The 144,179-nt window shown below is 39.3% G+C and overlaps 3 protein-coding genes and 1 pseudogene across 11 annotated transcripts; 1 reads left to right on the top strand and 3 right to left on the bottom strand.

Annotated features, from left to right (window-relative positions):
* Positions 1 to 26,120: 26,120 nt before the first annotated feature.
* Positions 26,121 to 33,132, bottom strand: LOC134484015 (cytochrome P450 2C6-like). The gene is made up of 3 exons (XM_087609399.1): positions 29,488 to 33,132; positions 27,735 to 27,876; positions 26,121 to 26,577 (listed from the first exon to the last, which is right to left on the bottom strand). The coding sequence occupies exons 1-3, from the start codon at positions 29,734 to 29,736 to the stop codon at positions 26,396 to 26,398; spliced, it is 573 nt and encodes a 190-aa protein (XP_087465525.1). The 5' UTR covers positions 29,737 to 33,132; the 3' UTR covers positions 26,121 to 26,395.
* A 20,757-nt stretch (positions 33,133 to 53,889) lies between these two features.
* Positions 53,890 to 100,478, bottom strand: LOC100911718 (cytochrome P450 2C6-like). 9 transcript variants are annotated; one of them, XR_015687271.1, is made up of 10 exons: positions 100,269 to 100,457; positions 99,431 to 99,536; positions 98,391 to 98,553; positions 98,067 to 98,216; positions 97,066 to 97,226; positions 95,825 to 96,001; positions 76,333 to 76,520; positions 60,366 to 60,553; positions 58,613 to 58,754; positions 57,000 to 57,456 (listed from the first exon to the last, which is right to left on the bottom strand). XR_015687271.1 is itself a non-coding variant. In XM_087659836.1 (10 exons), exons 2-10 carry the CDS (start codon positions 99,482 to 99,484, stop codon positions 57,275 to 57,277), a joined length of 1,359 nt encoding a protein of 452 aa, XP_087515962.1. In that variant the 5' UTR covers positions 99,485 to 99,536; positions 100,269 to 100,457; the 3' UTR covers positions 57,000 to 57,274.
* An 11,941-nt stretch (positions 100,479 to 112,419) lies between these two features.
* On the bottom strand, positions 112,420 to 117,119 carry Cyp2c6-ps3 (cytochrome P450, family 2, subfamily C, polypeptide 6, pseudogene 3; annotated as a pseudogene).
* A 23,716-nt stretch (positions 117,120 to 140,835) lies between these two features.
* LOC148007906 (igE-binding protein-like) lies at positions 140,836 to 141,459 on the top strand. The gene has a single exon (XM_087604308.1). It carries the CDS (start codon positions 140,836 to 140,838, stop codon positions 141,457 to 141,459), a length of 624 nt encoding a protein of 207 aa, XP_087460434.1.
* Positions 141,460 to 144,179: the final 2,720 nt, after the last annotated feature.

Raw genomic sequence — 144,179 nt, 5'->3', positions numbered from 1 at the left:
CTAACCTGAAGAAAGGGATGCCCATAAACATACAAGAAGCCTACAGAACTCTAAATATATTGGACCAGAAGGGAAAGTTCTCCTGTCACATAATAGTTAAAACAACAAATACACAAAACAAAGAAAGAATATTAAAAGCAGTATGGGAAAAACGTCAAGTGATAAATAAAGCAGACCTATAAGAATTACACCAGACTTCTCACCAGAATCTATGAAAGCCAGAAGATCCTGGACAGCTGTCTTATAGACCCTAAGAGAACACAAATGCAGCCCAAGTTACTGTATACAGCAAATCTTTCCATTAGCATAGATGGAGGAAACAAGATAATCCATGACAAAACCAAATTTATGCAATATCTTTCTACAAATCCAGCCCTACAAAGGATAATAGATGGAAAACTCCAAACCAAAGAGACAAACTACACTGTACAGAAAGCAAGATTAGAATTTCCTTGCAATGAAACCAAAAGAGGCAAACATAACTCCACATCTAACAACGAATATAATAGGAAGTGACAATCACTGTTCCTTAATATCTCTCAATATCAACAGACTCAATTCCACACTAAAAAGACATACACTAACAGACTGGATACTTAAAGAGGACCCAGCATTTTGCTGAATGCAGGAAACACACCTCAGAGACCAAGACAGACATTACCTCAGAGTAAATGGCTGGAAAACAACTTTCCAAGCTTATGTCCCGAAGAAACAAGCTGGAGTTGCCATTCTAATAACAAATTAAATTGACTTTCAACCTAAAGTGATTAAAAAAATAAGGAAGGACACTTCTTAATCATCATAGGAAAAAAATCCAGCAAGATGAACTCTCAATCCTAAATATCTATACTCCAAACGCAAGGGACCTACATTCATAAAAGAAACCATACTAAAGCTCAAAGCACACATTGCAAGTCACACAATAATAGTAGGAGATATAAACACCCCATTCTCATCACTGGATAGAGCATGGAAACAGAACTTAAACAGTGACGTAGAGAAAGTAACAGACATTATGAACCACATGGATTTAATAGATATTTATAGAACATTCCATCCTAAAACAAAAGGATATACCTTCTCAGCACCTCATGGAACCTCCTCCAAAACTGAACATATAATCACAAAACTTTGTTGAGGTCACAAAACACGCCTAAACAGATAAAGGAAGATAGAAATAAAACCATGCATCCTATCAGATCAACACACCCTAAGTCTGGTCTTCAATAACAACAACAATGACAGAAATCCCACATATACATGGCAGTTGAATAATGCTCTACTCAATGAAAACTCGGGCAAAGAAGAAAAAAGAAAGAAATTAAAGACTACTTAGAATTTAATAAAATGAAGATATAATATTCCCAATCTTATGGGACACAATGAAAGCATTACTAAGAGGAAAACTCATAGCTCTGAGTACCTGAAAAAGAAACAGAAGAGAACATATGTCAGAAGCCTGACAGCACACCTAAAAGCTCTAGAACAAAAAGAAATAAATAAACCCAAAAGGAGTAGAAGGCAGAATATAATCAAACTCAGAAGTGAAATCAACCAACTAGAAACTAAAAGTACTATACAAAGAATAAACAAAGCCTGGAGCTAGTTCTTTGAGAAAATCAACAAAATAGATAAACCCTGAACCAGAGTAACCAGAGGTCGCAGAAAGTGCATCCAAATTAACAAAATCAGAGATTAAAAGTGAGACATAACAACGGAATCTAAGGACATTTAAAAAAATAAAGGATCGGATCTCACTACAAAAGTCTATATTCAACAAAACTGGAAAATCTGGAAGAAATGGACAATTTTCTAGACAGATACCAGGTACCAAAATTAAATCAGGAAAAAATAAACCATCTAAACAACACCATAACTACTAAAGAAATAGAAGCTGTTATTAAATACCTCCCAACCAAAAAGAGCCCAGGTCCAGATGAGTTCAGTACAGAATTCTATCAGACCTTCATAGAAGACCTCACACCAATACTGTCCAAACTACTGCACAAAATAAAAAGAGAGGGAGCACTACGAAATTCCTTCTATAAAGCCACAATTACTCTTATACCAAAAACACAAAGCCCCAACAAAGAAAGAGAACTTCAGACCAATTTTCCTTATGAATATTTCACAAAAATATTCAATAAAATTCTTGCAAACTGAATGCAAGAACACATCAAAACAATCATCCATCATGATCAAGTAGGCTTCATCCCAGGAATGCAGGGATGGTTTAATATATGAAAGTCCATCAATGGAATCCACTATATACACAAACTCAAAAATAAAAACCACATGATCATTTCATTAGATGCTGAGAAAGCATTTGACAAAACTCAACACACCTTCATGATAAAAGCCCTGGAAAGACCAGGAATTCAAGGACCATATCTATACATAGTAAAAGCAATATACTGCAAACCAGTAGATAAAATCAAACTAAATGGACAGAAACTTGAAGCAATTCCCTCTAAAATCAGGGACTAGACAAGGTTGTCCACTCTCTCCTTACTTATTCAATATAGTAATCAAAGTCCTAGCCAAAGCAATCAGACAGCAAAAGAAGGTCAAAGGGATACAAATTGGAAGGGAAGAAATAAAATATCACTATTTGCAGATTATATGATAGTGTACTTAAGCAACTCCAAAAGTTCCACCATAGAACTACTTAACCTGATAAACTACCTCAGCAAAGTGTCAGGGTATAAAATTAACTCAAACAAATCAGTAGACTTCCTCTACTAAAAGGATAAGCAGGCTGAGGAAGAAATTGAGGAAATGACATCCTTGACAATAGTCCAAATAACAAAATATCTTGGTGTGAACTTAACCAAGCAAGTGAAAGATCTGTATGACAAGAACTTCAAGTCTCTGGAGAAAGAAATTGAGGAAGATCTCAGAAGATCAGAAGACCTTCTGTGCTCATGGATTGGCAAGATTAAAAGTCAAAATGGCCATTTTGCCAAAAGCAATCTACAGATTCAATGCAATCCCCACTAAAATTCTGACGCAATTCTTTGTAGAGATAGAAAGACCAATTTGCAATTTCATTTGGAATAACAAAAATACAGGACAGCAAAAATTATACTCAACAATAAAAGAAATTCTGGGGGAATAACCATCCCTGACTTCAAGCAGTATTACAGAGCAACAGTCAAAAAATCTGCATGGTATTGGTACAGAGACAGGCAGATAGATCAGTGGAACAGAATTGAAGACCCAGAAATGAACCCACACACCTAGAGTCACTTGATCTTTAACACAGGAGCTAAAACAATCCAATGGAAGAAAGATAGCATTTTGAACAAATGGTGTTGTAGAAGAATGCAAATTGATCTATTCTTATCACCATGTACAAAGCTTAAGTCCAAGTGCATCAAGGACCACCACATCAAACTAGATACACTCAAACTAATAGAAGAAAAACTGGGGAAGGGTCTCGAACACAGGAGCACTGGGGAAATTTTCCTGAACAAAACATGAATGGCTTATGCTCTAAGATCAAGAATTGTCAAATGGGACCTCATAAAACTGCAAAGCTTTTGCAAAAAAAAGTCATTAGGATAAAACAGCAACCACCAGATTGGGAAAAGATCTTTACCAATCCTACATCTGACAGAGGGCTAATATCCAAAATATGCAAAGAACTCAAGAAGTTAGACTCCAGTGAGCCAAATAACCCTATTAAAATGGGGTACATAGCTAAACAAAGCATTCTCTGCTTATGATTATGGTCAAAAAGCACCTAAAGAAATGTTCAACATCCTTACTCATCAGAGAATTGCAAATCAAAACAACCCTGAGATTCCACCTCATACTAGTCAGAATGGCTAAGATAAAACACGTGACAGCAGATGTTGGCGAGGATGTGGAGAAAGAACATGCTTCCATTGTTGGTGTGACTGCAAACTGGTACAACCACTCTGGAAATTAGTCTGGAGGCTCCTCAGAAAATTGAACATTGCCCAGCTATACCTCTCTTGGGCACATACCCAAAAGATGCTCCAACATACAACAAAGACACATGCTCCACTATGTTCATAACAGCCTTATTTATAATAGCAAGAAGCTGGGAAGAACCCAGATGCCCTTGAATGGAGGACTGGATTCAAAAAATGTGGTATATCTACTGAATGGAGTACTAATCATCTATCAAAAATATTACTTCATGAAATTCATAGGCAAATGGAATGAACTAGAAAATATCCTAAGTATGGTTACACAGTCACAGAGAAACACACTTGGTATGCACTCATTGATAAGTGAATATTAGTCAAAAAGCTCAAATTACTCAAGATGCAGTCTTTAGAACACAGGAATCTCAAGAAGGATGACCAAAATGAGGATGCTCTCACTCCTTCTTAAAAGGGGGAAGATATCCATAGGAGGGGTTATGGAAGCAAAGTTTAGAACAGCGATTCAAGGAATGGCTATTCAGAGCCTGACTCATATTTGGTCCATATATATATATATATATATATATATATATATATATATATATATATATATATATATATATATATATATATATATATATATATATATATATATATATATATATCTCCACCAAAACTAGATAAGATGGATGAAGCTAGAAAATGCATGCTGCAAAGGACCGGATATAGCTCTCTCCTGAGAGACACATTCAGAGCATATCCAACACAGAAGTCAATGCTAGCATTAAACTACCGAACTGAGAATAGGACCCCCGGGGTGATTTCAGGAAATATTGAAAGAGTTGAAGGAGCTTGCAATACCATAAAAACAACAATGCCAACCAACCAGAACTTCCAGGGACTAAACCACCACTGAAAGACTATACATAGACTGATCCAGGGCTCCAACTACATATGTAGCAAAGAATAGCCTTGTTGGGCCACTAGGGGAAGGGGAAGGCCTTGGTCCCACCGAAGTTGGACCCACAGTGCAGGGGAATATGGAGTGACAGTAATGGGGATGTATAGGGGAAATACTTGTATGAGGGAGGGGAAGGAGAAGGGAGGGAATGGGGGTTTATGGACAGGAAACCGGGAAGGGGAATAACCTTTTAAATGTATGTAAAGAAATATATCTAATAAAAAATTTTAAAAACTCAGAAAAGAAAATCCTTTTGGAAAACCTAATATTATACTCAGTTTTTAGTGTCTGGTTCTACAGAGATACCTCACTGATCATTAATATTTATTCTTCTTTAAAATAAACAAATTAAGAAGGGAATGAGATAGAAAGAATTAATTGGATTCTATTAGTAAAATAATGCCATTTAGCTAATGCCATGATTTTAAACTATGAGAATACCATTTTTAATTTGAATATTTTCTTTATTTGCATTTCAAATGTTATCCCCTTTCCTGCCCCCTGGAGACCCCCGATTCCACCCCCTGCTTTTATTAGGGTGCTAACCCAACTACCCATTCCTTCCTGCCTACTTGCCCTGGCATTCACCTACACTAGGGCATCTAGCCTTCCTAGGACCAAGGATATCCCCTTCCATCAATGCCTAACATGGCCATCCTCTGCTATTTATGTGGATAGAGCCATGGGTTATTCCATGTGTACTATTTGGTTGATGGTTTGTTTTCCAGGAGTTCTGGGTATTCTGGTCAGTTGATATTTTTGCTCTTCCTATGGAGGTGCAAACCCCGTCAGCTACTTCAGTCCTTTCTCTAATTCTTTCATTGGGGACCCTATTTTCAGTCCCATGGTTGGCTATGGGCGTCTACCTCTGTATTTGTCAGGTTCTGGTAGAGGCTCTCGGGAGAGAGCTACATCAATCTCCTGACAGCATGCACCTCTTGGCATCTGCAATAGTGTCTTGGTTTGGTGACTGTATGTGGGATGGATCCCTAGGTGTGATAGTTTCTGGATGGCCTTTCCTTCAGTCACTGCTCCACATTAGGTCTTGATATTTTCTCCTGTATTTTGTTTCCCTTTCTGCCCCCTCGTTGTGCCCTTGTGATAGATTTTGCAGTTTAGAAATACAATTTACGTGCAGGTTTATTTCATTCAGATCTGTTAGGACCTTCCCTATTAACGATCTGTGCACAGTGAACCACTAAAGTCATGTAATAGTCTAAATGTACTTACTAGATTAAAAAAAAGTCTTTTTCTAAATCTAGTATGAACACAGTACTAACTGGCTTAGTAAACTGAATATCAAACATGTCTTTCTCAAACCTAATTTTCCTGAAATTCCTGTCATTACACTAATGTTTTCTAGGAATTTTATTTCTACTGCTAAAATAAACACCATGACTATCACAACCTTGAGAAGGGAAACGTTTACCTGTGCTTAGACTTTCTGGTAGCAGTCCATTTTCCAGGGAAGTCAGGACAAGAACATGAAGGCAGGAATTGAAGCAGAGATGACGAATAAATGCTACTTATTAGCTTGCCCACAGGTGGGAACAAGCCATGCAATTGGCCTAGCAATTGGTGCTGCTCTTCAAAGGGCAGGGTTAAATAATTCTCAAAAAAAACCTGCTTTAACTACAAACAGATCAGTCATTTCATGAGAGTATGCCCTCACCCTTGCTAAAATAAAAAACCCTCCAATTGAGGGACAGAAGAATGTTCCCCCAATATGGGCTCCACCAAGTACGTTGTGCCCCTATGCCTTAGAGGCCAAAATTGGGCTAGTGACTGTAGATCCAAAACCGACAGCCAAAGATGTCCCCTGCTCCCATGGCAGTTGGGAAACTCTCCACAGGGACAGCTTCTGGCCCCCACTTTCAGGACAGGTCCCGGGGCAATAGGGTTTGTCCTCAACAAACCAGTCACCATTCATCAAATCAATTGCCCATCTCTGCCAAACCACGAAGAACAACTCAGGATTGGACCTCTGTGCCTCCTCCAGTACAATATTAACACCTGAAGAAAGTTTCCAGACCCCCTACCCCCAAATACTCTTGGCTTGGTTCTGGGGAAGATCTTCCCAATCCCTGAAGGGACTCCAGATCACTCCTGGGGTTATAGACCCTGACCACTAGGGAGAAATACAGGTCCCGGCCAGCATCACAGGTGCCCCGATACTCATACCCACACAACAAGCAATCGCACAGTTGTTGTTACTCCCCAAGATGCCAGTCAAAAATCCACATCATAAAGATGCCAGAGCTCCAGGAGAGAGATGGATATCAGAGAATTATTGGGCCCAAAAGATATCCTCTTCTCAGCCTATGCTTAACTTGGTTCTGAATGGAAACACCTTCCAAGGACTCTTAGACTCAGGGGCTGATGCCAGTTATTTCTGACAGGTTCTGGCCAGCTGCCTGGATGTTACCTGACTCAGCCATCCACCCACAAGGAATTGGACACTCTAAAAATCCTAAGATTACCACTCAGACCATTAGGTGGACACATCCAAAAGGAAACTCAGGAACTGTGATCTCCTATGTAATACCTGACTTGCCAATAAATCTCTTGGGGAGAGACATTCTTTTCCAGATGAATGTTTTCATGTGTAACCCTAATGAGGTGGTCACAAAACAGACGCTAGCCCAGGGACTCCTACCTGGACAAGGATTGGGAAAACAGGTACAGGGTATCAAAGAACCATTGACAATGACACAAAGGCTAGATCGAAGAGGCTTGAGATTCTTGTCTTCACATTTTCCCTAGAGATCGCAGTCATGCCTGTTCCCCAGGCTCACGCAGAAAAGATCTCTTGGAAAGATACTGCCCCAGTCTGGGTTGATCAGTGGCTGCTAACTCAGGAAAAAATTGGCTGCTGCAAGACAGTTAGTGCAGAAACAATTAGCAGCTAGCCACATTGAGCCATCCTCCTCCCCCTGGAATACCCCGATCTTTGTTATTAAGAAAATGTCTGGCAAATGGAGACTCTTACAAGATCTCTGTGTGGTAAATAAAATTATGATACCCATAGGAGCACTAAAACCTGATCTTCCATCTCCTACCACCATTCCTGTCAAGCTCTTTAAAATTGTTATTGATTTAAAAGATTGCTTCATTATCATATTTCTTCACCCTGAAGATTGTCACCATTTTGCATTTAGAATTCCCCAAGTTAATTTCCAGTGGCCCATGGGCTGCTTTCATTGGTGGGTCCCTTCTCAGAGCACGGCCAGCAGTGCTACCCTGGCTCAAAAATATGTAGCCCATGTAATCCAGCCTCTAAGGAGAGCTTGGCCACAGATATATATCCTCCATTATATGGATCATGTAATACTGGCAGTTCCTGGCCAGCAGCAAGCCCTTTCATGTTTTCAACATCTTTGAGAGACACTCAGCTCCCAGGCGCTTAAAATCACCCCTGAAGAGATTCAAACACAAGACCCCTATTCCTACCTGGGGTATGAACTTAAACTAGAACAGATCCATACCCCCAAAGTTGAGCTCCAGCTTCATCCCTTAAAACTTTACAAGATTTTCAACAATTACTTGGAAACCTCCAATTTATCCACCCCCATCTAAAATTCCCCCTGAGGCTCTAGTCCCTCTCAATAAAATTCTTTCAGGGGATTCTCATCCATTGTCCCCCTAAACCCTCACCCCCCCCAGGCCATCTTGGCACTACAACAGAGAGGTCAAGCTATTTCCTCTCAGATCTCATTCCAGATACATTACACTGCCCTCCTATATCTTATTGTTTGTGCTACTACACAAACCCCAGTGGGAGTCTTTTGGCAACAACCCAGAGTCCCAAAGGAAAAGATTGCCTTCTATTATGGGTATATCTCACCTCCAATGTGAGGATGGGAAAGAAGTGAATTGTCTGACACTGGTTTTATATCCAATCCCTTCTGGTGAATGAAAGGTTTCAGCTTAAAATCTTATTAAATAGGATCAAGATTAGAAACAGTTCTATATGAGCTAAGTTTTCGTGAAAACAGAAAACAATTGGAGTATTTGTATTGTATTTTCTTTTTTTTCTATTTTCTTTTTTCCGGAGCTGGGGACCAAACCCAGGGCCTTGCACTTGCTAGGCAAGCGCTCTACCTCTGAGCTAAATCCCCAACTCCATATTTTCCCTTAATTTATGCTTTTCCCAGCCCCAAGCTCCCAGAAGAACACGATATTTATGTATATTAACAATGCCTTGGACAGGTTTTTTGGCTAATTCTCTGACTAGCTGATAAATTAATCACCCTGTTATTCTTCTCTGAGTTCTGCCATGTGCCTGGTAACCTGGTCTGTCTCTCTGCCATAATCCTCTCATGTGCCAGATGTCCCACCTCCCTTTTTCTTGCCTAAGCTAATAATCAACAGCGATTTTATTGACAAGTGATTCTTCTATACCATACAAGAGGTTTTCTCTACAGTTCTCCCTTTTGTTTCAATCAAAGGATTTTCCAATTACAAGAATAAACTACAAGCAACAATAATACTTATGAGAGCGATCAGGTAAGATTACATTCATAATGGTCAGTTTATATGTATTTGTCAAACTTGGAGACATACTCTGTTATTTATCCTGTCTTAGTGATCTCAGACTTCTATACCTGAATTATTGTTTATCTTTTTTTTATTAACTTGAGTATTTCTTATTTACATTTCGAGTGTTATTCCCTTTCCCAGTGTTCAGGCAAACATCCCCCTAATCCCTCCCCCTCCCCTTCTTTATGAGTGTTCCCCTCCCCATCCTCCCCTCATTGCCACCCGCCCCCAACAATCATGTTCACTGGGGGTTCAGTCTTAGCAGGACCAAGTACTTCCCCTTCCACTGGTGATCTTACTAGGATATTCATTGCTACCTATGAGGTCAGAGTCCAGGGTCAGTCCATGTATAGTCTTTAGGTAGTGGCTTAGTCCCTGGAAGCTCTGGTTGCTTGCCATTGTTGTCCATAAGGGGTCTCGAGCCCCTTCAAGCTCTTCCAGTTCTTTCTCTCATTCCTTCAACGGGGGTACTATTCTCAGTTCAGTGGTTTGCTGCTGGCATTAGCCTCTGTGTTTGCTGTATTCTGGCTGTGTCTCTCAGGAGAGATCTACATCCAGGCTCCTGTCAGCCTGCACTTCTTTGCTTCATCCATCTTGTCTAATTGGATGGCTGTATATGTATGGGCCACATGTGGGGCAGGCTCTGAATGGGTGTTCCTTCTGTCTCTGTTTAAATCTTTGCCTCTCTATTCCCTGCCAAGGGTATTCTTGTTCCCCTTTTAAAGAAGGAGTGAAGCATTCACATTTTTATCATCCGTCTTGAGTTTCATGTGTTCTATGCATCTAGGGTAATTCAAGCATTTGGGCTAATAGCCACTATTCAATGAGTGCATACCATGTGTGATTTTCTGTGATTGGGTTACCTGACTCAGGATGATATTTTCCAGTTCCAACCATTTGCCTACGAATTTCATAAAGTCATTGTTTTTGATAGCTAAGTAATATTTCATTGTGTAGATGTACCACATTTTCTGTATCCATTCCTCTATTGAAGGGCATCTGGGTTCTTTCCAGCTTCTGGCTATTATAAATAAGGCTGCTAGGAACATAGTGGAGCACGTGTCTTTTTTATATGTTGGGGCATCTTTTGGCTATATGCCCAAGAGAGGTACAGCTGGATCCTCAGGTCGTTCAATGTCCAATATTCTGAGGAACCTCCAGACTGATGATTTCCAGAATGGTTTTACCAGTCTGCAATCCTACCAACAATGGAGGAGTGTTCCTCTTTCTCCACATCCTCGACAGCATTTGCTGTCCCCTGAGTTTTTGATCTTAGCCATTCTCACTGGTGTGAGTGGAAATCTCAGGGTTGTTTTGATTTGCATTTCCCTTATGACTAAAGATTTTGAACATTTCTTTAGGTGTTTCTGAGCCATTCAACATTCCTCAGCTGTGAATTCTTTGTTTAGTTCTGAACCCCATTTTAATAGGGTTATTTGTCTCCCTGCGGTCTAACTTCTTGAGTTCTTTGTATATTTTGGGTATAAGGCCTCTATCTGTTGTAGGATTGGTAAAGATCTTTTCCCAATCTGTTGGTTGCCGTTTGTCCTAACCACAGTGTCCTTTGCCTTACAGAAGCTTTGCAGTTTTATGAGATCCCATTCATCAATTCTTGATCTTAGAGCATACGCCATTGGTGTTTTGTTCAGGAAATTTTTTCCAGTGCCCATGTGTTCGAGATGCTGCCCTAGTTTTTCTTCTATTAGTTTGAGTGTATCTGGTTTGATGTGGAGGTCCTTGATCCACTTGAACTTAAGCTTTGTACAGGGTGATAAGCATGGATCGATCTGGATTCTTCTACATGTTGACCTCCAGTTGAACCAGCACCATTTTCTGAAAATGCCATCTTTTTTCCATTTGATGGTTTTGGCAACTTTGTCTAAAATCAAGTGACCATAGGTGTGTGGGTTCATTTCTGGGTCTTCAATTCTGTTCCATTGGTCTATCTGTCTGTCTTTGTACCAATACCATGCAGTTTTTATTACTATTGCTGTGTAATACTGCTTGAGTTCAGGGACAGTGATACGCCCTGAAGTCCTTTTATCGTTGAGAAGAGTTTTAGCTATCCTGGGTTTTTTGTTATTCCAGATGAATTTGCAAATTGTTCTGTCTAACTCTTTGAAGAATTGGATTGGTATTTTGATGGGGATTGCATTGAATCTGTTGATCGCTTTTGGTAAAATGGCCATTTTTACTATATTAATCCTACCTATCCATGAGCATGGGAGATCTTTCCATCTTCTGAGGTCTTCTTCAATTTCTTTCTCCAGTGTCTTGAAGTTCTTAGTGTACAAATCTTTTACTTGCTTGGTTAAAGTCACACCGAGGTACTTTATATTGTTTGGTTCTATTATGAAGGGTGTCATTTCCCTAATTTCTCTCTCAGCTTGTTTCTCTTTTGTGTAGAGGAAGGCTACTGATTTATTTGAGTTAATTTTATACCCAGCCACTTTGCTGAAGTTGTTTATCAGCTTTAGTAGTTCTCTGGTGGAACTTTTGGGATTACTTAAATATACTATCATATCATCTGCAAATAGTGATATTTTGACTTCTTGTTTTCCAACCTGTATCCCCTTGATCTCCTTTTGTTGTCTGATTGCTCTGGCTAGAACTTCAAGAACTATATTGAATAAGTATGGAGAGAGTGGGAAGCCTTGTTTAGTCACTGATTTTAGTGGGATTGCTTCAAGTTTCTCTACATTTAGTTTAATGTTAGCAACTGGTTTGCTGTATAAAGCTTTTACTATGTTTAGCTATGGGCCTTGAATTCCTATTCTTTCCCAGACTTTTATCATGAAGGGGTATTGAATTTTGTCAAATGCTTACTCAGCATCTAATGAAATGATCATGTGGTTTTGTTCTTTCAATTTGTTTATATAATGGATCACGTTGATGGTTTTCCGTATATTAAACCATCCCTGCATGCCTGGGATGAAGCCTACTTGATCATTGTGGATGATTTTTTTGATGTGCTCTTGGATTTGGTTTGCCAGAATTTTATTGAGTATTTTTATGTCGATATTCATAAGGGAAATGGGTCTGAAGTTCTCTTTCTTTGTTGGGTCTTTGTGTGGTTTAGGTATAAGAGTAATTGTGGCTTCATAGAAGGAATTCAGTAGTGCTCCATCTGTTTCAATTTTGTGGAATAGTTTGGATAGTATTTGTTTGAGGTCTTCTATGAAGGTCCGATAGAACTCTGCAGTAAACCAGCACACCTAAAAGCTCTAGAACCAAAAGAAGCAAGTATACCCAGGAGGAGCAGAAGGCAGAAAATAATCAAACTCAGAGCTGAAGTCAACCAAGTAGAAACAAAAAGGACCGTAGAAAGAATCAACAGAACCAAAAGTTTGTTCTTTGAGAAAATCAACAAGATAGATAAACCATTAGCCAGACTAATGAGAGGACACAGAGAGTGTGTACAAATTAACAAAATCAGAAATGAAAAGGGAGACAAAACTATAGAATCAGATGAATTTAAAAAATCATCAGATCCTACTACAAAAGCCTACATTAAAAAAAACTTGAAAATCTGCAGGAAATGGACAATTTCCTAGACAGATACCAGTTACCGAATATAAATCAGGAACAGATAAACCATTTAAACAACCCCACAACTTCTAACGAAATAGAAGCAGTCATTAAAGGTCTCCCAACCAAAAAGAGCCCAGATCCAGGCTGGTTTACTTCAGAGTTCTATCAGACCTTCATAGAAGACCTCATACCAATACTACCCAAATTATTAAACAAAATTGAAACAGATGGAGCCCTACCGAATTCCTTCTATGAAGCCACAATTACTCTTTCTTTTTTTCCCTGGCTCAGATAGATTTTTAATTATATTTTTGCTGGACCAAGATTTCTAGAGTCTGGTCTAAATCATTTTACTTCACCCATATTTAAGCAGATTCTCAGTTCAGGTTTCACTGCTGTGAACAGACTCCATGACCAAGGCAAGTCTTTAAAAGACAACATCTAATTGGAACTGGCTTACAGGTACAGAGGTTTAGTTCATTATCATCAAGGCAGGAACATGACAGCATCCAGGCAGACATGGTGCTGGAGGAACTGAGTTCTACATCTTCATCTGAAGGCTGCTAGCAGAATACTGACTTCCAGGCAGCTAGCATGAGAGTCTTAAAGCCCATGCCTACAGTGACACACCTACTCCAAACAAGGGCTTCTTTGAGGCCAACTTGGGGCAGCAGCCTCAACAAAATCAGAGTTGAGGAAGATCCTGAAATAAAGGGGCCAAAGACCTGGGCAGACATCGGGCCTTAAAAGAGCCTTGGGTCAACCTTGTGAGGCTGAAATGGAATAATCCCCATGCCCTTGATTTGCTTGCGAACCAGGAACGCCTCCTTTGTATATGTCCTTCTAGATTTCCATGCTTCAGCTTCCTCTCCCTTCTAGCTCCCCAGCATGAGACTAGAGGAACACTTCCCCGCAGCTGCTGGACAGAGCCTTCCTGTTATCCTGTTTTGTGCTCAGAGAAACACTGAAGGCTCTAGACCCCTGTGTCCAAAACTCTCTTGGTCTTCCATTTGGCAGAAAAAGTTCAAGAAACCTATGGCCCATGGCTTTACCCACAAGGATCAAACCAACTCTCAAACCTAAAAGAATAGACAAAGTAGAATACGGCAATGGAGAGTCTGATTTTGACGTCTCCGATTGTGGAAACACACCCAGGTCGTGACTGTCTCCCACAGGCTGACAAGCTTGTCCAGTACTGGCCTCTACACAAGTCTTCTTTCAGGACACATCTCAGTTATATTTTCTTTTTTTTTTATCTTTATTAAGTTGAGTATTTCTTATTTACATTTCGATTGTTATTCCCCTTCCCGATTTCTGGGCCAACGCTGCCCTAACCCCTGTTCCTCCCCTTCTCCATGAGTGTTCCCCTCCCCATCCTCCCCCCATTACTGCCCTCCCCCCAACAATCACGTTCACTGGGGCTTCAGTCTTGGCAGGACCAAGGGTTTTCCCTTCCACTGGTGCTCTTACTAGGATATTCATGGCTATGTATGCAGTTGGAGTCCAGGGTCAGTCCATGTACAGTCTTTGGGTAGTGGCTTAGTCCTTGGAAGCTCTAGGTGGTTGGCACTGTTGTTCATATGGGGTCACTGGACCCTTCAAGCTCTTTCAGTCCTTTATAAGATTCCTTCAACAGGGTCCCGTTCTCGGTTCAGTAGTATGCTGATGGCATTTGCCCATGTATTTGCTGTATTCTGGCTGTGTCCCTCAAGAGAGATATACGTCCGGTTCCTGTCGGCCTGAACTTCTTTGCTTCATCCATCACATCTATACTGGTTACTGTATATGTATGGGCCACATGTCGGGCAGGCTCTGAATGGGTGTTCCTTCTGCATCTGTTCTAAGCTTTGCCTGCCTATTCCCTCCCAAGGGTATTCTTGACCCCTTTTAATGAAGGAGGGAAACATTTGCATTTTGGTCATCCTTCTTGAGTTTGATGTGTTCTGTACATCAAGGGTAATTCAAGCATTTGGGCTAATATCCGCTAATCAATGAGTGCATACAATGTGTGTTTTTGTGAGATTGTGTTAGCTCAGTCAGGATGATATTTTCCAGTTCCATTCATTTGCCTATGAATTTCATAAGGTCATTGTTTTTGATAGCTGAGTACTATTCCATTGTGTACATGTACAATATTTTCTGTATCCATTCCTCTGTTGAAGGGTATCTGGATTCTTTCCAGCTTCTGGCTATTATAAATAAGGCTGCTATGAACATAGTGGAGCACGTTTCTTTGTTATATTTTGGGGCATCTTTTGGCTATATGCCCAAGAGAGGTATAGCTGGGTTCTCAGGTAGTTCAATGTCCAATTTTCTGAGGAACCTCCAGACTGATTTCCAAAATGGTTGTACCAGTCTTCAATCCCACCAACAATGGAGGAGTGTTCCTCTTTCTCCACATTCTCGCCAGCATTAACTGTCACCTGAATTTTTGATCTTAGCCATCCTCACTGGTGTGATGTGAAATCTCAGGGTTGTTTTGATTTGCATTTCCCTTATGACTAAAGATGTTGAACATTTCTTTAGGTGTTTCTGAGCCATTCAGCATTCCTCAGCTGTGAATTCTTTGTTTCGATCTGAACCCCATTTTTAATAGGGTTATTTGTCTCCCTGCAGTCTAACTTCTTGAGTTCTTTGTATATTTTGGAAATAAGCCTTCTATCAGTTGTAGGATTGGTACAGATCTTTTTCCAATCTGTTGGTTGTTGTTTTATCCTAACAACAGTGTCCTTTGCCTTACAGAAGCTTTGCAGTTTTATGAGATCCCATTCATCAATTTTTGATCTTAGAGCATACGCCATTGGTGTTTTGTTCAGGAAATTTTCTCCAGTGCCCATGTGTTCAAGAACTATATTGAATAAGTAGGGAGAGAGTGGGCATCCTCGTCTAGTCCCTGATTTTAGTGGTATTGCTTCAAGTTTCTCTCCATTTAGTTTAATGTTAGCTACTGGTTTGCTGTATATGGCTTTTACCATGTTTAGGTATGGGTCTTGAATTCCTATTCTTCCCAGGACTTTTATCATGAAGGGTGTTGAAATTTGTCAAATGCTTTCTCAGCATCAAATGAAATGATCAAGTGGTTTTGTTCTTTCAATTTGTTGATATAATGGATTATGTTGATGGTTTTCCATATATTCAACCACCCCTGCATGCCTGGGATGAAGCCTACTTGATCATGGTGGATGATTGTTTTGATGTGCTCTTAGATTCGGTTGGACACATTTTTATTGAGTATTTTTGCATCAATATTCATAAGGGAAATTGGTCTGAAGTTCTCTTTCTTTGTTGGGTCTTTGTGTGGTTTATGTATAAGAGTAATTGTGGCTTTATAGAAGAAATTCAGTAGCGCTCTATCTGTTTCAATTTTGTGGAATAGTTTGCATAGTATTGGTATGAGGTCTTCTATGAAGTTTTGATAGAATTCTGCACTGAACCCATCTGGACCTGGGCTCTTTTTGATTGGGAGACCCTTGATGACTGCATCTATTTCTTTAGGAGTTATGGGGTTGTTTATCTGTTCCTGATTTAACTTTGGTACCTGGTATCTGTCTAGGAAATTGTCCATTTCCTGCAGATTTTCAAGTTTTGTTGAATATAGGCTTTTATACTAGGATCTGATGATTTTTTGAATTTCCTCTGATTCTGTAGTTATGTCTCCCTTTTCATTTCTGATTTTGTTAATTTGGACATACTCTTTGTGTTGTCTTGTTAGTTTGGATAAGGTTTTATCTATCTTGTTGATTTTCTCAAAGAACCAACTTTTGGTTCTGTGGATTCTTTGAATGGTCCTTTTTGTTTCTACTTGGTTGATTTCAGCTCTGAGTTTATTTCCTGCCTTCTACTTCTCCTGGGTGTATTTGCTTCTTTTTGTTCTAGATATTTTAGGTGTGCTGTCAAGCTGCTGATATATGATCTCTCCTGTTTCTTTCTGCAGGCACTGAGAGCTATGAGTTTTCCTCTTAGCACAGCTTTCATTTTGTACCATAAGTTTGGGTTTGTTGCACCACAATTTCTCTTATACGTAAACCACACAAAGACCCAACAAAGAAAGAGAACTTCAGACCAATTTCCCTTATGAATATCAATGCAAAAATACTCAATAAAATTTTTGCAAACCGAATCTAAGAGCACATCAAAACAATCATCCATTATGATCAAGTAGGCTTCATCCTGGGTATGCAAGGATGGTTGAATATATGGAAAACTATAAACGTAATCCACTCTATAAACAAAATGAAAGATAAAATCCATAGGACCATTTCATTAGATGCCGAGCAACCATTTGACAAAATTCAACACCCCTTCCTGATAAAAGTCATGGAAAGAACAGGAATTCAAGGCTCATACCTAAACAAAGTTAAAGCCATATACAGCAAACCAGTAGCTAATATTAAACTAAATGGAGAGAAACGTGAAGCCATCCCACTAAAATCAGGGACTAGAAAAGGCTGTCCACTCTCTCCCTACCTATACAATATAGTTCTTGAAGTCCTAGCCAGAGCACTCAGACAACAAATGGAGATCAAAAGGATACAAATTGGAAAAGTAGAAGTCAAAGTATCACTATTTGTAGATGATATGATATGATTTAAGTGATCATAAAAGTTCCACCAGAGAACTACTGAAACTGATAAACACCTTCAGAAAAGTGGCTGGGTACAAAATTAACTCAAATAAATCAGTACCCTATGTCTACACAAAAAAGAAATAAGCTGGGAAAGAAATTATTAAATAACACTTCATAATAGTCCCAAAGAATATAAAATACCTCGGTATGACTTTAGCCAAGCAAGTAAAAGATCTGTATGATAAGAAATTCAAGCCTCTGAAGAAAGAAATTGAAGAAGACCTCAGAAGATGGAAAGATCTCCCATGCTCATGGATTAGAAAGATTAACATAGTAAAAAATGGACATTTTACCAAAAGCAATCTACAGATTCAACGCAGTCCCCATCAAAATTCCAATAAAATTGTTCAGAGAGTTAGACAGAACAATTTGCAAATTCATCTGGAAAAACAAAAAACCCAGGATAGCTAAAACTATCCTCAACAATAAAACGACTTCCGGGGAAATCACTATCCCTGAACTCGAGCAGTATTACAGTGCAATAGTGATAAAAACTGTATAGTCTTGGTACAGATAAACCAGTAGCATGCAACTGAAGACCCAGAAATGAACCCACACACCCATGGTCACTTGATTTTTGACAAAGGAGCCAAAACCATCCAATGGAAAATAGATTGCATTTTCAGCAAATGGTGCTGGTTCAACTCGAGGTCAGCATGTACAAGAATGCAGATCGACCCATTCTTATCACCCTGTACAAAGTTTAATTCCACGTGGAACAAGGACCTCCACAACAAACCAGATACACTCAAACTAATAGAAGAAAAATTGGGGAAGAACCTTGAACACATGGGCACTGGAGAACATTTCTCGAATAAAACACCAATGGCTTATGCACTAAGATCAAGAATTGAAAAGTGGGATTTCATAAAACTGCAAAGTTTCTGTAAGGCAAAGGACACTGTTTTTAGGACAAAACAACAACCAACAGAATGGGAAAAGAACTCTATCAATCCTACAACTGATAGATGACTTATATCCAACATATACGAAGAAATAAAGAAGTTAAACTGCAGGGAGACAAATAACCTTATTAAAAATGGGGTTCAAAGCTAAGCAAAGAATTCACAGCTGATGAATGCCAAATGGCTGAGAAACACCTAAAGAAATGTTCAACATCTTTAGTCATAAGGGAAATGCAAATCAAAACAACCTACTCATGCCAGTCAGAATTGTTAAAATCAAAAACTCCGGCTACATCAGATGCTAGGAAGGAAGTGGAGAAAGAGGAACACACCATTGTTGGTGGGATTGCAGACTGATACAACTGTTCTGGAAATCAGTCTGGAGGTTCCTCAGAAAATTCTACATTGAACTACATGAGGAACCAGCTATACCTCTCTTGGACATATACCCAAAAGATGCCCCCCAAAATAATAAATACACATACTCCACTATGTTCAGAGCAGCCTTATTTATAAGAGCCAGAAGCTAGAAAGAATCCAGATGCCCTTCAACAGAGAAATGCATACATAAAATGTCATACATCTACACAATGGAATATTATTCAGCTAGCAAAAACAATGACTTCTGCAAATTCATAGGCAAATGGATGGAACTGGAAAATACCATCCTGTGTGAGGTAACACAATTACAGAAAAATACAGATGGTATGTACTCAATGATAAGTGGATATTAGCCCAAATGCTCAAATTACCCTAGATAAACAGAACACATGAAATTCAAGAAGGATCCCCAAAATGGGAATGCTTCACTCCTTCTTTAAAAGGAGAACATGAATACCTTTAGGAGGGAATAAAGAGGGAAAGTTTAGAACAGATGCTGAAGGAACACCCATTCAGAGCCTGCCTCATATGTGGCCCATACATATACAGCCACCAAACTATATAAGATGGATGAAGCAAAGAAGTGCAGGCTGACAGGAAACAGATGTAGATCTCCCCTGAGAGACACAACCAGAATACAGCAAATACATAGGTGAATGCCTGCAGCAAACCACTGAACTGAGAACGGGACCCACGTTGAAGGAATCAGAGAAAGGACTTTTAGAACTTGAAGAGGCTTGAGACCCCATAAGAACAACAATGCCAACCAACCAGAGCTTCCAGGGACTAAGCCACTACCCAAAGATGATACGTGGACTGACCCTGGGCTCCAATTGCTTCGATAGCAATAAATAACCTACTAAGGGCACCAGTGGAAGGGAAGCCCTTGGTCCTGCCAAGACTGAACCCTCAGTGAACGGTATTGTTGGGAGGAGGGTGGCAATGGAGGGAGGATGGAGAGGGGAACACCCTCATAAAAGGGGAAGGGGAGGACTTAGGGGGATTTTGGCCTGGAAACCTGGAAAGGTAATAACAATTATAATGTAAATAAAAATACCCAATTTAATAAAGATGGAGAAAAAATATTTCCAAGCTAATGATCCCAAGAAAAGATCTGAAGTAGCCATTCTAATATAGATTAAAATTGACTTTCACCTAGAACTTATCAAAAAAGGTAAGGAGGGACACTTCATATTCATCAAAGAAATTGACACCAAGATGAATTCCCAGTCCTGAATAACTATGATGCAAATGCAAGGGCAACTACATTCAAAAACAAACATTACTAAAGCTAAAAACACACATTGCACCTCACATAATAATACTGGGAGACTTCAACATGCCTCTCTCAGCAGTGGACAGATCATGGAAAGAGAAACTAAACATGGGCACTGAATAACTAAAAGAAGTTATGAACCAAATGTGTTTAACAGATTTCTATAGAACATTTCATCCTAAAAGAATACAATATATCTTCTAGTTGACACCTCATGGTATCTTCTCCAATACTGACAATATAATTGGTCACAAAACATGCCTCGACAGATAGAAGAAGATTGAAATAATACATTGTATCCTATCAGATCAATATAGACTATGGCTGATCTTGAATAAAAACCAAAATGACAGAAAGCCCACATACACATAGAAGCTGAAAAATGCTCTACCCAATGATAACCTGGTCAAGGAAGAAATAATGAAAGAAATTAAAGACTTTTTAGAATTAAATGAAAATGAATGCACAACATACCCAAATTTATGTAACACAATGAAAGCAGTGAAAGAGGAAAACTCATAGCACTGAGTGCCTCCAAAACAAGCTGGAAAGAGCATACATAAGCAGCTTTACAGCACACCTAAAAGCTCTAGAACAAAAAGAAGCAAATACACTCAGGAATAGTAGAGAGCAGGAAATAATGAAACTCAGGGCTGAAATCAGCTAAGGAGAAACAAAAAGTACTATACAAAGAATAAAGGAAAACATGGGATGGTTCTTTGACAAAATCAGCAAGATAGAAAAAAACTCTTAGACAGACAAGCCAGAGGGCACAGAGAGACTATCCAAATTAACAAAATCAGAAATGAAAAGGGAGACATAAGAAAAGAAAATGTCTAAATTTAAACATCACGAAAATAACTACAAAAGCCTATGTTCAACAAAAATGGAAAATCTGAGGAAATAGACAATTTTCTAGACAGATACCAGGTACCAAAGTTAAATCACATCAAATAAGCCATCGAAACAGTTACACAATGCCTAAGGAAATAGCAGCACTTATTAAAAGTCTCACAACCAGAGAAAGCGCCAGACCAGAAGGTTTTAGTGAAGAATTCTGTCAGACTTTCCTATAAGCCCTAAGACTAATACTGTCCAAACTATTCCCCAAAATAGAAACGGAAGGAAGACTACACAATTCCTTCTATAAAGCAACAATTATTCTTGTGCCTAAACCACATAAAGTCCCAAAAAAGAAAAAGAACTTCAGACCAATTTCCCTTATAACACAAAACTGCTCAGTAAAATTCTCACAAGCAGAATCCAAGAACAGACAAAAATGATTATCTATCACGGTCAAGTATTCCTTCCAGGGATGAAGGAATAGCTCTGTATATGGAAACCCATCAACATAATCCACTAAATAAACAAACTCAAAGAAAAAGCCACATAATCATCTCATTAGATGTTGGGAAATCATTTGGTAAAATTCAACACCACTTCAAGTTAAAAGTCTAGGGAAGGTCAGGAATTCAAGGCCATTACCTAAACATAGTAAAAGCAATATATGGCAAATAAATAGCCAACATCAAGTAAATGGAGACAAACTTCAAGGAATCTGACCAATATCATGGACTAGATAAGGCTGCCAACTCATTGCCTCCTATTCAATATAGTACGTGAAATCCTAGCCAGAGCAATCAGAAAATAAAACGAAGTCAAAGACAATTCAAAATATCACTATTTGCAGATGATATGATAGTATACAACATGACCCCAAAATTTCAACCAGAGAACTCCTAAGCCTGATAAACAACTTCAGCAAAGTGGCTAGATATAAAATTAACTCAAACAAATCAGTAGCCATCCCCTGCTAAAAGGATAAACAGGCTGAGAATGAAATTAGTGAAATGACAGTTTTCACAATAGTCACAATATAAAATTTCTCAGTGTGACTCTAACCAAACAAGTGAAAGATGTCTATGACAAGAATTTCAAATCTCTGATTAAAGAAGTTGAAGAAGATGTCAGAAGATGGAAAGATCTCAGATGTTCATGGATTGACAGGATTAATATTGTAAACGTAGCCATCTTGCCAAAAAGCAATCTACAGATTCAATGAAATCCCTATTAAAATTCCAACTCAGTTCCTCATAAAGATAGAAAGGGCTATTTTTAAATTCATTTGCAATGACAAAAAATCCAGGACAGTGAAAACTATCATCAGCAATAAAAGAACTTCTAGGGCAATCAGCATCCCTGACCTCGGGCTGTATTGCAAAGCAGTAGTGATAAAAATTGCATGGTATTGGAAAAGAGACACACAGATAGATCAGAAGAATAGAATAGAAGACTCATAAATGAACCCACACATCTATGGTCACTTGATTTTTGACAAAGGAACTAAAACCATCAGTGTCAAAAGGATAGCCACAAATGGTGTTTGTTCAACTGGAGAACAGCATGTAGAAGAATGTAAATCAATCCATTCTTATTGCTCTGAACAATGCTCAAGTCCAAGTGGATAAAGGATCTCCAAATAAATAAAGGGTGGCCTTAGTGAGGTCTCTTATTAATTGAAGATACAGTGTTGCAAATGACTGGTCTAATATGAGGCCCATGACCCATGCATAAGAGTGGGAGGAAGGACTGTAGTAGTCAGAGGCATAAAAATCAATCTGGCAGTTCCTGAGAAAATTACATATAATTCTACATGAGGAACGAACTATAGCACTCTTGGGCATATACCTAAAAGATGCTCCAATATATTACAAGGACACATGCTCCACTATGTCTATAGTAGCTTTATTAATAATAGCCAGAAGCTGGAAACAACCAAGATGTCTCTCAAGGGAAGAATGGATACACAAAATATGGTACACTTATACAATAGAGTACCATTCAGGTACTAAAAAAATGACTACAGGTAATTCTTTTTTTTTTAATAACTTGAGTATTTCTTATATACATTTCCAGTGTTATTCCCTTTCCCGGTTTCCGGGCAAACATCCCCCTCCCCCCTCCCCTTCCTTATGGGTGTTCCCCTCCCCACCCTCCCCCCATTGCCGCCCTCCCCCCAACAGTCTAGTTCACTGGGGGTTCAGTCTTAGCAGGACCCAGGGCTTCCCCTTCCACTGGTGCTCTTACTAGGATATTCATTGCTACCTATGAGGTCAGAGTCCAGGGTCAGTCCATGTATAGTCTTTAGGTAGTGGCTTAGTCCCTGGAAGCTCTGGTTGCTTGGCATTGTTGGGCATATGGGGTCTCGAGCCCCTTCAAGCTCTTCCAGTTCTTTCTCGACTACAGGTAATTCTTAGGCAAATGGTTGGAACTAGAAAATATTATTTTGAATGAGGTAACACAGTCACTAAAGAACACACATAGTATGTACTCACTGATAAGTGAATATTAGCCCAAAAGACCGCAATGCCCACGACACAACCCACAGACTATATGGAACTTAAAAGGAAGGAAGAGTAGGTGTGGACACTTCAGTCCTTCATAGAGCGGGTACTGGACAATTTCAGGAAGTGGACGGAGGGGCCACCTGGGAGGAAGAGAACAGGAAAGGAAAAAAGGTGGGCAGAATCAGGCACTGAAAGAGACAGGAGAGAGAAACAGAGGGTCAGGAGATACAGTAGCAATATGTAGCAGTGGGGGATGAAGAAATGGGGTAGAGAGTGGAGTGTCTAAGATACCCTTGAGGGACTCAACAGTGATGACTTTAGCCAAAAGGCACAGGGAAGGGGAGATAGAACCTGTTGAGACCACTTTCAGTAGATAGGCACAACCCCCATTTGATGTAAAGTGCCATCCACCCATCACAAGGTTTTTAACACATTAATATCCCTGTTCAAAGGAAGAACAGGGACAAAAAATGGAGCAGAGACTGAAGGAAGGACCATGGGGGGACAATCTCATCTGGGTATTTATTCTGTCTGCAGACACCAATCTTGACACTGTTGCTGTTGACAAGAGGCAAATGCTAACAGGAACCTGGTCTAGCTGTTAACTGGGAGGTTCAGCCAGCAACTGATCAGTGCAGATGTAGAAGCTTGGAGCCAACCATCACACTGAGCTCCAGGCCTCTGGTAGGGGAGACAGCAGAAGGAATGGGGTAGCAGAGGGGGATTGCAGCCCCATAGGAAGAGCAACATCAGCTATCCAGACTACCTAGTGCTCCCAGGAATTATAGCACCAAGGGGTGTACAGGGAAGGATCCACGGCTCCAGATACATATATGGCTAAGGATGGCCTTACCTGACATCAATGGGGGAAAGCCAGAGGTACTGGGGAGATTTGATGCCCCAGCATAAGAGGATGCTGGAATGGTGGGGCAGGAGTGGGTGGATGGGGTGGGAAGCACCCTAATGTAGGCAAAGCTGAGAGGGGAGATGGTAGATGGCATGGGTGTGGTATAGTGAGTTAACTGGCAAGGGAGATATCATTTGAAGTGTAAACAAATGGAATAATTAATTTTCTGTGCCCAGGACCTTAATGAACTGGCCAAACAGCTCCCTGCACCAATATCCCATGGGGGAGAGAGTTGGACATTCAGAAGTGTGGATACTTCTGAGAAGTGAGAGGAGAAGATCCTCTGCCCACAGTCCAGACCCAAGAGAATTGCACAGTGCCATCTGTGGCCACTGGGTGCAAGAACCTATAGGAGCAATTAGGGGCAGGACCCTTTAATTCCTGCCCACGCCTAGAGCTGGAAGACAGTCCCAGAAGCGCCACCACAGTTGAGAGCAGACATAAGACCCACTTTTCTGCTACCAAGTGACCTGCTTGGTGGATTCAGGATACACAGAGGCAGAATTCCTTGGGGTCAGAGCCCTTCCTGTTTTTGGCTCTGCCCGGAAGTGAACTGGTAACATCCCACAGTTTCATGCACCCAAATCCCATGGGAAAAAGTTCTTACTAGCACAAATACCAAGTGGTCAGTCCTAAAAGCACATGTATACAAAAAAAAAATCATTATGAGAACACAGCCTAGATAATCAACTATTCAGAGCTCATAACAGTTCACATAGATGGAAGCAAAGACCAAATGGGTCTGCATTAGGTCCTCTGCATACATGATGTGGTTGCATAGCTTAGTGTTTTGGGGACTCCTAACAGGAGGAGTCTGGGTATCTCTGCCTCATTTGTCTACTCTTTGGACCATTTTCCTCTTCCTTGTCGAGTAGAACCTTGATATGACGATTTGTGGCTAATCTTGTCACACCTTTTTATACCAAGTTGGCTTGATATCCCTAGAAGGCCTGCTATTTTCTGAAGGGAAATGAAAGAACAATGGATCTGGGGAAGAATAACGGTTCCTTCAAGAGGAACTTGAAGAAGTGGAATGTTGGGGGAGGGGCTGTAGTGAGGAGATGCTATATGAAGAAAGAATAAATCAAAGGAAAAAGCACTAAGAGTCTTTTGTCAGTATTGTTGAAAGCAAATCTTGACACAACCTGCATGTTTATTCCTCCCTGTGAGTTGTCTTCATTATATTTGTCTACAGAGTGCTTCAGTTCCTCATCAGCATTTATATGTTTCAAACACAAATACTGCTAGTGGCTATACTTAACATTAAGGAAAAAAAAGCTTTCTTACTAATCTCCCATTCACATTCCCGTTTATATTAGTTAAAGGGGAAGATAGTGTGTGCATGAATAGTTGCATGTTTGAGAAGAGAGTCATATCTATGTAAAGGCCAGAAGTAAAACTTTTACTAGTACTGTTTCTTTTAGAAACATCTTGTCTTGTTTTGCGAGACAGTTTATCTCCCTAGTACGGCTATTAATCTAATATGGGTGACCAGGAAACCCAAGGGATCCTCCTGTGCCTGCCTCTCAAACCCTAGTATAACGAGCACATGCATTGACTTTGAGACATGCACTGAAGATGAAGGTTGGGTCTTCAGACTTGAATGAAAAGGGCAACAGGAGGAACCTGTTCCTCCCCAGAACTGCCACTTTACATGCTCTGTTATCATTATACGGAACAACATGATATATTGAGAATCTAGTGTTTTGGTTTTAGCCTGAATTGTAAGGAAACACTGAACAAAGGCAACTCAATCAAAAGATCTTATTTTTGAGAACATAAAGAAGATAAATTTTTGTGAATTACCAGTGCTACAGCTAAACCACAGTAAGAACTCAAAATTAGATCTACATAGGTACATGAGATGGGGAGACTGTTACAGAGAATAGGGAAGTGCAGATATATGTGAGCAGTGACTCCAGAAACTGGAAAATGCAATATGGATATTTCTTGAATCTTGAAGAATATAGGAGTTATTTGAAGGGAGAAAATACAACACATCAGGAGCCAGGCAATTTGATCTCTTTAGAGAGGAATGAAGCACAGCTCATAAAATGGTGGTAGAGAGGCAAATCCAGGGAAAACTGGAGTTGTATCAATATCCTTTGGTTGAAGTACAGATTTCAGCTTAAAGTTCTGTAAAATTGTGGTCAGGAATAAAAATAACTCCATGCGGGCTAGGCCCTCTCCTGCACACATCCGTTTTCCTAGGAGGGAAATGCCAAAAAAGGTAATTATTCCTTGTATACGGTGTTGACCTGAGATGTATTGCACTGGTACAAAAAATACAAGGGGATAACAGTAACTACTGAGTTAAAGCATACATTTTTTAGATTAATGGATGGCTAAAGGAACAAACATTTTAGACAAAAAGAGTCATTTTTCAAACTAACATATGATATCAAAGAATACATCATACAAAAGTACTAGTCAGCTAGATGGATGTTATGATCTTACCTATATTCAAAGCACCAGGAAAGTTGTGGAGGGGGCGGTTTTTAATTTTTTCATAAAGAACATAAAACTAAGGTAGCACACACACTTAGAAATGTACTTTATATCCACTGTTCATACCCTGAATTTGGGAGAGGGGAACCCTGGGCCACGGCAGGGCATGATGGCATATCTACAATATTTTCATCAAACTAAGGTGATCTGAAAATTTTTCAAAAGAGAGAAAATTTCCTGTTCAATTGGTTAAGAAACTTCAATGAAATGATCTCCATGTTCTTTTGAATATTATTTGTGACCTATACCCTTTGAGTAAGCTAGACATTTTAATGAGAATGCTGCTCTATGTTTTGTACAAAATGTAGTGTGTGAAAGAGCAAGGTATGAACTTTTCCCAGTATCCCTCTGGCCTGGGGATATGTGATAATCTCACATGCATTAACTATACTGTATTGGCATGAAGTAATCACTCCTCTGTTTCCTGTATATGTTTTAGGCCCCTTGGTGCTTTTCTATGTTTTAGGAGACATAGCTTATTATCCAGTCTGGAGGTGAGTAAGAGCAAAGAAGGAATTTAATTTTTGAAGAAGTCTCCATTTTCATGGGGAGTAAGTAAAATGTTAGTGAAGTTTAGTTTCTAGAATGGTATCCTTGGTATTTCTGTAATGTACCTAAAGGAAGAAAGCAAATTCCCTATACTCTAGGTTTCTCGATTTATGAACAACTGATAAACAATCACAACACTCATTTTCATACCCTGACAAAGAAGGTGATCATATCAAGGACAGTGCATACACAATGAAAATTATGCTCCTTATCATGCAGATGCAAATCTATCAGCACATGTGGAGTCACACTCTAAGTCCCCACGGTTCTGCATGTCACTGGAACCATGGAAATGAGTTTCTATTACCTGCTGAGAAAGGCATGAAATAGTCACTTTTCTTAAACTTTCCATTCCCATCTAAAAAGTGGCCAGGGTCAAATATCTCTGGGTCGGGGAATTCCTTGCTGTCATGCAGCACTGATGAGAGTGATGTTATTATTGTTGTTCCCTGTAATGACACACAGAAGAGTAACAAACAAGCAAGTTACAAAAATTCATGACTTATAAGGAAAATAGTAAATAACATAGTTCAATCTTCTGGTCCATAGGTAAGATTAAGTTTAAAGAATATCGGGTATATTTATGGCAGAGAAAGCATAGGAAGAGTATGAGAACTGTGACAGTGATGTTACTAAAGTGCCTTCAGATCAATTTTAGGTCAGTACTTCAGTAGTGAAATCATCATCTCTAGCAGAATTTTAAGCAAGCTGCTTGGGAAAGGGATCATATCCAAACTCCTTCTAGATCTGTGCGATCTGGCTGTAATACAGATATGCCTTAAATTCCAGGAGACAAAGGCAAGCAAACCTCTGAGTTCAAGACCAGTATTGCATAGAGCAAGTTTCACTTAAACCAAAGCATAGGTCCAGGAATGGTAGCATTCACCCTTAATCCCAGCACTCAGGAGAGAGAGACATATAAATCTCTGACTTCCATTCAATTAGTTCCATTAGTTCAGTGATCTAAAAGACAGGAGAAAGGAGTGGAGTTCATGGTAGTTCATTTTGTGGAGTTCAGCAGCAGTTTTTAACAGGGGCAGATTTACAGAGACAGGTTTCAAGGAGAACAAGTTAGACACAAGTAAAGGCAGAATGACTCAGACAATATGAAAGAGTCCAAAGATTAGAATAGATTGCCAGAGTTAGTTTGATACCCAGCAGAGGAGGAATTGGGTGAGAATCTGAGAGAAGTCAGATTGAATCAGTCAGCTTGGAGAGAAGTTTGGGCCAAAAGAACTGAGTTAAACCAGCCAACCAGAGTTCAAAAAGAACTAGAAAGGATGTGCTCATTTAGCAGTAAACCTAGATGACAACTTCATCAGATGAATAAAATTTACCTTTCCAAAGTTCATATCAAAAACATTATTCATCACAACCAGACTGGTTAAATCCAGAAATGCTGGGATGACCCTACCCAAAAGAAGAAAACACTTCTCATACTCATGAGAAAAATGTATACTTACTTAGGTCATACAGCTCAAAGATACAAATGCTACATATTTTCTCTATCTTGAGAGTCCTGGTTAAAATATTTGTGTGTTTTAGGCTTTTTAACTTAGGGTATATGTGGAGGCTAGATAGCTAAATGCAGGTTATTGTCAGTGGAAATGCATGGGGGTAGTAGAATACATGTTAAATGAAAGTAGAAAGGACAATACTGGGGGCAGGATTCAAAGAGGTAGTAAAGTTATATGAAAGGGAAAGTTGGCAATAAAAATGAAGGCTTAAACAAAATATGATGTATGTAAGAAGCTATGTGGAAACCTACATAGCATTCCCAATGGGAAACTCACAGTCCAAGGGAAAAAATATGTAATAAAGGGGTATAATTGAATGTGTATACTATCAAAGAACAGGGCAAGTATGATAGAAGTGATAAGTTTAAGCATGGATAGAGAAATAAGGAAAAGAAAAAAATAAGGATTAAGGATTCAATCATATCCTCAATCTCAAGGGAACACCGTGAATGGGGAGAAAAAATATAGGAATCAAAGGTAAAGTGTGACTGAGAAGACTGGAGCACATAGCACAGATGTGCAGCAGAGAAAAGGAAAACTTACCTTGGGTATTAGGTAGTTCCTGAACTTAATGTCACAGGTCACCGCATGTGGCAGGTTGGTAGGAATGAGGTCAATGAACCTCTGAACCTCATGAATCATGGCATCTGTGTAGGGCATGCGGCTCCTGTCCTGCATGCAAGGGCTGCGATGTTTGCCAACCACACGATCAATCTCTTCCTGGACTTTAGCTGGTTGGTCACAGTAGAAGTGTTGAAATGGGAAAGAAGTAAACTGTTTATCACAATGCATGACTACATGATGCACAAAAGTAGCATTACAAATGCATTTTATATCCAGGAGTACATTAAGACATGCAGATATGCTATATATAGATGCATACCACTACCTCACTAATAGCTGTTACAATACATCACTATGTATTATTATAATAACAAGAACAAAAGGATTAAGTAAATACTTCAAATAGCATAACAACATAAATAACATCATATCATACTCTGATAAAGATAATTAGAAATCAAACATTGAATTTTTGTCAAAAATATATCTTAAAATATCTTTAGTGTGTGTGTGTGTGTGTGTGTGAGAGAGAGAGAGAGAGAGAGGGAGAGAGAGAGAGAGAGAGAGAGAGAGAGAGAGAGAGAGAGAGAGAGAGAAATTTGGTGGGATATAATGTTCATAATAGGTCACCATCAAAGTCAAGTGCTTCTGAAGTATAACCATATTTGTAAATAATTAATGTTTGCTATGCAGCCAATTACATAACATATCTTCTGTTGTGAAAAATGAAAAACATGAATTACAGTTATATTCCATATACTAAAAGACAGCTTCAAAAAGACAACACAAGCATCACACTTTCTGTTACTTCATGAACAATGTGTTGGATTTCAGAATTAGTTATTCCAATTTTCACTGTGAGATTCATTGACAGTATATAAATATGATTCTCCATCATGAAAAATTTGATTATCTTCTACTAGTACTAGTCATTTATATTTAGTTTGTAGTATTCCATTTTATGAGTTTAAAATTGTTTCTAAGTATTTAAATTCATAGCTCTTGAAATAAAAGCTCAGTTGATGTAGGCATCAGACCACATATTACTTCTCCTTTTTCCTCATCTTTGTTCATGAATACAGGATCCACATGGTAAAAACAGAATAGAGATCTCTATAGGTCGTGTGTCCAGAAACCTAGCCTTTATCTTATCTTTCTATGTGGGCTGTTCTGATTCCTGGAGCCCATGACTTCCTTGACCCTGATTCAGAGGAGTAGATAAAAATATTCTCAGGTGTTTCATTAAGAAAAGACACATTTCTACGAATACTGGAGTCCAGGCTTACATTTTTGCTCAGCAGTCTCAAGGCAAGTGTTTACATGTGACTCAGGGATCTTTCTAGAGGATGTCATGCTTATATTTAGTCTGATGTTCTGAAACTCTGTGACTGTTTCTTGGATTAGTGGTTTCATTCTCTTCACATTGCAGAGTATTTAGAATGATTTATTAAGGTGATAGATAACACACACACACACACACACACACACACACACAGTTACTAACTTAACTAAGAGGTAGATCTTGCCACTAAAATTCACAAGCAAATTAGAGAAAGGTGCTCTGATCCTCTCAATTCTGGAACTGGAACATGGTAACTCTTCCCCTTTCATCCCTGTAGATTGCTCTTTCTCTGTCAGCCACTAAAGATCTTTGAATACAGGGCTACTTAGGCTGACTCTTTAAAAGCAACTCTGTCTTCTTCCATGGGGGACACTTAGTCACTGCAGGACTGTGGGTAGAAAGGGAGCCCAAGCAAGAAGAGACCCCTTTTATAAACCTTTTATAACCCTATGTTGGCTCCTTATTGTTTTCAATCGACATCCATACTGTAACTGTAGAAATGTAGCTTACATGTTCATCTGATATCTATGTTACAGTGTCATATTCCCTGCCCCATTTTTCTTTGTTCCTCATTACACTGTTGTATTTAAGTATTTTTGTGAAGCTCTTAATCATGTGCCATTTTCCATTTCTCCTACCCTTTAATTATTAATTATTATTCATATTTTTGCTAGAGTCACTTTAATGTAAATTACATAAAATTGAGAGGTGAACTTCATATATGATAAAATATTGAATGTATTTAAAAGTAACTTTTGAGTTGGCACACTCAGGTGCTTTCTCCAGGGTACACACTCCCCTTTAAGAGGAAACAGAGGGAGACCCGGTGAGAGAGAGACCCAACCGCCTGGTCAGGTGGGCACTCCTGAGGCTGCAGAGCGGAAGAGACCACCAACACTGCTCACCCCTGCCCACATCCCTGGCCCAAGAGGAAACTGTATAAGGCCTCTGGGCTCCCGTGGGGGAGGGCCCAGAAGCGGCAGGACCCCTGCGCCTGAGACACCGCCGGAACCTGAAAGAAACAGACCAGATAAACAGTTCTCTGCACCCAAATCCCGTGGGAGGGAGAGCTAAACCTTCAGAGAGGCAGACAAGCCTGGGAAACCAGAAGATACTGCTCCCTGCACACACATCTCGGACGCCAGAGGAAAAAGCCAAAGACCATCTGGAACCCTGGTGCACTGAAGCTCCCGGAAGGGGCGGCACAGGTCTTCCTGGTTGCTGCCGCTGCAGAGAGCCCCTGGGCAGCACCCCACTAGCGAACCTGAGCCTCGGGACCACAGGTAAGACCAAATTTTCTGCTGCAAGAAAGCTGCCTGGTGAACTCAAGACACAGGCCCACAGGAACAGCTGAAGACCTGTAGAGAGGAAAAACTACACGCCCGAAAGCAGAACACTCTGTCCCCATAACTGACTGAAAAAGAGGAAAACAGGTCTACAGCACTCCTGACACACAGGCTTATAGGACAGTCTAGCCACTGTCAGAAATAGCAGAACAAAGTAACACTAGAGATAATCTGATGGCGAGAGGCAAGCGCAGGAACCCAAGCAACAGAAACCAAGACTACATGGCACCATCGGAGCCCAATTCTCCCACCAAAACAAACATGGAATATCCAAACACACCAGAAAAGCAAGATCTAGTTTCAAAATCATGTTTGGTCATGATGCTGGAAGACTTCAAGAAAGACATGAACACACTTAGGGAAACACAGGAAAACATTAATAAACAAGTAGAAGCCTACAGAGAGGAATCGCAAAAATCCCTGAAAGAATTCCAGGAAAACACAATCAAACAGTTGAAGGAATGAAAAATGGAAATAGAAGCAATCAAGAAAGAACACATGGAAACAACCCTGGATATAGAAAACCAAAAGAAGAGACAAGGAGCTGTAGATACAAGCTTCACCAACAGAATACAAGAGATGGAAGAGAGAATCTCAGGAGCAGAAGATTCCATAGAAATCATTGACTCAACTGTCAAAGATAATGTAAAGCGGAAAAAGCTACTGGTCCAAAACACACAGGAAATCCAGGACTCAATGAGAAGATCAAACCTAAGGATAATAGGCATAGAAGAGAGTGAAGACTCCCAGCTCAAAGGACCAGTAAATATCTTCAACAAAATCATAGAAGAAAACTTCCCTAACCTAAAAAAAGAGATACCCATAGACATACAAGAAGCCTACAGAACTCCAAATAGATTGGACCAGAAAAGAAACACCTCCCGTCACATAATTGTCAAAACACCAAACGCACAAAATAAAGAAAGAATATTAAAAGCAGTAAGGGAAAAAGGTCAAGTAACATATAAAGGGAGACCTATCAGAATCACACCAGACTTCTCGCCAGAAACTCTGAAGGCCAGAAGATCCTGGACTGATGTCATACAGACCCTAAGAGAACACAAATGCCAGCCCAGGTTACTGTATCCAGCAAAACTCTCAATTAACATTGATGGAGAAACCAAGATATTCCATGACAAAACCAAATTTACACAATATCTTTCTACAAATCCAGCACTACAAAGGATAATAAATGGTAAAGCCCAACATAAGGAGGCAAGCTATACCCTAGAAGAAGCAAGAAACTAATCGTCTTGGCAACAAAACAAAGAGAATGAAAGCACACAAACATAACCTCACATCCAAATATGAATATAAAGGGAAACAATAATCACTATTCCTTAATATCTCTCAATATCAATGGCCTCAACTCCCCAATAAAAAGACAAAGATTAACAAACTGGATACGCAACGAGGACCCTGCATTCTGCTGCCTACAGGAAACACACCTCAGAGACAAAGACAGACACTACCTCAGAGTGAAAGGCTGGAAAACAACTTTCCAAGCAAATGGTCAGAAGAAGCAAGCTGGAGTAGCCATTCTAATATCAAATAAAATCAATATCCAACTAAAAGTCATCAAAACATAAGGAAGGACACTTCATATTCATCAAAGGAAAAATCCACCAAGATGAACTCTCAATCCTAAATATCTATGCCCCAAATACAAGGGCACCTACATACGTAAAAGAAACCTTACTAAAGCTCAAAACACACATTGGACCTCACACAATAATAGTGGGAGATTTCAACACCCCGCTCTCATCAATGGAAAGATCATGGAAACAGAAATTAAACAGTGATGTTGACAGACTAAGCGAAGTCATGAGCCAAATGGACTTAATGGATATTTATAGAACATTCTATCCTAAAGCAAAAGGATATACCTTCTTCTCAGCTCCTCATGGTACTTTCTCCAAAATTGACCATATAATTGGTCAAAAAACGGGCCTCAACAGGTACAGAAAGATAGAAATAATCCCATGCGTGCTATCGGACCACCACGGCCTAAAACTGGTCTTCAATAACAATAAGGGAAGAATGCCCACATATACGTGGAAATTGAACAATGCTCTACTCAATGATAACCTGGTCAAGGAAGAAATAAAGAAAGATATTAAAAACTTTTTAGAATTTAATGAAAATGAAGATACAACATACTCAAACTTATGGGACACAATGAAAGCTGTGCTAAGAGGAAAACTCATAGCGCTGGGTTCCTGCAGAAAGAAACAGGAAAGAGCATATGTCAGCAGCTTGACAGCACACCTAAAAGGTCTAGAACAAAAAGAAGCAAATACACCCAGGAGGAGTAGAAGGCAGGAAATAATCAAACTCAGAGCTGAAATAAACCAAGTAGAAACAAAAAGGACCATAGAAAGAATCAACAGAACCAAAAGTTGGTTCTTTGAGAAAATCAACAGGATAGATAAACCCTTAGCCAGACTAAGGAGAGGACACAGAGAGTGCGTCCAAATTAACAAAATCAGAAATGAAAAGGGAGACATAACTACAGATTCAGAGGAAATTCAAAAAATCATCAGATCTTACTATAAAAACCTATATTCAACAAAATTTGAAAATCTTCAGGAAATGGACAATTTCCTAGACAGATACCAGGTATCGAAGTTAAATCAGGAACAGATAAACCAGTTAAACAACCCCATAACTCCTAAGGAAATAGAAGCAGTCATTAAAGGTCTCCCAACCAAAAGAGCCCAGGTCCAGACGGGTTTAGTGCAGAATTCGATCAAACCTTCATAGAAGACCTCATACCAATATTATCCAAACTATTCCACAAAATTGAAACAGATGGAGCATTACCAAATTCCTTCTACGAAGCCAAAGTTACTCTTATACCTAAACCACACAAAGACACAACAAAGAAAGAGAACTTCAGAACAATTTCCCTTATGAATATCGACGCAAAAATACTCAATAAAATTCTGGCAAACCGAATTCAAGAGCACATCAAAACAATCATCCACCATGACCAAGTAGGCTTCATCCCAGGCATGCAGGGATGGTTTAATATACGGAAAACCATCAACGTGATCCATTATATAAACAAACTGAAAGAACAGAACCACATGATCATTTCATTAGATGCTGAGAAAGCATTTGACAAAATTCAACACCCCTTCATGATAAAAGTCCTGGAAAGAATAGGAATTCAAGGCCCATATCTAAACATAGTAAAAGCCATATACAGCAAACCAGTTGCTAACATTAAACTAAATGGAGAGAAACTTAAGCAATCCCACTAAAATCAGGGACTAGACAAGGCTGCCCACTCTCTCCCTACTTATTCAATATAGTTCTTGAAGTTCTAGACAGAGCAATCAGACAACAAAAGGAGATCAAGGGGATACAGATCGGAAAAGAAGAGGTCAAAATATCGCTATTTGCAGATGACATGATAGTATATTTAAGTGATCCCAAAAGTTCCACCAGAGAACTACTAAAGCCGATAAACAACTTCAGCAAAGTGGCTGGGTATAAAATTAACTCAAATAAATCAGTTGCCTTCCTCTATACAAAAGAGAAACAAGCCGAGAAAGAAATTAGGGAAATGACACCCTTCATAATAGACCCAAATAATATAAAGTACCTCGGTGTGACTTTAACCAAGCAAGTAAAAGATCTGTACAATAAGAACTTCAAGACACTGAGGAAAGAAATTGAAGAAGACCTCAGAAGATGGAAAGATCTCCCATGCTCATGGATTGGCAGGATTAATATAGTAAAAATGGCCATTTTACCAAAAGCAATCTACAGATTCAATGCAATCCCCATCAAAATACCAATCCAATTCTTCAAAGAGTTAGACAGAACAATTTGCAAATTCATCTGGAATAACAAAAAACCCAGGATAGCTTAAGCTATCCTCAACAATAAAAGGACTTCAGGGGGAATCACTATCCCTGAACTCAAGCAGTATTACAGAGCAATATTGATAAAAACTGCATGGTATTGGTACAGAGACAGACAGATAGACCAATGGAATAGAATTGAAGACCCAGAAATGAACCCACACACATATGGTCACTTGATTTTTGACAAAGGAGCCAAAACCATCCAATGGAAAAAAGATAGCATTTTCAGCAAATGGTGCTGGTTCAACTGGAGGGCAACATGTAGAAGAATGCAGATCGATCCATGCTTATCACCCTGTACAAAGCTTAAGTCCAAGTGGATCAAGGACCTCCACATCAAACCAGACACACTCAAACTAATAGAAGAAAAACTAGGGAAGCATCTGGAACACATGGGCACTGGAAAAAATTTCCTGAACAAAACACCAATGGCTTATGCTCTAAGACCAAGAATCGACAAATGGGATCTCATAAAACTGCAAAGCTTCTGTAAGGCAAAGGACACTGTGGTTAGGACCAAACGGCAACCAACAGATTGGGAAAAGATCTTTACCAATCCGACAACCGATAGAGGCCTTATATCCAAAATATACAAAGAACTCAAGAAGTTAGACCGCAGGGAAACAAATAACCCTATTAAAAAATGGGGTTAAGAGCTAAACAAAGAATTCACAGCTGAGGAATGCCGAATGGCTGAGAAACACCTAAAGAAATGTTCAACATCTTTAGTCATAAGGGAAATGCAAATCAAAACAACACTGAGATTTCACCTCACACCAGTGAGATTGGCTAAGATCAAAAACTCAGGTGACAGCAGATGCTGGCGAGGATGTGGAGAAAGAGGAACACTCCTCCATTGTTGGTGGGATTGCAGACTGGTAAAACCATTCTGGAAATCAGTCTGGAGGTTCCTCAGAAAATTGGACATTGAACTGCCTGAGGATCCAGCTATACCTCTCTTGGGCATATACCCAAAAGATGCCACAACATATAAAAAAGACACGTGCTCCACTATGTTCATCGCAGCCTTATTTATAATAGCCAGAAGCTGGAAACATCCCAGATGCCCTTCAACAGAGGAATGGATACAGAAAATATGGTACATCTACACAATGGAATATTACTCAGCTATCAAAAACAACGAGTTTATGAAATTCGTAGGCAAATGGTTGGAACTGGAAAATATCATCCTGAGTGAGCTAACCCAATCACAGAAAGACATACATGGTATGCACTCATTGATAAGTGGCTATTAGCCCAAATGCTTGAATTACCCTAGATCCCTAGAACAAACGAAACTCAAGACGGATGATCAAAATGTGAATGCTTCACTCCTTCTTTAAATGAGGAAAAAGAATACACTTGGCAGGGAAGGGAGAGGCAAAGATTAAAACAGAGACTGAAGGAACACCCATTCAGAGCCTGCCCCACATGTGGTCCATACATATACAGCCACCCAATTAGACAAGATGGATGAAGCAAAGAAGTGCAGACCGACAGGAGCCGGATGTAGATCGCTACTGAGAGACACAGCCAGAATACAGCAAATACAGAGGCGAATGCCAGCAGCAAACCACTGAACTGAGAATAGGTCCCCTATTGAAGGAATCAGAGAAAGAACTGGAAGAGCTTGAAGGGGCTCGAGACCCCAAAAGTACAACAATGCCAAACAACCAGAGCTTCCAGGTACTAAGCCACTACCTAAAGACTATACATGGACTGACCCTGGACTCTGACCCCATAGGTAGCAATGAATATCCTAGTAAGAGCACCAGTGGAAGGGGAAGCCCTGGGTCCTGCTAAGACTGAACCCCCAGTGAACTAGTCTATGGGGGGAGGGCGGAAATGGGGGGAGGGTTGGGAGGGGAACACCCATAAGGAAGGGGAGGGGGGAGGGGGATGTTTGCCCGGAAACCGGGAAAGGGAATAACACTAGAAATGTATATAAGAAATACTCAAGTTAATAATAAAAAAAAAAAAGAGGAAACAGAGGGAACCACGTCCCATTTGGAAGAAATTAAGACAGTTCTTCTGGATGCTCTACTTACTCTGATGACAATAATATAAGAAAAACGTCTGTCGCACTTTGTTATTTCCTTTTCCAGATGAATGTTTTCATGTGTAACCCTAATGAGGTGGTCACAAAACAGAAGCTAGCCCAGGGACTCCTACCTGGACAAGGATTGGGAAAACAGGTACAGGGTATCAAAGAACCATTGACAATGACACAAAGGCTAGATCGAAGAGGCTTGAGATTCTTGTCTTCACATTTTCCCTAGAGATCGCAGTCATGCCTGTTCCCCAGGCTCATGCAGAAAAGATCTCTTGGAAAGATACTGCCCCAGTCTGGGTTGATCAGTGGCTGCTAACTCAGGAAAAAATTGGCTGCTGCAAGACAGTTAGTGCAGAAACAATTAGCAGCTAGCCACATTGAGCCATCCTCCTCCCCCTGGAATACCCCGATCTTTGTTATTAAGAAAATGTCTGGCAAATGGAGACTCGTACAAGATCTCTGTGTGGTAAATAAAATTATGGTACCCATAGGAGCACTAAAACCTGATCTTCCATCTCCTACCACCATTCCTGTCAAGCTCTTTAAAATTGTTATTGATTTAAAAGATTGCTTCATTATCATATTTCTTCACCCTGAAGATTGTCACCATTTTGCATTTAGAATTCCCCAAGTTAATTTCCAGTGGCCCATGGGCTGCTTTCATTGGTGGGTCCTTTCTCAGGGCACGGCCAGCAGTGCTACCCTGGCTCAAAAATATGTAGCCCATGTAATCCAGCCTCTAAGGAGAGCTTGGCCACAGATATATATCCTCCATTATATGGATCATGTAATACTGGCAGTTCCTGGCCAGCAGCAAGCCCTTTCATGTTTTCAACATCTTTGAGAGACACTCAGCTCCCAGGCGCTTAAAATCACCCCTGAAGAGATTCAAACACAAGACCCCTATTCCTACCTGGGGTATGAACTTAAACTAGAACAGATCCATACCCCCAAAGTTGAGCTCCAGCTTCATCCCTTAAAACTTTACAAGATTTTCAACAATTACTTGGAAACCTCCAATTTATCCACCCCCATCTAAAATTCCCCCTGAGGCTCTAGTCCCTCTCAATAAAATTCTTTCAGGGGATTCTCATCCATTGTCCCCCTAAACCCTCACCCCCCCAGGCCATCTTGGCACTACAACAGAGAGGTCAAGCTATTTCCTCTCAGATCTCATTCCAGATACATTACACTGCCCTCCTATATCTTATTGTTTGTGCTACTACACAAACCCCAGTGGGAGTCTTTTGGCAACAACCCAGAGTCCCAAAGGAAAAGATTGCCTTCTATTATGGGTATATCTCACCTCCAATGTGAGGATGGGAAAGAAGTGAATTGTCTGACACTGGTTTTATATCCAATCCCTTCTGGTGAATGAAAGGTTTCAGCTTAAAATCTTATAAAATAGGATCAAGATTAGAAACAGTTCTATATGAGCTAAGTTTTCGTGAAAACAGAAAACAATTGGAGTATTTGTATTGTATTTTCTTTTTTTTTCTATTTTCTTTTTTCCGGAGCTGGGGACCAAACCCAGGGCCTTGCACTTGCTAGGCAAGCGCTCTACCTCTGAGCTAAATCCCCAACTCCATATTTTCCCTTAATTTATGCTTTTCCCAGCCCCAAGCTCCCAGAAGAACACGATATTTATGTATATTAACAATGCCTTGGACAGGTTCTTTGGCTAATTCTCTGACTAGCTGATAAATTAATCACCCTGTTATTCTTCTCTGAGTTCTGCCATGTGCCTGGTAACCTGGTCTGTCTCTCTGCCATAATCCTCTCATGTGCCAGATGTCCCACCTCCCTTTTTCTTGCCTAAGCTAATAATCAACAGCGATTTTATTGACAAGTGATTCTTCTATACCATACAAGAGGTTTTCTCTACAGTTCTCCCTTTTGTTTCAATCAAAGGCTTTTTCCAATTACAAGAATAAACTAAAAGCAACAATAATACTTATGAGAGCGATCAGGTAAGATTACATTCATAATGGTCAGTTTATATGTATTTGTCAAACTTGGAGACATACTCTGTTATTTATCCTGTCTTAGTGATCTCAGACTTCTATACCTGAATTATTGTTTATCTTTTTTTTATTAACTTGAGTATTTCTTATTTACATTTCGAGTGTTATTCCCTTTCCCGGTGTTCAGGCAAACATCCCCCTAATCCCTCCCCCTCCCCTTCTTTATGAGTGTTCCCCTCCCCATCCTCCCCTCATTGCCACCCGCCCCCAAAAATCATGTTCACTGGGGGTTCAGTCTTAGCAGGACCAAGTACTTCCCTTCCACTGGTGATCTTACTAGGATATTCATTGCTACCTATGAGGTCAGAGTCCAGGGTCAGTCCATGTATAGTCTTTAGGTAGTGGCTTAGTCCCTGGAAGCTCTGGTTGCTTGCCATTGTTGTCCATAAGGGGTCTCGAGCCCCTTCAAGCTCTTCCAGTTCTTTCTCTCATTCCTTCAACGGGGGTACTATTCTCAGTTCAGTGGTTTGCTGCTGGCATTAGCCTCTGTGTTTGCTGTATTCTGGCTGTGTCTCTCAGGAGAGATCTACATCCAGGCTCCTGTCAGCCTGCACTTCTTTGCTTCATCCATCTTGTCTAATTGGATGGCTGTATATGTATGGGCCACATGTGGGGCAGGCTCTGAATGGGTGTTCCTTCTGTCTCTGTTTAAATCTTTGCCTCTCTATTCCCTGCCAAGGGTATTCTTGTTCCCCTTTTAAAGAAGGAGTGAAGCATTCACATTTTTATCATCCGTCTTGAGTTTCATGTGTTCTATGCATCTAGGGTAATTCAAGCATTTGGGCTAATAGCCACTTATCAATGAGTGCATACAATGTGTGATTTTCTGTGATTGGGTTACCTGACTCAGGATGATATTTTCCAGTTCCAACCATTTGCCTACGAATTTCATAAAGTCATTGTTTTTGATAGCTGAGTAATATTTCATTGTGTAGATGTACCACATTTTCTGTATCCATTCCTCTATTGAAGGGCATCTGGGTTCTTTCCAGCTTCTGGCTATTATAAATAAGGCTGCTAGGAACATAGTGGAGCACGTGTCTTTTTTATATGTTGGGGCATCTTTTGGCTATATGCCCAAGAGAGGTACAGCTGGATCCTCAGGTCGTTCAATGTCCAATATTCTGAGGAACCTCCAGACTGATGATTTCCAGAATGGTTTTACCAGTCTGCAATCCTACCAACAATGGAGGAGTGTTCCTCTTTCTCCACATCCTCGACAGCATTTGCTGTCCCCTGAGTTTTTGATCTTAGCCATTCTCACTGGTGTGAGTGGAAATCTCAGGGTTGTTTTGATTTGCATTTCCCTTATGACTAAAGATTTTGAACATTTCTTTAGGTGTTTCTGAGCCATTCAACATTCCTCAGCTGTGAATTCTTTGTTTAGTTCTGAACCCCATTTTAATAGGGTTATTTGTCTCCCTGCGGTCTAACTTCTTGAGTTCTTTGTATATTTTGGGTATAAGGCCTCTATCTGTTGTAGGATTGGTAAAGATCTTTTCCCAATCTGTTGGTTGCCGTTTGTCCTAACCACAGTGTCCTTTGCCTTACAGAAGCTTTGCAGTTTTATGAGATCCCATTCATCAATTCTTGATCTTAGAGCATACGCCATTGGTGTTTTGTTCAGGAAATTTTTTCCAGTGCCCATGTGTTCGAGATGCTGCCCTAGTTTTTCTTCTATTAGTTTGAGTGTATCTGGTTTGATGTGGAGGTCCTTGATCCACTTGAACTTAAGCTTTGTACAGGGTGATAAGCATGGATCGATCTGGATTCTTCTACATGTTGACCTCCAGTTGAACCAGCACCATTTTCTGAAAATGCCATCTTTTTTCCATTTGATGGTTTTGGCAACTTTGTCTAAAATCAAGTGACCATAGGTGTGTGGGTTCATTTCTGGGTCTTCAATTCTGTTCCATTGGTCTATCTGTCTGTCTCTGTACCAATACCATGCAGTTTTTATTACTATTGCTGTGTAATACTGCTTGAGTTCAGGGACAGTGATACGCCCTGAAGTCCTTTTATCGTTGAGAAGAGTTTTAGCTATCCTGGGTTTTTTGTTATTCCAGATGAATTTGCAAATTGTTCTGTCTAACTCTTTGAAGAATTGGATTGGTATTTTGATGGGGATTGCATTGAATCTGTTGATCGCTTTTGGTAAAATGGCCATTTTTACTATATTAATCCTACCTATCCATGAGCATGGGAGATCTTTCCATCTTCTGAGGTCTTCTTCAATTTCTTTCTCCAGTGTCTTGAAGTTCTTAGTGTACAAATCTTTTACGTGCTTGGTTAAAGTCACACCGAGGTACTTTATATTGTTTGGTTCTATTATGAAGGGTGTCATTTCCCTAATTTCTCTCTCAGCTTGTTTCTCTTTTGTGTAGAGGAAGGCTACTGATTTATTTGAGTTAATTTTATACCCAGCCACTTTGCTGAAGTTGTTTATCAGCTTTAGTAGTTCTCTGGTGGAACTTTTGGGATTACTTAAATATACTATCATATCATCTGCAAATAGTGATATTTTGACTTCTTGTTTTCCAACCTGTATCCCCTTGATCTCCTTTTGTTGTCTGATTGCTCTGGCTAGAACTTCAAGAACTATATTGAATAAGTAGGGAGAGAGTGGGAAGCCTTGTTTAGTCACTGATTTTAGTGGGATTGCTTCAAGTTTCTCTACATTTAGTTTAATGTTAGCAACTGGTTTGCTGTATAAATATTTTACTATGTTTAGCTATGGGCCTTGAATTCCTATTCTTTCCCAGACTTTTATCATGAAGGGGTATTGAATTTTGTCAAATGCTTACTCAGCATCTAATGAAATGATCATGTGGTTTTGTTCTTTCAATTTGTTTATATAATGGATCACGTTGATGGTTTTCCGTATATTAAACCATCCCTGCATGCCTGGGATGAAGCCTACTTGATCATTGTGGATGATTTTTTTGATGTGCTCTTGGATTTGGTTTGCCAGAATTTTATTGAGTATTTTTATGTCGATATTCATAAGGGAAATGGGTCTGAAGTTCTCTTTCTTTGTTGGGTCTTTGTGTGGTTTAGGTATAAGAGTAATTGTGGCTTCATAGAAGGAATTCATTAGTGCTCCATCTGTTTCAATTTTGTGGAATAGTTTGGATAGTATTAGTTTGAGGTCTTCTATGAAGGTCCGATAGAACTCTGCAGTAAACCAGCACACCTAAAAGCTCTAGAACCAAAAGAAGCAAGTATACCCAGGAGGAGCAGAAGGCAGAAAATAATCAAACTCAGAGCTGAAGTCAACCAAGTAGAAACAAAAAGGACCGTAGAAAGAATCAACAGAACCAAAAGTTTGTTCTTTGAGAAAATCAACAAGATAGATAAACCATTAGCCAGACTAATGAGAGGACACAGAGAGTGTGTACAAATTAACAAAATCAGAAATGAAAAGGGAGACAAAACTATAGAATCAGAGGAATTTAAAAAATCATCAGATCCTACTACAAAAGCCTACATTAAACAAAACTTGAAAATCTGCAGGAAATGGACAATTTCCTAGACAGATACCAGTTACCGAATATAAATCAGGAACAGATAAACCATTTAAACAACCCCACAACTTCTAACGAAATAGAAGCAGTCATTAAAGGTCTCCCAACCAAAAAGAGCCCAGATCCAGGCTGGTTTACTTCAGAGTTCTATCAGACCTTCATAGAAGACCTCATACCAATACTACCCAAATTATTAAACAAAATTGAAACAGATGGAGCCCTACCGAATTCCTTCTATGAAGCCACAATTACTCTTTCTTTTTTTCCCTGGCTCAGATAGATTTTTAATTATATTTTTGCTGGACCAAGATTTCTCGAGTCTGGTCTAAATCATTTTACTTCACCCATATTCAAGCAGAGTCTCAGTTCAGGTTTCACTGCTGTGAACAGACTCCATGACAAAGGCAAGTCTTTAAAAGACAACATCTAATTGGAACTGGCTTACAGGTACAGAGGTTTAGTTCATTATCATCAAGGCAGGAACATGACAGCATCCAGGCAGACATGGTGCTGGAGGAACTGAGTTCTACATCTTCATCTGAAGGCTGCTAGCAGAATACTGACTTCCAGGCAGCTAGCATGAGAGTCTTAAAGCCCATGCCTACAGTGACACACCTACTCCAAACAAGGGCTTCTTTGAGGCCAACCTGGGGCAGCAGCCTCAACAAAATCAGAGTTGAGGAAGATCCTGAAATAAAGGGGCCAAAGACCTGGGCAGACATCGGGCCTTAAAAGAGCCTTGGGTCAACCTTGTGAGGCTGAAATGGAATAATCCCCATGCCCTTGATTTGCTTGCGAACCAGGAACGCCTCCTTTGTATATGTCCTTCTAGATTTCCATGCTTCAGCTTCCTCTCCCTTCTAGCTCCCCAGCATGAGACTAGAGGAACACTTCCCCGCAGCTGCTGGACAGAGCCTTCCTGTTATCCTGTTTTGTGCTCAGAGAAACACTGAAGGCTCTAGACCCCTGTGTCCAAAACTCTCTTGGTCTTCCATTTGGCAGAAAAAGTTCAAGAAACCTATGGCCCATGGCTTTACCCACAAGGATCAAACCAACTCTCAAACCTAAAAGAATAGACAAAGTAGAATACGGCAATGGAGAGTCTGATTTTGACGTCTCCGATTGTGGAAACACACCCAGGTCGTGACTGTCTCCCACAGGCTGACAAGCTTGTCCAGTACTGGCCTCTACACAAGTCTTCTTTCAGGACACATCTCAGTTACTTTTTCTTTTTTTTTTTTTTTTTATCTTTATTAAGTTGAGTATTTCTTATTTACATTTCGATTGTTATTCCCCTTCCCGATTTCTGGGCCAACGCTGCCCTAACCCCTGTTCCTCCCCTTCTCCATGAGTGTTCCCCTCCCCATCCTCCCCCCATTACTGCCCTCCCCCCAACAATCACGTTCACTGGGGCTTCAGTCTTGGCAGGACCAAGGGTTTTCCCTTCCACTGGTGCTCTTACTAGGATATTCATGGCTATGTATGCAGTTGGAGTCCAGGGTCAGTCCATGTACAGTCTTTGGGTAGTGGCTTAGTCCTTGGAAGCTCTAGGTGGTTGGCACTGTTGTTCATATGGGGTCACTGGACCCTTCAAGCTCTTTCAGTCCTTTATAAGATTCCTTCAACAGGGTCCCGTTCTCGGTTCAGTAGTATGCTGATGGCATTTGCCCATGTATTTGCTGTATTCTGGCTGTGTCCCTCAAGAGAGATATACGTCCAGTTCCTGTCGGCCTGAACTTCTTTGCTTCATCCATCACATCTATACTGGTTACTGTATATGTATGGGCCACATGTCGGGCAGGCTCTGAATGGGTGTTCCTTCTGCATCTGTTCTAAGCTTTGCCTGCCTATTCCCTCCCAAGGGTATTCTTGACCCCTTTTAATGAAGGAGGGAAACATTTGCATTTTGGTCATCCTTCTTGAGTTTGATGTGTTCTGTACATCAAGGGTAATTCAAGCATTTGGGCTAATATCCGCTAATCAATGAGTGCATACAATGTGTGTTTTTGTGAGATTGTGTTAGCTCAGTCAGGATGATATTTTCCAGTTCCATTCATTTGCCTATGAATTTCATAAGGTCATTGTTTTTGATAGCTGAGTACTATTCCATTGTGTACATGTACAATATTTTCTGTATCCATTCCTCTGTTGAAGGGTATCTGGATTCTTTCCAGCTTCTGGCTATTATAAATAAGGCTGCTATGAACATAGTGGAGCACGTTTCTTTGTTATATTTTGGGGCATCTTTTGGCTATATGCCCAAGAGAGGTATAGCTGGGTTCTCAGGTAGTTCAATGTCCAATTTTCTGAGGAACCTCCAGACTGATTTCCAAAATGGTTGTACCAGTCTTCAATCCCACCAACAATGGAGGAGTGTTCCTCTTTCTCCACATTCTCGCCAGCATTAACTGTCACCTGAATTTTTGATCTTAGCCATCCTCACTGGTGTGATGTGAAATCTCAGGGTTGTTTTGATTTGCATTTCCCTTATGACTAAAGATGTTGAACATTTCTTTAGGTGTTTCTGAGCCATTCAGCATTCCTCAGCTGTGAATTCTTTGTTTCGATCTGAACCCCATTTTTAATAGGGTTATTTGTCTCCCTGCAGTCTAACTTCTTGAGTTCTTTGTATATTTTGGAAATAAGCCTTCTATCAGTTGTAGGATTGGTACAGATCTTTTTCCAATCTGTTGGTTGTTGTTTTATCCTAACAACAGTGTCCTTTGCCTTACAGAAGCTTTGCAGTTTTATGAGATCCCATTCATCAATTTTTGATCTTAGAGCATACGCCATTGGTGTTTTGTTCAGGAAATTTTCTCCAGTGCCCATGTGTTCAAGAACTATATTGAATAAGTAGGGAGAGAGTGGGCATCCTTGTCTAGTCCCTGATTTTAGTGGTATTGCTTCAAGTTTCTCTCCATTTAGTTTAATGTTAGCTACTGGTTTGCTGTATATGGCTTTTACCATGTTTAGGTATGGGTCTTGAATTCCTATTCTTCCCAGGACTTTTATCATGAAGGGTGTTGAAATTTGTCAAATGCTTTCTCAGCATCAAATGAAATGATCAAGTGGTTTTGTTCTTTCAATTTGTTGATATAATGGATTATGTTGATGGTTTTCCATATATTCAACCACCCCTGCATGCCTGGGATGAAGCCTACTTGATCATGGTGGATGATTGTTTTGATGTGCTCTTAGATTCGGTTGGACACATTTTTATTGAGTATTTTTGCATCAATATTCATAAGGGAAATTGGTCTGAAGTTCTCTTTCTTTGTTGGGTCTTTGTGTGGTTTATGTATAAGAGTAATTGTGGCTTTATAGAAGAAATTCAGTAGCGCTCCATCTGTTTCAATTTTGTGGAATAGTTTGCATAGTATTGGTATGAGGTCTTCTATGAAGTTTTGATAGAATTCTGCACTGAACCCATCTGGACCTGGGCTCTTTTTGATTGGGAGACCCTTGATGACTGCATCTATTTCTTTAGGAGTTATGGGGTTGTTTATCTGTTCCTGATTTAACTTTGGTACCTGGTATCTGTCTAGGAAATTGTCCATTTCCTGCAGATTTTCAAGTTTTGTTGAATATAGGCTTTTATACTAGGATCTGATGATTTTTTGAATTTCCTCTGATTCTGTAGTTATGTCTCCCTTTTCATTTCTGATTTTGTTAATTTGGACATACTCTTTGTGTTGTCTTGTTAGTTTGGATAAGGTTTTATCTATCTTGTTGATTTTCTCAAAGAACCAACTTTTGGTTCTGTGGATTCTTTGAATGGTCCTTTTTGTTTCTACTTGGTTGATTTCAGCTCTGAGTTTATTTCCTGCCTTCTACTTCTCCTGGGTGTATTTGCTTCTTTTTGTTCTAGATATTTTAGGTGTGCTGTCAAGCTGCTGATATATGATCTCTCCTGTTTCTTTCTGCAGGCACTCAGAGCTATGAGTTTTCCTCTTAGCACAGCTTTCATTTTGTACCATAAGTTTGGGTTTGTTGCACCACAATTTCTCTTATACGTAAACCACACAAAGACCCAACAAAGAAAGAGAACTTCAGACCAATTTCCCTTATGAATATCAATGCAAAAATACTCAATAAAATTTTTGCAAACCGAATCTAAGAGCACATCAAAACAATCATCCATTATGATCAAGTAGGCTTCATCCTGGGTATGCAAGGATGGTTGAATATATGGAAAACTATAAACGTAATCCACTCTATAAACAAACTGAAAGATAAAATCCATAGGACCATTTCATTAGATGCCGAGCAACCATTTGACAAAATTCAACACCCCTTCCTGATAAAAGTCATGGAAAAAACAGGAATTCAAGGCTCATACCTAAACAAAGTTAAAGCCATATACAGCAAACCAGTAGCTAATATTAAACTAAATGGAGAGAAACGTGAAGCCATCCCACTAAAATCAGGGACTAGAAAAGGCTGACCACTCTCTCCCTACCTATACAATATAGTTCTTGAAGTCCTAGCCAGAGCACTCAGACAACAAATGGAGATCAAAAGGATACAAATTGGAAAAGTAGAAGTCAAAGTATCACTATTTGTAGATGATATGATATGATTTAAGTGATCATAAAAGTTCCACCAGAGAACTACTGAAACTGATAAACACCTTCAGAAAAGTGGCTGGGTACAAAATTAACTCAAATAAATCAGTACCCTATGTCTACACAAAAAAGAAATAAGCTGGGAAAGAAATTATTAAATAACACTTCATAATAGTCCCAAAGAATATAAAATACCTCGGTGTGACTTTAGCCAAGCAAGTAAAAGATCTGTATGATAAGAAATTCAAGCCTCTGAAGAAAGAAATTGAAGAAGACCTCAGAAGATGGAAAGATCTCCCATGCTCATGGATTAGAAAGATTAACATAGTAAAAAATGGACATTTTACCAAAAGCAATCTACAGATTCAACGCAGTCCCCATCAAAATTCCAATAAAATTGTTCAGAGAGTTAGACAGAACAATTTGCAAATTCATCTGGAAAAACAAAAAACCCAGGATAGCTAAAACTATCCTCAACAATAAAACGACTTCCGGGGAAATCACTATCCCTGAACTCGAGCAGTATTACAGTGCAATAGTGATAAAAACTGTATAGTCTTGGTACAGATAAACCAGTAGCATGCAACTGAAGACCCAGAAATGAACCCACACACCCATGGTCACTTGATTTTTGACAAAGGAGCCAAAACCATCCAATCGAAAATAGATTGCATTTTCAGCAAATGGTGCTGGTTCAACTCGAGGTCAGCATGTACAAGAATGCAGATCGACCCATTCTTATCACCCTGTACAAAGTTTAATTCCACGTGGAACAAGGACCTCCACAACAAACCAGATACACTCAAACTAATAGAAGAAAAATTGGGGAAGAACCTTGAACACATGGGCACTGGAGAACATTTCTCGAATAAAACGCCAATGGCTTATGCACTAAGATCAAGAATTGAAAAGTGGGATTTCATAAAACTGCAAAGTTTCTGTAAGGCAAAGGACACTGTTTTTAGGTCAAAACAACAACCAACAGAATGGGAAAAGAACTCTATCAATCCTACAACTGATAGATGACTTATATCTAAAATATACGAAGATATCAAGAAGTTAAACTGCAGGGAGACAAATAACCCTATTAAAAATGGGGTTCAAAGCTAAGCAAAGAATTCACAGCTGATGAATGCCAAATGGCTGAGAAACACCTAAAGAAATGTTCAACATCTTTAGTCATAAGGGAAATGCAAATCAAAACAACCCTGAGATTCCTACTCATGCCAGTCAGAATTGTTAAAATCAAAAACTCCGGCTACATCAGATGCTAGGAAGGAAGTGGAGAAAGAGGAACACACCATTGTTGGTGGGATTGCAGACTGATACAACTGTTCTGGAAATCAGTCTGGAGGTTCCTCAGAAAATTCTACATTGAACTACATGAGGAACCAGCTATACCTCTCTTGGACATATACCCAAAAGATGCCCCCCAAAATAATAAATACACATACTCCACTATGTTCAGAGCAGCCTTATTTATAAGAGCCAGAAGCTAGAAAGAATCCAGATGCCCTTCAACAGAGAAATGCATACATAAAATGTCATACATCTACACAATGGAATATTGTTCAGCTAGCAAAAACAATGACTTCTGCAAATTCATAGGCAAATGGATGGAACTGGAAAATACCATCCTGTGTGAGGTAACACAATTACAGAAAAATACAGATGGTATGTACTCAATGATAAGTGGATATTAGCCCAAATGCTCAAATTACCCTAGATAAACAGAACACATGAAATTCAAGAAGGATCCCCAAAATGGGAATGCTTCACTCCTTCTTTAAAAGGAGAACATGAATACCTTTAGGAGGGAATAAAGAGGGAAAGTTTAGAACAGATGCTGAAGGAACACCCATTCAGAGCCTGCCTCATATGTGGCCCATACATATACAGCCACCAAACTATATAAGATGGATGAAGCAAAGAAGTGCAGGCTGACAGGAAACAGATGTAGATCTCCCCTGAGAGACACAACCAGAATACAGCAAATACATAGGTGAATGCCTGCAGCAAACCACTGAACTGAGAACGGGACCCACGTTGAAGGAATCAGAGAAAGGACTTTTAGAACTTGAAGAGGCTTGAGACCCCATAAGAACAACAATGCCAACCAACCAGAGCTTCCAGGGACTAAGCCACTACCCAAAGATGATACGTGGACTGACCCTGGGCTCCAATTGCTTCGATAGCAATAAATAACCTACTAAGGGCACCAGTGGAAGGGAAGCCCTTGGTCCTGCCAAGACTGAACCCTCAGTGAACGGTATTGTTGGGAGGAGGGTGGCAATGGAGGGAGGATGGAGAGGGGAACACCCTCATAAACGGGGAAGGGGAGGACTTAGGGGGATTTTGGCCTGGAAACCTGGAAAGGTAATAACAATTATAATGTAAATAAAAATACCCAATTTAATAAAGATGGAGAAAAAATATTTCCAAGCTAATGATCCCAAGAAAAGATCTGAAGTAGCCATTCTAATATAGATTAAAATTGACTTTCACCTAGAACTTATCAAAAAAGGTAAGGAGGGACACTTCATATTCATCAAAGAAATTGACACCAAGATGAATTCCCAGTCCTGAATAACTATGATGCAAATGCAAGGGCAACTACATTCAAAAACAAACATTACTAAAGTTAAAAACACACATTGCACCTCACATAATAATACTGGGAGACTTCAACATGCCTCTCTCAGCAGTGGACAGATCATGGAAAGAGAAACTAAACATGGGCACTGAATAACTAAAAGAAGTTATGAACCAAATGTGTTTAACAGATTTCTATAGAACATTTCATCCTAAAAGAATACAATATATCTTCTAGTTGACACCTCATGGTATCTTCTCCAATACTGACAATATAATTGGTCACAAAACATGCCTCGACAGATAGAAGAAGATTGAAATAATACATTGTATCCTATCAGATCAATATAGACTATGGCTGATCTTGAATAAAAACCAAAATGACAGAAAGCCCACATACACATAGAAGCTGAAAAATGCTCTACCCAATGATAACCTGGTCAAGGAAGAAATAAAGAAAGAAATTAAAGACTTTTTAGAATTAAATGAAAATGAATGCACAACATACCCAAATTTATGTAACACAATGAAAGCAGTGAAAGAGGAAAACTCATAGCACTGAGTGCCTCCAAAACAAGCTGGAAAGAGCATACATAAGCAGCTTTACAGCACACCTAAAAGCTCTAGAACAAAAAGAAGCAAATACACTCAGGAATAGTAGAGAGCAGGAAATAATGAAACTCAGGGCTGAAATCAGCTAAGGAGAAACAAAAAGTACTATACAAAGAATAAAGGAAAACATGGGATGGTTCTTTGACAAAATCAGCAAGATAGAAAAAAACTCTTAGACAGACAAGCCAGAGGGCACAGAGAGACTATCCAAATTAACAAAATCAGAAATGAAAAGGGAGACATAAGAAAAGAAAATGTCTAAATTTAAACATCACGAAAATAACTACAAAAGCCTATGTTCAACAAAAATGGAAAATCTGAGGAAATAGACAATTTTCTAGACAGATACCAGGTACCAAAGTTAAATCACATCAAATAAGCCATCGAAACAGTTACACAATGCCTAAGGAAATAGCAGCACTTATTAAAAGTCTCACAACCAGAGAAAGCGCCAGACCAGAAGGTTTTAGTGAAGAATTCTGTCAGACTTTCCTATAAGCCCTAAGACTAATACTGTCCAAACTATTCGCCAAAATAGAAACGGAAGGAAGACTACACAATTCCTTCTATAAAGCAACAATTATTCTTGTGCCTAAACCACATAAAGTCCCAAAAAAGAAAAAGAACTTCAGACCAATTTCCCTTATAACACAAAACTGCTCAGTAAAATTCTCACAAGCAGAATCCAAGAACAGACAAAAATGATTATCTATCACGGTCAAGTATTCCTTCCAGGGATGAAGGAATAGCTCTGTATATGGAAACCCATCAACATAATCCACTAAATAAACAAACTCAAAGAAAAAGCCACATAATCATCTCATTAGATGTTGGGAAATCATTTGGTAAAATTCAACACCACTTCAAGTTAAAAGTCTAGGGAAGGTCAGGAATTCAAGGCCATTACCTAAACATAGTAAAAGCAATATATGGCAAATAAATAGCCAACATCAAGTAAATGGAGACAAACTTCAAGGAATCTGACCAATATCATGGACTAGATAAGGCTGCCAACTCATTGCCTCCTATTCAATATAGTACGTGAAATCCTAGCCAGAGCAATCAGAAAATAAAACGAAGTCAAAGACAATTCAAAATATCACTATTTGCAGATGATATGATAGTATACAACATGACCCCAAAATTTCAACCAGAGAACTCCTAAGCCTGATAAACAACTTCAGCAAAGTGGCTAGATATAAAATTAACTCAAACAAATCAGTAGCCATCCCCTGCTAAAAGGATAAACAGGCTGAGAATGAAATTAGTGAAATGACAGTTTTCACAATAGTCACAATATAAAATTTCTCAGTGTGACTCTAACCAAACAAGTGAAAGATGTCTATGACAAGAATTTCAAATCTCTGATTAAAGAAGTTGAAGAAGATGTCAGAAGATGGAAAGATCTCAGATGTTCATGGATTGACAGGATTAATATTGTAAACGTAGCCATCTTGCCAAAAAGCAATCTACAGATTCAATGAAATCCCTATTAAAATTCCAACTCAGTTCCTCATAAAGATAGAAAGGGCTATTTTTAAATTCATTTGCAATGACAAAAAATCCAGGACAGTGAAAACTATCATCAGCAATAAAAGAACTTCTAGGGCAATCAGCATCCCTGACCTCGGGCTGTATTGCAAAGCAGTAGTGATAAAAATTGCATGGTATTGGAAAAGAGACACACAGATAGATCAGAAGAATAGAATAGAAGACTCATAAATGAACCCACACATCTATGGTCACTTGATTTTTGACAAAGGAACTAAAACCATCAGTGTCAAAAGGATAGCCACAAATGGTGTTTGTTCAACTGGAGAACAGCATATAGAAGAATGTAAATCAATCCATTCTTATTGCTCTGAACAATGCTCAAGTCCAAGTGGATAAAGGATCTCCAAATAAATAAAGGGTGGCCTTAGTGAGGTCTCTTATTAATTGAAGATACAGTGTTGCAAATGACTGGTCTAATATGAGGCCCGTGACCCATGCATAAGAGTGGGAGGAAGGACTGTAGTAGTCAGAGGCATAAAAATCAATCTGGCAGTTCCTGAGAAAATTACATATAATTCTACATGAGGAACGAACTATAGCACTCTTGGGCATATACCTAAAAGATGCTCCAATATATTACAAGGACACATGCTCCACTATGTCTATAGTAGCTTTATTAATAATAGCCAGAAGCTGGAAACAACCAAGATGTCTCTCAAGGGAAGAATGGATACACAAAATATGGTACACTTATACAATAGAGTACCATTCAGGTACTAAAAAAATGACTACAGGTAATTCTTTTTTTTTTTTAATAACTTGAGTATTTCTTATATACATTTCCAGTGTTATTCCCTTTCCCGGTTTCCGGGCAAACATCCCCCTCCCCCCTCCCCTTCCTTATGGGTGTTCCCCTCCCCACCCTCCCCCCATTGCCGCCCTCCCCCCAACAGTCTAGTTCACTGGGGGTTCAGTCTTAGCAGGACCCAGGGCTTCCCCTTCCACTGGTGCTCTTACTAGGATATTCATTGCTACTTATGAGGTCAGAGTCCAGGGTCAGTCCATGTATAGTCTTTAGGTAGTGGCTTAGTCCCTGGAAGCTCTGGTTGCTTGGCATTGTTGGGCATATGGGGTCTCGAGCCCCTTCAAGCTCTTCCAGTTCTTTCTCGACTACAGGTAATTCTTAGGCAAATGGTTGGAACTAGAAAATATTATTTTGAATGAGGTAACACAGTCACTAAAGAACACACATAGTATGTACTCACTGATAAGTGAATATTAGCCCAAAAGACCGCAATGCCCACGACACAACCCACAGACTATATGGAACTTAAAAGGAAGGAAGAGTAGGTGTGGACACTTCAGTCCTTCATAGAGCGGGTACTGGACAATTTCAGGAAGTGGACGGAGGGGCCACCTGGGAGGAAGAGAACAGGAGAGGAAAAAAGGTGGGCAGAATCAGGCACTGAAAGAGACAGGAGAGAGAAACAGAGGGTCAGGAGATACAGTAGCAATATGTAGCAGTGGGGGATGAAGAAATGGGGTAGAGAGTGGAGGGTCTAAGATACCCTTGAGGGACTCAACAGTGATGACTTTAGCCAAAAGGCACAGGGAAGGGGAGATAGAACCTGTTGAGACCACTTTCAGTAGATAGGCACAACCCCCATTTGATGTAAAGTGCCATCCACCCATCACAAGGTTTTTAACACATTAATATTCCTGTTCAAAGGAAGAACAGGGACAAAAAATGGAGCAGAGACTGAAGGAAGGACCATGGGGGGACAATCTCATCTGGGTATTTATTCTGTCTGCAGACACCAATCTTGACACTGTTGCTGTTGACAAGAGGCAAATGCTAACAGGAACCTGGTCTAGCTGTTAACTGGGAGGTTCAGCCAGCAACTGATCAGTGCAGATGTAGAAGCTTGGAGCCAACCATCACACTGAGCTCCAGGCCTCTGGTAGGGGAGACAGCAGAAGGGATGGGGTAGCAGAGGGGGATTGCAGCCCCATAGGAAGAGCAACATCAGCTATCCAGACTACCTAGTGCTCCCAGGAATTATAGCACCAAGGGGTGTACAGGGAAGGATCCACGGCTCCAGATACATATATGGCTAAGTATGGCCTTACCTGACATCAATGGGGGAAAGCCAGAGGTACTGGGGAGATTTGATGCCCCAGCATAAGAGGATGCTGGAATGGTGGGGCAGGAGTGGGTGGATGGGGTGGGAAGCACCCTAATGTAGGCAAAGCTGAGAGGGGAGATGGTAGATGGCATGGGTGTGGTATAGTGAGTTAACTGGCAAGGGAGATATCATTTGAAGTGTAAACAAATGGAATAATTAATTTTCTGTGCCCAGGACCTTAATGAACTGGCCAAACAGCTCCCTGCACCAATATCCCATGGGGGAGAGAGTTGGACATTCAGAAGTGTGGATACTTCTGAGAAGTGAGAGGAGAAGATCCTCTGCCCACAGTCCAGACCCAAGAGAATTGCACAGTGCCATCTGTGGCCACTGGGTGCAAGAACCTATAGGAGCAATTAGGGGCAGGACCCTTTAATTCCTGCCCACGCCTAGAGCTGGAAGACAGTCCCAGAAGCGCCACCACAGTTAAGAGCAGACATAAGACCCACTTTTCTGCTACCAAGTGACCTGCTTGGTGGATTCAGGATACACAGAGGCAGAATTCCTTGGGGTCAGAGCCCTTCCTGTTTTTGGCTCTGCCCGGAAGTGAACTGGTAACATCCCACAGTTTCATGCACCCAAATCCCATGGGAAAAAGTTCTTACTAGCACAAATACCAAGTGGTCAGTCCTAAAAGCACATGTATACAAAAAAAAATCATCATGAGAACACAGCCTAGATAATCAACTATTCAGAGCTCATAACAGTTCACATAGATGGAAGCAAAGACCAAATGGGTCTGCATTAGGTCCTCTGCATACATGATGTGGTTGCATAGCTTAGTGTTTTGAGGACTCCTAACAGGAGGAGTCTGGGTATCTCTGCCTCAGTTGTCTACTCTTTGGACCATTTTCCTCTTCCTTGTCGAGTCGAACCTTGATATGACGATTTGTGGCTAATCTTGTCACACCTTTTTATACCAAGTTGGCTTGATATCCCTAGAAGGCCTGCTATTTTCTGAAGGGAAATGAAAGAACAATGGATCTGGGGAAGAATAATGGTTCCTTCAAGAGGAACTTGAAGAAGTGGAATGTTGGGGGAGGGGCTGTAGTGAGGAGATGCTATATGAAGAAAGAATAAATCAAAGGAAAAAGCACTAAGAGTCTTTTGTCAGTATTGTTGAAAGCAAATCTTGACACAACCTGCATGTTTATTCCTCCCTGTGAGTTGTCTTCATTATATTTGTCTACAGAGTGCTTCAGTTCCTCATCAGCATTTATATGTTTCAAACACAAATACTGCTAGTGGCTATACTTAACATTAAGGAAAAAAAAGCTTTCTTACTAATCTCCCATTCACATTCCCGTTTATATTAGTTAAAGGGGAAGATAGTGTGTGCATGAATAGTTGGATGTTTGAGAAGAGAGTCATGGGGGTTGGGGATTTAGCTCAGTGGTAGAGCGCTTGCCTAGGAAGCGCAAGGCCCTGGGTTCGGTCCCCAGCTCCAAAAAAAAAAAAAAAAAAAAAAAAAAAAAAAAAAAAACAGTTGAGAAGAGAGTCATATCTATGTAAAGGCCAGAAGTAAAACTTTTACTAGTACTGTTTCTTTTAGAAACATCTTGTCTTGTTTTGCGAGACAGTTTATCTCCCTAGTACGGCTATTAATCTAATATGGGTGACCAGGAAACCCAAGGGATCCTCCTGTGCCTGCCTCTCAAACCCTGGTATAACGAGCACATGCATTGACTTTGAGACATGCACTGAAGATGAAGGTTGGGTCTTCAGACTTGAATGAAAAGGGCAACAGGGGGAACCTGTTCCTCCCCAGAACTGCCACTTTACATGCTCTGTTATCATTATATGGAACAACATGATATATTGAGAATCTAGTGTTTTGGTTTTAGCCTGAATTGTAAGGAAACACTGAACAAAGGCAACTCAATCAAAAGATCTTATTTTTGAGAACATAAAGAAGATAAATTTTTGTGAATTACCAGTGCTACAGCTAAACCACAGTAAGAACTCAAATTTAGATCTACATAGGTACATGAGATGGGGAGACTGTTACAGAGAATAGGGAAGTGCAGATATATGTGAGCAGTGACTCCAGAAACTGGAAAATGCAATATGGATATTTCTTGAATCTTGAAGAATATAGGAGTTATTTGAAGGGAGAAAATACAACACATCAGGAGCCAGGCAATTTGATCTCTTTAGAGAGGAATGAAGCACAGCTCATAAAATGGTGGTAGAGAGGCAAATCCATGGAAAACTGGAGTTGTATCAATATCCTTTGGTTGAAGTACAGATTTCAGCTTAAAGTTCTGTAAAATTGTGGTCAGGAATAAAAATAACTCCATGCGGGCTAGGCCCTCTCCTGCACACATCCGTTTTCCTAGGAGGGAAATGCCAAAAAAGGTAATTATTCCTTGTATACGGTGTTGACCTGAGATGTATTGCACTGGTACAAAAAATACAAGGGGATAACAGTAACTACTGAGTTAAAGCATACATTTTTTAGATTAATGGATGGCTAAAGGAAAAAACATTTTAGACAAAAAGAGTCATTTTTCAAACTAACATATGATATCAAAGAATACATCATACAAAAGTACTAGTCAGCTAGATGGATGTTATGATCTTACCTATATTCAAAGCACCAGGAAAGTTGTGGAGGGGGCGGTTTTTAATTTTTTCATAAAGAACATAAAACTAAGGTAGCACACACACTTAGAAATGTACTTTATATCCACTGTTCATACCCTGAATTTGGGAGAGGGGAACCCTGGGCCACGGCAGGGCATGATGGCATATCTACAATATTTTCATCAAACTAAGGTGATCTGAAAATTTTTCAAAAGAGAGAAAATTTCCTGTTCAATTGGTTAAGAAACTTCAATGAAATGATCTCCATGTTCTTTTGAATATTATTTGTGACCTATACCCTTTGAGTAAGCTAGACATTTTAATGAGAATGCTGCTCTATGTTTTGTACAAAATGTAGTGTGTGAAAGAGCAAGGTATGAACTTTTCCCAGTATCCCTCTGGCCTGGGGATATGTGATAATCTCACATGCATTAACTATACTGTATTGGCATGAAGTAATCACTCCTCTGTTTCCTGTATATGTTTTAGGCCCCTTGGTGCTTTTCTATGTTTTAGGAGACATAGCTTATTATCCAGTCTGGAGGTGAGTAAGAGCAAAGAAGGAATTTAATTTTGAAGAAGTCTCCATTTTCATGGGGAGTAAGTAAAATGTTAGTGAAGTTTAGTTTCTAGAATGGTATCCTTGGTATTTCTGTAATGTACCTAAAGGAAGAAAGCAAATTCCCTATACTCTAGGTTTCTCGATTTATGAACAACTGATAAACAATCACAACACTCATTTTCATACCCTGACAAAGAAGGTGATCATATCAAGGACAGTGCATACACAATGAAAATTATGCTCCTTATCATGCAGATGCAAATCTATCAGCACATGTGGAGTCACACTCTAAGTCCCCACGGTTCTGCATGTCACTGGAACCATGGAAATGAGTTTCTATTACCTGCTGAGAAAGGCATGAAATAGTCACTTTTCTTAAACTTTCCATTCCCATCTAAAAAGTGGCCAGGGTCAAATATCTCTGGGTCGGGGAATTCCTTGCTGTCATGCAGCACTGATGAGAGTGATGTTATTATTGTTGTTCCCTGTAATGACACACAGAAGAGTAACAAACAAGCAAGTTACAAAAATTCATGACTTATAAGGAAAATAGTAAATAACATAGTTCAATCTTCTGGTCCATAGGTAAGATTAAGTTTAAAGAATATCGGGTATATTTATGGCAGAGAAAGCATAGGAAGAGTATGAGAACTGTGACAGTGATGTTACTAAAGTGCCTTCAGATCAATTTTAGGTCAGTACTTCAGTAGTGAAATCATCATCTCTAGCAGAATTTTAAGCAAGCTGCTTGGGAAAGGGATCATATCCAAACTCCTTCTAGATCTGTGCGATCTGGCTGTAATACAGATATGCCTTAAATTCCAGGAGACAAAGGCAAGCAAACCTCTGAGTTCAAGACCAGTATTGCATAGAGCAAGTTTCACTTAAACCAAAGCATAGGTCCAGGAATGGTAGCATTCACCCTTAATCCCAGCACTCAGGAGAGAGAGACATATAAATCTCTGACTTCCATTCAATTAGTTCCATTAGTTCAGTGATCTAAAAGACAGGAGAAAGGAGTGGAGTTCATGGTAGTTCATTTTGTGGAGTTCAGCAGCAGTTTTTAACAGGGGCAGATTTACAAAGACAGGTTTCAAGGAGAACAAGTTAGACACAAGTAAAGGCAGAATGACTCAGACAATATGAAAGAGTCCAAAGATTAGAATAGATTGCCAGAGTTAGTTTGATACCCAGCAGAGGAGGAATTGGGTGAGAATCTGAGAGAAGTCAGATTGAATCAGTCAGCTTGGAGAGAAGTTTGGGCCAAAAGAACTGAGTTAAACCAGCCAACCAGAGTTCAAAAAGAACTAGAAAGGATGTGCTCATTTAGCAGTAAACCTAGATGACAACTTCATCAGATGAATAAAATTTACCTTTCCAAAGTTCATATCAAAAACATTATTCATCACAACCAGACTGGTTAAATCCAGAAATGCTGGGATGACCCTACCCAAAAGAAGAAAACACTTCTCATACTCATGAGAAAAATGTATACTTACTTAGGTCATACAGCTCAAAGATACAAATGCTACATATTTTCTCTATCTTGAGAGTCCTGGTTAAAATATTTGTGTGTTTTAGGCTTTTTAACTTAGGGTATATGTGGAGGCTAGATAGCTAAATGCAGGTTATTGTCAGTGGAAATGCATGGGGGTAGTAGAATACATGTTAAATGAAAGTAGAAAGGACAATACTGGGGGCAGGATTCAAAGAGGTAGTAAAGTTATATGAAAGGGAAAGTTGGCAATAAAAATGAAGGCTTAAACAAAATATGATGTATGTAAGAAGCTATGTGGAAACCTACATAGCATTCCCAATGGGAAACTCACAGTCCAAGGGAAAAAATATGTAATAAAGGGGTATAATTGAATGTGTATACTATCAAAGAACAGGGCAAGTATGATAGAAGTGATAAGTTTAAGCATGGATAGAGAAATAAGGAAAAGAAAAAAATAAGGATTAAGGATTCAATCATATCCTCAATCTCAAGGGAACACCGTGAATGGGGAGAAAAAATATAGGAATCAAAGGTAAAGTGTGACTGAGAAGACTGGAGCACATAGCACAGATGTGCAGCAGAGAAAAGGAAAACTTACCTTGGGTATTAGGTAGTTCCTGAACTTAATGTCACAGGTCACCGCATGTGGCAGGTTGGTAGGAATGAGGTCAATGAACCTCTGAACCTCATGAATCATGGCATCTGTGTAGGGCATGCGGCTCCTGTCCTGCATGCAAGGGCTGCGATGTTTGCCAACCACACGATCAATCTCTTCCTGGACTTTAGCTGGTTGGTCACAGTAGAAGTGTTGAAATGGGAAAGAAGTAAACTGTTTATCACAATGCATGACTACATGATGCACAAAAGTAGCATTACAAATGCATTTTATATCCAGGAGTACATTAAGACATGCAGATATGCTATATATAGATGCATACCACTATCTCACTAATAGCTGTTACAATACATCACTATGTATTATTATAATAACAAGAACAAAAGGATTAAGTAAATACTTCAAATAGCATAACAACATAAATAACATCATATCATACTCTGATAAAGATAATTAGAAATCAAACATTGAATTTTTGTCAAAAATATATCTTAAAATATCTTTAGTGTGTGTGTGTGTGTGTGTGTGTGTGTGTGTGAGAGAGAGAGAGAGAGAGAGAGAGAGAGAGAGAGAGGGAGGGAGGGAGAGAGAGAGAGAGAGAGAGAGAGAGAGAGAGAGAGAAATTTGGTGGGATATAATGTTCATAATAGGTCACCATCAAAGTCAACAAGTGCTTCTGAAGTATAACCATATTTGTAAATAATTAATGTTTGCTATGCAGCCAATTACATAACATATCTTCTGTTGTGAAAAATGAAAAACATGAATTACAGTTATATTCCATATACTAAAAGACAGCTTCAAAAAGACAACACAAGCATCACACTTTCTGTTACTTCATGAACAATGTGTTGGATTTCAGAATTAGTTATTCCAATTTTCACTGTGAGATTCATTGACAGTATATAAATATGATTCTCCATCATGAAAAATTTGATTATCTTCTACTAGTACTAGTCATTTATATTTAGTTTGTAATATTCCATTTTATGAGTTTAAAATTGTTTCTAAGTATTTAAATTCATAGCTCTTGAAATAAAAGCTCAGTTGATGTAGGCATCAGACCACATATTACTTCTCCTTTTTCCTCATCTTTGTTCATGAATACAGGATCCACATGGTAAAAACAGAATAGAGATATCTATAGGTCGTGTGTCCAGAAACCTAGCCCTTATCTTATCTTTCTATGTGGGCTGTTCTGATTCCTGGAGCCCATGACTTCCTTGACCCTGATTCAGAGGAGTAGATAAAAATATTCTCAGGTGTTTCATTAAGAAAAGACACATTTCTACGAATACTGGAGTCCAGGCTTACATTTTTGCTCAGCAGTCTCAAGGCAAGTGTTTACATGTGACTCAGGGATCTTTCTAGAGGATGTCATGCTTATATTTAGTCTGATGTTCTGAAACTCTGTGACTGTTTCTTGGATTAGTGGTTTCATTCTCTTCACATTGCAGAGTATTTAGAATGATTTATTAAGGTGATAGATAACACACACACACACACACACACACACACACACACACACAGTTACTAACTTAACTAAGAGGTAGATCTTGCCACTAAAATTCACAAGCAAATTAGAGAAAGGTGCTCTGATCCTCTCATTTCTGGAACTGGAACATGGTAACTCTTCCCCTTTCATCCCTGTAGATTGCTCTTTCTCTGTCAGCCACTAAAGATCTTTGAATACAGGGCTACTTAGGCTGACTCTTTAAAAGCAACTCTGTCTTCTTCCATGGGGGACACTTAGTCACTGCAGGACTGTGGGTAGAAAGGGAGCCCAAGCAAGAAGAGACCCCTTTTATAAACCTTTTATAACCCTATGTTGGCTCCTTATTGTTTTCAATCGACATCCATACTGTAACTGTAGAAATGTAGCTTACATGTTCATCTGATATCTATGTTACAGTGTCATATTCCCTGCCCCATTTTTCTTTGTTCCTCATTACACTGTTGTATTTAAGTATTTTTGTGAAGCTCTTAATCATGTGCCATTTTCCATTTCTCCTACCCTTTAATTATTAATTATTATTCATATTTTTGCTAGAGTCACTTTAATGTAAATTACATAAAATTGAGAGGTGAACTTCATATATGATAAAATATTGAATGTATTTAAAAGTAACTTTTGAGTTGGCACACTCAGGTGCTTTCTCCAGGGTACACACTCCCCTTTAAGAGGAAACAGAGGGAGACCCGGTGAGAGAGAGACCCAACCGCCTGGTCAGGTGGGCACTCCTGAGGCTGCAGAGCGGAAGAGACCACCAACACTGCTCACCCCTGCCCACATCCCTGGCCCAAGAGGAAACTGTATAAGGCCTCTGGGCTCCCGTGGGGGAGGGCCCAGGAGCGGCAGGACCCCTGCGCCTGAGACACCTCCGAAACCTGAAAGAAACAGACCGGATAAACAGTTCTCTGCACCCAAATCCCGTGGGAGGGAGAGCTAAACCTTCAGAGAGGCAGACAAGCCTGGGAAACCAGAAGAGACTGCACTCTGCACACATTACTGATTCCAGAGGAAAACACCAAATGCCATCTGGAACCCTGGTGCCCGGAAGCTCCGGAAAGGGTGGCACAGATCTTCCTGGTTGCGGCCGCCACAGAGAGCTCATAAACAACACCCCACGAGCAAACTTGAGCCTCAGGACCACAGGTAAGACCAAATTTTCTGCTGCAAGAAAGCTGCCTGGTGAACTCAAGACACAGGCCCACAGGAACAGCTGAAGACCTGTAGAGAGGAAAAACTACACGCCCGAAAGCAGAACACTCTGTCCCCATAACTGACTGAAAAAGAGGAAAACAGGTCTACAGCACTCCTGACACACAGGCTTATAGGACAGTCTAGCCACTGTCAGAAATAGCAGAACAAAGTAACACTAGAGATAATCTGATGGCGAGAGGCAAGCGCAGGAACCCAAGCAACAGAAACCAAGACTACATGGCACCATCGGAGCCCAATTCTCCCACCAAAACAAACATGGAATATCCAAACACACCAGAAAAGCAAGATCTAGTTTCAAAATTATATTTGATCATGATGCTGGAGGACTTCAAGAAAGACATGAACACACTTAGGGAAACACAGGAAAACATTAATAAACAAGTAGAAGCCTACAGAGAGGAATCGCAAAAATCCCTGAAAGAATTCCAGGAAAACACAATCAAACAGTTGAAGGAATTAAAAATGGAAATAGAAGCAATCAAGAAAGAACACATGGAAACAACCCTGGATATAGAAAACCAAAAGAAGAGACAAGGAGCTGTAGATACAAGCTTCACCAACAGAATACAAGAGATGGAAGAGAGAATCTCAGGAGCAGAAGATTCCATAGAAATCATTGACTCAACTGTCAAAGATAATGTAAAGCAGAAAAAGCTACTGGTCCAAAACATACAGGAAATCCAGGACTCAATGAGAAGATCAAACCTAAGGATAATAGGTATAGAAGAGAGTGAAGACTCCCAGCTCAAAGGACCAGTAAATATCTTCAACAAAATCATAGAAGAAAACTTCCCTAACCTAAAAAAAGAGATACCCATAGACATACAAGAAGCCTACAGAACTCCAAATAGATTGGACCAGAAAAGAAACACCTCCCGTCACATAATTGTCAAAACACCAAACGCACAAAATAAAGAAAGAATATTAAAAGCAGTAAGGGAAAAAGGTCAAGTAACATATAAAGGGAGACCTATCAGAATCACACCAGACTTCTCGCCAGAAACTCTGAAGGCCAGAAGATCCTGGACTGATGTCATACAGACCCTAAGAGAACACAAATGCCAGCCCAGGTTACTGTATCCAGCAAAACTCTCAATTAACATTGATGGAGAAACCAAGATATTCCATGACAAAACCAAATTTACACAATATCTTTCTACAAATCCAGCACTACAAAGGATAATAAATGGTAAAGCCCAACATAAGGAGGCAGGCTATACCCTAGAAGAAGCAAGAAACTAATCGTCTTGGCAACAAAACAAAGAGAATGAAAGCACACAAACATAACCTATCATCCAAATATGAATATAAAGGGAAACAATAATCACTATTCCTTAATATCTCTCAATATCAATGGCTTCAACTCCCCAATAAAAAGACAGAGATTAACAAACTGGATACGCAACGAGGACCCTGCATTCTGCTGCCTACAGGAAACACACCTCAGAGACAAAGACAGACACTACCTCAGAGTGAAAGGCTGGAAAACAACTTTCCAAGCAAATGGCCAGGGGAAGCAAGCTGGAGTAGCCATTCTAATATCAAATAAAATCAATTTCCAACTAAAAGTCATCAAAAAAGATAAGGAAGGACACTTCATATTCATCAAAGGAAAAATCCACCAAGATGAACTCTCAATCCTAAATATCTATGCCCCAAATACAAGGGCACCTACATACGTAAAAGAAACCTTACTAAAGCTCAAAACACACATTGCACCTCACACAATAATAGTGGGAGATTTCAACACCCCACTCTCATCAATGGACAGATCATGGAAACAGAAATTAAACAGTGATGTTGACAGACTAAGAGAAGTCATGAGCCAAATGGACTTAACGGATATTTATAGAACATTCTATCCTAAAGCAAAAGGATATACCTTCTTCACAGCTCCTCATGGTACTTTCTCCAAAATTGACCATATAATTGGTCAAAAAACGGGCCTCAACAGGTACAGAAAGATAGAAATAATCCCATGCGTGCTATCGGACCACCACGGCCTAAAACTGGTCTTCAATAACAATAAGGGAAGAATGCCCACATATACGTGGAAATTGAACAATGCTCTACTCAATGATAACCTGGTCAAAGAAGAAATAAAGAAAGAAATTAAAAACTTTTTAGAATTTAATGAAAATGAAGATACAACATACTCAAACTTATGGGACACAATGAAAGCTGTGCTAAGAGGAAAACTAATAGCGCTGAGTGCCTGCAGAAAGAAACAGGAAAGAGCATATGTCAGCAGCTTGACAGAACACCTAAAAGGTCTATAACAAAAAGAAGCAAATACACCCAGGAGGAGTAGAAGGCAGGAAATAATCAAACTCAGAGCTGAAATCAACCAAGTAGAAACAAAAAGGACCATAGAAAGAATCAACAGAATCAAAAGTTGGTTCTTTGAGAAAATCAACAAGATAGATAAACCCTTAGCCAGACTAACGAGAGGACACAGAGAGTGCATCCAAATTAACAAAATCAGAAATGAAAAGGGAGACATAACTACAGATTCAGAGGAAATTCAAAAAATCATCAGATCTTACTATAAAAACCTATATTCAACAAAATTTGAAAATCTTCAGGAAATGGACAATTTCCTAGACAGATACCAGGTATCGAAGTTAAATCAGGAACAGATAAACCAGTTAAACAACCCCATAACTCCTAAGGAAATAGAAGCAGTCATTAAAGGTCTCCCAACCAAAAAGAGCCCAGGTCCAGACGGGTTTAGTGCAGAATTCTATCAAACCTTCATAGAAGACCTCATACCAATATTACCCAAACTATTCCACAAAATTGAAACAGATGGAGCACTACCAAATTCCTTCTACGAAGCCACAATTACTCTTATACCTAAACCACACAAAGACACAACAAAGAAAGAGAACTTCAGACCAATTTCTCTTATGAATATCGACGCAAAAATACTCAATAAAATTCTGGCAAACCGAATTCAAGAGCACATCAAAACAATCATCCACCATGATCAAGTAGGCTTCATCCCAGGCATGCAGGTATGGTTTAATATACGGAAAACCATCAACGTGATCCATTATATAAGCAAACTGAAAGAACAGAACCACATGATCATTTCATTAGATGCTGAGAATGCATGTGACAAAATTCAACACCCCTTCATGATAAAAGTCCTGGAAAGAATAGGAATTCAAGGCCCATACCTAAACATAGTAAAAGCCATATACAGCAAACCAGTTGCTAACATTAAACTAAATGGAGAGAAACTTGAAGCAATCCCACTAAAATCAGGGACTAGACAAGGCTGCCCACTCTCTCCCTACTTATTCAATATAGTTCTTGAAGTTCTAGCCAGAGCAATCAGACAACAAAAGGAGATCAAGGGGATACAGATCGGAAAAGAAGAGGTCAAAATATCACTATTTGCAGATGACATGATAGTATATTTAAGTAAATCCCAAAAGTTCCACCAGAGAACTACTAAAGCTGATAAACAACTTCAGCAAAGTGGCTGGGTATAAAATTAACTCAAATAAATCAGTTGCCTTCCTCTATACAAAAGAGAAACAAGCCGAGAAAGAAATTAGGGAAACGACACCCTTCATAATAGACCCAAATAATATAAAGTACCTCGGTGTGACTTTAACCAAGCAAGTAAAAGATCTGTACAATAAGAACTTCAAGACACTGAGGAAAGAAATTGAAGAAGACCTCAGAAGATGGAAAGATCTCCCATGCTCATGGATTGGCAGGATTAATATAGTAAAAATGGCCATTTTACCAAAAGCAATCTACAGATTCAATGCAATCCCCATCAAAATACCAATCCAATTCTTCAAAGAGTTAGACAGAACAATTTGTAAATTCATCTGGAATAACAAAAAACCCAGGATAGCTAAAGCTATCCTCAACAATAAAAGGACTTCAGGGGGAATCACTATCCCTGAACTCAAGCAGTATTACAGAGCAATAGTGATAAAAACTGCATGGTATTGGTACAGAGACAGACAGATAGACCAATGGAATAGAATTGAAGACCCAGAAATGAACCCACACACCTATGGTCACTTGATTTTTGACAAAGGAGCCAAAACCATCCAATGGAAAAAAGATAGCATTTTCAGCAAATGGTGCTGGTTCAACTGGAGGGCAACATGTAGAAGAATGCAGATCAATCCATGCTTATCACCCTGTACAAAGCTTAAGTCCAAGTGGATCAAGGACCTCCACATCAAACCAGACACACTCAAACTAATAGAAGAAAAACTAGGGAAGCATCTGGAACACATGGGCACTGGAAAAAATTTCCTGAACAAAACACCAATGGCTTATGCTCTAAGATTAAGAATCGCCAAATGGGATCTCATAAAACTGCAAAGCTTCTGTAAGGCAAAGGACACTGTGGTTAGGACAAAACGGCAACCAACAGATTGGGAAAAGATCTTTACCAATCCTACAACAGATAGAGGCCTTATATCCAAAATATACAAAGAACTCAAGAAGTTAGACCGCAGGGAAACAAATAACCCTATTAAAAAATGGGGTTCAGAGCTAAACAAAGAATTCACAGCTGAGGAATGCCGAATGGCTGAGAAACACCTAAAGAAATGTTCAACATCTTTAGTCATAAGGGAAATGCAAATCAAAACAACCCTGAGATTTCACCTCACACCAGTGCGATTGGCTAAGATGAAAAACTCAGGTGACAGCAGATGCTGGCGAGGATGTGGAGAAAGAGGAACACTCCTCCATTGTTGGTGGGATTGCAGACTGGTAAAACCATTCTGGAAATCAGTCTGGAGGTTCCTTTGAAAATTGGACATTGAACTGCCTGAGGATCCAGCTATACCTCTCTTGGGCATATACCCAAAAGATGCCTCAACATATAAAAGACACGTGCTCCACTATGTTCATCGCAGCCTTATTTATAATAGCCAGAAGCTGGAAAGAACCCAGATGCCCTTCAACAGAGGAATGGATACAGAAAATATGGTACATCTACACAATGGAATATTACTCAGCTATCAAAAACAACGGCTTTATGAAATTTGTAGGCAAATGGTTGGAACTGGAAAACATCATCCTGAGTGAGCTAACCCAATCACAGAAAGACATACATGGTAAGCACTCATTGATAAGTGGCTATTAGCCCAAATGCTTGAATTACCCTAGATCCCTAGAACAAATGAAACTCAAGACGGATGATCAATATGTGAATGCTTCACTCCTTCTTTAAATGAGGAAAAAGAATACCCTTGGCAGGGAAGGGAGAGGCAAAGATTAAAACAGAGACTGAAGGAACACCCATTCTGAGCCTGCCCCACATGTGGTCCATACATATACAGCCACCCAATTAGACAAGATGGATGAAGCAAAGAAGTGCAGACCGACAGGAGCCAGATGTAGATCGCTACTGAGAGACACAGCCAGAATACAGCAAATACAGAGGCGAATGCCAGCAGCAAACCACTGAACTGAGAATAGGTCCCCTATTGAAGGAATCAGAGAAAGAACTGGAAGAGCTTGAAGGGGCTCGAGACCCCAAAAGTACAACAATGCCAAGCAACCAGAGCTTCCAGGGACTAAGCCACTACCTAAAGACTATACGTGGACTGACCCTGGACTCTGACCCCATAGGTAGCAATGAATATCCTAGTAAGAGCACCAGTCGAAGGGGAAGCCCTGGGTCCTGCTAAGACTGAACCCCCAGTGAACTAGTCTATGGGGGGAGGGCGGCAATGGGGGGAGGGTTGGGAGGGGAACACCCATAAGGTAGGGGAGGGGGGAGGGGGATGTTTGCCCGGAAACCGGGAAAGGGAATAACACTCGAAATGTATATAAGAAATACTCGGGAAGTCCCACACCCGCGGATCCCGGCCCGCAGCAGCTCTCTGCTCCCAGACCCGGTGAGAGAGAGACCCAACCCCCTGGTCAGGTGGGCACTCCTGAGGCTGCAGAGCAGAAGAGACCACCAACACTGCTCACCCCTATCCACATCCCTGGCCCAAGAGGAAACTGTATAAGGCCTTTGGGCTCCCGTGGGGGAGGGCCCAGGAGCAGCAGGACCCCTGCCAGAGACACCGCCAGACCCTGAAGGAAACAGACCGGATAAACAGTTCTCTGCACCCAAATCCCGTGGGAGGGAGAGCTAAACCTTCAGAGAGGCAGACAAGCCTGGGAAACCAGAAGAGACTGCTCCCTGCACACACATCTCGGACGCCAGAGGAAAAAGCCAAAGACCATCTGGAACCCTGGTGCACTGAAGCTCCCGGAAGGGGCGGCACAGGTCTTCCTGGTTGCTGCCGCTGCAGAGAGCCCCTGGGCAGCACCCCACGAGCGAACCTGAGCCTCGGGACCACAGGTAAGACCAAATTTTCTGCTGCAAGAAAGCTGCCTGGTGAACTCAAGACACAGGCCCACAGGAACAGCTGAAGACCTGTAGAGAGGAAAACCTACACGCCCGAAAGCAGAACACTCTGTCCCCATAACTGACTGAAAGAGAGGAAAACAGGTCTACAGCACTTCTGACACACAGGCTTATAGGACAGTCTAGCCACTGTCAGAAATAGCAGAACAGAGTAACACTAGAGATAATCTGATGGCGAGAGGCAAGCGCAGGAACCCAAGCAACAGAAACCAAGACTACATGCCATCATCGGAGCCCAATTCTCCCACCAAAACAAACATGGAATATCCAAACACACCAGAAAAGCAAGATCTAGTTTCAAAATCATATTTGATCATGATGCTGGAGGACTTCAAGAAAGACATGAACACACTTAGGGAAGCACAGGAAAACATTAATAAACAAGTAAAAGCCTACAGAGAGGAATCGCAAAAATCCCTGAAAGAATTCCAGGAAAACACAATCAAACAGTTGAAGGAATTAAAAATGGAAATAGAAGCAATCAAGAAAGAACACATGGAAACAACCCTGGATATAGAAAACCAAAAGAAGAGACAAGGAGCTGTAGATACAAGCTTCACCAACAGAATACAAGAGATGGAAGAGAGAATCTCAGGAGCAGAAGATTCCATAGAAATCATTGACTCAACTGTCAAATATAATGTAAAGCGGAAAAAGCTACTGGTCCAAAACATACAGGAAATCCAGGACTCAATGAGAAGATCAAACCTAAGGATAATAGGTATAGAAGAGAGTGAAGACTCCCAGCTCAAAGGACCAGTAAATATCTTCAACAAAATCATAGAAGAAAACTTCCCTAACCTAAAAAAAGAGATACCCATAGACATACAAGAAGCCTACAGAACTCCAAATAGATTGGACCAGAAAAGAAACACCTCCCGTCACATAATTGTCAAAACACCAAACGCACAAAATAAAGAAAGAATATTAAAAGCAGTAAGGGAAAAAGGTCAAGTAACATATAAAGGGAGACCTATCAGAATCACACCAGACTTCTCGCCAGAAACTATGAAGGCCAGAAGATCCTGGACTGATGTTATACAGACCCTAAGAGAACACAAATGCCAGCCCAGGTTACTGTATCCAGCAAAACTCTCAATTAACATTGATGGAGAAACCAAGATATTCCATGACAAAACCAAATTTACACAATATCTTTCTACAAATCCAGCACTACAAAGGATAATAAATGGTAAAGCCCAACATAAGGAGGCAAGCTATACCCTAGAAGAAGCAAGAAACTAATCGTCTTGGCAACAAAACAAAGAGAATGAAAGCACACAAACATAACCTCACATCCAAATATGAATATAACGGGAAGCAATAATCACTATTCCTTAATATCTCTCAATATCAATGGCCTCAACTCCCCAATAAAAAGACATAGATTAAGAAACTGGATACGCAACGAGGACCCTGCATTCTGCTGCCTACAGGAAACACACCTCAGAGACAAAGACAGACACTACCTCAGAGTGAAAGGCTGGAAAACAACTTTCCAAGCAAATGGTCAGAAGAAGCAAGCTGGAGTAGCCATTCTAATATCAAATAAAATCAATTTCCAACTAAAAGTCATCAAAAAAGATAAGGAAGGACACTTCATATTCATCAAAGGAAAAATCAACCAAGATGAACTCTCAATCCTAAATATCTATGCCCCAAATACAAGGGCACCTACATACGTAAAAGAAACCTTACTAAAGCTCAAAACACACATTGCACCTCACACAATAATAGTGGGAGATTTCAACACCCCACTCTCATCAATGGACAGATCATGGAAACAGAAATTAAACAGTGATGTAGACAGACTAAGAGAAGTCATGAGCCAAATGGACTTAACGGATATTTATAGAACATTCTATCCTAAAGCAAAAGGATATACCTTCTTCTCAGCTCCTCATGGTACTTTCTCCAAAATTGACCATATAATTGGTCAAAAAACGGGCCTCAACAGGTACAGAAAGATAGAAATAATCCCATGCGTGCTATCGGACCACCACGGCCTAAAACTGGTCTTCAATAACAGTAAGGGAAGAATGCCCACATATACGTGGAAATTGAACAATGCTCTACTCAATGATAACCTGGTCAAAGAAGAAATAAAGAAAGAAATTAAAAACTTTTTAGAATTTAATGAAAATGAAGATACAACATACTCAAACTTATGGGACACAATGAAAGCTGTGCTAAGAGGAAAACTCATAGCGCTGAGTGCCTGCAGAAAGAAACAGGAAAGAGCATATGTCAGCAGCTTGACAGCACACCTAAAAGCTCTAGAACAAAAAGAAGCAAATACACCCAGGAGGAGTAGAAGGCAGGAAATATTCAAACTCAGAGCTGAAATCAACCAAGTAGAAACAAAAAGGACCATAGAAAGAATCAACAGAACCAAAAGTTGGTTCTTTGAGAAAATCAACAAGATAGATAAACCCTTAGCCAGACTAACGAGAGGACACAGAGAGTGTGTCCAAATTAACAAAATCAGAAATGAAAAGGGAGACATAACTACAGATTTGGAGGAAATTCAAAAAATCATCAGATCTTACTATAAAAACCTATATTCAACAAAATTTGAAAATCTTCAGGAAATGGACAATTTCCTAGACAGATACCAGGTATCGAACTTAAATCAGGAACAGATAAACCAGTGAAACAACCCCATAACTCCTAAGGAAATAGAAGCAGTCATTAAAGGTCTCCCAACCAAAAAGAGCCCAGGTCCAGACGGGTTTAGTGCAGAATTCTATCAAACCTTCATAGAAGACCTCATACCATTATTATCCAAACTATTCCACAAAATTGAAACAGATGGAGCACTACCAAATTCCTTCTACGAAGCCACAATTACTCTTATACCTAAACCACACAAAGACACAACAAAGAAAGAGAACTTCAGACCAATTTCCCTTATGAATATCGACGCAAAAATACTCAATAAAATTCTGGCAAACCGAATTCAAGAGCACATCAAAACAATCATCCACCATGATCAAGTAGGCTTCATCCCAGGCATGCAGGGATGGTTTAATATACGGAAAACCATCAACGTGATCCATTATATAAACAAACTGAAAGAACAGAACCACATGATCATTTCATTAGATGCTGAGAAAGCATTTGACAAAATTCAACACCCCTTCATGATAAAAGTCCTGGAAAGAATAGGAATTCAAGGCCCATACCTAAACATAGTAAAAGCCATATACAGCAAACCAGTTGCTAACATTAAACTAAATGGAGAGAAACTTGAAGCAATCCCACTAAAATCAGGGACTAGACAAGGCTGCCCACTCTCTCCCTACTTATTCAATATAGTTCTTGAAGTTCTAGCCAGAGCAATCAGACAACAAAAGGAGATCAAAGGGATACAGATCGGAAAAGAAGAGGTCAAAATATCACTATTTGCAGATGACATGATAGTATATTTAAGTGATCCCAAAAGTTCCACCAGAGAACTACTAAAGCTGATAAACAACTTCAGCAACGTGGCTGGGTATAAAATTAACTCAAATAAATCAGTTGCCTTCCTCTATACAAAAGAGAAACAAGCCGAGAAAGAAATTAGGGAAACGACACCCTTCATAATAGACCCAAATAATATGAAGTACCTCGGTGTGACTTTAACCAAGCAAGTAAAAGATCTGTACAATAAGAACTTCAAGACACTGAGGAAAGAAATTGAAGAAGACCGCAGAAGATGGAAAGATCTCCCATTCTCATGGATTGGCAGGATTAATATAGTAAAAATGGCCATTTTACCAAAAGCAATCTACAGATTCAATGCAATCCCCATCAAAATACCAATCCAATTCTTCAAAGAGTTAGACAGAACAATTTGCAAATTCATCTGGAATAACAAAAAACCCAGGATAGCTAAAGCTATCCTCAACAATAAAAGGACTTCAGGGGGAATCACTATCCCTGATCTCAAGCAGTATTACAGAGCAATAGTGATAAAAACTGCATGGTATTGGTACAGAGACAGACAGATAGACCAATGGAATAGAATTGAAGACCCAGAAATGAACCCACACACCTATGGTCACTTGATTTTTGACAAAGGAGCCAAAACCATCCAATGGAAAAAAGATAGCATTTTCAGCAAATGGTGCTGGTTCAACTGGAGGGCAACATGTAGAAGAATGCAGATCGATCCATGCTTATCACCCTGTACAAAGCTTAAGTCCAAGTGGATCAAGGACCTCCACATCAAACCAGACACACTCAAACTAATAGAAGAAAAACTAGGGAAGCATCTGGAACACATGGGCACTGGAAAAAATTTCCTGAACAAAACACCAATGGCTTATGCTCTAAGATCAAGAATCGACAAATGGGATCTCATAAAACTGCAAAGCTTCTGTAAGGCAAAGGACACTGTGGTTAGGACAAAACGGCAACCAACAGATTGGGAAAAGATCTTTACCAATCCTACAACAGATAGAGGCCTTATATCCAAAATATACAAAGAACTCAAGAAGTTAGACCGCAGGGAAACAAATAACCCTATTAAAAAATGGGGTTCAGAGCTAAACAAAGAATTCACAGCTGAGGAATGCCGAATGGCTGAGAAACACCTAAAGAAATGTTCAACATCTTTAGTCATAAGGGAAATGCAAATCAAAACAACCCTGAGATTTCACCTCACACCAGTGCGATTGGCTAAGATCAAAAACTCAGGTGACAGCAGATGCTGGCGAGGATGTGGAGAAAGAGGAACACTCCTCCATTGTTGGTGGGATTGCAGACTGGTAAAACCATTCTGGAAATCATTCTGGAGGTTCCTCAGAAAATTGGACATTGAACTTCCTGAGGATCCAGCTATACCTCTCTTGGGCATATACCCAAAAGATGCCTCAACATATAAAACAGACACGTGCTCCACTATGTTCATCGCAGCCTTATTTATAATATCCAGAAAATGGAAAGAACCCAGATGCCCTTCAACAGAGGAATGGATACAGAAAATGTGGTACATCTACACAATGGAATATTACTCAGCTATCAAAAACAACGAGTTTATGAAATTCGTAGGCAAATGGTTGGAACTGGAGAATATCATCCTGAGTGAGCTAACCCAATCACAGAAAGACATACATGGTATGCACTCATTGATAAGTGGCTATTAGTCAAATGCTTGAATTACCCTAGATCCCTAGAACAAACGAAACTCAAGACGGATGATCAAAATGTGAATGCTTCACTCCTTCTTTAAATGAGGAAAAAGAATACCCTTGGCAGGGAAGGGAGAGGCAAAGATTAAAACAGAGACTGAAGGAACACCCATTCAGAGCCTGCCCCACATGTGGCCCATACATATACAGCCACCCAATTAGACAAGATGGATGAAGCAAAGAAGTGCAGACCGACAGGAGCCGGATGTAGATCGCTCCTGAGAGACACAACCAGAATACAGCAAATATGGAGGCGAATGCCAGCAGCAAACCACTGAACTGAGAATAGGTCCCCTATTGAAGGAATCAGAGAAAGAACTGGAAGAGCTTGAAGGGGCTCGAGACCCCAAAAGTACAACAATGCCAAGCAACCAGAGCTTCCAGGGACTAAGCCACTACCTAAAGACTATACATGGACTGACCCTGGACTCTGACCCCATAGGTAGCAATGAATACCCTAGTAAGAGCACCAGTGGAAGGGGAAGCCCTGGGTCCTGCTAAGACTGAACCCCCAGTGAACTAGTCTATGGGGGGAGGGCGGCAATGGGGGGAGGGTTGGGAGGGGAACACCCATAAGGAAGGGGAGGGGGGAGGGGGATGTTTGCCCGGAAACCGGGAAAGGGAATAACACTCGAAATGTATATAAGAAATACTCAAGTTAATAAAAAAAAATTTTCAGTTGAAAAAAAAAAAGAAATACTCAAGTTAATAATAAAAAAAAAAGAGGAAACAGAGGGAACCACGTCCCCTTTGGAAGAAATTAAGACAGTTCTTATGGATGCTCTCCTTCTCTGATGACAATAATATAAGAAAAACGTCTGTCGCACTTTGTTATTTCCTTTTTTTCTATCTCCAGATGTTAGACTAATGAAAGCATTAAAACTGCATACTTACCACATGTGCAATAGTAACATTTAAAGGTATCTGGCTACATAAGTGTCATAGGGAAACTTTTGTTCTATCCAGTAATATATTTTTTCTTAAATTTTAAGTATACAGACCTATTTAGAAGCATGATAGATAACTTAATAAATACTGTAAAATAATAATAGTAGAATAACTTTTCTATAATAATATATTTAAAATAAATGCTGCTGGTATAACTGGAATAAGTGTGAGCAATATAGGTTGCATGGAAATGGATATTTGAAATAATAACTTTCCTTTTCTATAACTATTGCCTTATATGGAAATAACTTTCTAATGAATTGATTATTTTTACTCCTTCTCAGGGTAGACATTATCTCAGATAAGCTCAGAAATTCCAGAATTCATGCTTATTTCAGTGAAGTAAGTTTTCACCTCTGTATACCTCAAAATTAGGTTTATTAGAAACAAAGAAGGTAAGTACAAAAAGTTGCCTGCTCTGAAAACCTAATTTGGGGACAAAAAATGTAGAGGCAAAACAAGCCAAAGAAGACTGTACGTGCCTGTCCCAGATTATCTCCAAAAGAACCTAGACACTTAACAGCATTCTTTTCCTATGTGCATAGTCTCTTCATTCCTCTCATTCATCCTACACTTTCTGGCCAGTAGCACAAAAAGTCAAGGGCAGACTTTTCTAAGAATAATACACAGGACATCAACAACGTCTTCCCAGCATACTATGAGAATGCCAAGGTTCACCACCTGTGTCCTTACCTGTGACTTCTGGATACTTCAGCAGGAGCAGGAGAGCATATCTCAGTGTTGTGCTTGTTGTCTCTGTCCCAGCACCAAACAAATCAGTCACAGTGACTGATAAGTTCTCAAGTGTAAATTCCAAATGTGGATTGTGACTTTCCTAAGAACTGATTGATGTAATTTTCTGGTAAATTGTTTACAAGCACCTATGATAACAATGATTCTACAATATCACCCCATTTTCTGCCTGGTTACCAACACAGAACTGAAAATATAGTGCCAGAAGAAATTAGCACAACATTGCAGAGACTAATACAGAGGATCTAAATTTCATTCCGTACACTCATATATTTTTGCTTGAATTCAGAGATACTCTACATCTAAATTTGTATGATAAAAATTAGCATCAAGACTTAAAAGGATGTAAACAAGATTGTTGTTCATTCATTAAAAACAAAAATCCATATGCTAAATATAGTGAGAAAAAAATCAAAGGCATTTGACTCTAACAATATGGGGGTCTCTGTTATGCTACAACTGGTCTATAATCCAAACTGCTTGCACTGTAGTAAAATAAACCAGTTCTTTCTTTAAGGTATTTGTACTACTCTTAAATCAATAGAATTGAGAAAGTGGTTACACACTGTGCAAGATGTTACAAGCTTATATTACACATTTGTTATTCATTGCTTTGTTCACAACTTTATGGACTCAATACTGCTGCAAATTTGCACCAAAGTTGAACTTGTAAAAAGTATAAAAGTTCAAATATCTAGAAGGAATGGGGAAAAAATAGTCTCACAATATGAAAATACCATGGCTCCATTCCATAAGCGAGTTCACTAGTAACATGCCATGTATAGGGAAGAATAATTGGACCATATAAACTGAGGAGAGAATAGGTCATGAAGACAGGGGAAATACACACAAATAGCTCTACTAGGATGAAGGAGAGAGTATATATAACATAATTATGAAAATGAGGAATAAAGCTTAGCAGATAGCGTACGATAGGGATTTCATCATATTATATCTATGGATATTTAGTCAGGATATGATTATTCATATATCCTAATTTAAAAATAAGTAACACTACAGTGTTTGATATTATGTAATAACACTATTAACACAATTTAAATCACCTTATCTATGTTAGTATCTGTGAAAAATACACATCTCCCTTTCTCATATTACTTCAGGTACTTTTGTTTCCTGAAATTCATTTTATCTTATTGTTCTGGTGGATCCTTCAGAAAAATCATGAGAAGTCATATTTTGTCCTTTTTTCTTATTTTGTTAGCCCTAGTACAGTGGTCCAGACCATGGGAATTGTCTGGGAAAGACTAGTAAAAGCATGCATTCTTCAATTCTAATTCTTTATTCCAGACAACAAAGTACGGCATGAAAGACAGCAAATCATAACCTGTACCTGCACTTATGAATAAATTTTTACAAATCTATGTCACATCCTGTTGTCCATTTTTAATAGAAAGATGGCACCAAATGATTGTGGCCATATGTTCTTTCTATGGAAAATAAGTATTCACGAGCTGACCCTACACAGAAAAAAAAAGTTTACAAGTCTATGCTCTAGCACAGTCATACTGATTGGTCTCTTTGAAAATTTCAGACCAATTCCTCTTATGAATATCAATGAAAAATTACTCAATAAATATCTTACAAACCAAAGCCAGGAACACATTAAAATGATCATACATCATGATAAAGTAGGTTTCATCCCAGGGATGCAAGGATGGTTCATTATACAGAAATTCATCAAGATTATTCACTAAATAAACAAATTCAAAGAAAAAGCCACATAATCATCTCATTAGATGCTGAAAACGCGTTTGATAAAATCCAACACCCCTTCATGTTAAAAGTCTTGGAAAGATCAGAAACTCAAGGCCCATACCTGAACATAGTAAAAGCACTATACAACAAACCAGTAGCCAACATCAAACTAAATGGAGAGAAACTTTAAATAATCCCACTAAAATCAGGAACTAGACAAGGCTGCCCAATCTCTCCCTACTTATTCAATGTAGTACTCAAATTATACCCAGAGCAATTGGAAAAAAATGAGGCAAAGAGGATATAGTTGGAAAGGAAGAACTCAAAATATCACTATTTGCAGATGATATGACAGTATATTTAAATAGCCCCAAAAGATCTACCAGAGAAATCCTCAATGTGGTAAATGGCAGCAAAGTGGCTGGGTATAAAACTAACTCAAACAAATGAGTGGCCTTCCTCTACACAAAGTAAAAACAGGCTGAGAAAGAAATTAGGGAAATGACACCCTTCATAATAGTCACAATTAATATAAAATACCTCTGTGGAACTCTCATCAAGGAAGCAAAATATCTGTATGACAAGAACTTCAAGTCTCTGAAGAAAGACCTCAGAAGATGGAAAGATCTCCCCTGCTCAAGGATTGGCAGGATTGATATTGTAAAATTGGCCATCTTGCCAAAAGCAATCTATAAATTCAGTGCAATTCCCATCAAAATTCCAACTCAATTCTTCATAGAATTAGAAACAGCAACTTGCAAATTCATTTGGAATAACAAAAAAAAAAAAAACCCAGGGAAGCAAAAACTATTCTCAACAATAAAAGAACTTCTGGGTTAATCATAGTCCCTGACCTCAAGATGTATTACAGAGTAATAGTGATAAAATCTGTTTGGTATTGGGACAGAAACAGACTGGTAGATCAATGGTATAGAAATGAAGAGACTGAAATGAACATATACACCTACGGTCATTTGATCTTTAACATAGGAGCTAAAAACATCCAATGGAAAAAAAAGATAGCATTTTCAACATATGGTGTTTTTCAAATGGCAGTCAGTAGGTAGAAGAATCCAAATTGTTTCATTCCCTTGTTTATAATAATAATAATAATTTATTGTTTCTGCTTTTTCACTAGGATATTTTTATTTACATTTCAAATATTATCCCCTTTCCTCGATTGAAATCCATAAGCCCCTAGCTCATTTTCCCTTCAACTTCTTCTATGAGGGTGTTTCCCCAACCAACCAACAACCCCTTCCCACCTACCTCCAATAAGCCTATTAAAAATGTGGTACAGAAGTAAACAAAGAATCCTCAGTGAGGAATATGGAATTTCTGAAAAGTACCTAAAGAAATGTTGAACATTCCTAGACATCAGGGAAATGCAAATCAAAACAACTCTGAGATTCTACCTCATACCAGTCAGAATGGATAAGATAAAAAACTCAGGTGACAGCAGATGCTGGCGAGGATGTGGAGAAAGAGGAATACTTTTCCATTGTTGCTGGGATTGAAAGCTGATACAATCACTCTGGAAATTAGTCTGGAGTTTCCTCAGAAAATTGGACATAGGACTACCTGAGGAATCAGCTATACCACTCCTCAGCATATACCCAAAAGATGTTCCACTGTATAACAAGGACATGCTCCACTATGGTCACAGCAGCCTTCTTAATAATAGACAGGCACTGGAAAGAACACAGATGTCCTTTAAGAAAGGAATGGAGACAGAAAATGTGGTACAGTTACACAATGGGATACTACTCAACTATTCAAAAGAATGACTTCATGAAAAATGAAATTCTTACACAAATGGATGAAAGTAGAAAATATCATCCTCAGTGTAGTAAGCCAAACACAAAAAATCACACGTGGCATGCACTCACTGATAAGTGGATATTAGCCCAAAAGCTCTGATTACCTTATCAACTATCCATATGAAGCTCAAGAAGGACAACAAAAGTGTAGATGCTTCAGTATTTCTTAGAAGGTAGAACAAAAATATTCATAAGAGGAAATATGGAGACAAAGATGGGAGCACAGACTGAAGGAAAGGCCATACAGAGACTCTGCACTTGGTGTTTCAGCCCATATATAGCCACCAAATATAGACAATATTGCTGATTCCAAGAAGTACATGCTGAAAGGAGCCTGATATTGTTGTCTTCTGAGAGACTCTGCCAGATCATGACAAATACAGGTTGGCTTGCAGCCAACCATTGAACTGAAAATAGGGTCCCAATTGGATAAGTTAGAGAAAGTATTGAGGGAGCTGAATGGGTTTGCAACCCCTTAAGAAAAACAATGCCATTCTGGAAATCAGTCTGGAGGATCCTCAGAAAATTGGACATTGAACTGCCTGAGGATCCAGCTATACCTCTCTTGGGCACATACCCAAAAGATGCCCCAACATATAAAAAAGACACGTGCTCCACTATGTTCATAGCAGCCTTATTTATAATAGCCAGAAGCTGCAAAGAACCCAGATGCCCTTCAACAGAGGAATGGATACAGAAAATGTGGTACATCTACAAAATGTAATACTACTCAGCTATCAAAAACAATGACTTTATGAAATTCATAGGCAAATGGTTGGAACTGGAAAATATCATCCTGAGTGAGGTAACCCAATCACAGAAAAACACACATAGTATGCACTCATTGATAAGCGACTATTAGCCCAAATGCTTGAATTACCCTAGATGCCTAGAACAAATGAAACTCAAGATGGATGATCAAAATGTGAATGCTTCACTCCTTCTTTAAAAGGGGAACAAGAATACCCTTGGCAGGTATTCTTGCCAAGGGCAAAGATTAAAATAGACACAGAAGGAACACCCATTCAGAGCCTGCCCCACATGTGGCCCATACATATACAGCCATCCAATTAGACAAGATGGACGAAGCAAAGAAGTGCAGGCCGACAGAAACCGGATGTAGATCGCTCCTGAGAGACACAGCCAGAATACAGCAAATACAGAGGCGAATGCCAGCAGCAAACCACTGAACTGAGAACGGGACCCCCGTTGAAGGAATCAGAGAAAGAACTCGAAGAGATTGAAGGAGCTCGAGATCCCTTATGAACAACAATGCCAAGAAACCAGAGCTTCCAGGGACTAAGCCACTACCTATGGACTATACATGGACTGACCCTGGACTCTGACTTCATAGGTAGCAATGAATATTCTAGTAAGATCACCAGTGGAAGGGGAAGCCCTTGGTCCTGCTAAGACTGAACTCCCAGTGAACGTGATTGTTGGGGGTAGGGAGGCAATGGGGGGAGGATGGGGAGGGGAACACCCATAAAGAAGAGGAGGAGGAGCGTTTAGGGGGATGTTTGCCCAGAAACCAGGAAAGGGAATAACAATAGAAATGTAAATAAGAAACACTCAAGTTAATAAAAAAAAAGGAACAATAGCCGATAAATAAAAGGAAATATTATAAGTTCAAATAATTACAAAAAAAAAAGAAAAGAATAGAAAAACAATACCAACAAACCGGAGATTCCAGGGACTAAACCACCATCCAAAGAGTATATGTGGACATACTCCTGGCTCCAGGTGCATATGTAGCAGAGTATGCCATTGTCAGCCCCGAATTGGAGGAGAAGCCCTTGGTCCTGCCAAGGCTTGGTGCCCAATTGTAGGGGAAAGTCAGAGCAGAGAGTTAGGTAGGGGTGGATGGGAGGCTGGGGGAACACTCTCCCAGAAACAGAGGAAGGGGGAGATGGAATAGGGGGTTTATGCATGGGAAACTGGATAAGGCTATACCATTTCAAATGTAAATTTTAAAATATCCAACAAAAAAAACTTTTTATTATTTATTTTTCTTTTCATTTAAATTTTCTTGGACACTTTATATATTTACATTTCAAATGTTATCCCCTTTCCCTCCTCTCCCAGAATCTACTCCCGTCCCTCTCCTTCTATGAAGATGCTCCCACTCCCACCTACCCACTCCAACGTCTATACTCTTGCATTACCCCACATTGAAGACAGGAGACTTCCAAGGACCAACTGCTTTTCCTCCTATTGATGCTGGACAATGCCACCCTCTGCTATATATTCTCTACTTACCAAATGCTACATAGCAGACAATAACTAAGTGCTGCTCTACATACACAGTTTTCTAAGTCCACTTAGCAGTGTGTCTGGATCCAAATGTAGAATCTAAAAATTGATTGCATACTATGCCTTCTGACTTCATTGCCAATGTAATACATGTGCGTAAATTACTTAAATGATATATAGAATATTCATTGGTTTTCTCCTAAATATTCTTAAGAAGTATGTCTTTCTCAGTTTACATTCCAGATCACAAAATATTGCTGTTCACAGAGATCAGCATTTGAGCTCAAAACAGTCATTTCTGAGAAGCTTATAAATGATACTAACCTTTCACGGTTAGGTTATATGTATATATGATCATATATTCATATACAGAGTTGTACACATGCATGTGCATATACACATATGCACCCATATACATATGTCAGGTTTGCAGGCACACATTCCATATAATTAGTAGTCCTATACTACAAATAATAAAGTGACTACCTTGTCTTGGCATTTTATTACAAATAAAATTAATTTGTGACCCTGGTTGCTTGTTCATAAGTCCTAAATACAAAGTGTTGATAGCAGTAAAGCTAATAAGACTGACTTATACTTACTTCTCATTAGCTTAATTTGGTTAGGTAGTTTTCAATTTCCCATCTACAGTTTTACTATTGTGCACATTTTCTAAGTTACTCAGATTTATCTGGCTCAATGCAACTTGTACTGAGTTGTTCAACTGCCACTCTATGTGTGCCTTAGTCCAGAATAGCTGATACTTCCACTCAGGTCCATAGCTTCCACTACCAAAGATTGAGAAACTCCTCCCTCACCTGCGGTCCTTACCCAGGGTCAAATCCTATCCCTAATCTGCATCTGGAACCTCTGGTCTATATCAGTGGTCATATAACGTCACCATCTTGGATATTCACTGGTAAATAAAACTATGAGTATTACAAGATACCCAACTACATTTGGATTAGTTTTAAAGCCTGCAGCAAGGAATTTAGTACCCAGAAATGTGTTGCTGGTTAAAAGCCCATGGATGGAGAAGCCAAAAACCCGAGGTTACAGCTTACTGATGTTATAATGCTAATGGTCATAATGTTCAACTACTGTGTGTGTGTGTGTGTGTGTGTGTGTGTGTGTGTGTGTACATAAACTTGTGCTGTTATAAATTTAGGTACAATAAGTTTCTGTTTACAGATTAGAAGTCTATGCAGAGATGTGTGTATTATAAAAGTGCAAAAAATAAGAGTCCGTGTACTCAGCCCTTTATTAATCCCATATTCCTGCTAAGAAGTGGTAGAAAAGCTGTAAGAATTAGAGGATAGGATGCAGAGAAGTGATGTGCAAATAAAACGACACACTTAAGCACATTTGATCTTTGACAAAGAAGCCAAAAATATACAAAGGAAAAAAGAAAGCATCTTCATTAAATGGTGCCATTCTATCTGGATGTCTGTATGTAAAAAATTACAAATAGGCCCATATTTGTCACGATGCACAAAGCTCAAGTGCAAGTGTTTTGAAGACCTCAATATAAAACCAGATACACTGAATCTAATAGAACATAAAGAGGGGAAAGGGCCTTGAACTCATTGGCACAGGCAGAAATTTCCTAATGAGAACTCCGATGGCTCATGCACTAAATTCAGGAATTGATAAATGGGACCTCATGAAACTAGAAAGCTTCTGTAAGGCATCAGACATAGTCAATAAGACAAATTGATATCCTACAGGTTGGGAAAAGGAGATAGGTGTTGGGGGAGAGTGTAACTTAATCTTATATTGTGTGGGTGAAAGGACTGAAGCACTGAAGGCCAGCAGAAAGAATTGAAACAGGTGAATTCAGGAGGTAGGAGGTTGGGAGGACACTCTAGTATGTACCAGAGACATGGGAAGTGAGTGATTCTCTGGAATCAGAGAGGGCAGATACCCTAGATGAAAGGCCCCACAGTGGGGAGAAGGAAATTATTGAATTCGCCACCAGCAGAAAGACAGGTCATTAAATGAGAGATGGGGTTGCTATCACACAACCAAAGCTCTGACCCATAATTCTTCCTGTCCGAAAGCAATGCAAGGATGAAAATGGAGAAGAGCCTGAGGAAAAGAAAGTCCAGTGACAGGCCCAAAGTGGGGTCCAGCTGAAGGGGAAGCCCAAGACCTGACACCATTACTGACCCTATGGGGTGTTCACAAAAAGGGACCTACCATGACTTCTCTCCAAAAGACCCAACAAACAGCTGAAAGAGTCAGGTGCTGATATGCGTACCCAACCAATGGAAAAAAAAACTGCTTACCCTCCAGTTGAATTAGGGAAGAGCTGTAGGAAGCTAAAGAGGAGGCCAACCCTGTAAGAGGACCAGCAGCCTCAATTAACTTGGGACCCTGAGATTAGACACTGGATCACCAACCAGGCAGCATACAACAACTGAGATGAGACCTCCAACACATATACAGAAGAGGACTCCCAGGTCTGGGTTAAGTCAGAGAAGATGCATCTAACCCTCAAGGGACTGGAAGCCCTAGGAAGTTTAGAGGTCTGTTGGGATGGGTACGGTGGTGACATCTTTCTTGAAACTGGTGGGTGGGGAGTATCGGGAAACAGGGAGCAGGTATTGGATGTAGAACTCCCAGGGAGTGGATCACAAGGGGAATAAAATCTGGAGTGCAAAAAGAAAGAAAGAAAGAAAGAAAGAAAGAAAGAAAGAAAGAAAGAAAGAAAGAAAGAAAGAAAGAAAGAGAGAGAGAAAGAAAGAAAGAATAAGTAAACAAACAAACTCTCAAGAAAGAAATCAAAGAAGATCTCAGAAAATGGAGAGATCTCCTATGGTCATGAATTGGTAGAATTAACAAAATAACACTACCAAAGCAATCAACAGATTAGATGCAACCCCCAGTAAAATCCCAACAAATATTGTTTTTTTTTATTTTCATTTTTCTACATACAGTCTGCCAGTTAGACCAACACTAGTTTTTGAAGGAGTTGTCTGTTTTCCATTGTATATTTTTTGTCTTCTTTGTCAAAGATCAAGTGTCTGTAAGTTTGTAATTTTATTTCTGGATCTTGAATTCTATTCCGTTGACCAGTGTTTCTGTCCCTGTACCAATACAAACTTACAGACACTTGATCTTTGACAAAGAAGACAGAAAAAAACAATATTTGTCACATTACACAAGCTCAAGTCCAAGTGAGTCAAGCAACTCAACCCTAAAACAAGATACTTTGAATGTACAATGTATGAAAATGGAAATTGGGAAAGAGCATGGAACTCATGTGCACAGGAGACTATTTCCTAAATAAAATGGCTACAATGGCTCAGGCTCTAATATAAAGAATTGATAAATGGGACCTCATGAAACTGAAAAGTTCTGTAAGACAAGGACATTGTCATTAGGACAAATTGAAATACAACAGATTGAAAAAAATCTTCAGTAACTTGACATCTGATAGGGGTTAGTATTGAAAATATACAAAAATCTCAAAAGCTAACCACCAAAAAACAAAAAAAAAACACACATTCAAAAATGAGGTATAAAACTTAACAGAGAATTCAAAAAAGAGGAATCTCGAATGCCTGAGAATCACTTAAAGAAATGATCAAAGTCCTCAGTGATCAGAAAAATGCAAATCAAAATGGCCCTGAGATTCCACAGTACACCAATCAGAATGGCTAAAATCAAAAATTCAGGTGTCAGCACATGTTGGCAATGATGTGGAGAAAAGGATCCTTCCTCCATTGATGGTGGGATTGCAAACTGGCACAACCACTCTGGAAATAAACTTGCAGGTTCCTCAGAAAATTGGAAATATATCTACCTGAAGACCCAGCATATACCCAGAAGATGTGCCACCATGCCACAGGGTGTGTCTTCCCCTATGTTCATAGTGGCCTTCTGTGTGACAAACAGAAGTTATAAACAGCCCATATGTCCCCCAAAGGAAGAATGTGTTAGGAAAACATGGTTCATTTGCACAATGAAATACTATTTACCTATTAACAACAATGGCAACCTGAGTGAGGTAACTCAGACCCAATAGGACATGCATGGCATGTACTCACTAATATATGCATATTAGCCAAAAAGTACAAAATTCCCAGGATACAGTCATAGAATTCAAAAAACTAACAAGCCAAAGGGCACAACTGAACATGCTTCAATCAACATGGCAGAGAGAAGAAAGCAATCGTGGTAGGCGGGAGATCAGACGGAAGAAGAGACCAGGCTGGGAAAGAAGCTGAGGTGGCAAAAGAAGAAACATTATCTTGTATTGGGGGAAACAGGACTAAAGCCCTGAGAGTCAGATAAAAAAAAATGGAAACATGCAACCTTGGAAGATGGGTTGTAGGGGAACCTTCTAGAATGTACCAGAGATCTGGGAGGTGAGAGAGTCTCGGGACAAAAAGGGAAGGACTCCAAAAGAAATTCCCTCAGAATATTGGACATAGAACTACCTGAGGACACAGCTATACACTCATGGGTATATACCGGAAAGATGCTCCAATATATAGCAAGGACACATGCTCCACTATGATCATAGCCTTATTTATAATATCCAGAGAATGGAACCAACCCAAATGTCCCTCAACAGAAAAATGGATACAGAAAATGTGGTACATTTACACAATGGAGTACTACACAGCCATTAAAAAGAATGATTTCATGAAATTCACAGAACTAGAAAACATCACCCTGGGTGAGTTAACACAGTCACAAAAGAACACACAGGGTATGTATTCATTGACAAGTGGATATTGGGACAAAATCTTAGAATACCGACTACACAACTCGGAGACCATTGAAGCTCAAGAAGAAAGAAGACCGAAGTATGGATGTTTCAGTCCTACTTAAAAAGGGGAGCAAAGTAATCACAGGAGGTTTAGTGTTAGAGGAACATGAAAGGAATAGTGGAGGTGGAGAGGAAAAACAGGGGGCGAGGCTCAGGTTTGGAAGGAGACAGGGGAGATGTTCAGAGGATCAGGAAATTGAACAGAGGTGTGTAGCAATAGAAGATGGAGAACTGGGTGGTAGGCTATAGAAAGTCCTAGATGCCAGGAAAACAAAGGCTCCCAGGACACAACAGGGATGGCATTAGCTGAAATACCACCACCACCCCAAAAAAGAGAGAGGGAACCTGTAGAGACGATATCCTGAGGTTAGGCACATCCCTGAGTGGTGGATGGAGCCATTCACCCTTCTCAAAAATTTAACCCTGAATTGCTCCTGGCTAAAGGAAATAGAACGATAAAGAATGGAGAAGAGACTGAATGACAGACCACCATAGACTGACACACATGGGAGTTTGAGAAAGGACTGAGGTAACTGAGGGGGGTTGCAAGCCAATAGGAAAAACAACAATATCATCCAACTAGACAGTCCAGAGCTCCCAGGGACTAAACCACCAATGAAAGAAGGCACATAGAAGGACCCAGGGCTCCAGCTGCATATGTAGCAGAGGATGGAGTTATCTGGCATCCATGGGAGGGGAGGCCCTTAGTCCTATGAAGGGTTGATATCCCAGTGTAGGGGAATGCTAAGGCAGTGAGTTGGGAGTGAATCAGTGGGTGGGGAAGCTACCTCATACAGGGGAATAGGGTAAACTGAGAAGGAGGATAACATTTGAAATGTAAATAAATAAAAGAACAAGTAAATTTTTTTAAAAAAGGAAATGCCCTACAGTTGGAGAGGGAACAGGTAGAGTCCACCTCAGGTAGAAAGACAGAATGTCAAGTGAAGGAATTGGGTTGCCATTCCGCAGTCAAAAACTCTGACCCAGAATTGTTCCTGTCTGAAAGAACTGCAGGGACAAAAATGGAGAAGAGACTGAGTGAAAGGAGGTCCAGTTACAGGCCCAAATTGGGATCCAGCTCAAGGGTGGCACCAAGGTCTAATACTATTACTGATACTGTGGTGCATTTGCAAACAGGAGCCTAGCATGGCTGCTGTCTGAGAGGCTGAGGAAGCAGCTGAAAGAGTCAGATGGAGATACTTACAGGATACTGAAGTACAAAAGCTATGTCCCCTTGTGGTCAAATTACGGAAAAGTTGGAAAAAAGTGAGGAAGAGGGGAACCCCATAGGAGGACCAGCAGTCTTCCTAGACTCCCAAGGTCTTCCTTGTTTGCCACCAACAAGGCAGCATACACCAGCATATTTGAAGCCCCCAGTGCATATACAGCAGAGGAATACCTGGTCTAGCCTCAGGGAGAGAAGATACACCTAACCCTTGAGAGAATTGAGGCTCCAGGAAGAGTGAATATCTAGTGACATGATGCTGTTGGGGACAAATTATTGGAGACAGGGGCACTGCTGAAATATAGGATGAAGAACAATCAGAAGGCAGACTGAGAGGGAGATAAAAACTGGACTGTAAAAAACATTAAAGAGGTCCCCTGCAGTCCAGACACCGCCCAGAACCGAAGGGATCTGATCAAAAGCTCCCTGAACTCAAATCCCTTGGGAGGGAGAGTTAAACCTTCAGAGGGACAGACATGGATGGGAAGCCAGAAGAGATTAAACTCTGCCCACATTTCTGACTCCAGAGGAAAACACCTAATTCAATCTGGGATCCTTTTGCACAGGGGCCCCGAGAAAAGGCAGCACAGGCCCTCCTCGTTGCCGCCATCACAGAGAGCTCAAAAGCAGCCCCCCATGAGCAACTTCAGCCGAGGGACCACAGGTAAGACCAACTTTTCTGCTCCAAGCGACATGCCTGGTAGACTCAGGACACACAGAGGCAAAATTCCTCTGGGACTGGACACTTCCGGTTTTTACCTGGAGCCACAACCCCACTGATCCCTGCCCAGAGTTCCCTGCTCCCAAACCCCTTGGGAGAGAGAGCTCACAACCTGGACAGGTGGGCACTCCTGAGATTGCAGGGTGGGAGAAACCATGAATACTGTCCATCCCTGGCCCAAGAGGAAACTGTATACGGCCTCTGGGAACCTGAAGATAGAGGCACTCGAATGGCAGATTCCCTGCAGTCCAGACACCAGCCGGACTTGAAGGTAACTGGTCAACAGTTCTCTGCACCCAAATCCCATGGGAGGGGGAACTAAACTTTCAGAAGAGCAGACGCACCTGGGAAGCCAGAAGAGACTACACTCTGCCACATTTCTGACTCCAGAGGAAAACACCTAAAGCTATCTGTGACCCCGGTGCATGGGGCCTGAGGAAAAGGCTGCACAGGCCCTCTTGGTTGCTGCCCTAACAGAGAGCTCAAAAGCTGCCCCCCCACGAGCAACTCAAGCCAGGGGACCACAGGTAAGACCAACTTTTCTGCTCCAAGAGACCTGCCTGGTGGACTCAGTATACAGGCCACAGGAACAGCTGAAGACCAGTACACATGAAAGACTACACACCAAAAGCAGAACACTCTGTTCCCATAAGTGGCTGAAAGAAAACAGGAAAACAGGGCTACAACACTTCTGACACACAGGAATATAGGGCAGTCTAGCCACTCTCAGAAATGCATAACAAGGTAACACCAGAGAAAACCTGACAGCGAGAGGCAAGCACAGGAACACAAGTAATAGAAAACAAGACTACATGGCATCATCTGAGCCAATTCTCCCACCAAAGCAAACACTGAATATCCAAACACACCAGAAAAGCAAGATCTAGATTTAAAATCACATTTGACCATGAAGATGGAGGACTTCAAGAAAGACATGAAGAACTCGCTTAGAGAAACTGAGGAAAACATAAATAAACAAGTAGAAGCATATAGAGAGGAATCACAAAAATCCCTGAAAGAATTCCAGGAAAACACAATCAAACAGGCAAAGGAATTAAAATCGGAAATAAAAGAAATAAAGAAAGCACAAAGGGAGACAACCCTGGATATAGAAAACCAAAGAAAGACATAAGGAGCTATAGATACAAGCACCACAAACAGAATACAAGAGATAGAAGTGAGAATCTCAGGAGCAGAATATTCCATAGAAATCATTGACACAACATTCGAAGATAACATAAAACGAAAAAAGCTACTGGTCCAAAACATACAGGAAATCAAGGACACAATGAGAAGATCAAACCTAAGGATAATAGGTATAGAAGAGAGTGAAGACTCTCAGCTCAAAGGACCAGTAAATATCTTCAACAAAAGCATAGAAGAAAACTTCCCTAACCTAAAGAAAGAGATGCCCATCAACATACAAGAAGACTACAGAACTCCAAGTAGATTGGACCAGAAAAGAAAATCCTCCTATCACATAATAGTCGAAACAAAAAATGCACAAAACAAAGAAAGAATATTAAAAGCAGTAAGGGAAAAGGGTCAAATAACGTATAAAGGCAGACCTATCAGAATCACACCAGACTTCTCACCAGACACTATGTAAGCCAGAAGATCCCGGAAAGATGTCATACAGATCCTAAGAAAACACAAATGCCAGCACAGGTTTCTGTATCCAGTAAAACTCTCAATAAAAAAGATGGAGAAACCAAGATATTCCATGACAAAACCAAATTTACACAATATCTTTCTACAAATCCAGCCCTACAAAGGATAATAAGTGGTAAAGCCCAAAATAAGGAGGCAAGCTATACCCTAGAAAAACCGAGAAACTAATTGTCTTGGCAACAGAACAAAGAGAAGAAAAGCACACAAACATAATCTCACATCCAAACACGAATATAACAGGAAGCACCAATCACTATTCCTTAATATCTCTTAACATCAATGGACTCAACTCCCCAATAAAAAGACATAGATTAACAAACTGGATACGCAATGAGGACCCTGCATTCTGCTGCCTAGAGTAAACACACCTTAGAGGAAAAGAAAGACATTACCTCAGAGTGAAAGGCTGGAAAAAAAACTTTCCAAGCAAATGGTCTGAAGAAGCAAGCTGGAATAGACATTCTAATATCAAATAAAATCAATTTTCAAATAAAAGTCATCAAACAAGATAAGAAAGGACACTTCATATTCATCAAAGGAAAAATCCACCAAGATGAACTCGCAATTCTAAATGTCTCTGCTACGAACACAAGGGCACCTACATACATAAAAGAAACCTTACTAAAGCTCAAAGCACACATTGCACCTCACACAATAATAGTAGGAGATTTCAACACCCCACTCTCATCAATGGACAGATAATGGAAACAGAAATTAAACAGAGACATAGACAGACTAAGAGAAATCATGAACCAAATGGACTTAACAGATATTTATAGAACATTCTATCCTACAACAAAAGGATATACCCTCTTTTCACCACCTCATGGAACTTTCTCCAAAATTGACCATATAATCAGTCATAAAACAGGCCTCAACAGATACAGAAAGATAAAAATAATCACATGTGTCCTATCACACCATCACGGGCTAAAGCTGGTCTTTAATAACAATAAGAGAAGAATGGAAGTTGAACAATGCTCTAGTCAATGATAACCTGGTCAAAGAAGAAATAAAGAAAGAAATTAATGAACTTCTGAATTTAATGAAAATGAAGGTACAACATACACAAACTTATGAGACACAATGGAAGATGTGCTAAGACGAACACTCATAGATCTGAGTGCCTGCAGAAAGAAACAAGAGAGAGTATATATAAGCAGCTTGGCAGCACACCTAAAAGCGCTAAAACAAAAAGAAGGAAATACACCCAGGAGAAGTAGAAGGCAGAAAATAATCAAACTCAGAGCTGAAGTCAACCAAGTAGAAACAAAAAGGACCATACAAAGAATCAACAGAACTAAAAGTTGGTTCTCTGAGAAAATCAACAAGATACAAAAACCCTTAGCCAGACTAATGAGAGGACACAGAGACTGTGTCCAAATTAACAAAATGAGAAATGAAAAGGGAGACATAACTACAGTATCAGAGGAATTCAAAAAATCATCAGATACTACTACAAAAAGCAATATTCAACAAAACATGAAAATCTGAAGGAAATGGACAATTTCCTAGACAGAAACCAGGTACTGAAGTTAAATCAGGAACAAATAAACCATTTAAACAACCCCACAACTCCTAACGAAATAAAAACAGTCATTAAAGGTCTCCAACCCAAAAAGAGCACAGGTCCAGATGGGTTCAGTGCAGAATTCTATCAGACATTCATAGAAGACCTCATACCAATACTATCCAAACTATTCCACAAAATTGAAACAGATGGAGTGCTACCGAATTCCTTCTATGAAGCCAAAATTACCCTTTCAGCTAAATGACACAAAGACCCAACAAAGAAAGAGAACTTCAGACCAATTTCCCTTAAGAATATGTATGCAAAAATACTCAATAAAATTCTGGCAAACCAAATCCAAGAGCACATCAAAACAATCATCCACCATGATCAAGTAGGCTTCATCCCACACATGCAGGGATGGTTTAATATATGGAAAACCATCAATGTGATCCATTATATAAACAAACTGAAAGAACAAAACCACATGATCTTCATTAGATGCTGAGGAAGCATTTGACAAAATTCAACACCCCTTCATGATAAAGGTCCTGGAAAGAATAGGAATTCAAGGCCCATACCTAAAAATATTTAAAGACATACACAACAAACCAGTAGCTAATATTAAACTAAATGGAGAGAAACGTGAAGCCATCCCACTAAAATCAGGGACTAGTCAAGTCTGCCCACTCTCTCCCTACTTAATCAATATATTTCTTGAAGTTCTACCCAGAGCAACCAGATAACAAAAGGAGATGAAATGGAAACAGATTGGAAAAGAAGAAGTCAAAAATCACTATTTTCACATGATAGGATAGTATATTTAAGTGATCCCAAAAATTCCACCAGAGAACTACTAAACCTGATAAACACATACAGCAAAGTAGCAGGGAATAAAATTAACTCAAATAAATCAGTAGCCTTCCTCTACACAAAAGAGAAACAAGCCGAGAAAGAAATTAGGGAAATGACACCATTTATAATAGTCCCAAATAATATAAAATACCTCGGTGTGACTTTAACCAAGCAAGTGAAGTATCTGTATGATAAGAACTTCAAGCCTCTGAAGAAAGAAATTGAAGAAGATCTCAGAAGATGGAAAGATCTCCCATGCTTATGGATTGGCAAGATTAACATAGAAAAATGGCCATTTTACAAAAGGGATCTACAGATTCAATGCAATCCCCATCAAAATACCAATCCAATTCCTCAGAGAGTTATACAGAAAAATTTTCAAATTCATCTGGATAACAAAAAACTCAGGATAGCTAAAACTATCCTCAACAATAAAACGACTTCCTGGGGAACCACTATCCCTGAATTCAAGCAGTATTACAGAGCAATAGTGATAAAAACTGCATGGTATTGGTACAGAGACAGACAGATAGACCAGTGGAATAGAATTGAAGACCCAGAAATGAACCCACACACCTATGGTCACTTGATTTTTGACAAGGGACCCAAAACAATCCCATGGGAAAGAGATAGCATTTTCAGCAAATGGTGCTGGTTCAACTGGAGGTCAGCATGTAGAAGAATGCAGGTCGATCCATGCTTATCACCTTATACATAGCTTAAGTCCAAGTGGATCAAGGAGCTACATATCAAACCATATACACTCAAACTAATAGAAGAAAAAGTGGGGAAGCATCTTGAACACATGGGCACTGGAGAAAATTTCAGGAACAAAACACCAATGACTTATGCTCTAAGATCAAGAATCAACAAATGGGATCTCATAAAACTGCAAAGCTTCTGTAAGGCAAAGGGCACTGTTGTTAGGACAAAACAAGAACCAACAGATTGTGCAAAGATCTTTACCAATCCTACAACAGATAGAGGCCTTATATCCACAATATACAAAGAACTCAAGAAGTTCTACTGCAGGGAGACAAATAACCCTATTAAAAAATGCGGTTCAGAGTTAAACAAATATTTCACAGCTTAGGAATGCGGAATGGCTGAGAAACACCTAAAGAAATGTTCAACATCTTTAGTCATAAGGGAAATGCAAATCAAAACAACCCTGAGATTTCACCTCACACCAGTGAGAATGGCTAAGATCAAAACCTCAGGTGACAGCAAATGCAGGCAAGGATGTGGAGAAAGAGGAACAGTCCATTTTTGGTAGGATTGCAGACTGGTACAACCATTCTGGAAATCAGTCTGGAGGTTCCCCAGTAAATTGGACATTACTACCTGAGGACCCAGCTATACCTCTCTGGCATATACCCAAAAAATGCCCCAACATATAACAAAGACACATGCTCCACTATGTTCATAGCAGCCTATTTATAATAGCCAGAATCTGGAAAGAACACAGATGCCCTTCAACAGAGGAATGAATACAGAAAATGTGGTACATCTACACAATGGAATATTACTCAGCTATCAAAAACAGTGACTTTATGAAATTCATAGGCAAATGGATGGAACTGGAGAAAATCCTCCTGAGTGAGGTAACCCAATCACATAAAAACACACATGGACTCATTGATAAGTGATTATTTGCCCAAATGCTCAAATTACCCTAGATGCACAGAACACATGAAACTCAAGGATGACCAAAATGTGAATGCTTCACTCCTTTAAAAGGGGAACAAGAATATCCTTGCAAGGGAATAGGGAGGCAAAGTTTAGAACAGAGGCAGAAGGAACACTCATTGAGAGCCTGCCCTACATGTGGCCCATATATATACAGCCACCAAACTAGGTAAGATGGATGAAGCAAAGAAGTGCAGGCTGACAGGAACCGGATGTAGATCTCCTGAGAGATACAGCCACAATACAGCAAATACATAGGTGAATGCCATCATTACACCACTGAACTGAGAACGGGACCCATGTTGAAAGAATCAGAGAAAGGACTTTTAGAGCTTGAAGGTGCTTGAGACCACAAGAACAACAATGCCAACCAATCAGAGCTTCTAGGGACTAAGCCAATACCCAAAGATTATACATGGACTGACCCTGGACTCCAACTGCATAGGTACCAATGAATAGCCTAGTAAGAGCACCAGTGGAATGGGAAGCCCTTGGTCCTGCCAAGACTGAACCCCCAGTGATCGTGATTGTTGGGGGGAGGATGGTAATGGGGAGGATGGGGAGGGGAACACCCATAGAGAAGGGGAGGGGAAGTGGTTAGTGGGATGTTGGCCCAGAAACCGGGAAGGGGATAACAATCGAAATGTAAATAAGAAATACTCAAGTTAATAAAGATGAAAAAAACCTAAAAAAAATTAAAGAATAAAACAAAACCAAAAATTAAAATAAATAAAATTAAAATCTCTTTCCTATTTCAGAAAATGCTTAAGGCACAAAATGATAATTGTATATGAATAGTTTTCTTACATAATATATTAAATAAATAATAAATGAAAATCCCATAATGGCATGAATTTGGAAAAGCAGTGGAAAAAATACAAAGCTTATTTATTCACAATTTCTTATACTTTATCACATGATTTGAGTCGGTTTACATCTCTGCTGCACTTCATATTGTCTTTTTCCTCAGTTATGTTACTTTTTGTGGTGAAATAACTGTCAATGTGTTCTGATTAACCAATTCCCCTTATTTGTTCCTGAATCCATATTGTACTTTCATGGCTCAATAACTATTCAGGTTGGTTTTCAAATGATACTGAACCGAGGCTTTTCAAAGCTCTGGCAAATAAGTTTTCAGTGACTGTGAATTTACTTGAAAAATGAAATAAATGAATATATATAAATGCTTTACCTGCTTCCACTTAATTAGGTAATAATCAATAAAGTCCCGAGGATTTGTAACATCCAGTGATTCTTGATGTTCTTTTATTTTCTTCAGAAGGTAGTTTCTAATATAATATATATTTTTAGCTAATGTCGTATGACTTCCCGGACAATAATCAATTAAAACAGGGAAAAAACTGCAAAACTACATGGAAAAACACCAAGGATTTATTAAATGCATAATGTATAGTAAAGAAATACATACATACTATAATCCAGCAATTCTCATTTGGTTTATAGTTACATATATGGCTTAGGTTCACCTTGAAAAAGAGTTGTTCCATTTTAGTATAATAATATTATATATAAACTCTATGCTATAGAAGAATTGAGGAAGAAAATCCTGCTCATATAATTCTGGTTCATAGTGAATTTTCCACATTCAGTAATAATTCAATTTTACCTGCAAAGTTTAAATATCATATGATATAAAGTAGTGTAATCCATACATTCTGGATGCCAGTATATGTTAAGAAAATAGGGTAAATAATTTACTGCAGAAAGCTTTTCAATCAGCCAATCTCTGAGATGAAGTGAAAGTATAGAATTGTGTGGGTCTCTAAAGCTGCTTGGACAAAAATTATACACCTTTATTTACTTCTCTGTGGTCCATAACTACAATATAGAAAGAGAGCAGGAGATGCTAATTCCTCACATGGAAAGATTGTCACATTAGTGACCTACACACCATACAACCATTCATACCACCATTTCTTCTTGTTCCCATGTCAGGGAGGATCCAAAATAAAGCAGCAAATATTCCAATGATTTCAGTGCTTCCTGTATCATTATCCAAAGTTTCCTTTAGCAGATTATTTTCTGTCTACACTGAGCAATTATGCCAAATACTGAAATGAGTAGGTCTTAACTTTTCACAGTACAAGAACTTGTGAGTAATGCAAGAATATTCTTTTATGAGTGACTGAATTTCTTTCTAAAAATCAATGGATTAATTTGTAGAAAAAGCTCTCTGAAAGTCAATGACTAAAAATAACATCACATAGGAAGCTAAGTAGCTTGAGCCATCTTGGCATTTGTGCTTTGTTTATCTGTTGGTTAAGCAAAGGATGTAGACCTCCCTTGCAGAGGTCCTATCCATACTACTCTAGGCAGGTCATGTGTATCATTACATCACTATTAGTCCCCTTGTAATTTGACCTGAGAGAAAGAATAGTCACAAGTTTCCAGGAGGAGATGAATTTTATTCACCTGTGTCCAGGGACTGCTCAAAACCTTCATGTTCTCATTGAGTTTTTCCATCAAGTTAAGAAAATCCTGATCTTTATAATCAAAACGATTCTGGAAAATAATGGAGCAGATGACATTGCAAGGAGCACAGCCCAGGATAAACGTGGGGTCACAGGGTGAGCCTGAGGAATGGGAAACAATTGCAATATGTTATTAAAATATACCAAGAGAGCACTTTATCTTTGTAAATAGATAAAAATCCTGGAGAAATTTTAAACTTCACTAAAATAAGATTTTCAGTCTTCATTTTATTTTGGAGAAAGTACTTAAAGACAAGTTTCTTCATAATTTAAGCAGATAACTTGACTGTTCTGTGAAAGGTATTTCAGGGGTGAGTAGCATTCACATAGCAATTGAAGATCTGTTCATCACCTAAGCTAAAACAGCGAATACAGAGAGAAATGGTTTACACAACAGAAGACAGATATGTAATATACTTAGCAAAAATGAGATGTTGTTAATGAAAACAGTTCAAGGTTACTTATACAAGTCATTTTAGTAAGTTCTTTGTGTTTGAAGATTAATACTGTCATGTGTAATTTCTTAAAGCATACAAAACATAATAAAATGAAATTATGATAATTTTTCAAATCATGATGAAATTCTATTACATAGCCAAGGAATGAAATTATATTTTGACTCATAATTAACCAGGACTATGAAAACGAGCATTCAAGACACATTGCCACATCAGTGAATTTGGGGAGATGAAAGTAGGTCCACAAAATGAAAACAAATATCATCTGGTTTGGGATCTATAGATGTAGATGATGTCACTACCACCATTATCAATAGCAACTCTTCTGTACTAAAATGATCAGCAATAAATAAGTTATGTTCGCGCTAAGAATGGAACTCATTAGAAAATTAAAATAAAAGCTGTTGTAAAGTAATGCCAGTAGATCCTTTGATGCTTTGTACTCTAACAGGATGGAAAACTCAAAACACAAAAATTTACTTACCATTGGTTTTCCTCAGTTCCTCCACAAGGCACCGTGCTTCCTCTTGAACATGATCCTCAATGTTCCTTTTCCCCATGCCCAAATTCCGCAGAGTTGTGAGGGTAAAGCGTCGTATTTCTTTCCATCTATTTCCATGGCTAAAAGCAATTCCTAAACAAATGGGAATAGAAACTACAATGTGATCTCAGAAAGAAAGAGGGCACTGGAGAAGACACAATCCTAGAGAGGCATAGTCTGAGCCCCAGGATCAAGTCTGGCCTTTGCTGTCTATCTTCTTCCTCTCTGTGAATGCTACCCAGCTCACTCATAAAAATGCATACTTACCAAGGTCTTTATTAATTTTTTCAACTACTGGGAAGCTTCCTCTTTCAGCAAACTCCTCCCCATGATCAATCAAAGCTTCTTTTACTGCTTCATATCCATGCAATATCACAGTGGGCTTCAGGCCAAAGTAAAGAGTAAATACAGGACCATACACTTTTGAGAACTGGAAATTGAAAAGCAACCAATGGGTACTTGTCACTTTTCAGTGATGTCACAATGGCCCAGGCACTTGATATTTAGAATACAATAAAGTACCGCATCAAAATATTCAGCAGGTCTCTTGATTGTATTTCAGTAAGTACTTCAGGCAAAAGTTTTCCAAATTCATTTTGGGGCTGAATTGCTCATGAATAAAAGATCCATTCCATGGGCAGTCACCAAACCCTGGCAACTGTTACTGATTCAATGTTGTGCTTGCAGACAGGAACCTAGTATGACTTTCCTATGAGAGGCTCAAAGAGCAACTGATTGACAAAATTATAGATGTTTACAGTCAAAAATCGAACTGTAGGAAGAGTAAGAAAGAGTGGGAAGATTGAAGGAACATAAGGGAATAGCAATTCCATAAGAAACCAAAGAGTGTTAACTAACCTGGGCCACTGGGAGTTTTCAGGGACTAAATCACAAACTAAAGAGAATACAAACCCTGAACTGAGGCTTCGGCACATATATAGGAGAGGACTACCTTGTCTGGCTTCAGTGGGAAAGGATGTGCCTAATCCTACATAGACTTTATACACCAGGGAAGGGAGATGAATAAGGGGCACCTTCTCAGAAACAAAGTAGAAGGAGAATGAGGAAGAACTATGCAAGGGGGATGATAGTCAATATTGGGGGGGTAAATAACATAATAATAATAATAATAATAATAATAACTAATATTAATTTAAAAATGTAAAAGTACTCAACATTTAAAAGCACTCTTTTTTATCACTTGATGCCTGGACAATCTAATTCCATGTTCACTCATACTAAAATTAGTGTCAATGCTCAGATGACGATTTCACCAACACCTGTAAGCCTTTTTCTGTGCAGCTTACCTTCAGGAATAAAAGAGAAAATCCATAGTGAGGACCCCAAGTTAATTCTATCATTACCACAAGTGTGGAGACTGTGTAGTACCAAAGCTGCACAAAGCATGGGCATCTGTTAAGAGAACAGTTTCACCCTGAGGCACAGAATAAAAGTCAATTTGAATAGTATCAAATATGTTTGTTCTCTTATTTCCTGTGTTTTGCCTCATCTATGGATATTTTATTTTAATAAAACATCAGTTATTTAGGGAACTTCAATACCAAAAGATAATAAATACACATCTTTAAAATGCTGCATGATTTGGTGGATGGTGTCATATGCCCTTTTCCAGAGACTTAGCAAAAAATATGGAAACAGCAATAAAATAAAGAAAAGAAGTATACATAGTTTTCGCAATTTTCCAAATGTTATTTTAATATGTAAAGACACAAAGTTCTCTAATTCACCATAGAAATTGCTTTTTCTTCAATTTCTCATGGGGATAGAAATGAACCTTCATAGGATTCTAACTTTACAATCATTAATCAATTAGAAGGCCATTTGGGCAAGTCCTGAAAATGTAAATGAAAATAAGATTACACAGACTTTATACGCTATAGTTATGAATATATGTATATAAATATACCTATTTGCATGTACCAATTAATAAAAGAATGGCCATTGATTGTATAAAAGAAAAGTAGGAGTGTATGGGAGGGTTTGGAAAGAGAAAAGTGAAAGAGGAATATATTATGATCTCAAAATAATAATTATGTAATTATAATCTCAAAATGAAAAGAAATTTTTAAAAGAGTTATATTCACCTTTCCTTGCAAGGTAAAAGAGGAGCATAAGCATACTTACACTGGTTAAGGATTGGGTGATGTTCTTCACATTTAGCTGAAAGATATTGCCAATAATTGGGAGAGGAATAGGGCCTGGGGGGAGCTTTCCTCTCCCAGAACTCTGTCTCCAGATTGACAGGAGAATAAGACAGGTGAGAGTGAGCACCAGCAACATGACCAGATCCATTGAGTTTCTCTTTATTGACACAGCTCTGCCAGGAAGCATAGAGCTTTTATCATGTGGCTGCTGAATCAATATTGCATAATTGACTAATCAGCTACCTGCTGATCTTTTTCTTTTACATGAACTTTATCCTAGGGACAATAACAAAAATAAGCTCTTCTTCGTTCTTAAACATCTCATGATATAACTCAAACTGTGTACTTATCTGCTTGACCTTCCCAAGGTTAGAAGTATATGCATGAGCCACCATGCCCAAGTTTAACTGTATATTTAACTGTGTGTATAATTGAAATATTTGTTACCTCAGACATTTACACAAGCATTCTCAATAACTGTAACGTTATAAATATTTAATACCCCATTTTTCATTGGGTTGTTTGGTTCTTTGATGGTTAGCTTTTTGAGTTCTTTATAGATTTTGGATATTAGCCCTCTATCAGAGGTCAAGTTAGTGAAATAATTTTCCTTAATCTGTCGGCTGCTGATATTCCCTATTGACTATGTCCTTTGCCTTACAGAAGCTTTCAAATTTTGCGAGGTCCCGTTTATCAATTCTTGATCTTAGAGTATGAGCAATTGGAGTTCAATTTAGGAAATTTCCCCTTTTCCAGTGAGTTCAAGAAACTTTCCCACTTCCTCTTCTATTAAAATCAGTGTCCCAAACTGGGATCCAGCTCAAGGAGAGGCCCCAAGGACTGACAATATTACTGAGGCTATGGAGTGTTCACAAAAATGGACCTATCATGAATGCTCTCTGAAAGACCCAACAAGCAGCTGAAAGAGAAAGATGTAGATATTCATATCCAACATATGGACAGAAGCTACCAGCCCCTGTGGTTGAATTAGGGAAATCTAGAAGAGGCTGAGGATGAGGGCAACCCTTTAGGAAGACCAGCAGTCTCAATTAACCTGGACCTCCGAGAGCTCTCATAAACTGAACCTCCAACCAGGCAGCAGATACCAGCTGATATGGGGCTCCCAACACATCTACAGCAGAGGACTGCTCAGGCCGTGTTCAGTCAGAGAATATGCACCTAACCCTCAAGAGACCGGAAACCTCAAGGATTTAAGAAGTCTGATGGGGTGGCAGTGGGGAAATCCTCGTGGAAATAGGGAGTTTGTTGAAGTGGGGGAGATACGGGATTGGAACAGTCAGAGGGTGGACCCAGAGGGAAACATATTCTAGAGTGTTAAATAAAGATAATAAATAAATTTTTAAAAAGTATTTAAAAGACTAGTGCGGAATTCTATCAGACTTCATAGAAGACATCATACCAATACTGTCTATACTATTCCACAAAATAGAAACAGACAGAGCACTATCAGTTTTCTTCTATGAAGCCACAACTACTCTTAAACCAAAACCAAAGACTCAACAAAGAAAGAGAACTTCAGACCAATTCCCCTTATGAATATCGACTGACAAATACACAATAAATTTTTGCAATCCAAATCCAAGAACACATTAAAATGATCATCCATAATGATCAAGTAGCTCCATCCCAGGGGTGCAGGGATCGTTTAATATACAGAAATCCATCAATGTAATCCACTATATAAACAAACTCAAAGATAAGAACCACATCATCATTTCATTACATGCAGAAAAAGCATTTGACAAAATTCAACACCCCTTCATGACAAAAGCCCTGGAAAGATCAGAAATTCAAGGCCCAAACTAAGCATAGTAAAAGCAACACACAGCAAAACAGTAGGTAACACTAAAATCAATGAAGAGTAATATGAAGCAATTCCACTAAAATCAGGGACTACATGAGACTGCCCACTCTCTCCCTATTTATTCAATGTAGTATGCAAAGTTTTAGCCATAGCAATCAGACAAAGAAAGGAGGTCAAAGTGATACAAATTGGAAGGGAAGAAGTCAAATATGACTATTTGCAGATGATATGATAGTATACTAAAGTGACCCCAAAAGTTCTACCAAAGAACTATTAACCAGCTAAAAAAATTCAACAAAATGTCTAGAGATAAAATTAACTCAAACAAATGAGTAGCCTTCTTCTACTCAAAGGATAAACAGGCTGAGAAAGAAATTAGGGAAATGGCACCCTTTATGATAGTCTCAAATAAATAAATAAAATATCTTGATATGACGTTAACTAAGCAAGTGAAAGATCTGTATGACAAGAACTTCAAGTCTCTGAAGAAAGAAATTAAAGAATATCTCAGAAGATGGACAGATCTCTCATGCTCATGGATTGGCAGGATTGATTTAGTAAAAATGGCCATTTTGCCAAAAGCAATCAACAGATTCAATACAATCCCCATCAAATTTCCAACTCGATTCTTCATAGAAATAGGAAGAACAATTTGCAAATTCCTTTGGAATAAGAAAAGAAACAGGATAGAGAAAAATATCCTCAACAATAAAAGAACTTCTGGGGGAGTCACCATCCCTAACCTCAAGCAGTATTACAGAGCAATAGTCATAAAAACTGTTATTGGTACAGAGACAGGCAGATTATATCAATGGAATAGAATTGAAGACCCAGAAATAAACCCACAGACCCATGGTCACATGATCTTTGTCAAAGGAGCTAAAATAATCCAATGGAAAAAAGATAGCATTTTCAAACAATGGTGCTGATTCAACTGGAGGTCAGCATGTAGAAGAATGTGGATTGATCCATTCTTATCACCCTGTACAAAGCACAAGTTCAAATGGATCAACAACCTCCACATCAAACCAGATACACTGAAACTAATAGAAGAAAAAGTGAGGAAGATGCTCGAACACATAGGCATTGGAGAAAACTTCATGAACAAAACACCAACAGCTTATGCTCTAAGAACCAGAATAGACAAATGAGACCTCAAAAAACTGCAAAGTTTTGTAAGGAAAAAGACACCGGCATTAGGACAAAACGGCAATCAACAGATTGGGAAAAGATCTTTATCAATCCTCCATCTAATGGAGGGTTAATATCCAAAATATACAAAGAACTCAAGAAGTTAGACTCCAGATAGCCAAATAACCCTATAAAAAGTGGGGTACAGAGTTAAACAACGAATTCTAAGCTGAGGAATATCGAATGGCTGTGAAGCATGTAAAGAAATAACATCTTTAGTTATCGGAGAAATGCAAATCAAAACAACTCTCAGATTCCACCTCATACCAGTCGGAATGAATAAGATAAAAATCTCAGGTGACAGCAGATGTTTGCAAGGATGTGGAGAGAGAGAAACACTCCTCCATTGTTGGTGAGATTGAAAACTGGTAGAACTATTCTGGAAATCAGTCTGGATGTTCCTCAGAAAACTGGACATTCCACTACCTGAGGACCCAGTTATACCTCTCCTGGGAATATACCCAAATGGTACTCCAACATACAACAAAGAAACATGCTCCTATATGTTCATAGCAGCCTAATTTCCAATATCCAGAAGATGGAAAGAACCCAGATGCCCTTCAACAGAGGAATGGATTCAAAAAATGTGGTACATTTACACAAAGGAGTACTACTAATCAATCAAAAATAATGACTGGGGTTGGGGATTTAGCTCAGCGGTAGAGCACTTGCCTAGCAAGCGCAAGGCCCTGGGTTCGGTCCCCAGCTCTGAAAAAAAGAAAAAAAATAATGACTTCATGGAATTCATAGGCAAATGGAATGAACTAGAAAATATCATCCTGAGTAAGGTAACCCAATCACAGAAAAACACACATGGTGGGCATTCATTGATAAGTCTGCATTAGTCCCAAACTCGAATTACCCAAGATGCAATTCACAGACCACATGAAGCTCAAGAAGTAGCATGACCAAAATACGGGTGCTTTCACTCCTTAAAATGAAGGAAAAATATCCATAGGAAGGGTTATGGAGGCAAAGTTTAGAGCAGAAACTGAAGGATCAGCCATTCAGACCCTGCCGACATGTGGCATATATAGCCACCAAAACTAGATAAGATGTATGGAGCTAAGAAGTGCATGCTAACAGGTATCAGATATAGATCTCTCCTGAGAGACACAACAGGAGCATGTCAAATACAGAGATAAACGTTAGCAGCAAACCACTGAGCTGAGAATGGGACACAATTTGGGGGAATTAGAGAAAGGATCGAAAGAGCTGAAGGGACTTGCAATGCCATAACAACAGCAATGCCAACCAACCAGAGCTTCTGGGGACTAAACCACTACCCAAAAACTATACATGGACTGACCCAGGTATCCAACTACATATGTAGCAGAGAATAGTCTTGTTGGGGCACCAGTGGAAGGGGCAACCCTTGGTCCTGCCTAAGTTGGACCCCTAGTGCAGGGTAATGTCAGGGGGATTGTAGTGGTCCGTATGGGGGGGAACACTTTTATGGGAGATGCTAAGGGGCTAGGAGTCTTATGGACATGAAACCAGAAAAGGAAATAACATTTGAAATGTAAATAAAGAAATATATCCAATAAAAAATACTGATAAATACAACTAAGTAAAAAAGTGCGCCTAGTGTTACTCAGACATCTTGAATAAAAGATCATAAAATACAATCCATGGAAAATACTTTTTATTTGTCCTAATGGTGAAAAGACAAACAGAAGTACTGTCAGTATCACACAGTACATAGAAAAAAATGAATTCAGTGAGATTTTCTTATGGCCATAGTTACTCACTGTAGTTTTGTTACAACTTCTTATTTAAAATAGATTCTTATCTAATATCATACATCCAGGCCTCTCATCCCTCTACTTCTCCTTGTTTCTTCCATCTCCCTTCTCTCCGCAGTACTACTCCTCTCGATGCTCGGTTTTCTATTCAGAAAAGTGCAGGCCTTCAAGGGATGACAGTCAAATGGCGCAAATCATGATACAGTAAAAATATACAAGAGCCCTTATTTGAGACTAGAAAAGACAACACAGTAGGAAGGAAAAAAGTTTCAAGTTCAGGCAAAACAGCTACACCCTCTGTTAGGCAGTCCACAAAATCACCAAAGTACAGCTGTATACCTATATGACTACATTAATAAAGTATTGGAATTGCCCCCTTCACATCACTCTAGAAGAGAAACTAGGTCAGTATAACTGACCACAGAAACATTTGATATCTGAGCAGAAAATACTTGCGGAACTGTGAGTAACTGAATATATTGTCTCCCCAAGAAAAAGTGTTTTCTATTTTTTATTATTGTCTAAATTAGAGTTAATAATGGTGTGATGAAATATCATAACCAAAAGCAAATTAAGGAGGAAAGTCTTTAATTGGTTTACAATTCTACAGGATGGTTCATAATTGGAGGAAGTCAAAACAAGAACTCAAGCAGGGTGTGTTCAGGAAGTAGAGACTGATACAGAAGTCATGGAGAGATGACTTTACTGGTTTGTTTCCCAAGGCTTGTTCATCCTGCTTTCCCCTAAAACACAGAAACACCCTCCCATAGATGGCTCCACCCATCATGAGCTGGGTCCTCTTCAATCAATCACTAATTAAAAATATATCTATAGCCAGAACTGAGAGAGACATTTTATCAATTGAGGTTCACTTTTTCAAAATGACTCTAGCTTGTTTCAACTTGACATAAAACTGTCATCATAACTCTGTAATTGATAAGAAAAAAATACTATACAATAAATAATGAAAGTTGAAAACAGTGCAGTTTCCTCTGGCTTTAATATATCATAGGTAATTGAGAATGTTAGAAATCATAGTTTAAAATGACCAAACCATTCAGAATGGGATCATAAAAATTCAAATATTAATGGAATGATATATGTTATTCTAATTATAATGGCAAAGCTCACGCAGTGGCATCCTTGTAGAGGTGACATCATACTTGTTCTAAATTGGCTAAAAAGATATTGCTAAGCTCTCTTATCACAGAAAATTGTCTTTTAAAACTGTTATACAGTATTTCATAAATCATATTATACATATTCTGTGTATTTTCTTAAAATGCTCACTTCAGTATTTCATTTGATTTTCTCTACTTTCTTTGTCTAAGCCAAAATTATTTCCACCAGGGATTAAAAGGTAAGTCTTGGAGATTCTGTCCTTTGCCTAGGCAGACAGAGACAGGTAGTTGAGCCAGGATGTGAGTCCTTATCTTGCCCTTTTTTTTTTCTCCACATAGACATTCAGTTCTATTGCATCTACCAACCTTTACTGACTGTGTACTGTGATTCAATATCAACCTTATTAAATCCTATTTAAAACAAACATGAACTTAGTTAATAATTACATCATAATACTTGACATTGAGATCAAAAAAGTTTGATCCTTATCTTTCAAATCTAGTTAATAATTAGATCATTGTTTTCTGACATGGAAGTCAGAAAAGTTCTATATTAATATTCTTTAGACTTTTGGTGACCAAAAGTCATCTTGTGTAAGTTAAGCAGAATTTGCTGCCTGACTCACATTGAACTAAAATCCCAAAGAAACAAAGTTACATTTACTAGACATAAGCTAGACTAAAAAGCATAAAACTTTATATTTGAATTTATATTGGAAATTAGTAAGCTCTTAAATTGATGTGATCCTTATGGCCTCAATGCCCAGGATACTAGCTGAAGTCAGAGCCTATGGAATAGTTAGAGAAATATGTCTTAACCTGTTTTATTTCCCACTAGAATCATTGTGGGTAGCTGATAAAACCTTGAGCTACAAAACACAATCTGAAGTATCTGTACATAGGCAGCATGACCTAACCTTGGTCCTTTCCCTTTACTAAACTTGTCTCTGGACTGGTCTAAACTATAGTTTCAGGATGGGATATGACAAACAGCATTGGTTTTCAAAGGGATGCCCATACTATCCTTCTTCCAACATCAGGAAGCACAATGAAGAGTAATTGTCTTCATAGGAAAGACACAAAAGAAGGTGTCTTATAGGTACCCATAAAAGGAGACTGCTCAGACATAGGTTTAAGCCAACAGTAAATCTATTAGCCAGCTGGTAACAGCATTGGTTTTTCTGGATCTCAATGTAGCCCTGAGCATTTCTTATGATGAACTTTTAAGCACAAATACCATACTCTATGCTAACATACTTCAGTTAAAAATATGATTAGTTAGAAGCTGAACTACAGAAGCCAAAAAGTAAGAATAATACATTGGGAGACTTTCCCAGAACTGGACTTTCATGACTAAGGGGTTTTTTTCGTTTTTAGTTTTTCAGTTTTTGTTTTGTTTGTTTTGTTTTCATTTTGGCAAGTAGTATTGGCTGTGCTCTGAGTTTTATGTCCTAAGGGTACGTTCATCATGAAGTCAGTTGTAGTAAGCTGTGGGGGTCTCCATTGAACAAACAGACAAATTTTATTTGTATACACACAAATATGAAAGGGTTTCATGCCAGCTTCCCCCACATCACCCTGGCTTAAATCTGAAGGATAATAAAAGCATGTTCCTCATGTGCATCAATTATTACCATCCCGGCTTTAAAAATGATGGACCCCAACCCCAGAGCTCTCTAATAAATCACCTGAGGGTAAATTGGTGTCATCTATGTTTCTCAATTTGCTAGGCAAAAGTATGCTTTTGTTACAGTAGATCCATACACATGTGGGCTACAGCCCAAATAAGTGAAAAGTCAAAACAGCTAATTCACCATATGCTCTCTACCTTTGCCATCATGACATTCCTCAACAGATAAAACCTGATAATCTCCCTGACTTCACTAGCTCTCAATTCAAAACCTTCTGCACATGTTGGGAAATTGTTCACCATACAGGGATTTCCCTCAAGGAATAGTAGAAAAAGTACATCAAACCCTTGAAATCCAATTTCAAAAACAAAAGACAACCACATACCCCCTAATGTACAATTAATAATAGCTCTGTCTACACTAAACAAATTTAACATTTACAAAAACTCCAAACACCCTCCTATCTTCCTCCACTGACACACACCAAATTTATCTCCCCCTGCCATAATATATGGACATGGTCCTTTGGATGGAATTTGGAAGGGACCAGACCCTCAACTTAAACTGGGTGTGGTTGACTTACGTTTTCCCACCGGATCAACCTAAGCCTATCTTGGTTCCTAACAGAAATGCCTGACACCACCCCGTCAACCAAGAATATGGCAGATCAAGTGCAAAGGAGGAGGAGGAGGAGGAGGAGGAGGAGGAGGAGGAGGAAGAGGAGGAGGAGGAGGAGGAAGAGGAGGAGGAGGAAGAATTCTCTCCAAGAGATTCTGCCACTAGATGCTGCCCTGGCAACACACCACAGTCACTTCCTACCCAGTAGCCCCAACCTGTCCACTGCATTTTACCTGCTATCCTAGCCCCCTGCCAGTGCTTCACCACTTTGTGCCAACCATAGCAGAAGCTTCAAATACAATTCCACTCCCTACTTGTGCTAGCCTTTCAGCAACATAATAGCAGTGAAAGAAAGTGGCTACCTTGACATGGCTCCCTATTCCCCCTCAAAGAGTGTAATGGTTTGTTTGCTTCAGCTGTCCCCCACCCCCACAGATCTCCATGGATGTCTTCTGGTATACAGATCATCATGTCTGATTTATTTCTTCATGTTCTATAGCTCAAGCATGTGATATATTTAGGTCTTCAATGTTATTGATACATCATGGTATTCCCTGCATTCCCATCTCCCACTTAGCAGTAATATTTTGCCTGGCTCATGTTGCTCTATTGGCAGCACACCAAAGTTCTAGAACAAAGAGAAATAAATTCACTCAAAAGGAGTAGAATGCAGGAAATAATGAAAAAATAAGGTATAAAACTAAACGGAGAATTCACAAAAGAGGAATCTCGAATACCTGAGAATCACTTAAAGAAATGATCAAAGTCCTCAGTGATCAGGAAAATGCAAATCAAAATGACCCCATGATTCCACCTTAGCCCATCAAAATGGCTAAGATCAAAAATTCACATTACAGCACATGTTGGCAAGGTTGTGGAGAAAAGGAACCTTCCTCAACTGCTGGTGGGATTGCAAACTGGTGCAACCACTCTGGAAATCAGTTTGCAGATTCCTCAGAAAATTGGAAATATATATATACCTGAAGACCCACTATACCTCTCCTGGGCATATACCCAGAAAATGCCCCACCATGCTACAGGAGTATGTGTTCCACTTGTTCATAGTGGCTTTATTTGTAACAGTCAGAAGCTGTAAACAACCCACATGTCCCACGATGGAAGAATGGATAGGGAAAACATGATTCATTTGCGTAAGAAAATACTATTTATCTATTGACAACAAGGACATCCTGAGTTTTGCCAGCAGATGGATGGAACTAGAAAATGTCATCCTAAGTGAGGTAACTCTGACCCAAAGTGGCATGCATGGCATGTACTCACTAATATGTGCATATTAGCCAAAAAAGTACAGAATACCCAGGATACAGTCCATAGAATTCAAGGAAGCTAACAAGTCAAAGGACACAAGTGAGGATGCCTCAATCCACTTGACAGGGAGAAGAAAGCAATCGTGGGGCGCAGAAGGAAGAAGGGACTAGGGTGGGAAAGAAGACAGGCAAAAGAGGAAACATTATCTGGTATTGGGGGTAAACAGGACTAAAGCCCTGAGGATCAGCTGAAAAAAGTGAAAACAGGCAACCTTGGGAGATAGGTTGTAGATGAACCCTCTACAAGGTACCAGAGACCTGGGAGGTGAGAGATTCTCAGGACACAAAGGGAGGGACTCCAGAAGAAATGCCCTCAGAAAATTGGACATAGTACCAAATGAGGACCCAGCTATACACTCCTGGACATACACCTGAAAGATGCTCCAACATATAACAAGGACATATGCTCCACTATGTTCATATCAGCCTTATTTCTAATAGCCAAAGAATGGAAACAAACCAAATGTCCTTCAACAGAAAAATGGATACAGAAAATGTTGGTACACTTACAAAATGGAGTACTACACCACCATTTAAAACAATGAAACTCACAAAACTATAAAATGTCATCCTAAGTGAGGTAACACAATCACAAAAGAACACACATGGTATGTATTCATTGATATGTGGACATTAGTACAAAAGCTCAGAATACCGACCATAAGCTCAGAATAACTCAGAGACCATAAGAATCTGAAGAAGAAGAAAGACCAAAGTGTGGATGCTTCAGTCCTACATCGAAAGGGCAGCAAAGTAACAACAGGAGGTATAAGTGGGAGGGACATAGGAGGAAGAGAGGAGGGGTAGAGGCAAAAGAAGGGGGCAGGATCAGATGTGGAAGGAGACAGGGGAGATGTTCAGATGGTCAAGAAATTGAACAGAGGTGTGTAGTGATGAAAGACGGGGAACAGGGGGAAGCCAACAGAAAGACCCAGATGCCAGGAAAGCAAAGGCTCCCAGGACCCAACAGGAATGATATTAGCTGAAATACCCAACAAAGGGGAGGGGGAACCTGTAGAGACCATATCCAGAGGTTAGGCACAGCCCCTGGTTGGTGATGGGGCCATTCACCCTTCAAAAATTTAACCCTGAATTTCTCCTGGCTAAAGGAAATAGAAGGAGAAAGAATGGAGCAGAGACTGAAAGACATACCAACCAGAGACTGACACACATGGGAGTTTGAGAAAGGACTGAGATAGCCGAGGGGAGTTGCAACCCCATAGGAAGAATAACAATATAAACCAACCAGACACCCAGAGCTCCCAGGGAATAAACCACGAACCGAAGAATAGGCATGGAAGGACCCAGGGTTCCAGCTGCAGAAGTAGCAGAGGACAGAGTTATTTGGCATCCATGGGAGGGGAGGCCCTTGGTCCTTTGAAGGCTTGATGCCCCAGTGTAGGGAAATGCTAAGGCAGTGATGTGGAGTGAGTGGGTGTGTAGGGGAGCCACCTCATGCAAGCAGGAGGATAGGGTGGTGTAGGGTGCTTTTGGAGGGGAAATTGGGAAGGAGGATAACATTTGAAATATAAATAAATAAATTGATAAATTAAATTTTAAAAAAAGTAATGCCCTACAGTCAGGAGAGGAAACTGGTAGAAAGACAGATTGTCAAGTGAAGGAATGGGGTTGACATCCCACAGTCAAAAACTCTGACCCAGATTTTTCCTGTCTGAAAGAATTGCAGGGACAAAAATGGAGAAGAGACTGAAGGTAAGGAGGTCCAGTGACAGGCCCAAATTGGGATCCAATTCAAGGCTCAGCAAGCAGCTGAAAGAATCAGATGCAGATACTTATAGGAAACTAATGGACAGAAGCTACTGACCCTTGTGGTTGAATTAGGGTAAAACTAGTAGAAGGTAAGGAGAAGGGTGACCCCATAGGAAGACCAGCAGTCTTCCTGGATCCCCAAGATCTCTCAGACCATGTGCCACCAACCAGGAAGCATACACCAGCTGACATGAGGCCCCCAACACATCTACAGCAGAGAACTACCTGCTCTGACCTCAGTGAGAGAAGATGCACCTAACCCTTCAGAGAATTGAGGCCCCAGGAAGTGGGAAGGTCTGGTGGCCTAGTGCTGGTGGGGACAACCTTTTGTAGACAAGGGTGGTGAGGAAGAATAAGATGAAGAACAATCAGAAGGCGAACTGAGAGAGGAATAAAGACTGGACCATAAAAATAAAGAATAGAACAAAAAACATAAAAATTAAAATAAAATAAAATCTCATTTCTGTTTGAAAAATGCTTAAGGCACAAAATGATAATTACAAATGAATACTTTCTTACACAATGTATTGAATAAATAATAAATGAAATCACACAATGGCATGAATTTGGAAAAGCAGGGAAAAACAAAAAAATACAAAGTTTATCAGTCACAATAACTTATACTTTATGGCATGATTTGGGTCAGTTTCCATCTCTGCTGCACTTAATATTGTCTTTCTACTCGGTTTTGTTTATTTTATGTGCTAAGATAAATGGCAATGTGTTCTAATTAACCAATTCTCCTTATGTGTTCCTGAATCCATATTGTATTTTCACACACCCAATAACTATTCAAGTTAGTGTTCAAATGACACTGAACTGAGTGTTTACAAAGCTCTGGCAAATATTTAAGTATTCAGTGAATGAGAAAATACTTGAAAAATGAAATAAATGAGTATATATCAACGCTTTACCTGCTTCCACTTAATTAGGTCATAATCAATAAAGTCATGAGGATTTGTAACATCCAGTGATTCTTGATGTTCTTTTATTTTCTTCAGAATGTAGTTTCTAGTATGATACACATTTTTTAGCTAATGTCATATGACTTCCCAGACAATAATCAATGAAAACAGGGAAAGAACTGCAGAACTACAAGGAAAAACACCAAGAATTTATTAAATGCATAAGGTATAATAAAGAAGTACATAAATACTATAATCTAGCAAGCCTGATTTTGATTTATAGTCCCATGAATGGTTTATTTTCACCTTGAAAAAGAGTTGCTCCATTTTATACATAATAAAATTATATATAAATTCTATGTAGTAGAAAAATTGAGGAAGAAAATCCTGCCCATATAATCCTGGTTCACAGTGAATTTTTTCATATTCAGTAATAATTCAATTTTGCCTACAAATTTTAAATATCATATGATATTAAGTAATGTAATCCTTACACTTTGGATGCTAGTACATGCTAAAATAGGGTACATAATTTACTGCAGAAAGCTTTTCAATCATCCAATCTCTGACATGAAGTGAGAACGTGGAATTGTGTGCGCCTCTAAAGATTCCTTGACAAAAAGTACACACCATTATTTACTTCTTTGTGGTCCATAACTACTATATAGGCAGAGAGCTGGAGATGCTAATTCATCACAGGGAAAGATTGTGAAGATATTCATGATCCACCATTCATATTATCATTTCTTCCTGTTCCCTTGTCATGGAGGATCCAAAATAAAGCAGCAAACATTTCAGTGGTTTCAGTGCTTCCCGTATCATTATCCAAAATATCTTTAGAAGAATATTTTCTGTCTACACTGTTATTTATGCCAAATACAGAAATGGGTAGGTTTTAACTATTGATAGTACAAGAACTTGTGAGTAGTTCAAAAATGTTCTTCTATGAGTGACTGAATATCTTTCTAAAAATCAATGGATTAATTTGTAGAAAAACCTCTCTGTGTGTCAAATAAAAATAACATCACATAGGAAGATAAGCAGCTTGAGCTTTCTTGGCATTTGTGCTTTATTTATCTGTTGGTTTAGCGAAGGACATAGACCTCTCTTCCAGAGGTCCCATTCATACTACTCTAGGCAGGGCATGGGTACCATTACATCACTATTAGTCCCCTTGTAATTTGATCTGTGAAAAAGAATAGTCATAACTTTGCTTTCAGGAGGAGATGAATTTTCTTCACCTATATCCAGGGACTGCTCACAATCTTGATGTTCTCATTGAGTTTTTCCATCAAGCTAAGAAAATCTTGATCTTTATAATCAAAACAATTCTGGAAAATAATGGAGCAGATGACATTGCAAGGAGCACAGCCCAAGATGAAGGTAGGGTCACAGGGTGAGCCTGAGGAATGGGAAACAATTGTAATATGTTATTAAAATATACCAAGAGGGCACTTTATCTTTGTTAATGGGTAAAATCCCTGGAGAAATTTTAAACTTCACCAAAATATGATTGTCAGTCTTCATTTTATTTTGGAGAAAGTACTTAAAGACAAGTTTCTTCATAATTTAAGCAGATAACTTGACTGTTCTATGAAATGTATTTCAGGGTTGAGTAGCATTCACATAGTAATTGAAGATCTGTTCATCACCTAAGCCAAAACAGCAAATACAGAGAGAAATGGTTTACACAACAGAAGACAGATATGTAATATAATTAGCAAAAATGAGATGTTGGTAATGAAAACAATTCAAGGTTACTTAAACAAGTCATTTTATTAAGTTCTTTGTGTTTGAAGATTAATACTGTCATGTGTAAATTCTTAAAGCATACAAATCATAATAAAATGAAATTATGATAAGTTTTCAAATCATGACGAAATTCTATTAAATACAGCTAAGGAATGAAAATATACTTTGACTCATAAGTACCCAGGACTATGAAAATGAGCATTCAAGACACATTGCCACATCAGTGAAGTTGGGGAGATGAAAGTAGTTCAAGAAAATGAAAAAAATAACATCTGGTTTGGAATCTTTAAATGTAGATGAAGTCACTGCCACCATTTTAAATAGCAATTGATCTGTGGTAAAAACGACTAGCAATAAATAATGTATGTTTGTTCTAAGGATGTAAGTTATTAGAAAATTAAAATAAATGCTGTGTTCATGATACCTGATTCAAAAGCAACAGAGAAAACATCATTTTGAATAGAATAATACCAGTAGATCCATTGGACTCTAACCTGTATCAGGATGGAAAAGTCAAAACAGGAAAGTATGATCACCATTGGTTTTCCTCAGTTCCTACACAAGGCACTGTGTTTCCTCTTGAACACGGTCCTCAATGCTCTCTTTCCCCATACCCAAATTCTGCAAGGTCATGAGTGTAAAGCGTCTTATTTCTTTCCATCTATTTCCATGGCTAAAAGCAATTCCTGAACAAATGGGAATAGAAACTACAATGTGATCCCAGGAAGAAGGAGAGCATTGGAGAAGACACAACCCTAGAGAGGCATAGTCTGAGCCCCAGGATCAAGTCTGGCCTTTGCTCTCTATCTTCTTCCTCACTGTGAATGCTACCCAGCTCACTCATAAACATGTACACTTACCAAGGCCTTTATTAATTTTTTCAGCTACTGGGAAGCTTCCTCTTTTAGTAAACTCCTCTCCGTGATCAATCAAGCCTTCTTTTGTTGCTGCATATCCATGCAATATCACAATGAGCTTCATGCCAAAGTACAGAGTGAACACAGAGCCATTCACTTTTGAGAACTGGAAATTGAAAAGCATAATAATGGGTAATTGTTACTTTTCAGTGTTGTCACAATGTGATGACCCAGACAGTTGAAATTTAGATTACAATAAAGAGTCACATCAAAATATTCAGCAAGTCTCTTGATCATGTTTCAGTAAGTACTTGAAGCAAGAGTTTTCCAAATTCATTTTGGGGATGAATTGCTCATGAATAAAAGACTCTATCCCATGGGCAGTCACCAAATGCTGACACTATTACTGATGCTATGTTGTGCTTACAGACAGAAACCTAGCATTTCTTTCCAATGAGAGGCTCTACAAGCCGCTGACTGAAAAGGATATATATTTACAGTTCAACATTGGACTATAAGAAGGGTAAAGAAGAGTGGGAGGATTGAAGAAACTGAAGGGGATAGCAACCCCACAGGAAGACAAAGAGTGTTAACTAACCTGGACCACTGGGAGTTTCCAGAGAATAAGCCACAAACTAAAGAGCATACACAAACTTGTACAAGGCTTCTCACACATGTATAGCAGAGGACTAAACATGGCTTCTGGCTTTAGTGGGAAAGGATGAGACTAAGTCTACAGAGACTTTATATACCAGGAAAGGGGGATGACTAAGTCACCCTCTCGGAAACAAAAGAGAAAGGGAATGAAGAAGAACTCTTCAAGGGAGTAATAGGCAACATTTGGGAGGTAAATAATTTAATAATAATAATAATAATAATAATAATAATAATAATAATAATAAACTAAAAATCTAAGAGTACTCAACATTTAAAAATACTCTTTTTTATCACTTGATACCTGGACAATCTAATTCCATGTTCACTCATAATAAAATAAGTATCAATGCTCAGATGACAGTTTCAGCAACACCTATAAGGCTTTTCCTGTGCAGCTTAGCCCCAGGAAGAAGAGAGAAAATCCATAGTGGGGACCCTAAGTTCATTCTATCATTACTAGAGATGTGGAGATGGTGCACCACTGAAGCAGCACACAGCATGGGCATCTGCTAAGAGAACAGATTCACCCTGAGGCATTCATGGTCCCAGGCACAGAAGAAAAGTCAATTTGGATAGTATCAAATATGTTTAGTTCTCTTATTTCCTGTGTTTTGCGTCATCTACGGATAGTTTCTTTTAATAAAACATCAGCTATTTAGAGAACTTCAGCACCAAATGCTAATAAATACAGAGATTTAAAGTGCTGCCTGACTTGGTGGATGGTATCATGTGTCCCTTTCCAGAGACTTAGCAAAAAATATGGAAACAGAAATAAAATAAAGATGAGAAGTATACATAGTTTTTGCAATTTTCCAAATGTCATTATAATATGTAAATACCCAAAGTTCTCTAATTCACCATAAAAATTGCTTTTTCTTCAATTTCTGATGGGGATAAAAAATGACCTTTACAGGTTTTTAGCTTTACAATTATTGATTACAATGCCGTTTGGGCAAGTCCTGAAAATGTACACAAAAATAATGTTATACAGACTTTACAGCTTATATTTAGGAATATATATATATATATAAATATATCTATATGCATGTAACAACAATAATAAGAGAATGGCCACGGATTATATAAAAGAACAAGAAGGAGTATATGGGAAGGATTGGAAAGAGAAAAGAGGAAGAATATATTATAATCTCAAAATAATAACTATGTAATTATAATCTCAAAATGAAAAGAAATTTTTAAAAGAGTTATATTTATCTTTCTTTGCAAGGTACTAGAGGAGCATAATTACACTGGTTAAGGATTGGGTGATGTTATTCAAATCTAGATGAAAGAAATTGCCAATAATTGGGAGAGGAGTAGGGCCTGAGGATGCTTTCCTCTCCCAGAACTCTGTCTCCAGATAGACAGGAGAATGAGACAGGAGAGAGTGAGCACCAGCAACATGACCAGATCCATTGAGTTTCTCTTTAGTGACACAGCTCTGATCAGGTAGCTTAGAGCTTTTATCATGTGGCTACAGAATCAATATGGCATAATTGACTAATCAGCTAGCTTCTGATCTGTAATCTGTCTTTTACATGGACTTTATTCTAGTGACAATAACAAAAATAAGCTGTTCTTCATGCTTTAATATCTCATGATATACCTCAAACTATCTACTCATCTGCTTTAGCTTCCCAAGGTTAGAAGTGTATACATGAGCCACCATGCCCAAGTTTAACGGCATACTTAACTGTGTATTTAACTTCAAATATTAAACATTTACACAAGCATTCTCAATAAGTGTAGATTTATACACATTTAATACACCATTTTTTGATTGGGTTTTTTGGGTTCTTTGGTGGTTAGGTTCTTGAATTCTTTATAGATTGTGTATATTAGCCCTCTATCAGATGTCAAGTTAGTGAAGTTTCTTTCCCCAATCTGTAGGTTTCTGATTTTCCCTGTTGACTATGTCCTTTGCCTTACAGAAGCTTTCCTTCTGTTTTGTGAGGTCAATTCTTGATCTTAGAGTATAAGTCATTGGAGTTCAATTTAGGAAAATTCCCCCTATGCCAATAAGTTCAAGAACCTTTCTCACTTTCTCTTCTATTAAATTCAGTGTCCCAAAGTGGGATCTAGCTCAAGGGGAGGCCTCAAGGCCTGACCCTATTACTGAGGCCATGGAATGTTCACAAAAACCGACCTATCATGACTGCACTCTGAAAGATCCAAAAAGGAGCTGAAAGAGTAAGATTCAAATATTTATACCCAACAAATGGACAAAAGCTGCTGGTCCCTGTGGTTGAATTAGAGAATGCTAGTAGAGGTTGAGGAGGAGGGTAACCCTGTAGGAAGACCAGCAGTCTCAATTAAACTGGACCTCCAAGATCTCTCACACACTGAACTGCCAACCAGACAGCATACACCAGCTGATATGGGGCTCCCAACACATATACAGCAAAGGATTGCTGGCTCTGTGTTCAGTCAGAGAAGATTCACCTAAGCATCATAAGACTGGAAGCCTCAAGGATTTAAGAGGTCTTGTGAAGTGGTTGGTGTGGAAATCTTCTTGGAAATGGTGAGGTTGTTGAGGTGGAAGAGATATGGGATGTGGAACAGTCAGAGGGTGGACCCAGAGGGAAACATAATCTGGCATGTAAATCAAAAAGAATAAATAATTTTTTAAAAAAAGTATTTAAAAGACTGAAGAATACAACTAAGTAAATAAAGTATGTCTAGTGTTACTCAGACATCTTTAATAAAAGGTTATGTATTATCCCGTCCTATAATACAAGTCATGGAAAATAAAGACTTGTTATTTGTTCTACTGGTGAAAAGACAAACAGAAGAACTGTCAGTATCACAAAATTTATATAAAAAATGAATTCAATGAGATTTTCTTATGGCCATAGTTATTCTCTGTAGTTTTATTATACCTTTTTATTTAAAATAGATTCTCATCTAATATCGTACATCCACGCCTCTCATGCCTCTACTTCTGCATTTTCCACCTACCTCTCCTCTTCCCCCAGATTTACTCCCCCACTTTTTTCTGTTCAGAAACGTGCAGGCCTTCAAGAGATGACAGTCAAATGGGGCAAATAAGGATACAGTAAATCAACACAAGGGCCCTCATATTGAGACTGGATAAGACAACAGAGTTGAAAGGAAAAGAGATTCAAGATCAGGCAAAAGAGCCATCACATCAGTTAGGAGTTCCACAAAATCACCACTCTATCAGCTATATGACTATGTAAGAAAAGTATTGCGATTGCACCCTTCACATCACTCTAGAAGTAAAACTAGCTCAGTATAACTGACCACAGAAACATCTGATAACTAAGCAGAAAGTACTTGAGGAACTGTGAGTCCTTGAATATATTGTCTCCCCAAGAAAAGGTGTTTTGTATTTTTTTATTCTTGTCTAAATTAGAGTTAATAGTGCTGTGATGAAATATCATAACCAAAAGCAAATTAGAGAGTAAAGACTTTAATTGGTTTACAATTCCACATCATGGTTCATCGTTGGAAGAGGTCAAAACAAGAACTCAGGCAGGGTAGGGTTCAGGAAGTATAGTTTGATACAGAAGTCATGGAAGGGTGCCTCTTACTGCCTTGTTTCCCAAGGCTTGCTCATCCTGCTTTCTCCTAAAACACAGGAACACCCTCCTGTGTTGGCCCCACCCATCAGGAGATGGGTTCTATTCAATCAATAACTAATTAAAACTATATCTATAGCCAGTTCTTAGGGAGACATTTTATCAATTGAGGTTCACTTTTTCAAAATGACACTAGCTTGTGTCAACTTGACATAAAACTGTCATCATAATTCTGTAATTGATAAGAATAAAAATTACTACATAATAAATAATGAGGTTGAAGACAGAGTAGTTTCCTCTGACTTTAATAAATTGTAGGTACTCAAGGATGTTACAAATCATAGTTTAAAATGACCAGACTATTCAGAAGAGAATCAAAAATATTCAAATATTAAGTGGAATGATATGTGTTATTCTAATTATTATTTTCTTCCAACTTTATTAAATTGGGTAGTTCTTATTTACATTTCTTTTTTTTTATTAACTTGAGTATTTCTTATATACATTTCGAATGTTATTCCCTTTCCCGGTTTCCGGGCAAACATCCCCCTCCCCCGTCCCCTTCCTTAAGGGTGTTCCCCTCCCAACCCTCCCCCCATTGCCGCCCTCCCCGCATAGACTAGTTCACTGGGGGTTCAGTCTTAGCAGGACCCAGGGCTTCCCCTTCCACTGGTGCTCTTACTAGGATATTCATTGCTACATATGGGGTCAGAGTCCAGGGTCAGTCCATGTATAGTTTTTAGGTAGTGGCTTAGTCCCTGGAAGCTCTGGTTGCTTGGCATTGTTGTACTTTTGGGGTCTCGAGCCCCTTCAAGCTCTTCCAGTTCTTTCTCTGATTCCTTCAACAGGGGACCTATTCTCAGTTCAGTGGTTTGCTGCTGGCATTCGCCTCTGTATTTGCTGTATTCTGGCTGTGTCTCTCAGGAGCGATCTACATCCGGCTCCTGTCGGTCTGCACTGCTTTGCTTCATCCATCTTGTCTAATTGGGTGGCTGTATATGTATGGGCCACATGTGGGGCAGGCTCTGAATGGGTGTTCCTTCAGTCTCTGTTTTAATCTATGCCTCTCCCTTTCCTGCCAAGGGTATTCTTTTTCCTCATTTAAAGAAGGAGTGAAGCATTCACATTTTGATCATCCGTCTTGAGTATCGTTTGTTCTAGGGATCTAGGGTAATTCAAGCATTTGGGCTAATAGCCACTTATCAATGAGTGCATACCATGTATGTCTTTCTGTGATTGGGTTAGCTCACTCAGGATGATATTTTCCAGTTCCAACCATTTGCCTACGAATTTCATAAACTCGTTGTTTTTGATAGCTGAGTAATATTCCATTGTGTAGATGTACCACATTTTCTGTATACATTCCTCTGTTGAAGGGCATCTGGGTTCTTTCCATTTTCTGGCTATTATAAATAAGGCTGCGATGAACATAGTGGAGCACGTGTCTCTTTTATATGTTGAGGCATCTTTTGGGTATATGCCCAAGAGAGGTATAGCTGGATCCTCAGGCAGTTCAATGTCCAATTTTCTGAGTAAACTCCAGAATGATTTCCAGAATGGTTTTACCAGTCTGCAATAACACCAACAATAAAGGAGTGTTCCTCTTTCTCCACATCCTCGCCAGCATCTGCTGTCACCTGAGTTTTTGATCTTAGCCATTCTCACTGGTGTGAGGTGAAATCTCAGGGTTGTTTTGATTTGCATTTCCCTTATGACTAAACATGTTGAACATTTCTTTAGGTGTTTCTCAGCCATTCGGCATTCCTCAGCTGTGAATTCTTTGTTTAGCTCTGAACCCCATTTTTTAATAGGGTTATTTGTTTCCCTGCGGTCTAACTTCTTGAGTTCTTTGGATATTTTAGATATAAGCCCTCTATCTGTTGTAGGATTGGTAAAGATCTTTTCCCAATCTGTTGGTTGCCGTTTTGTCCTAACCACAGTGTCCTTTTCCTTACAGAAGCTTTGCAGATTTATGAGATCCCATTTGTCGATTCTTGATCTTAGAGCATAAGCCATTGGTGTTTTGTTCAGGAAATTTTTTCCAGTGCCTATGTGACCCAGATGCTTCCCTAGTTTTTCTTCTATTAGTTTGAGTGTGTCTGGTTTGATGTGGAGGTCCTTGATCCACTTGGACTTAAGCTTTGTACAGGGTGATAAGCATGGATCGATCTGCATTCTTCTACATGTTGCCCTCCAGTTGAACCAGCACCATTTGCTGAAAATGCTATCTTTTTTCCATTGGATGGTTTTGGCTCCTTTGTCAAAAATCAAGTGACCATAGGTGTGTGGGTTCATTTCTGGGTCTTCAATTCTATTCCATTGGTCTATCTGTCTGTCTCTGTACCAATACCATGCAGTTTTTATCACTATTGCTCTGTAAAACTCCTTGAGTTCAGGGATAGTGATTCCCCCTGAAGTCCTTTTATTGTTGAAGATAGCTTTAGCTATCCTGGGTTTTTTGTTATTCCAGATGAATTTGCAAATTGTTCTGTCTGACTCTTTGAAGAACTGGATTGGTATTTTGATGGGGATTGCATTGAATCTGTAGATTGCTTTTGGTAAAATGGCCATTTTTACTATATTAATCCTGCCAATCTATGAGCATGGGAGATCTTTCCATCTTCTGAGGTCTTCTTCAATTTCTTTCCTCAGTGTCTTGAAGTTCTTATTGTACAGATCTTTTACTTGCTTGGTTAAAGTCACACCGAGGTACTTTATATTATTTGGGTCTATTATTAAGGGTGTCGTTTCCCTAATTTCTTTCTCGGCTTGTTTCTCTTTTGTATAGAGGAAGGCAACTGATTTATTTGAGTTAATTTTATACCCAGCCACTTTGCTGAAGTTGTTTATCAGCTTTAGTAGTTCTCTGGTGGAACTTTTGGGATCACTTAAATATACTATCATGTCATCTGCAAATAGTGATATTTTGACCTCTTCTTTTCCGATCTGTATCCCCTTGATCTCCTTTTGTTGTCTGATTGCTCTGGCTAGAACTTCAAGAACTATATTGAATAAGTACGGAGAGAGTGGGCAGCATTGTCTAGTCCCTGATTTTAGTGGGATTGCTTCAAGTTTCTCTCCATTTAGTTTAATGTTAGCAACTGGTTTGCTGTATATGGCTCTTACTATGTTTAGGTATGGGCCTTGAATTCCTATTCTTTCCAGGACTTTTATCATGAAGGGGTGTTGAATTTTGTCAAATGCTTTCTCAGCATCTAATGAAATGATCATGTGGTTCTGTTCTTTCAGTTTGTTTATATAATGGATCACGTTGATGGTTTTCCGTATATTAAACCATCCATGCATGCCTGGGATGAAGCCTACTTGATCATGGTGGATGATTGTTTTGATGTGCTCTTGAATTCGGTTTGCCAGAATTTTATTGAATATTTTTGCGTCGATATTCATAAGGGAAATTGGTCTGAAGTTCTCTTTCTTTGTTGTGTCTTTGTGTTTTAGGTATAAGAGTAATTGTGGCTTCATAGAAGGAATTCGGTAGGGCTCCATCTGTTTCAATTTTGTGGAATAGTTTGGATAATATTGGTATGAGGTCTTCTATGAAGGTTTGATAGAATTCTGCACTAAACCCGTCTGGACCTGGGCTCTTTTTGGTTGGGAGACCTTTAATGACTGCTTCTATTTCCTTAGGAGTTATGGGTTGTTTAACTGGTTTATCTGTTCCTGATTTAAGTTCAATACCTGGTATCTGTCTAGGAAATTGTCCCTTTCCTGAAGATTTTCAAATTTTGTTGAATATAGGTTTTTATAGTAAGATCTGATGATTTTTTGAATTTCCTCTGAATCTGTAGTTATGTCTCCCTTTTCATTTCTGATTTTGTTAATTTGGACGCACTCTCTGTGTCCTCTCGTTAGTCTGGCTAAGGGTTTATCTATCTTGTTGATTTTCTCAAAGAACCAACTTTTGGTTCTGTTGATTCTTTCTATGGTCCTTTTTGTTTCTACTTGGTTGATTTCAGCTCTGAGTTTGATTATTTCCTGCCTTCTACTCCTCCTGGGTGTATTTGCTTCTTTTTGTTCTAGAGCTTTTAGGTGTGCTGTCAAGCTGCTGACATATGCTCTTTCCCGTTCCTTTCTGCAGGCACTCAGCGCTATGAGTTTTCCTCTTAGCACAGCTTTCATTGTGTCCCATAAGTTTGGGTATGTTGTATCTTCATTTTCATTAAATTCTAAAAAGTTTTTAATTTCTTTCTTTATTTCTTCCTTGACCAGGTTATCATTGAGTAGAGCATTGTTCAATTTCCATGTATATGTGGGCATTCTTCCCTTACTGTTATTGAAGACCAGTTTTAGGCCGTGGTGGTCCGATAACACGCATGGGATTATTTCTATCTTTCTGTACCTGTTGAGGCCCGTTTTTTGACCAATTATATGGTCAATTTTGGAGAAAGTACCATGAGGAGCTGAGAAGAAGGTATATCCTTTTGCTTTAGGATAGAATGTTCTATAAATATCCGTTAAGTCCATTTGGCTCATGACTTCTCTTAGTCTGTCGACATCACTGTTTAATTTCTATTTCCATGATCTGTCCATTGATGAGAGTGGGGTGTTGAAATCTCCCACTATTATTGTGTGAGGTGCAATGTGTGTTTTGAGCTTTAGTAAGGTTTCTTTTACGTATGTAGGTGCCCTTGTATTTGGGGCATAGATATTTAGGATTGAGAGTTCATCTTGGTGGATTTTTCCTTTGATGAATATGAAGTGTCCTTCCTTATCTTCTTTGATGACTTTTAGTTGGAAATTGATTTTATTTGATATTAGAATGGCTACTCCAGCTTGCTTCCCCTGGCCATTTGCTTGGAAAGTTGTTTTCCAGCCTTTCACTCTGAGGTAGTGTCTGTCTTTGTCTCTGAGGTGTGTTTCCTGTAGGCAGCAGAATGCAGGGTCCTCGTTGCGTATCCAGTTTGTTAATCTATGTCTTTTTATTGGGGAGTTGAGGCCATTGATATTGAGAGATATTAAGGAATAGTGATTATTGTTTCCCTTTATATTCATATTTGGATGTGAGGTTATGTTTGTGTGCTTTCATTCTCTTTGTTTTGTTGCCAAGGCGATTAGTTTCTTGCTTCTTCTAGGGCATAGCTTGCCTCCTTATGTTGGGCTTTACCATTTATTATCCTTTATATTGTAGTGCTGGATTTGTAGAAAGATATTGTGTAAATTTGGTTTTGTCATCGAATATCTTGGTTTCTCCATCAATGTTAATTGAGAGTTTTGCTGGATACAGTAACCTGGGCTGGCATTTGTGTTCTCTTAGGGTCTGTATGACATCAGTCCAGGATCTTCTGGCCTTCATAGTTTCTGGCGAGAAGTCTGGTGTGATTCTGATAGGTCTCCCTTTATATGTTACTTGACCTTTTTCCCTTACTGCTTTTAATATTCTTTCTTTATTTTGTGCGTTTGGTGTTTTGACAATTATGTGACGGGAGGTGTTTCTTTTCTGGTCCAATCTATTTGGAGTTCTGTAGGCTTCTTGTATGTCTATGGGTATCTCTTTTTTTAGGTTAGGGTAGTTTTCTTCTATGATTTTGTTGAAGATATTTACTGGTCCTTTGAGCTGGGAGTCTTCACTCTCTTCTATGCCTATTATCCTTAGGTTTGATCTTCTCATTGAGTCCGGGATTTCCTGTATGTTTTGGACCAGTAGCTTTTTCCGCTTTACATTATCTTTGACAGTTGAGTCAATGATTTCTATGGAATCTTCTGCTCCTGAGATTCTCTCTTCCATCTCTTGTATTCTGTTGGTGAAGCTTGTATCTACAGCTCCTTGTCTCTTCTTTTGGTTTTCTATATCCAGGGTTGTTTCCATGTGTTCTTTCTTGATTGCTTCTATTTCCATTTTTAATTCCTTCAACTGTTTGATTGTGTTTTCCTGGAATTCTTTCAGGGATTTTTGTGTCTCCTCTCTATGGGCTTCTACTTGTTTATTTATGTTTTCCTGGAATTCTTTCAGGGATTTTTGCGATTCTTTCAGGCATTTTTGCGATTCCTCTCTGTAGGCTTCTACTTGTTCTCTAAGGGAGTTCTTCATGTCTTTCTTGAAGTCCTCTGGCATCATGATCAAAAATGATTTTGGAACTAGATCTTGCTTTTCTGGTGTGTTTGGATATTCCATGTTTGTTTTGATGGGAGAATTGGGCTCCGATGGTGCCATGTAGTCTTGGTTTCTGTTGCTTGGGTTCCTGCGCTTGCCTCTCGCCATCAGATTATCTCTAGTGTTACTTTGTTCTGCTATTTCTGACAGTGGCTAGACTGTCCTATAAGCCTGTGTGTCAGGAGTGCTGTAGACCTGTTTTCCTCTCTTTCAGTCAGTTATGGGGACAGAGTGTTCTGCTTTCGGGCGTGTAGTTTTTCCTCTCTACAGGTCTTCAGCTCTTCCTGTGGGCCTGTGTCTTGAGTTCACCAGGCAGCTTTCTTGCAGCAGAAAATTTGGTCTTACCTGTGGTCCTGAGGCTCAAGTTCGCTCGTGGGGTGCTGCCCACGGGCTCTCTGCAGCGGCAGCAACCAGGAAGACCTGTGCCGCCCCTTCCGGGAGCTTCAGTGCACCAGGGTTCCAGATGGTCTTTGGCTTTTTCCTCTGGCGTCCGAGATGTGTGTGCAGGGAGCAGTCTCTTCTGGTTTCCCAGGCTTGTCTGCCTCTCTGAAGGTTTAGCTCTCCCTCCCACAGGATTTGGGTGCAGAGAACTGTTTATCCAGTCTGTTTCTTTCAGGTTCCTGCGGTGTCTCAGGCAGGGGTCCTGCTGCTCCTGGGCCCTCCCCCACGGGAGCCCAGAGGCCTTATACAGTTTCCTCTTGGGCCAGGGATGTGGGCAGGGGTGAGCAGTGTTGGTGGTCTCTTCCGCTCTGCAGCCTCAGGAGTGCCCACCTGACCAGGCGGTTGGGTCTCTCTCTCACCGGGTCTGGGAGCAGAGAGCTGCTGCGGGCCGGGATCCGCGGGTGTGGGACTTCCGGTAAACACAGAACGTGCCGGGTCCTAGAGAAATTCTGCTTCCGTGTGTCCCAAGCTCACCAGGTAGCTTTCTTGCAGCAGAAAATTTGGTCTTACCTGTGGTCCCGAGGCTCAGGTTCGCTTGTGGGGTGCTGCCCAGGGGCTCTCTGCAGCGGCAGCAACCAGGAAGACCTGTGCCGCCCCTTCCGGGAGCTTCAGTGCACCAGGGTTCCAGATGGTCTTTGGCTTTTTCCTCTGGCGTCCGAGATGTGTGTGCAGGGAGCAGTCTCTTCTGGTTTCCCAGGCTTGTCTGCCTCTCTGAAGGTTTAGCTCTCCCTCGCATGGGATTTGGGTGCAGAGAACTGTTTATCAGGTCTCTTATTTACATTTCAAATGTTATTCCCTTTCCCATTTTCCAGGCCAACATCCCCCTGGCCCCTCCCCCTCCCCTTCTATATGGGTGTTCCCCTTCCCCCATTAATGCCCTCCCCACAAACAATCCCTTTAAGTGGGGGTTCAGCCCTGGCAAGAACAAGGGATTCCCCTTCCACTTGTGCCTCTACTAGGCTATTCATTGCTACCTATGAATTTGGAGCCCAGGGTCAGTCCATGTAAAGTTTTTAGGTACTGGCTTAGTCCCTGGAAGCTCTGGTTTGTTGGCATTGTTGTTTATATGGGGTCTCAAGCCCCATAAGCTTTTTCAGTCCTTTCTCTGATTCCTTCAACGGGGCTCCAGTTCTCAGTTCAGTGGTTTGCTGCAGGCATTCGACTATGTATTTGTCATATTCTGGCTGTGTCTCTGAGAAGAGATCTATATCCAGTTCCGGTCAACCTGTACTTCTTTGCTTCATCCATTTTAAATAATTTGGTGGCTGTATATGTATAGGCCACATGTGGGGCAGGCTCTGAATAAGTGTTTCCTCAGTCTCAGTTCTAAACTTTGCCTCCCTATCCCCTCTTAAAGGTATTCTTGTCCCCCTTTTAAAGAAGGAGAGAAGCATCCACATTTTGGTCATCCTTCTTGAGTTTCATGTGTTCTGTGCATCTTGGGTAATTGGAGCATTTGGGCTAATATTCACTTATCATTGAGTGCATACCATGTGTGTCTTTCTGTGATTGGGTTACCTCATTACGGATGATATTTTCCAACTCCATCCATTTGCCTATGAATTTCATAAAGTCATTGTTTTTGATAGCTGAGTAGTATTCCATTGTGTAGATGTACCATAGTTTCTGTATCCATTCCTCTGTTGAAGGGCATCTGGGTTCTTTCTAGCTTCTGGCTATTATAAATAAGGCTGCTATGAACATAGTGGAGCATGTGTCTTTGTTGTATGTTGGAGCTATTTTTCTAAGTATAATGGCAAAGCTCACGCAAAGTCTGAATTTGTAGAGATGGCATCATATTTGTTCTAAATTACTAAAAAGATATTGATAAGCTCTCTTGAAACAGAAAACTGTCTTTTAAGACTATGTTATACAGTATTTCATAAATCATATTATACATATTCTGACTTCAGTATTTCTTCTGATTTTTTTCTACTTTCTTTTTCTAGGCCAAAATTATTACCACCAGGGATTAAAAGGTAAGCCTTGCATATTCTGTCCGTTGGCTAGGCAGACAGAGACTATAGGTAGTAGAGCCAGGGTGTGAGTCCTTATCTTGTCCTTTTTTTTCTCCATATAGACATTCAGTTCTATTGCATCTACCAACCTTTACTGACTGTGTACTGTGATTCAATATCAACCTTATTAAATCCTATTTAAAACAAACGTGAACTTAGTTAATAATTACATTATTTGTTAATACTTGACATTGAGATCAAAATGTTTGATCCTTATCATCTTTCAAATCTAGTTAATAATTAGATCATTGTATTCTGACATGGAGGTCAGAAAAGTTCTATTTTAATAATCTTTAGACCTTTGGTTACCAAAAGTCATCTTGTCCTTTTATCCTGCGTAAGATAACCAGAATTTGTTGCCTGACCCATGTTGACCTAAAATCCCAAAGAAACAAAGTTCCATTTACTAGACTAAAAAACATAAGACTTTATATACAAATTTATATTGGAATTTATATTGGAAATTGGTAAGCTCTTAAACTGATGAGATCCTAATGGCCTCAATGTTCAGGGTACTAGCTGAGGACAAAGAATTTGGAACAGCTAGAGACATAGGTCCTAACCGATTGTATTTTGCACCAAAATCATTGTAGTTAGCAAATAAAATCTTGAGCTACACATCACTGTCAGAGGTATCAGTATATAAGCAGCATGAGCTCACCTTGGTCCTTCCCCTTTACTGAACTGGTCTCAGAACTGGTCTGAGCTATGGTTTCAGGATAGAATAAGATAAACAGCATTACTTTTCAAAGGGCTGCCCAAACTATCCATCCTCCAACATCAGGAAGTACAGTGAAGAGTAATTGTCTTTCTTGGAAAGACATCAAGGAAGGTGTCATAAAGGTACCCACCAAGGAAGACTGCTTAGACATAGGTTTAAGCCAACAGTAAGCCTGTTAGCCATCTGCTAACTGCTTTAATTGTTTGGAATCTCAAAGTAGCCCTGAGTCTTCCTCATGATAAACTTTTCAGCACAAAAACCATATTCTATATTGACATACTTCACTTAACAAGAATGATGGAAAGCTAGAAACAGAATTATGGAAGCCAAAAAGGAAGAATAATACATTTAGAGACATTCCCAGAACTGGACTTTGATGACTAAAGCCTTTTTTGGTTTTTTGTTTTTTAGTTTTTGTTTGTTTTGTTTTCATTTTGACTGGTAGTATTGTCTGTGCTCTGAGTTTTTTGTCCTAAATGGTACTTCCATCATGAAGTCAGTTCTACTAAATAGTGGGGTCTCCATTGAACAAACAGACCAATTCTATTTGCATACATACAAATATAAAACGGCTTCATGCCAGCTTCCCCCACATCACCCCGGCTCAACTCCAAAGGATAATGAAAACATGCTCTTCCTGTGCATCCTTTATAACCATTCTCACTTTACAAATGGTGGACACCAACCCAAGAGGCCTCTAATAAAACACCTTATGGAAAATTGATGTCACCCATGTTTCTCAAACATACTTTTTGGTAGTCAAAGTTACAACAGTTCCATACACATATTGGCTACAGCCCAAACAAGTAAAAACTCAAACATATTAATTCAACACATGTTCTCTGCTTTTGCCATCATGGCATTCCTCAACAAATAAAAACTGAAAGAAAACAGGAAAACATCTCTACAGGAGTGCTGACACAAAGGCCTACAGGAGGATCAAGCCACTGTCAGAAACAGCAAGAAAAGCTAACACCACAGGCAACCTGATCTTGAGAGGGAAGTGCAGGATCCTAAGTGACAGAAATCAAGACTACTTGGCATCATCAGAGACCAGTTCTCCCACCAAAGCAAATACTGGATATCCAAATACACCAGAAAAGCAAGATTTAGATTTAAAATAACATTTGATGATGATGATGATGATGATGATGATGATGATGATGATGGAGGAGGACTTTAAGAAAGACATAAAAATTCCCTTAAAGAAATAAAGAACAACACAAGTAAACAAGTAGAAGCAGTTAAAGAGGAAATACAAGAAGCTCTTAAAGAATTACAAGAAAATATACCCAAAGAGGTGGAGGAATTGAACAAAATCATCCAAGATTTAAAGATGGAAATAGAAACAATAAAGAAAGCACAAAGAGAGACAACCCTAGCGATAGAAAACCATGGGAAGAGATCAGGAGTCATAGATGCAAGCATCACCAAGAGATAGAAGAGAGGATCTCGAGGCAGAAGATACCACACAAAACATCAAAACAACCATCAAAGATAATGTGAAATCCAAAAACAATGGCCCAAAACATCCAGGAAATCCAGGATACAATGAGAAGATCAAATCGAAGGATAATAGGTATGAAGAATGAAGAATCCCAACTTAAAAAGCCAGCAAATATTTTCAACAAAATTATAGAAAATAAACCTTCCCAAATGTAAACAAAGAGATGCCCATTAACAAAAAAGGAGCCTACAAAACTCCAAATAGATTGGACCAGAAAAGAAATTCCTCCCATCACATGATAGGCAAAACACCAAATGCACAAAACAAAAAAAAGGATATTAAAAGCAGGGAGAAAGGTCATGTAACATATAAAGGCAGACCTATCAGAATTACACCAGGCTTCTCACCAGAGACTGTGAAAGTCATAAGATCCTGGACAGATGTCATACAGACCCTTAGACAGCAAAATGCCAGTCCAGGCTACTATATCCATCAAACTCTCAATTAACATAGATGGAGAAACCAAGATACTCCATGAAAAAAACAAATTTACATAATATCATTCTTTGAGTCCAGCACTCAAAGAACAACAGATGGAAGAGCCCAAAATTGGGGGAGAAACTACACCCCAGAAAAAGCAAGAAAGTAATCTCCTTGCAATGAAATGAGCAGAGAGACCACAAACATAAATCGACCTCTAAGTAGGAAAATAACAGGAAACAACAATCACTATTCCTTAATATCTCGCAACATCAATGGACTCAACTCCCCAATAAAAAGACATAGACTTACATACTGGATAGATAAAGAAGACCCCGCATTTTGCTGCATACAGGAAACACACCTCAGAGACAAAGACAGACACTACCTCAAGGAAAATGGTTGGAAAATCATTTTCCAATCAAATGGTCTGACAAAGCAAGCTGGAGTAGCCATTCAAATATCCAATAAAATCGACATTCAACCAAAAGTCATCAAAAAAGATAAGGAAGGACACTTCATATTCATCAAAGGAAAAATCCACCAAGATAAACGCTCAATCCTAAATATCTATGCTCCAAATAAAAGAGCACCTACATACATAAAAGAAACCTTACTAAAGATCAAAGCACACATTGCACCTCACACAATAATAGTAGGAGATTTCAACATCCCACTCTCATCAATGGGTAGATCATGGAAACAGAAAAGAAACATAGAGAAACTAACAGAATTATGAACCAAATGGACTTAAACGATACTTACAGAAGATTCCATCATAAAACAAAAGGATATGCATTCTTCTAGACACCTCATGGTACCTTCTCCAAAATTGACCATACAATTGGTCACAAAACAGGCCTCAACAGATACAGGAAGATAGAAATAATCTCATGCATGCTATCAGATCACCAAAGACTAAAGCTGGTCTTCAATAACAACAATGACAACTAAACGCCCACATATACATTGAAGTTGAACAATGCTCTAGTCCATGATAACTTGGTTAAGGAAGAAATAAAGAAAGAAATTAAAGACTTCCAAGAATTTAATGAAAAAGAAGGTACAACATACCAAAAGTTGGGGAAAAAAATCAAAGCAGAGCTAAGAGAAAGACTCATAGCTCTGAGTGCCTGCACAAAGAAACAGGAAAGAGCATATATCAGCAGCTTGAGAGCACACCTAAAAGCTCTAGAACAAAAAGAAGTAAATATATCCAAGAGGAGTAGAAGGCAGGAAATAATCAAACTCAGGGCTGAAATCAACTAAGCAGAAACAAAAAGGACTATACAAAAATATCAACCAAACTAGAAGCTGGTTCTTTGAGAAAATCATCATGATAAATAATCCCTTGGCCAGACTACCCAGAAGGCACAAGGAGTGTATCCAAATTAACAAAATCAGAAATAAAAAAGAGACATAACAACAGAATCTGAAAAAAAATTAAAATCATCAGATGCTACTACAAAAGCCTATAATCAACAAACTTTGAATATCTGGAAGAAAGGGACAATTTTCCAGAAAAATACCAGGTACCAAAGTAAAACCATCTAAACAATCCTATCACTCCTAAAGAAATAGAAGCAGTTATTAAAAGTCTTCCAACCAATAAGAGCCCAAGACCAAATGGGTTTAGTGCAGAATTCTATCAAACCTTCATAGAAGACCTCATACCAATACTTTCCAAACTATAGACAATTTTACCGAAAGCAATCTACAGATTCAATGCAATCTCCATCATAATTCCTATTCAATTCTTCATAGAGAAAGAAAGAAAGAAGAATTGGCAAATTCATTTGGAATAACAAAAAACCCAGGACATCAGAAAACTATACTCAACAATAAAAGACCTTCTGGGGGAATTACCATCCCTGACCTCAAGCACTATTATAGAACAGTGGTCGTAAGAACTGTATGGTATTGGTACAGAGACAGGTAGATAAATCACTGGAATAGAATTGAAGACCCAGAAATTATCCCCCACACCTCTGGTAACTTGATCTTTGACAAAGGAGCTAAAATGATGCAATGGGAAAAAAGATAGCTTTTTCAACAAAATGGTGCTGGTTCAAGTAGAGGTGAGAATGAAAAAGAATGCAAATCAATACATTCTTATCACTCTGTAAAAAGCTTAAGTCCAAGTGGATAAAGGACTTCCACATCAAACAAGATACACCTAAACTAAGAGGAAAAAAATTGGGGAAAAGCCTCATAAACATGGGACTGGGGAAAGTTTCCTGAACAGAACACCAATGGCTTATGCTCTAAGATCAAGAATCGACAAATGGGGCCTCATAAAATTGCAAAGCTTCTGTAAGGCAAAGGACACTGTCATTAGGACAAAATGGCAAGCAACAGACTAAGAAAAGATCTTTACCAATCCTACATCTAATAAAACTCCAATATCCAAAATATACAAAGAACACAAGAAGATAGACTCCAGAGAGCTAAATAGCCCTATTTAAAAGTGGGGTACAGGCTAAACAAAAAATTCTCAGCTGAGGAATACCGAATGGCTGAGAAGCACCTAAAAAATGTTCAACATCCTTAGTCAACAGGTAAATACTGATCAAAACAAACCTAAGATTCCACCTCACACCAGTCAGAATGGCTAAGATCAAAACCTCAGGTGACAGGAGATGTTGGTGAGGATATAGAGAAAGAGGAACACTCTTCCATTGTTGGTGGGGCTGCAAACTGGTACAGCTACTCTGGAAATCAGTCTGGAGGTTGCTCAGAAAATTGGACATTGAAATACCTGAAGACCCAGCTATACCTCTCCTGGGCATATACCCAAAAGATGCTCCAAAATACAATAAAAACACCTGCTCCACTATGTTCATAGCAGCCTTATTTATAATAGCAAGAATTAGAAAAAAGTGCAGATGCCCTTCAACAGAAGAATGGATGCAAAAAATGTGATACATCTACACACTGGAGTATTACATACCTATGAAAAAATCACTTCATGAAATTCATACGCAAATGGAATGAATTAGAAAATACCATCCTGAGTGAGGTTACCCAATCACAGAAAAACACACTTGGTATACACTAACTGATAAGTGGATATTAGCCCAAAATCTCGAATTGCCCAGGATGCAATCCATAGACCTCAGGAAGCTCAAGAAGAAGGATGACCAAAATGTTAATGGGGGAACAAAAATATCCATATGAGGGGATATGGAGACAAAGTTTAGAGCAGTGAATGAAGAAACGGCCATTCAGTGCCTGCCCCACATGTTGCCCATATATAGAGAGCCAACAAAACTAGATAAGATTGATGAAGCTAAAAAGTACATGCGGAAAGGGACAAGATATAGATCTCTACTGAGAGACACTTCCAGAGCATGTCAAATACAAAGGTCAATGCTAGCAGCAAATCAATGAACTGAGAACAGGACCCCCTTTGGGGAAATCAGGGGAGGGATTCAAAGAGCTGAAAAGTCTTAAAACCCAATAAGAACAAGAATGCCAACCAACCAGAGCTTGCAGGGACTAAACCACTACCCAAAGACTATACATGGACTGACCCAGGGCTCCAGCTTCATATGCAGCAGAAAATAGACTTGTTGAGGAACCAGGGGAAGAGGAAACCCTTGGTCCTGCAAATGTTGGCACACAGTGCAGGGGAATGGGGGGATAAAGGAGATGCATGGGGAGCAAAGGGGGCTTATGCACAGAAAACTGGGAAAGGGAATAACATTTGAAATGTAAATAAATAAATATATCTAATAAAAAAAACTCTTGCAAACCGAATCCAAGTACACATCAAAACCATCATCCATCATGATCAAGTAGGCTTCACCACAGGGATGCAGGGATGGTTCTATATGTGGAAATGCAGCACAACATAATCCACTGTATAAACAAACTCAAGGATAATAACCACATGATCATTTCCTTAGATGCTGAAAAAGCATTTGACACAATTCAACATCCCTTCATGTTAAATGTCCTGGAAAGATTAGGAATTCAAGGCCTATACCTAAACATAGGAAAAGCAATATACAGTAAACCAGTAGTTAACATCAAACTAAGTGGAGAGAAACTTGAAGCAATCCCACTAAAATCAGGGACTAGACAGGGCTGCCAACTCTCTCCCTATTTATTCAATATAGTACTCAAAATCCTAACCAGAGCAATCAAACAATTAAAGGAGGTCAAAGGGATACAAATTGGAAGGGAAGAAGTCAAAATATCACTATTTGAAGATGATATGGTAGTATACTTAAGTGACCCCAAAGTTTCACCAGAGAAATACTAAGCCTCTTAAACAACTTCAGTAAAATGACTGGGTATAAAATTAACTCAAACAAATCAGTATATTTCCTCTACTCCAAGGAAAAATAGGCTGATATAGAAATAAGTAAAAATGACATCCTTCACAATAGTCCCATATAATATAAAATACCTCAGTGTGGCTTTAACCAAGCAAGTGAAAAATCTGTATGAAAAGATATTTCAAGTCTCTGAAGAAAGAAATTAAAGATCTCAGAAGATGGAAAGACCTCCCATGCTCATGCATTGACAGGATTAATATAGCAAAATTGGCCATTTTGCCAAAAGCAACTATATATTCAATGCAATCCCCATCAAAATCCCAACTCATTTCTTCAGAGACAGAAATAGCAATGTGCAAATTCATTTGTAATAACAAAACACCCAAGATAGTGAAAATTATACTCAACAATAAAAGAACTGGGGGAATCACCACCCCCAGCATCAAGAATTATTATAAAGCAATAGTGGTAAAAAACTGTATGGTACTGATAAAGAGATCAGCAGGAAGATCTATGGAATAGAATTGAAGACTTATAAATGAACCTACACACTTATAGTCACTTGATCTTTGAAAAGTAACTAAAACCATCCAATGGAAAGAAAATAGCATTTTCAACGTATGGTGCTGGTTCAACTGGAGATCAGCATATAGAAGAATGCAGATTGATCCATTCTTATTACCCTGTACAAACCTTAAGTCCAAGTGAATCAAGGACCTCCATATCAAACCAGATACACTCAAACTAATAGAAGAAAAAGTGGGGGAGAGTCTCAAACACATGAGCACTGGGGAAATTTTCCTGAACAAAACACCAATGGCTTATGCTCTAAGATCAAGAATTGACAAATGGATCCCCAGCTCCGAAAAAAAAAATAGAAGAATTGACAAATGGGACCTCATGGACTGCAAATCTTCTGTAAGGCAAAGGACACTGTCATTAGGATAAAACAGCAACCAACAGGTTGTAAAAAAGATACTTACCAATCCTACATCTGATAAAGGGCTAATATCCAATATATAAAAAGAACTAAAGAACTTAGACTCCACAGAGCCAAATAACCCTATTAAAATATGGAGTAGAAAGCTGAACAAAGAATTCTCAGCTGAGGAGTATTGAATGGCTGAGAAGCACCTAAAGAAATGTTTGACATCCTTAGTCATCAAGGAAATGCAAATCAAACAACACTCAGGTTCCACCTCACACCAGTCAGAATGGCTAAGATAAAAACCTCACGTGACAGCAGATGCAAGGATGTGGAAATAGAGAACACTCCTCTATTTTTGGTGGGATTGCAAACTGGTACAACCACTCTGGAAATTAGTCTGGAAGTTCCTCAGAAAATTGGATATTGCACTACCAGAGGACCCAGCTATACCAGTCCTGGGCATATACCCAAAGATGCTCCAACACTCAACAAAGACACATGCTCCACTCTGTTCACAGCTGCCTTATTTATAATAGCCAGAAGCTGGAGAGAGCCCAGATGTCCTTCAAAAGAGGAATGGATGCAGAAAGTTTTGTACATCTACACAATGCAATGTTACTCAGCTATCAAATACAATGATTTTATTAAATTCATGGGTTAATGGATTGAACTAGAAAATATCATCCTGAGTGAGGTAACCCAACCACAGCAATACACACCTGGTATGCACTCATTGATAAGTGGATATTAGCCCAAAAGCTCAAATTACCCAAGATGCAATCCATGGACCATATGAAGCTCAAGAAAAATAATGACCAAAAAATATGGAGGCAATGACCAAAAATATGGAGGCAAAGTTTAGGCAGAAACTGAAGGAACAGCCTTTCATAGATATATATATATATCACCAAACTAGAAAAGATTCATGAAACTAAGAAAGGAATGGGAGCTTATGCACAAGAAACCAGGAAGGGGACTAACGTTTAAAATTTAAGTGAAGAAATATATCTGACAGGAACCGGATATAGATCCTCCCTGAGAGACAAAGCCAGAGCATGTCAAATATAGAGGCGAATGCTAGCAACAATCCACTGAACTGGGAATGTGACCCCCATGGAAGGAATTAGATTGAAAGAGCTGAAGTGGCTTGCAACCCCATAAGAGCAATGCCAACCAACCAGTACTTCCAGGGACTAAACCACTACACAAAGACTACACATGGACTGACCCATGTCTCCACCTGTATATGTAACAGAGAATGGCCTTGTTGGGCGCCAATGGCAAGAGAAACCCTTAGTCCTGCCAAGGTTGGACCCCCAGTGTAAGGGGCTTTTGGGGTGGCGTTAAGTGAGGGTGGATGGGGAGGGAAACACCCTTATAGAAGAAAGGGAGTGGAAGGGGATAGATGGATTATGGACAGGAAATCAGGAAATGGAATAACATTTGAAATGTAAATAAAGAAATATACAATATTTTTAAAAGGAAAATAAATAATAATAGTACAACAACAACAACAACAACAATAATAATAATAATAATAATAATAATAATAATAATAATAATAATGATAATAATAATAACAATATATCCAGTAGGCTTCATCCCTGGGATTTGGGGATTGCTTGATATAACAAAATTCATCAATATAGTTCACAATATAAACAAACTGTATAAAAAATTCTTACAATCATCTCCTTAGGTGCTTTGAAAATCCAACTCCCCTCCATGATGTGGCTGCTCCCCCTCCTTCTTAAAAGGGGAAAAATATCCATAGGAGGGGATATGGAAGCAAAGTTTAGAGCAGCGACCCAACGAATGGCCATTCAGAGCCTGACCCACATGTGGCCCATATATATATATATATATACAGCCACCAAAACTAGATAAGATTGACGAAGCTAAGAAGTGCATGCTTAAAGGGACTGAATATAGATCTCTCCTTAGAGACACATCCAGAGCATGTCCAATAGAGAAGTCAGTGCTAGCAGCAAACCACCGAACTGAGACTAGGACACTCTTGGGGGGAATTAGAGGAGGTATTAAAAGAGGTGAAGGAGCTTACAGCCCCATAAAAACAACAATGCCAACAAACCAGAGCTTCCAGGGACTAAACCACTACACAAAGACTATACATGGACTGAACCAGGGTTCCAACTGCATACATAGCAGAGAATAGCTTTGTTGGGGCACCAGATCCTGCCAAGATTGAACCCATAGTGCAGGGGAATATGGGGGGCAAAATGGGGGAGTTATAGGGGGAATACCCTTATGGGGGAGGGGAGGGAATGGGGGCTTATGCAGCACAAGAAACCAGGAAGGGGACTAACGTTTGAAATTTAAGTGAAGAAATATATCTAATAAAATTTTTTAAGTACTAGAGAGATCAGGGATACAAGGCACATACCTACACATAATCTAAGGTATATACAGCAAGTCAATAGCCAATATCAAGCTAAATGGAGAAAAAATTAAAGCAGGGAATAGGAAAGGCTCCTCACTATTTATTCAATATAATACTTGTATTCCTATCCAGAGCAATAAGACAGCTAAAGAAGATCAAGGGGATACAACTTGGAAAAGAAGAATTCAAGATGTCATCATTTATGGATGATATTATAGTATACATAAGTGACCCCAAAAATTCTATCAGAGAACTTCTACAGCTGACATACAGTTTCAACAAAGTGACTGGATACAAATTTAACTCAAAGAACTCTTTATACAAGTGATAAACTGGCCAAGAAAGAAATTTAGGATATTTCCTACACTTTTCAATAACCATGAATAATAAAAATATCTTGTAAATCTAACCAAGAAATTGAAAGGTCTATATGACAAGAAGTTTAAGTGTCTGAAAAAGGATATTGAAGACAATTATCAGAGGATGGAAATATCTCCCACGCTCAAGGATAAGTAGGATTAACATAGTGAAAATGGCCATCTTACCAAAAGAAATCTACAGATTGAATATAATCCCCATCAAAATACAAACATGACTTTTTAAAGATCTTGAAAGAGCAATTCTCAAAATACATGTGAAAAAATAATATACCCAGGATAGCAAAACATTCCCAAACAATAAAAGAACTTCTGGGGGAATCACCATCCCTGACCTCAAGCTATACTACCCAGCAATAGTGAAAAAATGGTATTGGTAAAGAAAGAGACAAGCTGATCAATAGATTCAAATCAAAGGTCCAGAAATGAACACACACACCTATGGACACTTGATTTTTTTTTAATAAAGAAGCCAAAAACAGAGACACCACCCAGACCTGAAGGGACGCAGTCAACAGTTCTCTGCACCCATATCCGATGGGAGGGAGAGCTAAACATTCAGAGGGGCAGAGAGGCCTGGGAAGCCAGAAGAGAATACACTCTGCCCACATTTCGGACACCAGAGGAAAATACCTAACGCCATCTGGGACCCCAGTGCACAGGGGCTACCAGAAAAGGCGGTGCAGGCCCTCCTGGTTGCCGCCCTCACTGAGAGCTCAAAAGCATCCCCCCACAAGCAAACTTGAGCCGTGGGACCACAGGTAAGGCCAACTTTTCTGCTCCAAGCAACCTGCCTGGTGGACTCAGGACACAGGCCCACAGGAACAGCTGAAGACCAGTAGACAGGAAAGACTACATGCCTGAAAGCAGAACATTCTGTTCCCATAATTGGCTGATGTTGGGAGCGGCTAAAGATGGCGCTGACATCTAGTGGTCGTTTGTGGTATTACAACCAATTAGCTGTGTCCTTGGCATTTCCTCTGGCATTTACAAAGCCAGGGTGATATGCATGCTAATAAGGTATCTCATACTCCACCAATCCCCGGAGGACAATTTTACAGCCACTGTCTGTTTTGTACTTAAGGCGAGTGCCTTTGTTCCCTGGAGTCCCCCGTATCAAGAATGAGGTGTTCCTGCAATAAAGGCTGTTGAGAAGAATCCAACGGTGTCGCATCTTCCTTGCTGGTCGAGGTGGGTGCTTCAACTGGTGACCAAGTATGGGGACCCGAGAAAATTCTCTTTTCTCGTGAGTTCAGAAGTCTTTAGTTTTCAGGACAGGCAAAGTCGGTAAGTTCCCAGAAGGGGCAATTAGCTTCTGAATAAGGGACCATAAAGCTCCCGGGGAATAGGGATCATAAAATTTCTCTAATGGGACAATAAGGTTTTCTGGAGTAAGCAGAGACGATGAAAGCTTTGGTATAAAGGCTACAAAGTAAGGTTCTCTGGTGTAAGCAGAGACGATGAAAGCCTTGGTTTAGAGGCAAAAGGGTTTGTGGAACACAGCAATGTTGTCTTTCTCATTTGATCCTTTGTGGGTTGGACTAGCACTTTTGCCTTATACTCTTTTTGTGTTGTGGTGTTGCTACTGTTTGAATTGCCATCATCCAGGACACGAATGCATTTGCTGGGAAGAGCCCACTAATGATGAGCCACAAGATCGTGTGTAAATAAACATGCCAGCTCGCCCTGCTCGTAAATCAATCATAAATAAAGTCATAAAAGCATGGGAAACTCACACTCCACCCCACTCCTGTCAGCTCTTCAGGAGCTTCTTGGTCAGTGTAAGCTTAAAATCGAAAAGAAAATCCTGTTGAGTTTTTTTGATGAATGTAACCATTGTGCTCCGTGTTTTATAGTGTCAGGATCGCTCAAGTTAAGAGCATGGGACAAGTGAGGAAAAGATCTGGATTGGGAAACTACAGACGGCAAGCTTAAACCAGGGAAAAAGCTGCTTTGGTGTATGGTTCGTGCCTGTTTAGAAGATAAACGATGTGAAGAAGCTGTTAGGACAGGTCAGAAAATCCTTACAGAGCAACAAGAGAGTATGTCAGAAGGAGAGAAAGTTTTGAAGGAAGGAAAGAAAAGAAAAGGAGGAAAAGAAGTAAAGGAAAAGACAGAAAAGACCAAGGAGAGGATAGACAGAGACAGAGGTAATAATCAGGACCTAGAGACAAAGAAAATATATCCCTCCTTAAAGGCATTGACCTTGGGAATGTCTAGTGACTCAGAGCTTAGTGATAATGACTTAGTTGACCTTGAGGAAGAAGCCACTCTGTATGAGAAAGAGATTTATCATCCTGACTGGCCACACGCCTATGCTATGCAGAAACAAGTCAAAGAATTAGATAAGAAAGCAATTATACCAATGGCACCCCCTGCACCTCTGTATAACTTTCAATGTCAAAGGATGGTGAAGCCTGCAGGAGGTACTCTTTTTGCCCAGAAGTATGCAAAGAGTTAGGATTGAGTTTTCCAGTTTTTCTGGATGTAAATGGGCAGCAACATCATGAACCTGTTGACTTTAAGACAATAAAGCAATTAGCAGAGTCAGTCAAAACCTATGGAGTCAAGGCAGCTTTTGTTATCACTCAAATTGAGGCTCTTGGCAGATACTGTCTCACCCCTGGAGACTGGGTGAGTTTATCCAGAGCTTGTCTTTCTCCGGGTCAATATTTGGATTGGAAATCTTTCCTTTATGAAAATGCTAACACTCAAGCTGCCATCAATTTGCCTTCAGGAGCAGACCCTCAGAGACATTGGGACGCTGACATGCTATTGGGAATAGGCAGATTTGCTCTGGACCAGACTGGTTATCCAGATCAGGTCTATAGCCAGATTAATGAAATAGCCATTAAAGCCTGGAAAGCATTGCCTAATAGAGGGGCAGTCTCCGGGAAACTTACCAAGGTTCTGCAAGGACCCACAGACCCATTTTCAGACTTTGTAGCCCTCATTGTGGAGTCCACTACCAAGATCTTCAGTGACCCCCATACACCCATGCCTCTTAATTTTTTTTATTAACTTAAGTATTTCTTATATACATTTCAAGTGTTATTCCCTTTCCTGGTTTCCGGGCAAACATCACCCTCACCCCTTCTCTTCCTTATGGCTGTTCCCCTCCCCAACCTCCTCCCATTGTCGCCCTCCCCCCAGCAATCTAGTTCATTGGGGGTTCAGTCTTAGCAGGACCCAGGGCTTCCCCTTCCACTGGTGCACTTACTAGGATATTCATTGCTACCTATGAGATCAGAGTCCAGGGTCAGTCCATGTATAGTCTTTAGGTAGTGGCTTACTCCCTGGAAGCTCTGGTTGCTTGGCATTGTAGTACATATGGGTTCTCTAGCCCCTTCAAACTCTTCCAGTTCTTTCTCTGATTCCTTCAACGGGGGTGCTATTCTCAGTTCACTGGTTTGCTTCTAGCATTCGCCTCTGTGTTTGCTGTATTCTGGCTGAGTCTCTCAGGAGCGATCTACATCCGGCTCCTGTCGGCCTGCACTTCTTTACTTCATCCATCTTGTCTAATTGGATGGCTGTATATGTATGGGCCACATGTGGGGCAGGCTCTGAATGGGTGTTCCTTCTGTGTCTGTTTTAATCTTTGCCTCTCTATTCCCTGCCAAGGGTATTCTTGTTCCCCTTTTAAAGAAGGAGTAAAGCATTCACATTTTGATCATCCGTCTTGAGTTTCATTTGTTCTAGGCATCTAGGGTAATCCAAGCATTTGGGCTAATAGCCACTTATCAATGAGTGTATACCATGTGTGTTTTTCTGTGATTGGGTTACCTCACTCAGGATGATATTTTCCAGTCCCAGCCATTTGCCTACGAATTTCATAAAGTCATTGTTTTTGATAGCTGAGTAATATTCCATTGTGTAGATGTACCACATTTTCTGTATCCATTCCTCTGTTGTAGGGCATCTGGGTTCTTTCCAGCTTCTGGCTATTATAAATAAGGCTGCGATGAACATAGTGGAGCACGTGTCTTTTTTATATGTTGGGGCATCTTTTGGGTATATGCCCAAGAGAGGTATAGTTGGATCCTCAGGCAGTTCAATGTCCAATTTTCTGAGTAAACTCCAGAATGATTTCCAGAATGGTTGTACCAGTCTGCAATCCCACAAACAATGGAGGAGTGTTCCTCTTTCTCCGCATCCTCGCCAGCATCTGCTGTCACCTGAGTTTTTGATCTTAGCCATTCTCACTGGTGTGAGGTGAAATCTCAGGGTTGTTTTGATTTGCATTTCCCTTATGACTAAAGATGTTGAACATTTCTTTCGGTACTTCCTAGCCATTCGGCATTCCTCAGCTATGAATTCTTTGTTTAGCTCTGAACCCCATTTATTAATAGGGTTATTTGTCTCCCTGCGGTCTAACTTCTTGAGTTCTTTGTATATTTTGGATATAAGGCCTCTATCTGTTGTAGGATTGGTAAAGATCTTTTCCCAATCTGTTGGTTGCTGTTTTGTCCTAACCACAGTGTCCTTTGCCTTACAGAAGCTTTGCAGTTTTATGAGATCCCATTTGTCGATTCTTGGTCTTAGAGCATAAGCCATTGGTGTTTTGTTCAGGAAATTTTTTCCAGTGCCCATGTGTTCCAGATGCTTCCCTAGTTATTCTTCTATTAGTTTGAGTGTGTCTGGTTTGATGTGGAGGTCCTTGATCCACGTGGACTTATGCTATGTACAGGGTGATAAGCATGGATCGATCTGCATTCTTCTACATGTTGACCTCCAGTTGAACCAGCACCATTTGCTGAAAATGCTGTCATTTTTCCATTTGATGGTTTTGGCTCCTTTGTCAAAAATCAAGTGCCCATAGGTGTGTGGGTTCATTTCTGAGTCTTCAATTCTGTTCCTTTGATCAATCTGTCTGTCTCTGTACCACTACCACCCAGTTTTTATCACTATTGCTCTGTAATACTGCTTGAGTTCAGGGATAGTGATTCCCCCTGAAGTCCTTTTATTATTGAGGATAGTTTTAGCTATCCTGGGTTTTTTGTTATTATAGATGAATTTGCAAATTGTTCTGTCTAACTCTTTGAAGAATTGGATTGGTATTTTGATGGGGATTGCATTGAATCTGTAGATCGCTTTTGGTAAAACGCCCATTTTTACTATATTAATCCTGCCAATCGATGAGCATGGGTGATCTTTCCATCTTCTGAGGTCTTCTTCAATTTCTTTCTTCAGATCTTGAAGTTCTTATTGTACAGATCTTTTACTTGCTTGGTTAAAGTCACACCGAGGTACTTTATATTCTTTGGGTCTATTATGAAGGGTGTCGTTTCCCTAATTTCTTTCTCGGCTTGTTTCTCTTTTGTGTAGAGGAAGGCTACTGATTTATTTGAGTTAATTTTATACCCAGCCACTTTCCTGAAGTTGTTTATCAGCTTTAGTAGTTCTCTGGTGGAACTTTTGGGATCACTTAAATATACTATCATATCATCTGCAAATAGTGATATTTTGACTTCTACTTTTCAGATCTGTATCCTCTTGACCTCTTTTTGTTGTCTCATTGCTCTGGCTACAACTTCAAGAACTATATTGAATAAGTAGGGAGAGAGTGGGCAGCCTTGTCTAGTCCCTGATTTTAGTGGGATTGCTTCAAATTTCTCTCCATTTAGTTTAATGTTAGCAACTGGTTTGCTGTATATGGCTCTTACTATGTTTAGGTATGGGCCTTGAATTCCAATTCTTTCCAGGAGTTTTATCATGAAGGGGTGTTGAATTTTGTCAAATGC

This window comes from Rattus norvegicus, chromosome 1 (genome assembly GCF_021556685.1).
Source record: "Rattus norvegicus strain SHRSP/BbbUtx chromosome 1, alternate assembly SHRSP_T2T, whole genome shotgun sequence".
Classification (NCBI taxonomy): Eukaryota; Metazoa; Chordata; class Mammalia; order Rodentia; family Muridae; genus Rattus; species Rattus norvegicus.
The sequence above is the reverse complement of the archived record's forward strand: the minus strand, read 5'-3'. Positions and strand labels throughout refer to the sequence as shown.

Coding starts and splice junctions, on each gene's coding strand:
- LOC134484015 (XM_087609399.1), bottom strand. CDS start 29,736: ATGCATTGTGATAAACAGTTTACTTCTTTCCCATTTCAACACTTCTAC. Junction 27,877..29,487: donor GGAACTACCTAATACCCAAG/GTAAGTTTTCCT, acceptor GTGTCATTACAG/GGAACAACAATAATAACATC. Junction 26,578..27,734: donor TTTCATGCCTTTCTCAGCAG/GTAATAGAAACT, acceptor TTTCCCTCCTAG/GAAAACGGATGTGTGCAGGA.
- LOC100911718 (XM_087659836.1), bottom strand. CDS start 99,484: ATGATAGAATTAACTTGGGGTCCTCACTATGGATTTTCTCTTTTATTC. Junction 98,217..98,390: donor AAAAATTAATAAAGACCTTG/GTAAGTATGCAT, acceptor CCATTTGTTTAG/GAATTGCTTTTAGCCATGGA. Junction 96,002..97,065: donor TGAGCAGTCCCTGGACACAG/GTGAATAAAATT, acceptor TTTTCCATGTAG/TTTTGCAGTTTTTTCCCTGT.
- LOC148007906 (XM_087604308.1), top strand. CDS start 140,836: ATGTCAAAGGATGGTGAAGCCTGCAGGAGGTACTCTTTTTGCCCAGAA.